General features: G+C 40.2%; 1 protein-coding gene across 2 annotated transcripts; it reads left to right on the forward strand.

Moving 5' to 3' along the window:
* The first annotated feature begins 29,345 nt into the window (after positions 1 to 29,345).
* On the forward strand, positions 29,346 to 91,025 carry Tbl1xr1 (TBL1X receptor 1). 2 transcript variants are annotated; one of them, XM_036191279.1, is made up of 15 exons: positions 29,346 to 29,412; positions 63,716 to 63,818; positions 72,009 to 72,154; positions 73,447 to 73,669; positions 74,196 to 74,328; positions 74,810 to 74,951; positions 75,376 to 75,439; positions 75,524 to 75,621; positions 76,656 to 76,716; positions 80,829 to 80,950; positions 81,087 to 81,161; positions 83,586 to 83,713; positions 84,294 to 84,459; positions 89,929 to 90,030; positions 90,218 to 91,025. In XM_036191279.1, the coding sequence occupies exons 2-15, from the start codon at positions 63,761 to 63,763 to the stop codon at positions 90,242 to 90,244; spliced, it is 1,545 nt and encodes a 514-aa protein (XP_036047172.1). In that variant the 5' UTR covers positions 29,346 to 29,412; positions 63,716 to 63,760; the 3' UTR covers positions 90,245 to 91,025. The 2 variants fall into 2 exon arrangements, with proteins under 2 accessions (XP_036047172.1, XP_036047174.1); XM_036191281.1 differs by lacking the exon at positions 29,346 to 29,412 and adding an exon at positions 55,379 to 55,581.
* The last annotated feature ends 53,154 nt before the right edge of the window (positions 91,026 to 144,179 follow it).

Below are 144,179 nucleotides of genomic sequence, written 5' to 3' on the forward strand. Positions count from 1 at the left end.
TGTGTGTGTGTGTGTGTGTGTGTGTGTGTGTGTCTCCCTGGCTGGTGAAGAACACACTTTGTGTTAATTTTACAGAGCTCTATCTATCTTGAGCTCCTGAGTGATCAAATTAAAGTTACTAAGCCCCACCCAGAGACCCAGAGATATTTATTCCATCATGTCTTGTCAGTGACACATTAATCTTGAAAACAAATGACCTTTTATTTTACACAAATTCATTTTTTAAGATAACTGTAGGTTAATTGACCCACTGAAAAAATTTGTTGTGCTTGTTAAATGGAGGCCTCGAGCCACCCATTCTGGTGTTCTTCCAATTCAGTGTTAAGTGCAGTCATATGGAAAGGGTTTATTTAGTTTATTTCTAAGTCTCATCATGATTTTTTTTTTTGTTGTTGTTGTCCTTCTGGGATGCAGTCAAGGACACATTACTGTAATTGTATACTGAGCACACTTTTCAGTGTTGGGAGGTTGTTCTCGGAGTCTTCAGGCACCGGGCTACATAGGATTATGTTCAGTAGGTGAGATGGACTGCCTCAGCATATGGACAGATTGTTATCAACATCTGAAAGTGTTCAGAGGTGCGAAGGTGAGTGAAGCTCACAGGAGTGGGAGTGCATTCTAGCTGTGGGAGTCATGGAGGACAGACCCAAGGCATCTCTTGGCTATGTCAGTAGTTAACATGCATGCCAGTTGAAGCAGACAGCATTAAGAAAACCCTGGCAGTGTAAGCTTCTGGGTTTAAAAACAAATTGTCTCCCTTTTTTAAAAATCAAATTTCTAGATGTACAACAAAAGACATTTAGAAAAAGAAAGAGCCTGCTGCTAACACTATGATACTGGAAAGGGCTGAGTCTCTCTGCTGTACCTTCCTGGGGTTCAGGACATACTGTGAATAAAGCAGCAGTGTCCCATATGTTAGGTTTCATCTTTCATTTGGTTCTTTTTGTGTATTGAAGCAGTTACTTGTTTGTCCAATAAATACAATGAAAATCTTACTATAGATGAAGCAGGTAGTAGCCACTCACAGATTTTCTCCATTCCTTCTTCAATTGTTCTGTGTTTGGTCTTGGACTCAAGAATGAGATAAGTAGATAATTCTAAAATGTAGCTGAGCTTGATGTGAATGTTTGGTTTCACAGTTGAGAGACCCGTGATTTGTGCTTAAGGAACAAATCCAGCAACAACTTTGTTGTCCTGGTAAGTCTAGATCTCTTGTGCTCAGATCTGTCAGAAGAAGGCTGAGTGGTTCCTGGTTGCTGTCACCAGAGGTTCTGACACTTGGCTGGTTGGGCAGCCTTTTTCAGCCTCCATACACGTCTGAGATAGGTGGAGACAAAGATATGGGTTAATAGGATGAGTTGTGTGTGAATATAGTCACCATATGGTGAGTTGGAGATCCATACAGTGGTCCCTGGAGGCACACACTGAATTCTGACTTCTGTAGCCCCTTGTGAGAACTTCAGCAGGTCTTCAGTGATTCGTGACATCCTCAGTTGCCTGGCGTGGTGGGTGCTGTCATTGGCTGTGTTTGCAGTTCTATAGTATTTAGCTATGGTTTCCTAAAGTTCCGTTAACTAACCATTCAGTGTGGTCTCTTGGTAAATGTTGCCTGGAAGGGCTCTAGGCTTGTTCTTGGGGCATACACACTTTGATCAAGTTATGAATAATTTCAGTTATACCTTGAACACACTACACAGGGCAGTTAGTCCAGGGTCAGGATATGACCTTACACTTACACTTACACTTACACTAGGGATCTTTATGGCTGCTTAATATTTCTTGCTGGGCAGGGGGTTACTGAACCTCGACTCCCTATTCCAGCCATCAGAAGTCCTTCTGCTTCAGGGTTGGTTGGTTTTTCTCCCTTCTGGCTGGTTGAGCTGCAGCCAGTACCTGGACTTGAGTGAGACAGCTGTGTCGCCAGTGGTAATATGCTTAAGCCCAGTGTCAAAGCAGTATTACCAGCAGTCACTGAAGGGGTTTCTTGTGGATGACCAGCTTCACTATGCCTGGAAGAAATGGACGTAGAAGCAGTGCTCCCCACTGCTGGTCGAGGAGTACTTTTAAGAATCTCACCACAGCAGAAGTTACTTCTCAGGTTGAGTCCTCATTAGTAGCATTTAATTTTCAGGGACTTCTACAAAATGTAGATATCACTGGCCAAGCCATTCTCCCCCTCACACACACTTTATTTCTTTATTTTGATACTCTTGGCATACCTACTTAGGTTATAGGTATGATCACTGCCTATATCCATATTAACCTAACAAAAGCTTTCACCCCCTCCCCCAAATATAATATCCTTATTGATTCTTTCACATCGTGTACCCTGATCACGTCTCAGTTCTTCCATGTCCACCTCCCCTTGTGACCTCCCATCCCCCCCAAATAAACAAACAAACAAAAAACCCCAACCCCCCCCCCAAAAAAAACAAACAAACAAACAAAAAAAACAAAGTCTAGTTTGTGTTCTCTGTATACTCATTGGAGCATGGTCAACCTCTCAGTGGCCTGCCCCTTACATAGAACTGAGTCCTTTCCCTCCCAGAACCCTGCTAGATCAATCAGTTCTGGAGAGCTACACTTCAGTGTCCTTAACACTTTTTAAGGGTTCTCTTCCATGGCTTCCTGTTTAGGCTGCTACGTTTTTATGTGGGAGTGGTTGGGGTGGGAATAGGGGTTGTCAGAGAAGTCTTCCATGTCCCTCTTTCTCAACTGTGTCTGCAGTCATCGATACCACAGGGAGCTTCCTTGCACTTTACAGTCATGGGCTTCCACATGGTTCTGGCAACAACACAGACCATGAATATGGCTCCTGGCTACAGTGAGACCACAGACCCAGACAAGGCCCTCGGAGGTAGCCTGGACCATGGACATCAACATGGCCTTAGGTGGCAGTGCAGGCCACTTATATCAGTGTGGCCCCAGGTGGCAGCATGGCTGGCAAACGTCAATATGGCTTCAGGCTGTGGCCAAGGCATTCATAAATTCTGTATTGCAGCACGTGGCTTTTGGAGATAGGGTCTTAGCTATGTACCCCTGGCTAGTGGTACCTCATTAGAGTTTTTACTAAATTCTCCTAAAGCCGGGTCAGACATTGACAAATCTGCAGCATGTTGAGTTAAGGTGTTCTTGCCACAGTTGTTGCACTCATTACCAAGAGGATTTTCTTTTCTCTTTTCCTTTTTGTGGTTTTTCGAGACAGGGTTTCTCTGTGTACTTTTGCACCTTTCCTGGAACTCACTGTGTAGCCCGGGCTGGCCTCAAACTCAAAACTCTGCCTCCTGAGTGCTGGGATTAAAGGCTTGCGCCACCACTGCCCGGACCCAAGAGGGTTTTCTTGTGAGCTTTTTCCTTCTGAATTAGAACTTAAGAGTTTTGATTTATCGTTGCTCCACCTTATTTATTGCTGCTCCACCTTGCTTCCTCTACTGTGCAGAGATTGAACAAGGCCATTGGCTTCTCTGTGCTCTCAGCTGCATTGTTCAAGCTTGCTTCGGTTTTGCATCTTGTTTAAACAACATATTTGGCGTGTCTTGCTCATCAGTGTGCCTGCACACTGGGTAAGTATGGACTCCAGCTGAGCTTTGGGGTATTACTCACCATCCTGCACTTCAGAGCTGGTGGGTTAGCTAGATTGGCTATAATGTTTCCAAGGTAATGTGGCAATAGTAATGCCTGGTCCTTGCTTTCCTAAACCCATTACACTGTGTGCTCACTTCACCTCTCACAGTGAGCTCTTATATCCAGAAATATGTTTCTGAGGTGATAGTTTTACGTGCATCAAGAGTAATAATCCAGCATCATAGGTTCTAGTAGGAATGGTAATTTCTTTCAACAGCTTTGCTATTTTAGGTCTGCTCATGTTGTACCACAACATACACTCGTGTGCTCGCCCAGTGTTTACCTATGATTCATGAATATCCTCAGGTTGATCAACATCCATGCTCAGAATGGGTACTTTTTAGCCCTGGGTCATGCACAAGTGCTGGCTTCCTTCTTTGTGCCTAGGTGCAAAGGATATCTTGGTTTTGAAGTTGCAGTGGTCTCCGCCTTTCAGCTCTGCATGCTGTTTTTGGGTTGTTACCTACATTGCCCCTGGGCTGCTTCCCTTGTGTGTTAATTCTGTTACTCATTTATTAAGTGAAATCTGACAAGTGATTGATGGGTCCTTAATATTACATGTTTCATTCTCTAAAGGATAGTCTGAGATGATCTTGAAGTGTAATAGCTCTGAGGGTTTGGACAGAATTTAGAGCTCCTGGTAACTTGTTGAGAAAGAAACCAGCTGTGCTTTACCTCTGTAGACGAGCAGGCGTTTCAAAATGTGCTTTTTGTTTTATCAGGACAGTATAACTGTTAACTGCTCCATACTCTTGTTAAAGTCATTCTTTTCAAGCTGATTATGTAAGCATAAAATCTTGTCACTTTGAAGAGTAATTTTGAAAAAAAATCATTTAAAATTTAAAGCTACCTGTGTGTGTATACTGTGTGTGTATATACTGTGTATGTATACTGTATGTGTACTGTGTGTGTATACTCTATGTGTGTGTGTACTGCATACATACAGTGTACATACTGTATGTGTATGTTACAGCATCACACCAGTAAGGGTCAACTCAAGGAAGTGAGTTCTCCCTTTCCACCATATTGGTCAGAGGCAGGTCATGAGGCTTGATGGTGAACCCCTGCTGAGCTGTCTCACTGGCCTGAAGTATAAGTTCTTTATTTTTAAACTTAGAAGTCTAAGAATTGGATTACTTCAAGGAGCTAGCTATTAGAGTTACCATGAAGACAGAATTACCAGTACTTCTCCTTCCCACATTATGTATACGTTTTTATTCATACCTAGAATTTATTTTTTATTTTATTTTATTTATTTTGAGATAGAGTCTTATTATGTAGCCTAGGTCTTACAGGCTGGCCTGGGATTCTAGGTGTAGACCAGACTGGCCTAAAACTCAGAGATACCCTCCTGAATGCTTGGAGTAAAGATGTGTGCTATCATGCATGGCCCCACGTAGAATTTAAAATGAGCTATTGTAGTAATTGGTAATGTGTACGAACAGGACACATACCTTGGTGTGTGTTTTCATTTTTGTGAAAGCATGACGCCTGTCAGTTACATAGTCAATATTGTAAGGATTGAACTGCCAACATAGGGTCTGCCCAAGGTATATTGTTATCCATATCCACCAGCTGGAGCTGGGTTTTAGTCTCCCATACTCCTTCCTGTTCTTCACAGCTTCTCCTGGTGGGCACTTTGGGTCATAGAGTCTCTGGTTTGTGACACTGAGTGTTCCTTCCTGTGCTTGCTGATTGATCCTCTGCGTGCTCCATGGAGTACCTGTTGCATTATACAATTGCTTCTTTCTTACAAAGTTGTAGGACTTCTTCATATATTATAGATACAAAGTCTGTAGCTTAAAGTTTTCCTGTGTCTGTAGCTTAAAGTTTTCCTGTGTCCTGCCTGGTCCTGCAGCTGCTCAGACCCAAATAAACACACAGAGGCTTGTATTAATTTTAATCTATATGGCCCAAATGGCTCAGGCTTCTCGCTAGCTAGCTCTTACATCTTAAATTAACCCATTTCTATAAATCTATACTTTGCCACGTCGCTTGTGGCTTACTGGTACTTTACATCTTGCTTCTCCTGGTGGTGGCTAGCAGTGTCTTCTCTGCTCTATCTTTCTCCTTTCCAGAATTCTCCTTGTCTGCTTATCCCGCCTATACTTCCTGGCTACTGGCCAATCAGCGTTTTATTAAAACCAGTGTACAAAAACATTATTCCACAGCAAAGTCCATATGGAGCAATTCACTGGTGTCTTATTTCTAGGTTGCCTTCTAATGCCCTTTGAACAAGAAAGTTGAAAACTTGGGATGCCAGTTTTTTCCTTTTGCTGTTGTTGGATTTAATCCTATTTAAGAAAACGATGTCCTTTTTTTTCCTTCCAGCTCTGGCTGCCATGATTCTTTGTACACATGAAATTGTCTTGTGCCACAGTGTTGTCTTTCAGGCACCTTTACCACAGGCTCCCATGAACAATGTTGTCCTTTGAGACCACATCCTGCTTTTTAGCTCAGACTGGCCTGAAGTGCATATTCATACCTCAAATTCCTCAGGACCAGGAGTCCAGGCACCAGCCAGCACTTCCTCACTTGCCTCTAGCTCATTTTCACAAGTTTTCTAGTAACTTAAATAACTTAACACTTAAATGGATCTTGAGTTATCCTACCATCTCATTGTCCAAATTAAGAGGGTAAACAGTAAATTTTGAAGAAAGCTTGCTGTAAATAAGGACCTGTTGTGTGGTAGCAGTCAGCTGAGAAGGAAACAGACTGGAATACATTGGGTTTCTGAATTTTTTTTTCCTTCCAGAAAGTAGGTTTTTGTAGTTGTTACATTCAAACTTCAAAACTGAAACTCAAGTATTTACATTCAGAGACGAGAGACTGAGAGAAAGACGGGCTTTCCAGGAGTTTGAGGGGGAGGTGAGCTTATTGGAGTAGCTCCCGAGTCTCCAGTTAGAAGTTACAGGTGAACCCCAGCAGAGAGATCGCTGATTGTAACTGTCTAGTAAGGCAGGCTCAAGTAACTTGCAGTCAGCACAGAGAGGATTGTGCACTAGCCCGGACCATGCCCCGGGTCACTGGATTACTCTCTAGGCTGTTTGTTAGGGTTTTCATTTCCTTTCTAGGTGACACTCACATTTCATGAGCTTTTCCCCTCAAGGCTTGTCCTCTCCTAAACTGTGACACATAGTAAAATGAGAGCAAGAAAAGTGAGAGGTTTTGTCTCAAGTGACTGAAGTGTGGGAGGACAGGGTGTTTGAATAGCTTTGTTATGTGTCATCCTGGAGGTCGGTGTCAGAGCCTGTTTCTTTTCCCTGATCAAAGTAATCTTGTTTCCCAGGTACTGCAAAGGACCATGGGGACCCTGCTGGGACCGTATCCCACTTTTTACAGGCTTTCCAAATGAGCACAGGTCCTGCTGATGCTTGCTGGCAAGCATTCTCCAGCTTGAACCATCTCCGCAGCCCTATTGTTCTCTTGATGATACTGGTTGAGTTGACTGAGTGTGTTAAATTCCAGGCTTTCAGGAATAATAGTTTGAGAATCTGAATTTCAGTTGTAAGGCTTGAACTTCAGAGTACTATATTTCTCAAAATAAGTTTGGGATCATGAATGTATGTATCATGCATTTGTGTATGTTTGCACATATGCATATATTAATTCGAAGTGATAGTATTTGAAAATAGTCTCTGACCTCTTCCTTTTTTCTTGTTTGTTGTTGTTTCTTTTGGCTTTGCTGGAGATAGAACCCAAGGCTTTCCACAGTTTAATTAACAGTGTACTGTTGAGCCACATCCCCAGCCTTTTGAAGTAAGAAAAGCTTTGTGGATTAGTCCTTATGTGTTGGTTAAAATCTATCTTTTCTTGTTGAGTTTTAGGTGTTTTCTTGTTATAGATTTTCTAGATTCTCATTTTGAGCAAAGCCTGGAATTTCTTGGATAGGAACAATTTGCATAAAAACTTTTTTTTTTTTTTTTTTTTTTTTTTTTGCAGTGTTGTAAGGCATATACAGTGGAGAACCTGTGGACTTTTAAAAGACTTCAGTTAAAACAATTGTGTAGTGTATATTTATGATTAAGAAGGTAAAAATTTGTGATGCAGCCTGTAATCCATGCCACTTTGGATGATGATGTAGGAGAATCACATGTTCAGGTACAGCCTGGGCTATACAAAGATCCCCAAGGCCATTCTGGGTAACTTTGTGAGATCCCATCTCAAAAGTGAAAGTGAAAGGTGGACAGAATTGTATCTTGGTGGTAATGCTCTGGCCCAGAATGTTGGAGGTCCTAGCTTCTGTCCAGGGAGATAAAAAAATAAAATAAAATACTGTTTTTAGTGATAAGTGGTTACATTTATTTTAAGTTGTTAAAATGTACTAATTAAGATTTTCCTTTTTTTTTTTTTCTTGAAAGACTGTTTTAGGATTAATACTGCTATGAAGAGATACCATGACCATGACAACTTTTCTATAAAGGAAAAGATTTAATTATAGCTCGTTTACATTTGAGAGGTTAGTCCATTGTCATTATGGTGAGAAGCATGGTGGCATGCAGGCAGGCATGGTGGCATGCAGGCAGACATGGTGCTGGAGAAGGAGCCTAGAGTTCTTCATTTGGATTGGAAGGCAGCAGGAAGAGAGAATGAGACACTGTGCCTGGCTTGAGCATCTAAAACCTCAAAGCCTGTTCCCAGTGACATACTTCCTTCAACAAGACCACACCTATTCTAACAAGGCCACTACTCTAATAGTGCCACTCCCTATGAGCCTTTGGGGGCTGTTTTTAATTCAAAGCACCACAAAGACCCATTTCTAGATTGTGTTCTTTAGATTTTTTTCCTCTGGATCCTAGCTGGAGTTAGTCAGAACTTCACCCCTCCTGCCAGAATAAGCCACACAGTGTAGGGTATCACATTGTGGCTTCACTCTTGCTTATAATGCTTAGCAATCTTGTTAATTGAATGTGTTAAAGAGTACCCCACTTTCAAGGATAATAAGCTGTTTTTACTTTTAAATGCCATTGGCTTTGGAAGGTTTAGTTGTTGGTGTTTATTGCTTGACCTCAGTGGATGAGATTGGGAAGACTAACAGTTGGCCAAGCCTTTCTGCACACTTGTGGTGGGGGATCTGTTCTTGGGTTCCAGCTGTGACCACTGTTTGGAAAGGATGGCTTGCCTCTTGCAGCTTCCTCATTAAGCCCTGCTGCCAGAAGTCATTAATCAAATAGCAGTTTTTCCACACCGGAAAAGGTACTCCAGAGAACTTTTCCTGTTTCCACCTGTGGCTTCAGTGTGGGCACACTGGTAGTATAATCAGTATTTTAGATCAGAGATCTTGTTCAAGTACATCAGAGTTAAGATGAGTACATGACCGAAGTTGACACTAGGGTTGAAGACCACTCTGGTATGTTGGGGGTTTGAATGCTACTTTGCTGACTTTGAATTTTCTTATCTCAGTAGTATCACTGTCTCTGTTACTTGAGTCAGTGGTGAAAATTTTATCTGAATTCCTAGATGTCTTGACAAAGGCCTAGTGCTTATGTCAGTATTACCCCGTCAAAAGGGAGTATTTTAATTTTTGTACACCTGTTGGCTGAAACTGGTAGAATGTATTCCCTTAGGGAGCATGGTCATATCAGTGAGCAACTCTGGTTGTGGTGTTGAGGCTGTGTTTTGTATGCTGATCTCATTGCAGACACGCCTTTAAGTATGCCTTCCATCAACAGAATGTGTGTTTTCTTATTTCTAATTTCTAAACACTTCATGATTTTAACGCCCTTCAGTTGAAACACTGGGATTATCCTCCATTTCCATATCTTGTAGGATTGTGTGTGTGTGTGTGTGTGTGTGTGTGTGTGTGTGTGTGTGTGTGTTTTCCTTCATTCTCTTTCCTTCAAATTCCATATATCTGGGGCTTGTAATTTTAGGTTCCTGGTGATTGATGCCTCTTTGTTAGTTGTAGTTTCCATGGATTTTCCAATTTCAATACAAACACTGTAAAACACTCTTAAAATCAAAAGGCATGTCAGATATAAAGGTTGTTTGATGTGGTAGTCTGAATGAAAATGGCTCCCTTATGTTCATAGGGAGTGGCACTATTAGAAGATGTAGCCTTGTTGGAGGAAGCTCACTGGCCTGGGCTTTAAGGTTTCAGATGCTCAAGCCAGACATAGTGTCTCTCTTTTTGCTGCCTATGGATCCAGATTTGAAATTCTTAGCTACCTCTCCAGCACTATGCCTGCCTGCATGCCACCATGCTTCCCATCATGATGATAATGGACTAAACTTCTGAACTGTAAGCCAGCTCCAATTAAATGTTTTCCTTATAAGAGTTGCTGTGATCACAGTGGGGGTCTCTTCACAGCACTAGAAACTAAGACATTTGACTACAACAGACTTGCTTTCTCTATGGTTCTCACATAGCAGTTGTGAGAGTTTGTTTCTTCAGGTGCCAAAGAGAGCCAGATTCAGAGCCAGGAGTGGAAGGTGCTACTTGATCTTTTGGACCATGCAGTTTATGTTAATCACCAGATAAGACAGACCCTTCCCCTCATTAATATGTGTATCTGGCTAAAAAAGTAGTAAGTACGCTTTCAAATGTAGCCAATGCTTGAAGGATGCATGAATTCAAATTGGGCTGATTTCTGGAGGATGGCTGTAGAAGGGAAGAAAGAGATTGACTTCTAGCAATTTTTCTTCTTCAAGGAATGTTTTTATTATAAAATGTTTATTATACAGAATTTGAAAGTATATGAGATAATATGAATTTTCATGTTTCTATTGCTTAGCACCAGCAATTACCAAAATATATTAAATCCCCTTCTCTTATTCCTTTACTCCTTCTCACTCTCTGTTCCTCCTTCTTTGTCTCTGTCTGATGCTGGGGAGTCACTGTGACACACCAGTATCCCTGCATTCAGTCTGTGATTGGTCAGCTTCTCAGCTGTTCTTGATTATTATAGCTTTGGTGATTGTGAATATTTGACTGATTGTTACTTAGAGTTGGGTTCAACTTAGTGGATTTAATTAACATAAATATGGGAACCCATGGCTAAATCCACAAGTTAGAATGCCAAGAATTCTGGACCAGAAGTCTTGAAATCTTGTTCTCAGAAAACAGTTTAGTGTTTGTTAAATATATGACTGAGTATCTTAGCTCTTAGGGGTAGGTCACTGTTATGAATAATTGTATAGATGTAGACTAGATGATGTAACCTCTTAGAGCTGTTTGTAAAATATGGCTAAATTTCTGCCTCTTGAGATAACACAATTGTGACATGAAATCTAATTGATCTTAATAATAAAAACCCAGAGCCAGTTATCAGGGAAAATGCTGAAAGATCAGAAAGAAAAAGGAGCAAGCCACAGCTACCTCTTACCTTAATAACTTCTCAGTCAAAAAGGGGCAGAGCTCCTTTCTCCACCTGCCTTATATTCTTCTCTCTGCCCAGCCATATTTCTGTTTCCTCCTACCAAGTACTGGGATTAAAGGCATGAGATCCCAGGTGTTGGGATTAAAGGTGTGTGTCACCACTGACTGGCCTCTGTGGTTAACTAGTGACTAGTGCCACACTCTGATCTCCAGGCAAGTTTTATTTCTTAGAGCACAAACAAAATATCATTTGCAATATACAAGGTGCTGTGCTATACAATGTTGGTTAAAATAAATAGAAAACCTAGCATCACTTAGACATATAGAAAAGAGTATGAGTAGGGAAGCCTGTGATTTGAAGTGTGTGTTCAATTTGGATAAACTTAATAACGGAGAGTTAGGATCAGAGTAATATGGGAGATAATCCTAGAGGAGGTTAGAATAACAATTAGAATGTGAAACATGAAGATATTTTGTGAGCTTCTGGATCTTGCTGCCCAGCACTGGCCAGAATGTGGTGGACTGCAGCATTTGTTTAAGGGGAGGAGTACCACCAACAGGACATAGTCTGTAGCAGTTAGCTGAGTCACTTGAGTTTGAAAAGTGATGTTGAAGGTAGAGAGAAAGGGAAATGTCATCAGAAAAGGAACATTGGAACAAAGAAGGCAACATTGGACACAGGAGCTGGGTTAATGGTGGTGCACATTGGAACCTGAACAAATCATGACATATAGACTTGTTTCCAGCTAGCGCGCTCTCCCCCCCCCCCCCCCGCCCGTTTTAACTTAAATTAACCCATTTCTTTTCATCTATGTGCTACCTGGAGGCTCATTTACCTCATCTACATGCTATCCATCCTTCTTTCCTGCTTCCTTTATGGCTGGCTGGCTCCCCTTTTCTCTTTTCCTACAGACCTGCCTGTCCCTTCTCTGCCTAGTTACTGGCTGTTCAGCTTTTTATTAGACCAATCATGTGCCTTAGACAGGCAAGGTAAAACAGCAACACATCTTTACATAGTTAAACAAATATAGCATAAACAAAAGCAACACATCTTTACATTGTTAAAGAAATACAGTGTGGTTAAATAAATAATTGTTTCACAGCATTTCTCCCTTTTTGTGTAAAAAGGAAAATCTTTAATTTTAACATAGTAAAACTATATACAATAAGAATACTTATTAAAGTAAGAATTACATTTTCAATGTCCAGTCCATTTGTATTTGGCAAATTCAGAGAAAATCATTATTTATCCTACCTTGGTTATTCCAAAGTTTTGTACCTAATTTACCTTCTATCATAACTAAGGAAAATTGTAACTATCTAGTCTTCAACTCCATCAAAACCCTAGAAGGATATCTGAGTAAACAGGAAGTGCTGTGTAAGCCACTTCCAAAACTATAGAAACGACAGAGACATCTGGCTGCCTGAACAGTCACCCAAGATTCCTCTGCAATGTTGGGGCATCCATCTTCGGCCTACAGACCTAGAATACCAGGCAACCTTCTTTTATGAAGCAGGAATTTTGAAGGACTGTCCTGCCTTGTCTTGGCAAAGTTTGGCAGTCTTTTTCTTTATGTCCTGCATGTCCAGTTTGGATGGTATACTGTTAGCAGTTGAGACAAGGATAATTTCTTGCCCAAATGGCTAGCTTTGTGACAGTGAAAGCAAACTCCATATGGAGGTTCTTCCATACCCATCATCCTTTTATGAAGTAGATTGGTGCTGTCAGGAGCAGATATGTCTCTCTGTCACAAGAAGCCTTAGGTTATTAAGCATCTTAAATGCCATGTTCTATAGGTCTCTGAAATGTTCAAAGAGAATCTATCTACCTAAAATATATCTATTTAACCTTGAAGACATACTTGACTACAGGCTTTATTATTATAGATGACTAATTACTAACCTTCATTTCTTAATTAGACATATTTTAAAATGAGCTGCATAAGCACAATACCCCAAACAAGAGTAGAAACACACATACAGTATAACAAAATTAATGTTAAATTTGTATCAATATACCAAAATCCAAACCAATGCAAGATATTTGAGGTTAATAGTTGTCTTTTTGTCCTATGTTCCTGTACCCCTAAATGATGACAAACATTTGTAACCCACTGAATGATCAAAAATCATCTGCCCACCTCTTGGGACTGTGGACATTGTGTTCTCTAGACTGCTTCCTGTTGTCTGAAGATGATGGTATCCCCAGAGGATCTTGAGAAAATTGAGACAATGGACAAGTCCTGGGAAAACTAGTTGTAACATTTGGTTGTTTAGTCTCCCATGCAGCAGAGGGATCAGTATATGTGTTACCTGTCTTGTAGTTTTCCTTTTTTTTTTTTTTTTTTTTTTTTCCCCTTTATGTCTGTAGTTAAGATATTCATTGGTTCTCCCCTGATGAAACCTAGTCTCTATTAACCTGGAAGGAATCCACAGCCTTTTGTTTTCTGTGGAAGCAAAAGCATAACCTCGGGCTGGAGAGATGGCTCAGAGGTTAAGAGCACTGACTGCTCTTCCAGAGGTCCTGAGTTCAATTCCCAGCAACCACATGGTGGCCCCCAACCACCTAATGAGATCTGGTGCCCTCTTCTGGCATGCAGGCATACATGCAGATAGAATACTGCATAATAAACAAACAGATAAATAAATCTTTTAAAAAAAGCATAACCTCTCCTCCAACACGAGAGTTTTCTGAATTCTGTTTTAAAGTTAAGGCATTCCTAAAGTATCTAGGCTGGTTTAATGCAGCAGTCCCTTTACAGTCCAGTGGTTCTTAGCAGCTGTTGTTTGCTCATCAGCATTCGAAAAATTCAGAGTCAACATAGCACCTTACAGGATCCCGACTCTATGTATTTCCCATCTTTATGTAGCTTTTTCCCTTTTATATTACTTTACTCTCTCTTTAAAGACTTTATTTTTTTTTTTCTGTATATGTACCCATTTTCTTTTCTTTCTTAAGCACCTACACACATTTTAAAACACTGTACTATGTTTAGAGATTGGTTCCTGATGTGGAATAATGCTCTTGTACACTGTAAAGATTTGTTACTCCCATTGCTTTAATAAAACACTGACTGGCAGTAGTCAGGCAGGAAATATAGGCAAGATGACCAGACTAGGAGAATTCTCGGAAGAGAAGAGCAGAGTCAGGAGTCACCAGCTAGATGCAGAGCAAACCAGATGAGAATGCCAGACTGAGAAAAGGTGCTGAGCCACGTGGCTCACCTGGGTAAGAACTAAGGGTTGATTTAAGTGTAAGAGCTCGTTAGTGATAAGCCTCAGCTACCAGCTGAGCATTTATAAGTAAATATTAAGCTTCAGAGTCAATTATTTAAGAAGCAGCTGCTGGGTATTTGGGAACAGGTTGTTTGGGACAGGCAGGTGGGAGGGAACTTCTGCCTACAGGCTCTACCCTCTCCTGGGGTGTACCCACTTTGCTGTGTGCCTGTAGTGTTCTCTGACTGTAGGAGCCAAACTTTAAACTCACTGCATGGCTTTGCACTGGATGTTGGCTCTGCCCGCTTGGGTCTGTGAGAGCTGAGCTTTATGCCCTGTGGGCCTGGCCAAGAGCTGTGTTTATTGAGGGGCTGTATTTAACTGCCCAAGCTCTAGGAAGCTGGTGCCTGCACTATGGCAGGTGTTTTTACTTAGCTTGTTTCTATTTAACATGCCGGCTGCTTAAGTGTTCACTGTGTCACAGAGCTGTGCAACTGTATGCTATGAGCACCAAGCTATTAGGAAGCTGTGTTGTTGTTTTTCTTGCCTTCTCTCCCCCAACCCCCAAACTTTCTCAGGCCCTATGAAGAAAGAAATGCTCAGTGTTGGACACCACATGTAGCAGGCTTTCTTGGACATGGAGACTTAATATTAATTATGAATGCTCAGCCTTAGCTTAGGCTTCTTCTTTCTTTTCTTTCTTTCTTTCTTTCTTTCTTTCTTTCTTTCTTTCTCTTCTCTCTTTCTCTTTCTGTTTTGTTTCTTCCTTTCTTTTCTTTCTCTCTCTCCTTCCTTCCCCCCCCCTCTCTCTCTCAAATTAACCCATTTCTATTAATCTGTGTGCTACTTCGAGGCTTGTTTACCTCCCTTACATCCTGTCCATCCTGCTTTCCTGCTTGCTTTGTGGCTGGCTGGCTCCCATTTTCTTTCTGCCCACCAGCCCTACCCATGCCTCTTCTACCTAGCTATTGGCTGTTCAGCTTTTTATTAGACCAATTAGGTACCTTAGGCAGGCAAGGTAACACAGCAACACATCTTTACATAATGAAACAGATAACAACACATTAAGGGTATCTGTTCTGTGCTTTGCACCAGGATCTTATTGTTAGGCATGGCACTTAGGGTTGGTGAAATAGGAACCTGCCCCTCAGGTATTTTATAAATGTTGATGAAATGTTTCTTGCTCTATATTGGTCATGTATATAGTGTTGTGAGGAGATGGCTTGTAGACTGTTGGCTTAAGAAGCCCCAAGGGGCTTTCTGTTTGAGAAGCTGCGTCCCTGTTCTCTTATTTGTGATATTTAATATAACGAATCCTAAGGCTTGTGGAAATAAAGGTAATGTGTTTGGCAGCACTAGTAAATGACCTTGAAGAAAGTGGTTCAGGCTGAAATACAGATGCAGTCCAGAGGCCAAGAGTCCTTTGGACATGTTTCTGTGCTCTGTGCTTGGTCTGGAGTGTTAGGACACTCAGGCCACCTAAGTATGATACCGGTTCTGGAGCAGCGGGAAGCACAGCACAGCAGGTACCCTTGCCAGTTCATAATAGTCTAAACACTATCCTATGGTGATTAAGAAACAAAGACAGAGTCCCAGTATCTCTTCCTCTGTAGGACTTCCTGCTGCAAGGCCTCTGTGCTCCCTTGTGCTAACCATTTATCCTACACATCTGTCTACAAATGTGTTAGTCAAGGTTCTCTAGAGCAGTGGTTCTCCACCTTCCTAATGCTGTGACCCTTTAATACAGTTCCTTATGTTGTGGTGATCCCCAACTAAAGAATTATTTCATTGACACTTCATAACTGTAGTTTTGCAACTGTTATGAATTGTAATGTAAATATCTGATATGTAGGATATTTGATATGGTACCCCCGTGAAAGGGTTGTTTGACCTTCAAAGGGATGGTAATTTGCAGATTGAGAACCACTGCTCTGGAGAAACAGACCTTACAGAATGGATATGTATGTATTTATGTATCTATCATCCATCTGTCCATCCATCCATCCAGGGAATTTATCAGAATGCCTTACAGACTATGGTCCAATTAGTCTGACAATGGCTGTCTACCAATTAAAGGTTCAAGAATCCAGTAGAGTTGTTCAGTCCACAAGGCTAGATATCTCAGCTGTCTTCAGTGTATGCTGAAATCCCAAAGAAGTAAGCTTTAATGCTAGTGAAGGAAGGAATGGATTTGTCAGTGAGAGCAAGCAGGCAAAGAGAGAGCAAGCTTCCTTCTTCTAAGTCTTTTATATAGGCTATCAGCAGAAGGCTTGACATCCCAACTCAAAGATCTGGATTAGAAGTGTTTTTTCCCCCACTTCAAATGATGTAATTAAGAAAAAAAAATCCTCACAGGTATGCCCAGCCATTTGGGTTTTAGTTAATTCCAGCTATCACTACAAATAAGGCCATAGTTAAACAGGAATCAAGCCACTGATTGGAGAGAGAAGAGATCAGCTACCACAGCTGACCATGGGAGGTTGAGTTTTTGGGGGTAGAATTATTTGGTATATTACTTATTTTTCTATTGCTATGATAAAACATCACAATCAAAGGCGACCTAAGGAAAAGAGTGTTGATTTAGGCTTGCACTTGTAAAAGCGGCACTCAAGGTGGCAGGGGCAGGAAGCTCAACCACATACCAGAAACCCAGAGTGAACTGGAAATGGTGAGTCGTTTTGTTTTGTTTTGTTTTGTTTTTTGAGACAAGGTTTCTCTGTGTAGCTTTGCGCCTTTCCTGGAACTCACTCTGTAGACCAGGCTGACCTCGAACTCACAGAGATCCGCCTGTCTCTGCCTCCCGAGTGCTGGGATTAAAGGCGTCCACCACTGCCTGGCTGTTGTTGAGTATTGACATGTGGGACTACTGCAGTATGTCTGTCTGTCTTGTCAATTTGATTATCAGCAGCCTGGTGTTGGCTCATAACCCTAATCCCAACACTTGGGTGGCTGAGGCAGGAACATTGCCATGAATTCAGGGTCTCACTGGGCTACATAGTGAGTTCAAGGCCAGTCTGGTTTACTAAGTTAAAGAAAAAATATGTCTGGAGAAACCAGCCAGCCCACCAATTAAACAAGCAAAAATCCAGCTTCATTATTGGGATTCTGCTGAGTTGTTCCTGTTTCTTAAGCTGGTGTTTAGAGCTGTTCTTGCCTCTGGCAGTGCACCCAGAGGAACATGTATGATGTGTACATTAAGTTCATCTTCACGGAAATAGAGACCTTCAGTTGTTCTCACTTCTGCTGTTAGCAGCTAAAATCTTGTGTGGCTTCTTGTCCTCATTCAGTAAACAGCTAGCTATTTGGTGAGTGAACAAGCAAGTGTGGTATTTCAAAGCATAATGTGATAACCTGACAAGATACTCTGCAGACAGCTCCTTTTGAAACCCCAGAGTCTGTCTTCTAACTTGGTCTCTCACTGTGTCTTTAAGGGCTTGTTTTAAAACAATGAAATTATTTTAAGTGTTTCAATTTTGTCTAGGAATATAGTTTTAATAAAAGTAGAGAAAGTACCTCATTAGGTCATTTTGAGTTATTAGTTTCTGTGCTCAGGAAAGGCATTTGTTGGCGCATGATGAACTGGACAGGTTCAGTGCCTAGGCTGTGGAAGTAATGAGCCCTGGAATGAGGCAGTGAGAAGCCTCCCTTTTTGTGTTCAAGGCTGTTCCTGAATTCCTGATCCTCCTGTCTCAGCCTTCTAAGTGCTGGGATTATAGGCATGTACCACTGCTCCAGCAGTGAATGTTGAGTGACTGTTGAATGCTCTACAGACTCTGAAGAAATGAAGTAATTTTGAAGTCTCAGAAGCTTGTCTTGGCTGGAATGCAGACACTTTCTTACTGCCTTAGTAAGGGCAGTCATTACTTTACACTTGTACAAATAAACCCTGAGTTTCTGGCAGGTAATAATGTATAAACTAGTAAGGGCGTGGGGGCAAGCCACAATTTATACTCTATTAAAAAATATAGGCCAGGCGGTGGTGGCACACACCTTTAATCCCAGCACTCAGGAGGCAGAGCCAGGCAGATCTCTGTGAGTTCCAGGAAAGGCGCAAAGCTACACAGAGAAACCCTGCCTCGAAAACCAAAAAAAAAAAAAAAAGAAAAAGAAATATATAGATGACCATTGGCCCTAGACTCCTGGTTTCAAATTTACTATCTTGCATAGCAAAAACTTGCAAGTTAATGGATCAGAATGCCTATTGGCTTTGGTTGGCATGCCCCTGGGCATTGAACCCATTCTCCCTTTTCACTCTGCTCCTTTGTCCTGTGAAAGAAAGAGCCAGTTTTGCCTTACACTTCTTCTCCAGTGATGTGTAAAGTGGAATTTATTAGCTTTCCAGGTGGGACTTTCAGGTTTCTTTCAAATTTAAGTAGTCTCTGTACTGGAGGAATTTGAAGTTGGACTGGGATCAGTTTGTTAACATCTTGGTTACTGGTGAAGATGCACACTCACAGAGCTATATGTAGGAGTGTTTTCCTGAATGTTTGTATGTATACCACATGCATACTTGGTGCCTCAGGCCAGAAGGCGGCACTGGATTTCCTGGAACTGGAGTGTTGAGTGGTTGTAAATGGTGCTGGGAATCTGCAAGTGCAACAAATGCTCTGAACCTCTGAGGTATCTCTCCAGCTCCTCTGCAGAAGTTTCACTTGCTTATTAGTGTTTAGAAGTCAGGAAATAGGAATACTGTTGAATAAAGTTAGACTGAAGGTTTTGTTTTGTGTTGTTTTAGAGGTTGTTTGGTTAATTTAGTACCAATGAGTATTTTTTAAAAATGCCCCCCCCCCTTTTTTTTTTAAAGAAGTCTCAGTGCCTGGCTAGCTTTGAACTCGGGTCAGTTGAGTCTCCTTAATTTTGGGGCCTTGGTAGTAACCCATCTTGCTTTTTATATTGAGATTTTCAAAATGCTTATAACTGTGTTTAAGAACAAAGCCCCGCTTTTGTTTTTAGTAATGTATACTCACATTAGTGTGTGTAGTTGTTTTTTTTTTTTTTTTAACCACATCACATTAGTGGTTCTAGAAAGGGTGGATCAGCCAGTGTTTCACCACATATAAAATCTAGGATAAAGATCTAGGACATGGCTGCCATGTATTAAGCACATCTCAGTTCCTAGGTCTGACTGTATACTTGCTCAGACACTTGGTTATCATTGGAAATCTCAGAAAGTAGGTAATGTTGTATTTTAAAAACGACAGGAAGGAGTCATGCCATAAAACAGGGACCCACATGGGAGGTTTACTGAGGGGAGGGAGAGAAAGAGACAGGAAGTGGGCCTTTCCAGCTATTCCCTTTAACTATGGGTAACAGAGGGCTGGAGAGATGGCTCAGGTGTTAAGAATAGTTGATGCTCTTGAGTTTGGTTCTTAGCACCCAAATTGAATAGCTTGTAATGACTTTCAGTGCCAAGGAATTCAGCACTCTGACCTACTTGGGTCAGATTGTGGTGCACATGCCCTCAAGGTGCACTGGCATCGACTGATCCCACATAGATTGTGGTGCACGTGCCCTCAAGGTGCACTGGCATAGACTGATCCCACACAGTAGAAGGGCAAAACTGCTGAAAGTTGTCCTGACCTCCATACATAATGCCCTCCTCCAACCTAAAAAACAAACCAACAAATAAAAAACCAAAACAAACAGCAGTGACACTGTTGATTAGAGCCTAGCTCCTCTACAGAGCTCCAGGGGAGCAGCAGGACCATGCCTTCACAGTGCCCTGAGGCTGCTGCTGTTACTTGTTTGAGCTCTCCACTGACCTCTGCTCTGACCTGAAATAATAATTGCCTGAGATTTATTTTAAATGATACAAACTACAGGATAGAGCATTTTGTTACCCTTGGAAGAACAGTTCTCTATCTCTTTACCTTAGGCCTTAAATGTGTAAAACAAAGAGTAATTGAGCTAAACTATGCTTAATTTTCTTCAATCTTATTCAAATAATTTTTCGGTGCTATGTATAGAGTTTTGTTTCTGTTGGCTTAGATTTATTTTAGGGGTGTGGGGGGGGAGGGGCAACTTGCAGGAGTCAGTTCTCCTTTCATCTACTATGTGTGGGTCTAGGGGTCAAATAGAGATTGTCAGACTTGGCAGCAGGTTCCTTCACGAGATGAAGGAACATTTTGTTAATTAAAAAAAACCATTCTAGGCTGTGTAGCAGAAGGCAGGGGATCTATTTTGTTTTCTTCTGTGAGCCCACCTTTTGTGTCTTTTTTTTTTTCTTTTTGTGGGGGTAAGCGTTCAGAGGATCTCAGGTTATACAGCCAAACCCAGATGGTGTTTGTAGGTAAGTCAGTATATAGAACCTAGCTGTAGCATCAGATGCTGGCATCTTAGAGCCAGAATGGAAAAAGGACCAAGGTGCCTGTCTTAGTTAGGGTTGCTGTGAAGAGATTCCATGACCATGACAACTCTTATAAAGGAAAACATTTAATTGGGGTGGCTTGTTTACAGTTCAGAGATTGAGTCCATTATCATCGTTTATCATCGTGGTGGGGGGCATGATGACATGCAGGAAGACATGCTGCTGATGTAGTAGCTGAGAGTCCTACATCTTGCTGGCAACAGGAAGTTGACTGAGTGTCACACTGACAGAAGCTGGAGCAAAAGAGACCTCAAAGCCTGTCCCCACAATGACACACTTCCTTCAACAAGACCACACCTCCTAATAGTGCCACTCCCTATGAGATTATGGGGCCGGTTACATTCAAACTACAACAGTGCTTCCTTTCTCCTCCTAGAGACAGATGACTGTGGCTTCCATTTCAGCACTCTACATCAGTGCTGCCCACTAGCTGGGACATGGGTCAGAGCTGGAATGAAGGAGCAGAGGCATTAGAGTTGAACTTTTCCCCAGGGTTCCTTGGAAGCTGTGCCTGCAAGCTGGTTGTAAGCTTGGTGTGTGTGTGTGTGTGTACGCGCGTGCCATGCGCAGGCATGCACCAGATCATCCTGGAGCTAGATTTACAAGCATTGTCAGCTGCCCAGTGTGGGCAGTGGGAATTGAACTCTGGCACTCTACCAAAGCCAATGTACTTAACACAGAACAGTCTCTCCAGCCGAAAGTTTGTGGTTCCTAAACCATGCATCTCCTGTAAGTTCTTGCTCCCTTATTAAACCAGTAAGGCAACATGTTTACAGTGGCTGTGGCATGGATGTAAGGACGGTAACCCTGGAGCACACATTCTGGGGCTGCTCTGCCAGCCTTTCCTGCCTATACCCTTCTCTGCAGTGGGTGCTAGCTGTGGCTTATGCAGAGTGTGCGTTCTGATAGTTGATTCCAAGTCAGTGGAGGAGTTCTTTAAAGCTAATGGTCTACAGGCCTTCATCATCCCAATGGAAAGGTGTGTAAGTGTATGTATGTTTTAACACTACTTGGGAGAAAATTTCTTAGTTCCTTGCTGAGACCCTTTCTCTCAAGGATGATTTTGTTAGATTGGCCCATGTGCAGAATTTCTTTTCTTTTCCTGTTAAGGTCATCTGTCTCCTGTGTCCTGTCTCCATCTCCCAGTTGTGTTCTAGGACTGACTGAGGTACTCACTGTCCAGCTGGTCTCTCTGGTTCCAGAGTTGCACATTTCTCAAGCAGGTCTTCCTCCTTCTTTTCATCTTTTTTAGTGCATAGTGGGATACAGTTGGGGGAACCCCACAGAACAAGGCCAGGACTATGAAGGGGCTTTCCCACACTTGAAAGAGCTTTGGCTGTCTTAATTTTACCAGTGAAATATTTTTAAAATAGTGGTGACAGGTATAAATATCTGTCTATGAATGCTGCAAGATCTGTAGCTATTCAAAAGTTTACTGTCTAAACTGTATTAGAGATTTTGTGACTACATGTTTATTCTCTTTCAGTGACATTTTCCATTTCACATGACTTGGGAAAAAATTGGACATCTTTTTGAACACAGGTAGTAAATGGGATTCCTGACAACCTGAGTTGAGTCCTGGAAGGGAGAAAACCAACTCCTAAAAGCTCCCTTTTTTTGGGTTTTCAAGACAGGGTTTCTCTGTGTAGCTTTGTGCCTTTTTCCCGGAACTTACTTGGAAGCCCAGGCTGGCCTCGAACTCACAGAGATCCACCTGGCTCTGCCTCCTGAGTGCTGGGATTAAAGGCGTGCACCACCACCGCCCAGCCTAAAAGCTGTTTTTTTAACCTCTACACGTATACCATAGCATGAGTGGGCATGTGCCCTTGAACACACACATGTCATATACACACTGGTAATAAAATTTAAAATTGAACATTATGAACAATTTACAGAAACAGATCTGATTTGTGTTTCTCATTACCATTTAATAACATCTGTGATACTTTCCATAATTTAGTATTTACATTATAATGACTACCATCTCTCTTAGGAATTGCAGCTTTATAATGTATAGGAAATGGAAGGTTTCAACAGATATTTCAGAGAAAAAAAATTAGAGTGCTTGAAACAGAAATAAACCATTTTGTGAACATTAACATTCTTGGTATGATTTTCAGTGTGGTGTTGGAGTTAACACCATCCCAAGGTGTTGATATGGACTCCAGGCCAGATTGCCTACCTGCATGCGGCAGGGCAGAGTGAAGCAGCTTTCCAGGGCCCCATGCTCTTGAGAGGACCAGCCCCACAAATCTGGCCATGCTTTAATGTTAAGGCAGAGGTGCTTCTTCTGTCTCCTCTTTGGAGTCCTTAAAAGGCCCTGGTAAATTTTCCCAGTGCTCATATTCTGATCTTGTACCTGCTGCATGTCCTGCTGAGGTGAGCAACCTTGTGATGCGAAGTACATCTCCCAGAGCTGCCCAGACAGATGGGGGAGCGCTGTGCTTGCCACTCCATTTACTGTGGAACACTTTCTGCTCTACTGAGTAGAGGAAGAGGAACCTTTCCTTAACTTCCACTAAAGATTGTGCTCACTCCAGAAGCTCAAGTTTTCTGTGTGTTTCAAAAGGCAGATTAGAACATTCATGTTGTGTCTTCTTTTATGCCTCTTGTTAAAAAATCTCCATGGTAGCTTGTTTTGTGGCCTCTCTGTAAGGGCCTTACTTACTATATTCCTTTGTAATTGATTTTTGGAAAGACTCCGAGTTTTTCTGGTTCATCATTATTCTTGAAATGAGATGACTATAGCTGTTAGTTTACTCTTGATGTATTTCTCTTTAGGTCTCAGCACCACTTACTGTGCAGTCTAGTACTGAAAGAAGCTAGCCCTCTGCTCCACTTCCAGCAGGATATAACTAGAATAACAAGGATCCCTGCCCCTCCCCGCACAGCCAGTGCTCCACCACTGGCTCCAGTGTCACCTAGAGAGGTTTTGATGCTCAAGTGATGTGAAGTACCCTAGAGCAGAGGCTCTCAACCTTCCTCATGCTGCAGCCCTTTGATGCAGTTCCTCATGTCATGCTGACCCCCAACCATAACATTATTTCATTGCTACTTCATAACTAATTTTGCTACTGTGAGATTCAACTTCCCAAAGGTGTGGCAACTCACAGGTTGAGAACTGCTGCCCTACAGGCATTACCCAGTGAGGACCCAGGATGGTGTAGGGATAAGTCTGGAGAGGTGTTTCCAAAGCAGTCATCAGTCACAGAGCATCCTTGGGTGTGTTCTTGTCTTTTCTCCTCACAGTAAGTTGCTCACCTGTGTTATGCTGTCGTAGTCTATAGCTGTTTAGAGTCTTGACACTATGACTCAGCTATCCAACCATTGGGAAGAGTGTGATCTAGTAGGACCGAGGGAAGTTGTCACCTCCTCTACTTCTGAAGCCAGTGTACCCACATTTTTTTTAAAAAAGATTTATTTATTTATCATGTGTACAGTGTTCTACCTGCAGGCCAGAAGAGGGCGTCAGATCTCATTATCGATGGTTGTGAGCCACCATCTCGTTGCTGGGAATTGAACTCTGGACCTCTGGAAGTGGTCAGTGCTTTTAACCTCTGAGCCATCTCTCCAGCCCCCTGTACCCACATTTTTTAGGCAGCAGAGTTATCATTGCTCCTGTCAGCTTTTAGATATATGTGCAGTGTCTGTAGCGTCCCCTGTCCTGCTGGCTGTTCATCCTCTGCACTACTGTTTTGTTTGTAAGGCACAGTCCGTATTGATTTTGTGTCACCAAGAAAACTGTATCAGATCTGTATTATTTGTTAGGCATTGGGAGCTGTATCACTAATTTAATTTGAGAGGAGAGAAGCCATTTGTTGTACTGAACAATAATGATGTAGTCAAGCATTTAAGAAAGTAATCTATGTTTTTGCATGAATCTTTAGAAGTAATGGGCATTTTTACATGAGTCTTCAGATATTTTCATGTCAGTTTTTTAGTAACAGCTAACATTTGTTGAAATTCTCTATTATTATTATTATTATTATTATTATTATTATTATTATTATTAAGATGTGATCTGAGTAGTTCAGGCTGGCCTCATCTCATTAAGCTGAGGATGGCCTTGAACTAAACATTGTGGTTGTGAGTATGTGCTAGCATTCTTGGCTGAAACCTAAAACTTATAAAACCTAAACTTAAAATAAGTTTGACCTTGTTAATTTTGTTTCACAGGATCTCATGTAGCTCAGGCCTGCCTTGAACTGGTGATCCTCCTGATTCTCCACCTCTCAAAAGCTGGGAGGTGGCTAATAAGGAATTTGACTCACAGTAGACTACACTTTAATTTAGGGACGTTTCTGGAGTTGAATTTGAGCAGGCAAATTTTGAAATATTCAATTACTTTTAGCATTATCCCTCTGCACAGTGCTTTATTTTGATGTTTAATGACAGGTCCAGCTGTACCATGCACCCGTGAGACCACCTCAGCTGAAAGTAGTAATTGGGTGGTTAGATGTCTATATATGGATGTGTGGTCTTGAAAATTGCTTACTTTTAAAAAATTTCAGATCATAATACACAACTCTTGGGCTCCAGTTTCCCCATGAAAACAGAGCAAAGTGAAAGCCAGCACACAGTGCTCATGGAGCCCTCTTACAGCCGCTGAGCCCAGGCTGCTTTGTCAAACTCTTCCTGCAGGGGGAGCTCTTCCACTTCATTTTGTGGTGTCAGGCAAGCACAGGTGTCTGCATGTGTTTCAAAGGCTTTCTTCTTCTGTAAGATTGTCAGGGGTTGCCATGCCGAGGTTATTTTTTATTTTTATTTTTTTATAAAATGTAAAAATGAGGAAAGACCAATTAGAACTGTGATTTACATACATAGCTGCCTTTGAAAGTCACCCCTTGGAATTAGTCCATTTATTTTGCTGCAAATCGTACACAAGGGGATTCACTTGGAATTCTCTGACATTTTCCCCCAGGAATTCATTTAATAAAATCTTTTACTTCTTATTTATGGTTTGGGTTTGAACCACAGCTGGGTTTGCTAGCTACAACCGTGTAATAAATATCTTAATTAACGCAATCAGCTCTGGTAAGATTTTAATTTTTCCACAATTCCAAATTCTCCACACAAAGTGGACATTCATTGTTCTCTTGTTTCTTTAAGTGCACAGATGGATTTCCTTGCACTTGTCACAGGAGATTGGACTTCAGAATACATTACTCCCTTTAAAGTGTTTGTTGTGTTTGCATTTCTCCTGGGGGAAAAGCCAGAGTTTCCACTGCTTTTTCAAAGGTATCAGTGAGGCCAGTGAGTTTACTGTTAGAAACCAGTCAAGATACATTTTGTCATTTTGCAGGTTTTTTTTTTTAACATGTAAAAACTTAGTTATGTGTTGGTGGACGTAGGTTCGCTTAATCCAATGTCTATAAAGGCCTTTTCTGAGATTAATGCTTTATTCACTTTAGATAAGACATTGATAATAACTTTTTAAAAAAGCAAAATATTTTGTTTGCAGACTGAATGAACTTAAATTTAGCACTCCACAAATTAGTGCTAAAATTGTAATAACATTCATGAGGTGCACTTTAGCTTTCTGTAAGTGGCAGTGGTGTGAAAAGACTCTCTTCGTCAGAGCAGCAGCAGCCACTTCCTCCTCACCCCTGTGGTCAGTCTGGCTTCAGTTCTCCTCAGGAGCACCCATCCGGTCTGTGCTATTGTGACATTTGATCCCAAGAGGGACATGTTTTCCAGGTGCTATTCTTAGTTTTCTAGAGGAACAGCAAAATGAGCAAATGGGCCCTGGTTTTCAGAAACTGCTGGGGACACATGCTAGACAGTATGCAAAGAGAGGCTTGCAGAGAGAGCTCCGCCTCTCCCAGTCTGATGTGGGTTGAACCCTGCAGAAAAGATTGGGGCTAGGTATGAGGGCAGAGCCTTTGCAGAGGGCATTCCAGTACTAGAATGTCAGGGCCATAGCAGTTACAGACTGCACAGGACTGAAGGCCAGGGGAGAGGAGAAATTGACATCAGAACCACAGTGGTACAGCAGGTCATAGTGCACAGACGTGGAGGATTGCACATTAGAAGCCACCTGGGCTGCAGAGTAAGACCATTTCTCTGGAAAACAAAAGGAAATTAAAAGACAAGTATACAGGATGAATCTTCTTTAAAACTTGGATTACTTGTCTTAGTTAATTTCATTGTCCTTTGATTAAAGCACACCGGTAATGTTTGTAATTTTCCTGCCAGTTTGTATGTATCTGTGTCTTACAAGGTTAAAATTTCTTTTCCTGTGATTTGCTTTTGAAGTGTGCTGCATAGCAGCTGGCTGGCCACAGGTAAATGTGTTGACTTGACTCAGAAAACACTTGAACTGGAAAGGCCCTAAATTCCGGTGCTTAGGTTGAATTGTCTGCACACAGCTGTGTCTCTCACCCTGCTTGTCCTTGATGTTGTAGAACCATATACTTACTTATCCATTTAAGTGGTGTTTACCTTAAAGAGCTGTAGTATAAGGAAAAGTTAAAGGCTATTGAAGAGAGATAATTAGTAGAACTTCTACTAAATACATCTATTGGGGGTGGTGAGGAAAATTCACACTGACTCCAAGAAAGGAAAAGAGCCCTGGAGAGAAGGAAACTAACTGGAATGAGCTGGTTCAGTGTTTTCCCAAGTAATGCGTGCTAGTTTATATGTATGGTGGTTCATATGTATGGCTGGGTACACAAAGTGGGAGATGTCTGTGGGTGGAAATCATTGTTAGTTTACTGATGCTCATTTTAGACAAGACAGCATTTGTTTCTGAGACTTGATAAGGGCTATGGTCTGCACCGCAGCTGTCCCTGATGATAGAGACCTCAGTGCTGTCTGTGGGTGGGGTTGGGTGGTGGAGCATACACTGCTCTCCTGTTTTGTCATTCTGTTTTCCAGAATCTCCATGGATTTCAGTGATCACTGTGACTTCATTTGTTCACTGAAGTGGAATTTTAGTATAGTATCTACTTTTTAGCTGACTTTTACAGGAACATTCTTACAAAAAAACTGCAGATTGAAACAAGAACAGGACAGATAGGGTGCTGGAACTGACACTTAGAAACTAAAATGAACACCCACCTGCTGGATCTAATCACTTTAGATGTCTGGAACTAAAGATTCTCAAGGAAGGTCTGACACAGACATATTCCTTTTGATACTGACTCTTAGTCTAAGAGAAGGCTATGCCCTAAGGTATTTTTTATTTATTTGTTTTTCTTTTCTTTTTCTTTTTAATTGAGGCAGGGTCTCTTTACATAATACTGGCTGTCCTGGAACTCAGTCTGTAGCCCAGGCTGGCCTCAAACTCAACAGAGATCCCCTTGCTTCTGCCTGCCGACTGCTGGGATTCAGGCATGCACCACCAATGCCTGACTTAAAGTATTTCTTAATGATGACAAAAAAAGCCATTGATTAAGAACACACACACACACACAAAAGGTCACAATGTTAAAGCAACAGTTAGAAAGTTTATAAGCAATTTATCTTACCTCTTTTACTTCTGTATATTTTGAAATCACATAATTTAGCAATATGTTAATTTTATATAAATAAGTAGAAATCATGTATGCCAAAGCAAAATCTTTTTTTTTTCTCCTGATAAGATGAATACTCTGCTAATAGATAGCTCAGAATTAATAAAAACTGGGCAAGGGAGACAGAGCCTTTCTGTTCCCACCACTGGCATGGGCAGCTCATGGACAGCTGCCTGTAACTTCAACTCCAGAGAATCCAGTGCCTTCTTCTGGTCCCTGCATACATATCTGGCACACATGTACACTCACATATATACATAAATAAATTTTAAAAAATATTTTAAAAAGTTCATACTTTACCATATAGCAAAGTAAACTATGTTCATTGTGAGTCACCCTAAGGTGAGCAGTTTGGTGGCATCTAGGTTTTGTTGGGATTCAGTAGTTCTGTGTATAGAGTGTTTCCCAGTGTGTCCTAGCTCCTCATACTTAAACCTATGTTTCACACTAAAACACCCTGTAGGCATGTTTTCATAACAGCTTAAAGAACTGGATGCCAGTGAAGTGATGTATGTTGACATGATCTTCTGTAACTCAATATTTGATGTCTAATGTTAACTTGAATTCCTGGATCTCTAGTATGCATGGTCATGCACCAGGATACCTGGGTGAGAAGTGAAATCAGAAGATCAAACCTAAAGGGATTTGATGGTTTTATGGATATTGCTTAGTGGTCTTTATTATTGATTGATACACTGAGTCTTAATTTCTGCTCTAGGACATAATTTCTGCTCTAGGACACATTCCAGGCATACCACTGTGGCTCTATTCCTCTTGCTGGCATTGGCCTATACTTTGCACTGATGACCTTTCTGAGTGTCCTTTCTTAGATGTGGCTTTTATGTTGCAGAAGTTTTGTAGGTATGATGTGCTGTGCTTCACTCATTGAAAAAAGTAGAGGTAGAGCCTTTTTTTGTAAAGTCCAAGATTGAGTCCTGCTGTGTTATGATTGAAATAATTCCAAAACCAGTTAAATATGTTTCTCATGAATCAGTATATAAAATGCAAGTTCACATGACTTTCATGGCTCATGGTCATGTCTGATGAACAGCCTATTGCACCCTAATTCAGTTGTACTCTCTGGGATTGAGCTGAATTGGGGGTCATGTCTGACCTTCCTTGGATGCCTTAGCCTCTCAGGAATGTAGGTACTTAGCATTGGCTGCTATTTGTGACACAGCTACCCTGTGGAGAGTCATTGGTGGGATGCCAAAGTCTGTAAATGAGTATTTTGAACATGCCAAGTTTGGTATGGGAGGTCTTAAATTGAATTTGGAAACACTGAAACTCTTTTCTTTTTTCTTAGTCTCAGCAACTTGTGTTTGGTGGTCAGATATCCAGTTGTACATGCTCACATCAATGCACTGCCAATGGTAAGATGCCTTCCCTTCTCCTTCAGTCCCATGTCAGTGATTTATAGCTGTGCTTACTTACTCTTAAAGAGACTTTTGAGAAATAAGAATTTCTCAACAGTCTGAGAAGAGTTTAGAATTTTTAGCAAAATGAACCCCTACTTTGAAGATTCTCATTTTTTTTGTAATTTTCATGGTTATCAGTATTGTACTTTTTTATTGCTGTGATGAGATAACATGACCAAGACAAATTACCAAGAAGAAAGCATTAATGGGGGGTTAGAGTGCATGACCATCATGGCAGGGAGCATGGCATCAGGCAGGCATGCAGGCATGGATGGAGCTGGAGCAGTGGCCAAGAGCTTACATGTTGAAACAACAACCATAAGGCAGAGAGAGCTACTGGGAATGGTGTGGGCTTTTAAATCTCAAAAGTCCACCCCCAGGGATACATCTCCTCCAACAAGGCCACACTTCTATTCCTTCCCAAACTGTTTCAGCAGCTAGGACCAAAGCATTCAAATGTTGAGCCCATGGGGCCTGTTCTCATTCATACCACCACATCAAGATGGAAAAAAATGTGATGTGAATATGATTTTTTGCGAAATGAAATATATTTTGTGAATAGATATTTATTGTTATTGTTAAGATTTTAATATTGTTAGTAATAGTTCCTTTATTTTTGTCCATCATTTTGATGAGTTTTAGGGAATTTTGCTTATCATGATATTCCTAGTAAATAGGCAGTTAAATATATAAGATAGTGCATTTTTATTTAGTTGATAACTTTAGGGAGAGACATCTTTACCTCTTTGTCATGTAATAATGACTACACTTCAGAATGTACCAGGGCTCTCTGACTTTTGGCAGTGTTTGGTGACTTTGATAGTAGAGTTATATTAAATTCCTAAGACTTATTCTAATTATAGGCTAAATGATTTCACAATTGAGAATTCAGAATGACTTTTCTCCTATTTTAATATTGTTTTGTGTTTGGAGATAAGTAACTATTCGAATGAATCCTTTTCTTGGTCTTTGAGCAAGCTATTGACTCAATTTATACCGGACTCTCACTGGATGCAGCTGAACACCTGCCTGTTCTGTGTGTTTCTTCCACATGGAAACATTTGCATAGTAGATTACCAAACATTGTTATTAAAATGCTTTTTTAAACTTTAGTTTCAAACGTTAAGTCATGGCACTGTAGAAACTGAGGTTTATAGAGTTGGATGAGAATTGGCAGATGTGTCTGCCTGAAATAAAAGGGATTTGGAGTTATCAAGAACCAGGCTAACTGAGTAGGTGGATGAAAATGGTGCTAGCAGGGGTTCCTTAAGATGCTTGCATGCTGGCTATTAGCAAGGGTTCCCTTGGCTTAGGTGTCTTAGCTTACAATTTTTTTTCATTAAAAAAATAGTTTGTATTTTAACATATTTTCCATTTCTGTCTTTTAACCCCCTCCTACTGAAATTTTCCTTCTCTGTTACCCTCCCACCCCCCTTTTTAAAGCCTTTTCTTCTCTTTCTTTTTTTGAGACTAGGTCTTCCTGTTTAGCTTTGTCTGTCCTAGAACTCAGAGAGATTGGCTTGCCTCTGCCTCCCGAGTCCTGGGATTGAAGGCATGTGCTACCATATTAGCCATGGGCTTAATCATGGTTAATCTCGGTTAGTGAGTGTGGGGCTATTTGCTGGAGCAGGCATAGCTTACCAGTGGCTATATTTCTGAAGAGAAAGGACCCCACACACACCCCTCCAGCAGCCATTTACCATCCTTCTACCATTTACCAGCCATTCATTGGCACCTTCTAAATATTTTCCTCCAAATGGTGACCAGAGAACCAGTTTTCTTTCTATGTGGTTTCTTGTAGCAAGTGCTCTTACGTTCTGGGCCACATCGTCCTCCTTCTAGATTCGAAGAATCAAATTCTCTCCCTTCCTGTCCTCCCTTCTGCTCCCTGGGTTGTGAGCTTCTGCTTTGAGGAAACCTGCTTGTTTTCTCTGAAGCTTTCATTCAAGACTAGTTAGTTTTCTGGGTGCTGGAGTCCTAACTTGTGGCAGTAGGCTGCTGTCTTCGAAGGCCTCCTCTCCCTGGAGTTTGCCATTATGTAGACTGTATTACTGCTTTTGTGTTTGAAGTAACTCATAGACTGTTTTAAATTGGGTCATTTCAAACATTTGCTAATTTTGCTGAAAATCTCAAATGGTTTTTATGTCATCACAAACTATAAACTTATGATTAGTTGTATATGTAGTGTTAGAGAGCTAGAGGCCAAAGGCTACAGAGGGCATCCAGTCTTTCAGAACACTGAAGCCATTGTACATACAAGAGTGTGTCATGTGTTTAGAGAAGGTTCAGAATGGGGTTTTCTTAGGAACCTCAAATGCTATAGCTATTATGCTGACCATGTGCATAGAGTATAGTAGTCCCTCCTACTCACATTCTGACTTGCTTATTTTATTACCTACATCAACCATGATCTGAAAATAGTAAATAGAAAATTTGAGAAATAAACTGTCTTAGATTTTTCTCCCTGTTCCCAAAAACTTATAGCCATATAAAAATGTTAAAAAATGCATTAAATCCAAAAAAGTCCCCACAGTCTATTGCTGAAGCCTGATCCTAATTAGTCTTAACAATAAAAACCCGAAGTCAGATATCGAGGGTGAAAGCGGAAAGATCAGAGAAGCAGAGCAGCAACCGCTTAGAGACATGTTACCTCTACAAAATCTCAGACTGAATGAGGGCTGTCCTGTCTCTCTGAATCCTTAGACTGACTAGGGGAGATCCTGTCTCCACCTGCCTTATATTCATGTTTCCATCTCCCCTGTGCTGGGATCAAAGGCGTACACAGCCACAGCCTGGCTATTTCTCTTTTATACTGGGTCAATCTCACATAGCCCAGGGTGGCCTTGAACTCCTGATCTTCCTGCTTCCTCCTCCCAAGTGCTGGTATTAAAAGTGTATACCACCATGGCCTGGCCTCTAATGGTTAACTAGTGGCTAGCTCCACCCTCTGGTCTCTAGGCAAGCTTTATTAGTCAGAACACAAAGAAAATATCACACAGTATATTACAGTTTCAAACTTCCAAAGTCTCCTCTAAGACTCATGGCAATCTCTTAACTGTAATCTTCCTGTAAAAAATCACAATGTAAAAGCAGATCACATACTTTCAACATGTAATGGCACAGGATATACATTTCAAAGCATATGCAAGGTACATTGTGAGGAAATACTGGACCAAAGCAAGACGAAAAACCAGTTGGGCAGATTCCAAACTCTGCATCTCCATGTCTGATGTTGAAACGGACTTCAGATCTCCAACTCTGTTCAGCTTTGTTGTCTGCACCATACCTCTTTCTCTTGGGCTGGTTCTACTCCCTGCTAGCAACTTTCCTCAGCAGGTATCCCATAACTCTGGCATCTCTAACATCTTGAGGTCTCCAAGGCAATCCAGGCTTCAACTTCACAGCTTCACACAATGGCCTCTCTACTAGGCCTCCATTCAGGGGTACCCCACATATGCCTGGCCTCAGGGGCTTTATTCCATAACTTGTTTCTTCTGTTCTTAACTCTAAAGCCAGAACCATGTGTCCAAAGCTGCCAGGTTCTGCTACATGCTGGGGCTGGAACATGGCCCCCTGGGTTAGTTATATCTTCACCAGCTTTCTGTTTTTACCACCTAAGCTTGGCTGTCCTGAAGACCAGGCTGACCTTGGACTCAGATCCTCCCTCCTCTTCCTTCCCAGTGCCAGAAATTAAAGGCATGCACCATCACACCCAGTTCTAAGCTTCTTCTCTTTAGTCTCTTTTTTTTTACAGATTGGGAATGTAGCTGGTGGGATCTTGCCCCAGGTTACCACTCCCTTTACTCCATCTCTTAATCTGCTTATCTCGTTGAACACAGGATTTAGCTCTGTTCCACTTCCTGGTGCTCTTTTTTTTCCCTTAAAGTTTACATTTTGTCATTTAACCCTGCTCAGCTTGTTCCTTTTCATTATAAATCTTCATTAGAGTCACCACTAAAAAGCACACAACAGAGTCTATACTAGGCTGTTTTGAGATTTCTTCTGCCAACAGAATTAGTCCAAAATTTTTCACTTTAGTCTTAGGCAGACTCTTCAGACAAGGACAAAAGGCAGTCACTTTCTTCATCACAAGAATGATCTCTAGGCAACAGAAACCTCTTGAGTGAGTCCCCCCAGTTCATCAAATCACAGTCAGCACCATTGCTTTCCTCACCCATAGTACCAAAGTCCATATTACTCCAAATGAAAACATGGTCAGGCCAATCACTGCAATACCTGGTTCCTGGTAACAACTTTTGTCTTAGGTTTTTGTTACTGTGAAGAAACACTATGACCACAGCAACTCTTCTAAGGAAAACATTTAATTGAGGGAGGTTTCACTTACAGTTTCAGAGGTTCAGTCCGTTATCATGTTGGAACATGGTGACATGCCGTCAGATGTCAGCAAGGACAAATAGCTGAGAGTCCTATATCTTGCAGGCAGCAGGAAGTGGACTGTCACATTAAGGGAAACTTGAGCAAAAGACTTCAAAGCTCATAGCCATAGTGACATACTTCCTCCATCCAGACCTCACCTTCTAATAGTGCCATTCTCTTTGGAGGCCATTTTCTTTCAAAACACCACTTAAACTTTTACTGAATTTTCAGCTGTGCACTGCTTTGAATATTGGTTAAGCTTGATTGTCCTGCCCTAGACTTGGAGCCTGCCTCCCTGCCTCCAATGCTCCACAGTCTTTCCTGCCCACTTGTCACTTAGACATCAGGATGCATGTGTGCAAGTAATAGTTTGGATTTTTACTTAATAATACCCACAAAGAAAGGCTAAGGCCTTCCACTGGCTAAAGGGGCTCACTTAAACTTTGTGGCCACATAGCAGGAGCTGTGTGTATAAAGGACGTGTGCAAACAGTGTAAGGAAGACATTGCTCCTTTCCATCTTCTACCACATGCACACTGTTGACTGCTAGAAGCATTGTGGGGATTGTATTAGAATTCTGCTCTTACTCCAGCTGCATGACTGCACAGGCGTAGTTCAAGAGTTAAGCAACTGGTCTTGCTTCTTACCTGTGTGTTCTGCATGGTGATGCAATCAGCACATGCATCTGTAGTTCCATAAGCCTTCCTGCCCATGTTCATGGGAACCCTTAAAGAGCTGTGACTCAGACCCCACCCTCTCTCTCTCTGTTCTGTTTACTCTTCCCCCACCATCTTTCCCTCGTACCCCCACCTATTCCCTTCTTCCTAATAAAGCTCTGATACCGATACTAGGCTCTGTCGTGACCGTGACCTTTCCGCGTGGTAACCAGCGCTGCCTATCATTCTTACAGATGGGTGATCCCTTTGCTGCCCTCCCTGTGCCTCAACTCTTAAAATGCACTTCACATGACCAGGACTGACAGTATTTTTCTATGCAAGTTTGTTTTATATTCTTTCTGGAATTCTCATCAAGTTATTAGGACTCATTGGCCAATAGGTTATATGCTTATTTTTACTTTTTAAAAGAAGTTTCCAACATGACTTAGAGAGAAAGGTCTTAATTCCCTTTCCTACCCATGGCCTTTGGTACAGATCTTCCCTCTAGCTGCTTGTTCTCTGCTGTGCCCTGCCCCCTGATTATTGTGGTCATTAACACATCAGGCTTAGTCCAGAATATTTCAGTATTAGAAGTTAAAGACTATGTTAGAATCAGTACCATTCTTCTGCTTTAAGCTAGCATTGATTTCTTTTGGTGTGAGAAGGCATATAAGCATACTGTGTATTTATTCTTGAAACCACATCAACAGTGCTGTCTTCATCATTGTTAATGCAAGTGTAGGCAGTGACTGTTCCTACCAGTCTGCGTAAGCCTGTCGCCCCCTCACTCCTTTTCTCTGGATTTGGGTACTTCAGGCCTCTGGAGGCAGTGTCCTAACAGCACTTGTCTCCTTCTGGTTGCCCTCTTCAGTTTCCGTGTATGGTGTCTTGAAGTTCGTCTGTGCTCTAGCCGAGGGCACTGTTCCTCTTCTTTTTCTTTTCTTCTCCCCCCCTTTTTTTTAATGATCTCATTTAGCTCTGGCAGGCCGGGTACATGCTGTGCAGACTAGGCAAGCCTCGAACTCACAGAGATCCACCTGCCTGCCTCTGCCTCCTAAGTTCTGGTATTAGAGGCACGCATCACCATGCCTAGGCTATTTCCTCCTTTTCAAAGGTCGAATAACACACCGTTTTATGCACAGGATGTATTTCCTTGTTCTGCTTTATTGCTGTGCTTTGTGGACATTTGAATTGCTTCTGTTTTGTTTTTATCCTTGGTAGAGTTATCTGAGACCTTGATTTCAGATTTTAAGTTCTTTTTGGATTGTGTAGGTATTTTTGTTTGACTTTTTTGAGAATTTCTTATTGTCCTCCAGGTGCTAGTTGTCTAATAGGTGTGGGATGTTGACAGTTTCTAATAGCCAGTTAAGTTTCTTGAACTTCTCTGAAGTATGTTTTCGTAGAACAGCAACAAGATGCCTAGTTGCTGTGTATAGTTTACTTAATCCCTTTCTGTGTGGTGATATTGTGTTCCCCAAAATATTGTGCACCCTAATAAACTTATCTGGGGTCAGCGACAGAACAGCCACAATATTAAACATAGAGGATAAGCAGTGGCAGCACACACCTTTAATCCTGGCATTCTAAAGGCAGAAATCCTTCTGGATGTCTGTGAGTTCAAGGCCACATTGGAAACAGCCAGGCATGGTGACTCACACCTTTAATCCCAGGGAGTGATGGTAGAAAACAGAAAGGTATATAAGGCATGAAGGCCAGAAACTAGAAGCATTTGGCTGGTTAAATTTTTAGGCCCTTAGCAACAGTTTACCTGAGAGCCACTGGGATGAGTACACAGAGGCTTTCAGTCTGAGGAAACAGGATCAGCTGAGGGACTGGTGAGGTGAGGTAGCTGTGGCTTGTTCTGCTTTTCTGATCTTCCAGCATTCACCACAATAAGTGGCCTCAGGTTTGATTTTATTAATAAGAACCTTTTAAGATTCATGCTACATTTCTGTCTATCTGTAAAGTCTCCCTAACTCTGTTTTGTTAATTGTATTTCTTTAGGGGAAATGTTAATTTTTTCCTTTGTATTTTCTACAAATCAACAGCTAGTTCTAAGGGTTTAATCTAATTTTGCTGTCACCTCTCATTATCTGGAAGGCTAGGGAAGCAGAATTATCTGTAAACTTTACTAGTACATCCCAGAAGAAACATCTAATAGTTGAGGATAATCATTGGTGATTATGGTCTAGACTCCAAATTCATTATTTTGTGAGTATGCACAAACATTAATGTCCTAGTCCACAGTGTTTCTGTAAAGAAAACCTTCCCCAGACACTCAGTATCCTAGGCTTGTGCAGGAAAGACATACACCGGGTTGGGTTCTTTTCTCTCTTTAGTGGTTTTCAAATACTGGCTTGTTTTCCATATTCCTAGAAGGTAGGATTTATTGAAGTTCTATTGTGAGCTTGTGGATTTGAACATTTGACATGTTTTTTGCTTTGTGGTTTTATTCTTGTTGATGTGAGATTTTCTTGACAAAGGAGCCTTTACAAGTTGACTTTCCAGTCTTTGAAGTGACTAGTAGGCATTGATAAAGTCCATGCTATCTCTTAACAAGATGTTCCTAACATCGTTTTTTCATCCCATTCCCCAAGCCAACACTGTCTCTCAGAAGTCTTGATTGTTTTAAGGACAAAACTGTACTTAGACCACAGTATCTGGCTCTTCGGCTTATGATGTGGGTTGATTCTGGATAAGGAGAAACAGTCTGTATGTGTGGATGGTATTTCTGATACAAATTTATCATTTTTTTAAAAAAATACAAATCCTTTGCCAGTGGTTTCAGGATAAAAACTGTTAATGGTATTTACATAAGCTTGATTATTTTTTGTACGTATGCATGTAATACATGTAATAAATTATAAAGTATTTAAAAATAAACACACCATTAGGGAAAAATTCACCAATATGTTACATATTAGTAGTCATATTAATCATAGCTAATGGTAACTATATAGTTGCTATGTTGGTTACTTATGAATAATATAACTATATAACATAATTATTGCTAACAGCCATATTAATTTTTATCCAATATTTTAATTATATTTAATAGTGGATAATAAAATAACTAATAAAATGATATGTAATTAAATATATTAAACATAGATTTGGTTCTTTGAGATAGTATGTATGTGTGTGTGTGTGTGTGTGTGTGTGTGTGTGTGTGTGTGTATGTATGTATGTAGTCCAGGCTGCCCTTCATTTCAGTTTTCTTTCTGAGCCTCCTAAATGCTGAGGTTACAGTGTGCCACCGTGGCCCTCCTGGCCCTTCTTATCTTATGCTAGTGCTCCTCTGTGTTTATTTTTCTCTTCCCCCATACCCTACTGGTTTGCCATTATGTTTAGTGTGTGCTTTGAAATTGTTTGTGTGGGGGCATAGGTGCCTCACTCTGAGGCTTATGTTGGTAGCTTTGATCTAACTGTGTCACCAACCTGACCTGACAGTCACTGATAAGGAGTTTCCTGGGTTTCTGAGTGCTAGGATGACAGACGTGACACCCATATTTTGCTAGAGTATTTAGGCAAACCTTGTGTGAGTCCCCTGCCCTGACTTGGCATTTGGTTGACTATGTTTGCTTTACTTCTAGTATATAGAAATTAATTTTTCTATTTTTTTAAATTAAGCATGGATACCAGTTCATGGTGTGTTATATTCTTGTCTTTTCCTTTCCCTGTAAGTGCTTAAAAAAAGAAAACAAAACACAAAGTATACACTTGGTCTAGTTCTAAAAATGTAGGTATATGGGCTGAAGAGGTAGATATTTAAGCAAGTAAGAGCCCTTGCTGTTCTTCTAGAGGACTTGGGTTTAGTTCCCAGTGCCCACAAGGTGACTCACAACAGTCCCAGGGGATCTCACAACTTCTTCTGGCCTTGTTGGATACTGGGCATATACACTTGGTACACAGACCACCCATACACATAAGTAAATAAACTTTTAAGTAGGTATATATATGTTGACAATGGGCATTTTGGAGTGCTTTTTTTTTTTTTTTTTTTTTTTTTTGGTTTTTCAAGACAGGGTTTCTCTGTGTAGCTTTGCACCTTTCCTGGAACTCACTTGGTATCCCAGGCTGGCCTCGAACTCTACCTGGCTCTGCCTCCCAAGTGCTGGGATTAAAGGTGTGCACCACCACCGCCCAGCTTCTAGAGTGCATCTTTTAATCAAATGAGACTGTCACTGTGCTTCTGATTGCCATCTCTGCCAGATGTCAAGATATTAAGACTGCACACCTTTTTCTCTAAGTGTTCCAAGAGCAATCCTTTCTTCACAGATAAGTTTGTGAACCATTCTGCAGTCATCCTACAACATACAAAATCTAATTTCATTTAACAAAACTCCTACAAGCAGAACCATGAGGGTGGCTGGCTCTATTAGGTTTGATTCCTATAGAACTGGACCCTTAATCAAAGCCATTGATTTTCAGATACATTCAGAAAGTTGTGGTGGGCAGGTATAGATGAGCTAGAAAGGAGAGTGTGTGAATACTAGGTGTCTTTTGAAGAGTAGTGTTTGGAGGTATGTCAGCCCATCCTTTGTTGATGTGTAGGCAGGCTGTGTGGAAGGCAGGCCAGTTCTGCTCAGCATTTTCTGACTGGCCTGTGGCAGAGAAAGCCCAGCTGCTGCCACCACTCCCCTGCTCTGTGCTGTATCGCCCGGCTGCTCAGCAGAGTTGGGTGCTGTGTCCAGGTTCTGCACACCAGCAATTGATCATCCCAAACAGCAACCTAGGTAAGACCTCAAGGAGTTTGTGTCTGTGTCTTTCTCTTTGTTTCTTCATCCTGCCTTGTTCTCTCGTAAGACTCCCGCACCATGGTGAATAAGAATAGAGAGAATAGGGTCCCTGTCTCAGTCCAAATTTTAGAGGAAACAGTTTTTTCTCTCATAGTACAATTGGCCATTGGTTTGTGTGTAGTTAGAGTTTTCCTGCCTGTCCCACAGTCAGGACAAATCTCTCTCACCCGCCAGGCCCATAGACACTCAGACCCAACCAAGTAAACACAGAGAAACTTACATTGTTTACAAACTGTATGGCTGTGGCAGGCTTCTTGTTATCTACTTCTTCTATCTTAAATTAACCCATTTCTGTTAGTCTGTACTTTGCCACATGGCTTGTGGCTTACCGTTACCTTACATCTTGTCATGGCGGTGGCTGGCAGCGTCTCTCCTCTCTGCCTTCCACCTCCCAGAATTCTCTTCTCTCTTGTCCCGCCTATACTTCCTGCCTGGCTACTGGCCAATCAGCATTTTATTTAAACAGAGCGATATCCACAGCATTTGTGCATATAACCTTTGTTATGTTGAGGTGTGTTCCTTCTGCTTCTACATTTTTATAATGAAGGACGCTGCCCTTAAATCCTCTTAAGTGCTGAGTTCTGTGTATGCTGAACCAACCTTGCATCTCTAGGATAAAATCAACTTGGTCATGGCGTGTGATCTTAATGTATCTTGAACTTGATTTGTAAGAATTTTATGAGAGTTTGTGCATATGCGTGCACTGGGGAGATTGTCTCTAGTTTGCCCTCTTTGTGTTCTAGTCCAGTGTGGGTATTGATAGAATGCTGATGTAGAATGAGTGTGAGGAGCCCACGTGGTAGGAAGGACAGAACTGCTCCAAGTGTCTGAACTTCATATTTGAGATGTGACAACGTCTTCTTTCCTCAAGAAAATAAGTGTAAAAAAATTAAAATCTTGGTAGAATTTGCCAGTGAATCCATTGAAATGTGGATTTTTCTTTTTTGAGAAGCTTTTAAAATATTGCTTAAGTGGCAATGATATCAAGCTGCTTTTATCTTCTTAATTCTGGTAGGTCATGCATGGCGTAGGAATATATCATTCAGTGTAGATTTTTTTTTAAAGTAAATTTTGTACAGAGTTCCTAAATGACTGACTGACTAAATTGAAGTCTGTAGTAACCTCTTTTTCACTGATAACTTTTACTTTGAGTCTTCTCTTTTTTCTTCAGGCCAGTTAGGGTAGGGTTTGTTATTCTGACTTGTTTTTTCAAAGAACTAACTGATGTGACTGTGTGGGCTGTTGTTTTCAGTCTCGTGTTCACTAATTTCTGCCTTGATCTTGTATCATCTTTATCACCTGTTGCTTTTGCATTTGGATTCTCTTGTTTTCCCAGGACATTGGGGTGCATTATTCGATTATTTGTGATCTTTCTTTGGTTTGTTTGATTGTTTTGTTTTTAATGTAAGCACTCAGAGCTATTGCCTTAGCTGTACCCAGATGTCCCGGCTTGTGAGTTCCTGGGACTTTTTTCTTTGCTAAGGTTTTCATTGGTCATCTAAAGATGTCTTGTTCAATCTGTCACTGCTTCAGCTTTCAAGCAGTTGATTTCTAACTTTATTGTATGTTGATCTGGTGGATAAGAGAGGTTATTTTGATTCTTTTGCATTTGGTAATACTTGGTTTGTGGCCTGGAATGTTGTCAATTTTAGGAGTTTTCCTTGGCTGTTGAGGAGAATGTGTTTTGTTTCTGTTGGATGCACTATGCAGTAGGGGGTAGTTGAGCCCACTGGTTTAGCTACTGGTTTTCTTTGCTGGTTTTCAGTTGGTTTTCCCCATTTATGATAAATTTAGGGTATGTAATCCCCTACTCTTATATAAGGACCTATCTGACCTTTTCTGTTCACTGCTGTTTTTATTAAGAGATTGGGAGCTATAATGTTTGGTGGATGTGCATTTACAGTTGTTGAATCTTGATGAACTGTTCCCTTTATAAAGCACGAATGACTTTCATTCTCTGGCTACTTTTGGATGAACCAGTTTTATCAGTTGTCAGAGTAGCTGTGTAGCCTGTTTTCAGTTTGTTCTCTTGATAGATTGTTCCCATCCATTGGCTCGTAGTCTGTGAGTGTCTTTTCTTGGAGAAAAGAAGGTTAACGCTAATTGATTCAGCCAGTCTGTCTCATTTTTGGTTAGTTGAAGTCATGCTTTTGTTTTAAGTTTATGGAGACAGGGTTTCATGTGACCTAGGCTTAGCCTCAAGCTCACTATGCAGCAGAGACTGGCCTTGAATTCCTGATCCTCCTGACTCTGCCTTCCCAAGTGTTAATATGCCACCATATCTGGAGTCTAAAAAGAAGGACTTGGGTTTATCTATCTTCATGTCATGTGACAGCATATATACCACTGTTAACTGCCACCTTCCAAAGTTAGGCAGATGGCTACCTCATTGAAGCTTGTTGATACCCTCTTACTCTATAGACTTGCTCTGTTGCTGGCCATGGACTCAGCAGCAGTTGCACACTTGATAATGAGTAGTCACTATATATGATGGAGAGACAAAATGCACACTGTGTTGACAACCTTATTTATTTTAGTTTTAATTGCTTCTTTTAGTTTTTGAGATTATAATTATATTATTCCTTTCCTTCCTTTTCCTCCCTCCAAACTCTAAAATATACTCCTCTTTGCTGTCTTTCACATTCATGGCTCCTTTTTCATTAATTGTTGTTGCAAGTGTGTGAGTGTGAGTGTGAGTGTGAGTGTGTGTGTGTGTGTGTGTGTGTGTGTTCTTAAATACATAAAAACAACCTGCTTATTAGTCTGTCACTTGTATGGATGTTTTCAGGGCTGGCTATTGGTATTGGATAACCAGTTGGTGTGCTTTCCCATTGGAAAGACTCTTTTCTCCCACTGAGTATTCCTTAGTTGCTTGTAGATTTTTGTGTATAATTGAGGACTTTGTCCTGTCCACTTTAGCATGTCCTTGTTCAGCTCATGTTTAGGCAGTCATGTTGGTGAGACTTTATGGGTGTAGCTTCTGACATTCTGAGCAGCCAATAGCTAAGCAGGAGAGGATAGGCAGGACTCTGGGAGTAATCTGGGGTGTGGGAGATTCGCCAGCCAGGCTCTGAGGAAGTCGTCGGACATATTGTACTGAGGAGAGGAAACAAGCCATGTGGCAGAAAGTAGAGTTAATATAAATGAGTTATTTAAGTATTAAGAGCTTGTTGGGAACAAACAAGCCTAAGTTAAGGCCAAGCTATCAAAATTAATAAGAAGTCTTTGTATCATTATTCAGGAGCTGGTGATCCAAAGAAAGGCTTGTAACATTTGGTGCTCCACGTTGGGCACCAGATGTTTTTCATCAGCTTAGTGGCTGCATCTGAATCTACTGATGTTTTGTCTGTGGCCCCAAGGCCTCAGTCAGTGCCCATTGCTAAGGTGGTGGCCTGGTGGGATTTCCGGTCCTGCCAGCACTGGCTCTGTGGCTGCTGCCAAATGTAGCTTTTAACTAAGTCACTACCATTCTACTTACCAATAAAGACTCAGGAATTAGATGTTGGGGTGAAAACCTGCTATCTCAGAGAAGCTGAGAGGCAACAAGCTGACCTTCCTTTTTGGCCAGAGACTCAGTAAGAGAGTGTTTCTTCCAGCCGTCCCAAACCAAAAAGGTTGCCAAAACTCCAAGTCCCTCCCTATTCTTTCCCTGCAACTCTTTATCCATCTCTCTGGCTCCTCTATACTCTTATGGCTAATTCCTGTCAACTAGTTGCTGGCTCCACTTCCTGACCCAAGGTTGATTTTATTAACACAGTCTCAGCTTTCACAGTGCGATCAAATATACTGCAACAAAATGAAATTATCTGTTCTAAGAACCTTAAAAAAAGCAAAGGTGGGCCTTGGGGGATTTAGCTCAGTGGTAGAGTGCTTGCCTAGCAAGTGCAAGGTCCTGGGTTCGATCCTCAGCTTAAAAAAAAAAAGCAAAGGTGTTCCCATGTGGCCCAGAGTATCCTCAAAAATGCCGTTTAACCAAGGCTGGACCTGAACATTTGCTCTGACACTCATCTCCAAAGCGTGAGCCAACTAACTACTTTTTGTCCTTTTGTCTTTCTCCCCAAATACATGGCAATAAATTAGAGCACATCCCTTCCATCTGTTGTAGCTGTTAGAGCAGAGGCTGCATTATGCTCAGCTCCAGCTGTTTGTTTTGTTCTGACAAACTGTATCTGTGCCAAGTTTTTGGTCTTTAGACATTAGACATAGACTAAAAATGTGTGTTTTACTCCTGCAGTGGGAGGTAAGGGGTTGGGATTGTAGTTCAGTGGCAGAGCACCTGCCTGGCATGGATGGGAACTTGGGTTTATTCCCTGTCATCTCCCTAAAGTAGGAAATTTATCCAGGAGCAATCAAATGGGAGTGCTGCTTCACACATCAACTAGTTATTTCTGTACCAAAAATGTACTTGTGTGGTGACTTCTTCCAGGGTGGTTTTGACCCGAGGGAGCCATTGGTCATCTTTAGTGTGTACAGGAGCTGCCTTACACTTTATAGGGTCATCATTGTTCATAATATCCAGTCTGTTCATTTTCATTATTAAATGTCTTGGGCTGGGAAGATGACTCAGTGGAGAGCCTGAGTTGGGATCCCTAGAACCAGCATGAACATCCCATCGCTCCTTACCGGATAGAGGTGGAGGCAGATGGCTCCCTGGGCGCTCATGAGACACTTAGTCTGGCATGTGCAGCAGCGAGCAACAAAGAGCTTGTGTACTGCTCCCTGAGGTCGCCTGCACTCTCTACACGCATGGGTGCACGCATGCATACATGCGTGCACCAGGATAAAAATAGATAATACTTTAATGTGTAAGTCCGTGCCATGGTGGTTGGAGAGGGAAGACAGGTGGAGAAGAGGCTGAAGTAGCTCCTGATGGATGGGAACCCCGATATCTACCATTAAATGTGATGGCATTCAATTACCTTGCTAAGACTGTAAGTCATAATCCCAAAAGTATAGTTGAAAATGTATTTGTATAAGTGAAAGTTTTGTTTGAGAGATTTCTGTCCTAGGGTCACAGTTTCATTTCCACCAAGATAGGTTTATTTTGCTTTTTTTTTTTTTAAGCTGGAAAAAATTCTAAATATTGCTTTGTTTATCATGCATTGCCAAGGTGAAATATTCTGATGAAACAAATTGTTTGTATGCCAAGTTATTTTAGAATCATTTAAAGTAATTTGCATTAAAATGAGCAAAAAATCCTCATTTTTTTTAAACAAATTTGGTTAGCATCTATTAACTTTTGGTTTTTTGTTTTGTTTTGTTTTCATTTGAGACAGGGTTTATCTGTGTAGCTTTGCACCTTTCCTGAATCTTACTCTGTAGCCCAGGTTGGCCTCGAACTCACAGAGATCTGCCTGCCTCTGCCTCCCGAATGCTGGGATTAAAGGCGTGCACCACCATTGCCTGGCTATTAATTGTTTTAAAATAACTGGTTTGGTCACAGTGCTCCATAGCCCCAGCCTGGCCTCTTTGTAAGCAATCCCTTCCTAACAAGTTTTCTTTGCTCTAAATGCTTGATTCTGTCTATATCCCTAAATGATGTCCTAAGTGAATTGTGATAGATTCCTTCTACAAAGTTAAGTCTGTTAGTTCTCACACCTCTGGAGTTTCGAGTTCATCAGATAAGAACCTGGCATCAGTGTGAGCAACAAGAAAGGGAGTTGGCTCATCTTCACTTTAGACCATAGTTGAGTTTGTCAGATCCTGGACTCTGAGCTGGATGTAACCAGTCAGTTACATTTAGGAAACAGGAGATGGAAAACCACTAGTGCTGGAGCAGCCTCAGATCCTTCAGGTCCTTTGCCCTCAGAAGTATAATTTCTTTAATTAAAAAAAAAAAAATTGAACACAGAGGTTGTGTACATCACATGCTATAGCTTGATGTATGACTTGATTGGATAGCATTACACACAGGGTGAGCTGTGAGTTTTCAAACAGATTAAATTTTAAAAATTAAATGAGCACACAGAATGTGATTTTTTTTTTCTTTACTCCTCAGCTGCCTTTCACCATTTTCAACTTGATTTACACTATTAACCAACTATATAGGCTAACCTCTTTGCAAGCTTGGTTATTAGCTAAGGATGTAATAATGTTCAGTGGTACAATACCTACCTAGAATAGATGGGGTCCAAAGCTGGCTCCCTGCACTGCCCCACTGCACACTACTCGCAGATATTTAGTTTGGTTACTTTGAAAGTTGAATTTTGTCACTATGGTTTCTTAGATTTGATCATTGTTTTTAAGGGAAAGCTTTCAGTAAGGCAGTTGCTTATCTTTAGCTCCTGTGGTCTGACCAGGCACTGTAGCTATTATGACAGGAAATATTGACACAGTCATGAACTTAACTTCGTAAATTGAATTTAAAACAGATACAAGAGTTTGGCCAAGATCTGAGAAGAGATAAAAGAGCAGTTTGTGTGACAAAACATAGGCAACAGAATAGCCTGTGGTCACAGGGAAGATGGTGTGTTTATGTTAAAGATGCTTTCCCCCTCCAATAGTGATGCTCACTTGTCCTTAGGCTGGCTCATATGCCCCCTTGATAAAACCTCACTAGTTTAGGGTAACTTGATTGCTTTCTGAGTTGACAGATACTGCAGTGTGTCACGTGGTGTTAGGTCAAGTTGAGTGAAAACTACACTGCTTGTGCACAAAGGGAGTGGTCCCAGGGACTTTGTCAGGGAGTGTACTTAGCAGCATCCCCGTGTGTGGTGTGGTCTGCGGGGACTGGGTTATTGGAGATCAAAAGGTCTGACTTGCCATCTACAAGTGGCAGAACATGAATGAACACTCCAGAGCCTCAGAGTCCGGCAGATAATGTGTGTGTAGGTGAGGCCTAAGTAAGGCAAGCAAGAGAGCCTAGACAGCTGGTGCAAGCCTGCAGTTGGGCCAGAGGGCAGGAGGTCAGTGTCAGAGCTCTAAAGGCCTAGGTCTGAGGGGAAGAGCTGTGTTGAAGACGGAGTGTCAAGAAGGAGAAAGCCAGAGCCTTCTATGTGTTTGCTCGGGATTGAGTGGCAGGTGAAGGTGGATCATACTTAGTCCGTAATTCCTAGGGTAACTGTGCCTCAGTTGATGCTTAGATCCTCTGAGAATGGCCTGTGCTGTAAACTACCATATTTGAATTTCCATCCATGTTTCTTTTAAAGCTTCCTAAGTATTTTGTATATTGAGTGAGGCATTGGTGCTTAACAATGAATACATTAATTATTTTGAATAGGATCCCACATCACAGGGGCCCACAGAGCTTTACATTTACATATTTATAAATACATTAAAGTTTTGGCATTTATTACCTATCTACATACACTAGCGTTTTGTAAAACTTAATCTGTCTGTGTACAGTTGAGATAGAGTTAAAGTGAGTAAAACCAAACATCTAGAATTATGTCACTGTAGTTTTCCTGGAAAGAATAGGTGCAGACGTTGTTTTAATTTGATGAAGGCAAATTAAATCCTGCAAATACTTTTGTGTATTATCCTACTCTAGAGTACCGGTTTGCAACCTCTAGATTGCAACTCCTTTGACAAACTTCTTTCCATAAACATTTATATTATGATCGTAACAGTGGTAAAATTACAGTTATGAAATAGTAATGGAGGTAATTTTATGGTTGGGGTCACCACATCATGAAGAACTGTATTAAAGGTTTGTAGTGTATGCATGAGGTTTTTAAAAGCAGTGGCTGCTGGATGGATATTGGGCCATTTACTGAAGGTAGGTTTCTTTATGAAGGACCAGGTATATCCCCCTTTCCAACTGAACTCAGAGCCAGATAAGCTACGTGTGCCATGTTAGATAAGCACAGACTGCCTTTCACAATGCTTCTAATTCAGCATGTCTCTCTGAAAAGGATATGTGTTGGAAGGTGAGTTAAAAACAATGTTGATTCATAAAGTGTGAGTGTAAGGTGCGTAGGCTGCACTCTATCAACTTTACAAGTGAGACAGGCAGCAAGGTTAAAGTGGCTGTGCTTAATATTAAAAAGCTCTGGAAAAGAAACATCCATTTCCTATGTAGTTTTCAGAATTACTTCTTTGAAGACTAATACAGTGATGCATTGGGACACAGAAGAAAGTACTGTGTGTCATTAGGTATGATATTTGAACAAGTATCAAAGAGGGGAAGCATTTGGAGAATAGATAGCATTTTTAATAGTTGTGGTTGGATCAGGAAGGTTTCTGACTAGGATGTCTCTTTTTAACCAGAATTCAAATAAGGACTACTACTTGCTTTTCATGCCTGAATTTTTATTGGTTTTACTTTTAAATTTTCATTAGATACTGAAGATCAAAGCCAGACCTTGCACATGCTAGGGTGGCCATCTGCAAGGTTGCTAAAACTTTTCAAATCCCTTCCACTTACCAATAAAAAAATTGATTCATTTCTACCGTGATATTCCCAAATATCTTTACCTGATCTTATCCAAAAGGCTAAGATGCAGTTAAGTGATTGTGTCTGCAGTGTTGTTTAACATATTGCACTACTTTTGACATTTCTGGAAAGTGGTGATTAGAGAATTGATTTCTGCCACTTCGTATTCTTTGAGCGTAGGTGGTGTCTTTACAGTAGACTAACATGGTATAGTCCTGGTTACATTCCTTTCAGTGGTACTGATACTGACCAGCCAGTATGATATTGTCACTGGGTGTCCTGAACACTGCCTTCTCATAATTCATGTAGAAATCTAGTCTCAATGTCTTATACTGAGGTGTGAGTTCTTGAGGAAGTGGTCCACGTGGCTTGCATATGGCCTTCTCTGATATCCTTAGTGTTACCTTTCCCTCTATTCCTTCTCTACACTACCCTCCCGTTGCTTTGGCCACTTAAGCCTCCCTCTCCATTGTTTTCCTTTCCCCTCATATCACCAGTACTTGCAGAATCCAGGAAACTAGAAAGGGGCCATTGCTGGGGAGGGAGCAGAAAGATCCCAAGGGAGGAGGCTCGTAGAACGTGGGTAATGTGCAGGATAATCTGGCAGGCTCTACTTTACTGCTGTGTACTCTGCAAACAGAAGTAGCTTACAGAGTACAGTGTTGTACCATGAAGAGATGAAATCTTCAGTATTTTTTTTCTTATTGAGACATTTCCATTATTACAAATTTAACCTGATTTTTTTTGTTTATCTGTTTTTTTATTTAATTCAAATTAGTAGTAGGCTTGAGGGTAATTTATGTTGTTGAATGGCAGTGGAGGGTTTTAGTTGCTGAACAAGAACCACTAGGATGAAGGCTCAGTCTGCTCAGGTGGGGAATCATACCTTATAACCATTGGGCGTAGTTCTTTTGAACTTGGAAATCTGATCTAAATCCTGTCATACTAAGCTTATTGATTAGTTGGGAAATTGAAAGTTTAAAAAAAGTCCTTTTAATACCTCCCCCCCACACACACACCCATTCCTTCAGGACTATGAGTGACATCTTATTGGGAACAGAATCTTTGGAGTTGTACTCAGCTCAAACTGAGTCATCAGAGCAAGCTTGCTTTAGTGTGTCAGATAGAGTTTTGATAAAACCAGCAAACTTTGGGCAGACACATAGAGAAGAGTGGATGCTGGCCACATGAAGATCAGAGAAGGAAGCTCTGCTGCTCTGAGCTGAGAGAAACATCTGGATGACTACAATGACTCCTGAGAGGCCTACCATTGTGCTGAGTTTTGAGCTGTAGTCACTAAGCTGTGAGGTGAGTTCTGTCTACTTGGTTCTGGCCACTCAGAAGCTACAGCTAAAGGATGTGAACTTGAGTACTTCGGGCTTGAAGGTCTGCTTCTCTTAAGTCATCCTGTTTACAGTGATAAGGATGTTTTTATGGGGTAAATTATAGGTACCCACACATACTGTTTGTGTGCTCTGTTCTTAGAATACTGCTAGGGTTCTGGAGAGTTGGGGAGGAGGTAGAGGGTTTATTTACTGGACCAATCTCAATACTGGAAGTTGGTGGGTTAGTAGGTTGGATGGAGGTGGGAGGGCTCGGCTTACAGTTCTTTTTTTTTTGAGGCTTCTCCGTGGTCTATGGTAAATAGCGTATGCATAGGGATCTGGGGGGAAAAAAGAACGCCCTGTCAGCTTATGTTTGAGCATTTTCTAATTCATCCACAGTTTTCATGTAGTTACCACCAACAGTGTATATGTTTAGACTCTGTTTTTGACCTTGTTAGACACTTATGGTAAGCGGGGGAAGGAAGTTTGGGATCAATTCAGTTTATTAACAGGTAAAATCAGTGAAGTATTCTCATGATACAGAACGAAGCTGCCACAATGCTGCTGATCCAGCTGCTGCAGCCTCTTCATTCTCAAGGGAGATGGGGACCAGACTGCCAGCCATGCTTCTCAGTGGTTCTCTGCCAGCTCCATACCATCTAAGAGAGAGCAAGTGTCTCCTTCCCTGGCTTCTTACTGGGACTCATCTCTCCAGAGAAAACGACACCCATTGGGCCAAGCCACTAATTATAATTGGCTAGCGGGCCAGCATCAATAATTCCTATAACATTTCTCCATTTTTTTTAATTAAGAAGGAAGGTTCTAATCCTAATATAATAAAATTATATACAATAAATTATCAAGTATTTGTCCAGGAGGAAGGAAAGGTAATAACCTTAAAAAAAAAAAAACAAAAAAAAAAACTACATATAACAAGAATAATTATCAAGTCAGTGAAGACTCTTAAGTTTTGTTTCTAATATGTTTTTAGCTAAGATTTGGGATGACTGTAACTGTAACTATCTAGTCTTTAATCTCATAAAAGACCTGAGAAGGAAAACAATATTACCAGAGTAGACAGGAAGTACAAGCAAGCAACTTCCAAAAAATGTAAGGAATGACAGAAACAGAAACTGGCCCCGGAACAGTTACCCACGGTTCTTCTGCAGCGTCCGTCCGTCTTTGGCCTACAGGCCTCTGGCATCAATCTTTGGCCTATAGGCCCGGGATAGCTGACAGAATTTTCAGAAACAGGAAAATTTGAAGGACTATCCTACCCTGTCTTGGCAAAGTTTGGCAGTCACGTGTGTGTGTGCGTGTGTGCGTGTGTGTGTGTGTGTGTGTGCGCGTGTGTGTGTATGAGTGTGTGCGTGCACGCATGTGTGTGCGTGTGTGTGTATTGTGTGTGTGTGCGCGCGCGTGTGTGCGTGTGCATTGCGTGTGTGTGCGCGCGTGTGCGTGCGTGCGTGTGTGTGCGCGTGTGTTCATTTTCTGCTCATATAAAAAGGGAATTTCAGCATTAGTAAAAGGTACTACAATTTCTGCTGGGTCCATTCCTGTCAGTTGACAAAGTCTTAATTTTCCTTTTAGAATCAACTCAGAAGCCTTGTCCACATATGTCTTTAATTTTGCCCTCTGTTTATGTGGTTAAAATATCCTCTAAGATAAATTCTTCCTTCTGAATTAAAAATCCCTATAAGGGATCTGTAGAGGGTAAAATAACCAGAATGCAGTCAAGCTCTGGATCTAAGTGATCCACACGTGCATCCTGTAATTTCTTTTCCATCAAAGCCAATTTTCTCTCAGCATCAGGTGATAATTCATTTGGGCTATTTAAGTCCTTGTCAGCTTTTAAGATTTGAAACAAATTACTCCAGTAGTGGACAGTAGATAGGTAGTGTCTCCCAGCAATTTTTGAAAGTCATTAAGAGTCTGCAGGGATCTCTCCTGACTTGTACCTTTTGGGGTTTAAGTTTTGTGTAAACCTATTTTATATTTTAAGTAATTAATAAAATCTCCTCTTTGTATTTTTTCAGGAGCAATTTGTAATCCCAAGCAAGGCAAATCTTTCTTTACTTCTTCCAACATTTTTTTCTAAAGTATCTACATTTGAATCAGCTAATAAGATATTGTCCATATAATGATGAATTATAGATTGAGGAAACTGTATACAGATTATTCACAATAGCTGTTGTACAAAATATTTGCATAGGGCAGGGCTATTTAACATCCCTTTTGGGATACTCTTCTATTGATGTCTTTTAACAGGCTGAGAATTATAAGTAGGCACCTTGAAGGCAAATTTTTCTCTATCCTTTTCTTATATTGAAGGTATATTGAAGAAACAGTCTTTTAAATCAATCACTATAACAGAGAAGGCAGGGATTCCAGGCTGTAGGGAGCCCATTGGCTGAATTACTTTACTTGTGGCTCTGAAATCCATCAGCATTCTCCGTTTTCCAGATTTCTTTTTAATAACAAATATAGGATAAGTCCAAGGACTGATTGATTCTTCAATTTTTTTGCTGTTCCTGTAGCAGCTGTTCTCAGACCTGTAATTTTTCTGATGTCAAAGACCATTGGTCCACCCAGACAGGTTTGTCAGTTAACCATTTTAAAGATAGATTGTTGGTACCTATGAAAGATCAACAGCTGTTGTGTCCTTTTCTTGTACAGCCTGAATGGTTGGTGACTGTTCTTTATAATACCTTTTGATATTTTTCCCAGAAAAGTGTGTTGGTTTATGGTCTGTTTCTGAGATTGGAGGAATGTTAATCTGGGTATTCCTTTGTTGTAACAAACCACAGCCTCATAAATTCATTACTATGTTAGCCATATATTGCTTCAATTTTCCTCTCTGTCCTTCTGGCCCTATACATTGAACCCATTTTGTGTTTTGTTTTATTTGAGATAAGGTTCCAATCCCTAAAAGCTGAACATCAGTCTCCTGAAGAAGCTAGTTTGGATGCCATGGTTCTGGTGCAATCATAGGTACATCTGCTCCTGTGTCTAAAAGACCTTCAATTATAATGTCATTTATTTATACTCTTACCTTTGGTCTTTGATCATTTATTGAAATTTGCCAAAATATTTGTTTTATGGTTTCTCCTGAATGTTTTGTTTTTATCTTGTAAAACCATTTTCTCATCCTGATAAGTATGGCGTTTTACCATAGGCACTAGGTCCTTTAATTGCTCTGGGGAGGAGTTTCCCCCATGGTGACAGGGATGACTGAACCAAGTTCAACATGGGGGCTGTGAGAGAACCCTCAAGGCTCTTTCTGATGGTAAGGGTTGTGCTGCCAGTCCCTTGTTGATCTGCGTTCTTTGGTCCCGTGTTGGCCTTTGCTGCATCTTCTGAATAATCTAGAAGGTTAGGGCCTTCATTTCAGGTTATCTCAAGAAGAAATGTTTCTAGGAACACCCTGCCTACAATTTCTTTTTAAGATGACATTGTTTACCACAATTAAAACATTTTAACATTTTGATTTTTCCTTAAGCCTTTGGAAATCACCTCTCCTACCCAAAGCATCGTCATAGTAAAGAGACTCAATATTGACTCTGTGTTGGATCCATTCTTTTTTGGGTGCTAATCTGATAGTTAAAGACCCAGTTATCCTTCCGCATTGTAAATTAGCGCTTTCAAAAGCCGAAGTTTGAATTAGTACTCATCTAACTTCTGGATCTGATATATCATTCTTTTTACAGCTGATGTCAATCTTTGTAAAAATTCAGTGAAGGATTCTTTGGGCTTTGTATAACTTTAGTATACGGTTCAGACCGCTTTCCTGATTCTTAAATCTTGTCCCAAGCATTTAAGGCTGCTGTAAGGTGTAGGGACAAGGTATGTTCATCATCTATGTCAGCATAAAAGCCCTCACCAAGGATTTGATCTTGGGAAATCTCAAAACCTGTAACCTTACCTTGCTGCTCAAGGACCTTAAGTCCTTCTCTCAACCAGCTGTTCCATTCTGACTGACAACCATATTCCAATACTTCTGCATCTAATTGTGTCCGGTCCTTTGGAGTGATTTTTGTTCTGAGAGCACCTTGTATTCAACATCTGCCTCACATATGCTGAATGCATACCATAGGAAACTGTTGCTTCCTTAATATTCTTTAAGTCTAACATTTACACAGGATCCCATTTATATCCTTTGGGATACTTGTCATCTGGTGGTCTTTCATAAATAGTAATGGGATAACTCATTGTTGGTGTTTTAACAACCTTAGGCTGCTCTTTAATTCCGTAAGGTAATGATGGTTTTGCTTCTCCTGAATTCTTGTGTGTCTGAACACTTTTCTTTCCAATTTTAATAAATTTTTCTAAGGCTTCTAATTTGCCAGTAGTAGTTTCTTTTAAGGCTTGTGTATCTTGATTAGTAAGCTGTTCTACAGCTCACATATTATCAGTCACTTATTTGTTCTCTTCATTTATAAATAATTCTAATGACTTCATCTTATCAATAAGAGCTGTCTTATCCTTCTTAGTAACTGTTTGTAAGGCTTACATTTTATCAGCCATTTTCTTGTTTTGTTCATTGGTAAATACCTCTCAGGCCTTTATCTTACTAGTCAAAGCTGTCCTCTTTACCTTAGTAATTATGTAAGGCTTGCATATCATGTTCCATGGCCTGTATCCTTTCAGTCAATTTCGTGTGTGTGTGTGTGTGTGTGTGTGTGTGTATGTGTATGTGTATGTTTTAAGAATAAATATGAATTGCCAGACTAAAAACCATTATGACCGAAATCGTACTGATCCTAGCTAGGTTGCTTATCTCATCAGGACTTTTCTAGCAGTCCATCCATAGTAGCAGTGAGCAGGGTCCTAATTTTCTGCATTGTGGTATTTGCAGTCCTTGGCCTGGGAAAGGTTTTGTGATTGACCTTTCCCCCTATTATTTTTAGCTTCCCTCCCTTCCTTTCACCTTCCCAGATAATTGTTGTAGATGTAGTATTCATATTTGACCAGCATGGAGCAGTTCCCCGACCAAAGCAGGTCAGGCTCTACATGCTGAGTGGATGCTCAGGATTTTATTTTTACTGAAATGTGATTTTATTTGTATATTAATAAAGTTGCCTTGGGGTCAGAGCAAGCCAGAGCAGAAGCTGGGCGGTGGTGTTGTAGTTAGAGTTTTCCTGCCTGGCCCAGTCAATCTCTCTCACCCTCCAGTCCCACAGTCACTCAGACCCAACCAAGAAAGCACACAGAAACTTACATTGTTTAGAAACTGTATGGCCGTGGCAGGCTTCTTGTTATCTGCTTCTTCTATCTTAAATTAACCCATTTCTGTTAGTCTATACTTTGTCACATGGCTCGTGGCTTACCAGTGTCTTTACATGTTGCTTTTCATGGCGGCGGCTGGCGGTGTCTCTCTCCAGCCTTCTACTTCCCAGAATCCTCTTCTCTCTTGTCCCGCCTATACTTCCTGCCTGGCCACTGGCCAATCAGAACTTTATTTACACAGAGCGATATCCACAGCAGTGGTGCATGCCTTTAATCCCAGCACTTGGGAGGCAGAGCTAGGTGGATCTCTGTGTGTTCAAGGATACAGCCAACATGGAGACACATGCCTTTAATCTCAATACCAACCATAGAAGATGAGGAGGTCATGTGGCTGGGTTTACAACCAATGAGAAGGCAGAACAAAAAGTCTATAAAAAAGACAGGACACAGAAGTAGGCCTCTTGCAGAGAGGAAAGACAGAGCAGCAGTGAAGGGTAAAGTTTTCAGCTCTCAGCTATTGCTCTGACCTCTTGGCTTTTAACTCTGCAATTGGCTCTGTGTTTCTTATTTAACAAGACTGTTACATTTACACCTCTCAGTAGAGCCAGTTCAGGAAAACACTGTGTGTAGGCGCCCAGTCTGGGGAGCAGACAGGCCTCCAGGCAGTGGGGAGGAGAAATGCAAGGTGGGAGATTTGGTTGCCTCCAGAGCAGACTAGGAACGTTCCTGGGTGTATTGGCTAAAATTGCCCAGGTGGATTCTGCTACATGTGGCCAGGCAGCTCTGCATCCCGGAACAGGGATTTTAAAAGCCAGGGGTTGGAGCCAGTAGGTAGTGGCACACGCCTTTAATCCCTGCACTCAGGAGGCAGAGGCAGGTGGATCTCTGTGAGTTCAAGGCCAGTCTGGTCTGCAGAGTGAGTTCTAAGTTCTAGGGCAGGCTCCAAAGCTACACAGAGAAACCCTGTCTCGAAGAAAACAACAACAGCCAGGGGGTGGGCATGCTGCATGCATGCGTGCCCTGAGGTGGCATGGTCAGACTGCCACGTCAGTGCCAGGTCAAAAGGGAAGGCAGTCTGTGATCAAGTCAGAGTTTATTAACAGGTAAAATCAATACAATACACTTAAAATACAGAACGAAGCTGCCATGACTCTGCTGATCCAGCTGCCGCCGCCTCTTTGTTCCCGAAGGAGAAGGTGACCAAACTGCCAGCCACGCTTCTCAGTTGTTCACTGACACCACACCGTCTGAGAGAGAGCAAGTCCCCAACCCCCTTCTCTTCCGGTCACGTCTCTCCAGAGAAGACCGTGCACAGTGGGCCAAGCCACTCCTTACAATTGGCTAGCAAGCTGCTGTCAATAATTCCGGTAACACTTACACCTCTGTTTTCTTGACCCCTTTGCTGACATTTTTAGAGTATAAAATGGCACATATGATTGTACCACCTGTAACTTGTTAAACTGCCTGAAAAGAATTTTAAAATTGTTGCTCAGCTGGTACCTTTCTCTTTATTTCTGTGCCTCTGTCCGGTGTGGTATATGGTAAATGTGATTCTGCAGTGCCTGTGTCTTGTTCTCTCTCTCTCTCTCTCTCTCTCTCTCTCTCTCTCTCTCTCTCTCTCTGTGTGTGTGTGTGTGTGTGTGTGTGTGTGTGTGTGTGTGTGTGTGTGTGTCTAGGTACACACACACTCACACACATCCTAAAGAAGAAAGCTACAGTCCTTTGTAGCCTTGAACATGATCTTTTGGGGAACAAAAGCCCATGGGAGAGAGCGCCATGCTGCTGTTTCTTTTTTCTAATTTGTGCCCTTCCTTTGACTTTAATTCTTGTCAGTTAGCACATAGAATACTAGTTTTCAGTGACATCATTGTGAACTTGTCATTGTGATTTGTTCCTATTTTCTCCTCAGTTGTTTTCCCTGCTACTAAGAAAAAATATTTCAAAATTAATTAATTTATTTATTTATTTGGAGGCAGGGTCTCTATATACCCCTGGCTGTCCTGGAACTCACTATGTAGACCAAGCTGGCTTTGAACTCATAGAAATCAGCCTGCCTCTGCCACCTTATTGCTGGGATTAAAGGCTGTGTCACCATGACTGACCTCAATTCATTTTTATTTTACATTTATGAATGTCTTGCTTGAATGTTTGTTTGTGCACCGTGAACATGCCTGCTACCTGAGGAGTCCAGAGGAGGGACTGGCTTCATGGGTGTTTGTAAGCTGCCCCCCCCCCCCCCCCAGTAACAGCAAAAAGTGTTTTAAACTACTGAGCCATCTCTCTCACCTCCCTCTTTGTTTTTTTAAATGTGAATGAGTCTCTGTATTAGCACAGAACAATGGCAAGTATATAATGTACAACTTAGTAAAATATTGTGGAGTACATGATTTAAAACACTCATTTTCAGTATTCTCAATTTTATGAATGTCTGTCGAGAACTCCATATACAGAAGTGTAGTCTCAGAAATATTATTATTACTTCTAATGATTCAGTTAAATGCCATATAATTAATAAAAACTAGATACTGTTACTTATGATTTTTAAGTTAGTATCCATTCTATTATTAAGTACATTGGAGGCACCTAATGCATATTCTCACATGAGCATAAATGAAAGATTTAGGTCAGGTTAAAATCTAAACAATTCTTGTGCCCTAATGAGGTAGTTTTCCTTCTCCCCAGAAAACTGACTGTGGCAGAGATGATAACTGGAATGGAGGAAGGAATGGAAGTTTATACCAGCAATCCTTAAGTGTCCACATTTTTAAAATAGAGCCTTTTGCTCTATTTTAAAAATGTGGGTTATATGTAGTATTGGTATTTCCTGTATCAGATTCTAAAAGTGTAAAAGTATGTAATTCACATTTTAACAAAACTCCATGCAAACATAGTAACACAAATCATGTGTTTTATGAAATAAAAGTGTTTTCCAAGAAAAGTATTTAGATCGACATTGTTTTATGTTTTTGCAAATCCTCTAATCTCTGGATTGATGCACAGCTGGGTATTCACATCTGTTCTAGATTCGGGTATGAAGATGTGTTGCAGCAGTTGAAACATATGGGGAGCCTGGCTGTGCAAAGAGAGCTGGAAAGTCTCCAAATTAAAATCAGAATTTATTTTTAGAATAAATTTGATAGTCTTCTTTATTACTAGCCTGAACCTCAGCAAATGAACAGTTCTTTTTAAGGGTTCACTGTGACACCAGCTCTGAAATTATATCAGTGAAATTTGTATATATGTTTTGATTTTGTTGTTATTATTTTTAATTATTTGTGTGGGGGAGATATGTTCCTGAAGAGGCCAGAGCACTTGATCATCTGGAGTTTCTCCCCTATCCAGGGCTGGGTGCTTTGGAAGAGTGCTCTGGACTGCTGAGCTCTCTGCCCCCTTTTGTAGTGATTTCATGTTTAAATATACCAGCCTTTCTCAACCCCCCCCCCCTTTTTTTTTTTTTACTTCTTCCAAGACAGGGTCTCACTATGTAGCCCTGGCTTGCCTAGAACTTGCTGTGTAGATCAGGATGGCCTCAAATTCACAGCGATCCACCTGCCTCTGCTTTTTAAGTGCTGAATTAATAATGCATACCACCATACCTGGCTCTTTCTCAAACTTTTTAATATACACTCTATTCATGCATAATTTTGTAAATTTTGTACTGCCCATTTGAAAAAGATTAAGTTAAGAAAACCTTTCATAAGCCTGTGATACAATATCGAAATATCAGAGCCATTAATTCACCACTTTACTCACTAAGATTAGGAACTGGGCCACTAGCAAACTTATGACAGTGTTTCCAAAATCGTAAACTTTTCATTTAAAAGCTTCAGTTTAATCTTTGACAACAAATCATTAATATTTTCTTAGGAATAAGAGTTTACCTCATTCATTTTGTGAGAAATGTCTGTGGGATGCCACTTGAAGCCATTCTGTTTTTTGAAGTGTAAACTAATGAGGGTACAGCCAAATCAGCCCCAGAAGCAAAGGTCTAAGTGAGCTTGGTGTTTTGTTAACTAGGATATTAAAAGTCATACTGGTGTTAAGATATTAATAAAATTAATTCTTCAGAGAGACCTTTGCATTTGGTTTTGTGGTCATGCATAGTGATGGAAAATTCATAATACATGTTCCTACCTGTGAGGTGGAAAGCTCATCTTTGCTAGGTAATGTCCATGCAAATGTCACCTCCTCGGTGAAAAAAAGTAACATTGTATGAAAGAAAGTTTGTCCCCAGGATGCTGTAAAATTCTGTAGCTCTCATCTTGACACCCAGTACTACACTGATCGCATTTTGCCATGCACACACTGTTTTTTTATCCTTGACTTAAAGTTGTGAGTGCCTCCACAGCCATAACAGTGAGGCATTTGCTGTGCAATGGTGAGGATATGTCTCCAACAGCTAGAGATAGTGTAACTTCCTTGGCAGGATACTACAAGGGCTGAACCCTGTCTGGCCTCGGAGTAGATTTTTGTTTTTTGTGTTTGCTTTGGTTCTTCTGTGAGCTTGTGTGTCTGTCTGTCTGCTGGTGTTTAGAGCAGACAACCCTGGAGGAAGTGCTGTCACCTTCGTTGCTCTTCCCCACTGTCCGGGGTCTCTTTATTGTCCCGTAACACTAAATGCAGCTTCGTCCTCTTCATTGGACTTTAACCGGCTCCCATTGTCTGTTAGAGTCAGTGCTGATTCCTTCTTTACATTTTCTTCTTCTTGAAGCACCACACTAGACACTTGGCCTCTGTCTGTCACCTATTTGCTACCAGGACCATCTGGTACAAATTTTCACTCTTGGTTTTCACAATAATTTTAAGTACAACAATGTGTGAGCACTTTTCTCACCTTAAGGTTCAGTAGTCTTGGTTTTGCTTACTTGCCTCCTTATTCTGGAAATGCTTTCAAAACATGGTTATAATTTTGGTTTGGCCAGCATGATTTTCTCTACCCTTCCTGTAGTACCTGAGTTAAGAGCATAGTGCTTACCTGTTCTGTTGGTTGACCAGTCTTTGGAGAATGTGGGCTGTTTCATAAGCCTGAAGCTGCCACAGTAGACTGGATTGGTTTAATTTGAAGTGGTTGTGCTAGCTTCCTATGCCCATGAGCTTTTCATGCCACTCCTGGTTTGACTTCCCACACTGGACTTTCTCACATTCTTTCTCAGCAAGAAAATGGTTTGTTTAGCTTGAATCCTGTAGGTGGTTTCCACCAGATCATTGAGAAATGTATCATGTGACCTGCTTTGTCTACCGGATTTCATCTCACCCTTCAGTGTCCCCATCTATGTGTTTGAACTAGAGTTTACTAAGTAATTCAACACTCAATAAGTTCCAGTATACTCTCCATTTTAAAGGGATTTTAGATTCTTCTGTAAATACTTTTTTTTTTTTTTTTGTATGGTTTGGAAGTTAGAGACAACATCTGAACTAAAAAGTAGTTCACTACAGGTCTTCTCAATAGGAGAATAGTTATTGTTAATTGATGAAGTTGACTCTTATAAATTCTGATTGTTAAATTCTGCTAGATAGATTGCTAAGACCTTTTGAAATGGCTTATTTGGGATCCAATCTAGTATTTGCTAGTATAAAACAATGCTGACTATCTTAACACTAAATTAACTATAAATACAAAAAGAAAGTACCCCTTTGTGTAAGTGAACATCTTGGCAAGTGTACTCTTTGAAGACTAACCTTAAGATGATTGTATGTGAGATGAAGATGGTGACTTCCATCTATATGACTGTTTTCTCTTCTGTTTTTTCTGCTTTTACTCTTTGATCTGCATTGTTTCTGTTACATGTGAAGGTATTGTAGGCTATCTACACTAGAGTATTATATTTAAAGTATTAATTATGCCTTGTAAAAAGTATGAGATGTAGATCCAATGACTTTATTTTAAAGGATTTCTTTTTTCCATTTTAGTGTGCATTTCATGGAATGAATCTTACAATGGAAAATACAGTTTAAATAGCATTTAGTTTTAATAGCATTTAGTTTAGGAGTCAAGTTTCTTTTTTTTTAACACCCCACCCCCCCAAATGGTACATATGTACTTGTGGGCATTAGTCACAGTGTGCCGTAGTATGCATGTATAAGATGACTCCTTACCTCCAGGCTTGTTTTTCCAAGGTGCTCCTGTCTCTGCTCTCCATCTCACACTGGAAATGCTGGGGTTAGGAAGTTATGTCATAATGTCCAGCTTTCCTATGGGCATGGGGGAGCTGGGCTCCACCCTTCCTGCTTCTGAGTCAAGTGCTTTTGACTATTAAGCTGTCTCGCCACCTTGGGAGTTGTTTTGATTAGAGAGACTGCCAGCAGCCCTCCTTAAACCATGTGTACACAAGCCATAGTGTTGATACACACAAAAAGTAAGTGTAAGCCGGGTGGTGGTGGCCCATGCCTTTAATTCCAGCACTTGGGAGGCAGAGGCATGTGGATCTCTGAGAGTTAGAGGCAAGCCTGGTCTACAGAGTGAGCTTTCAGGCCATCCAGGGCTACATAGACTCAAAAAACAAACAAAAAAACAAACCAAACTGAAGGAAAAAAATTGATTTGATTTATTTTTGATTAGTTATCAAAGAACTTGGAACACACATTTCATTCAGGGTTCACAAAGTCAGCTTGGCATAGTACTTCCTGTGGCCCTAGTGAGCAACATGGCCACAGATGAAATGATGACAAGAGGTGGGATAGGAGGTTTTCGGTCGTTTAATGAGTTATGGATATTGTCATTGTTTACGATGGTTGATTACAAGTTGTTAATTCTTAATGGTCAGGAATAAAGCTGAACAAGGAGATTAGATTCAGAGTTTTTGTTTGAAAAAAGAAGAAAGAAAAAGAAAAAGAGAATGTAGATATGAGGTAGATCATAGAATCTACTCAGAAAAAAAGATGAAGAAATAATAGGATAAATGGGTAGATGATTGAATCTACTGTAAAAAGAAAAAGGAAAAGATATAAAAATGATAAAAGGTAGATTGCTGAATCTATTATGAAAAGAAAAATACTTTTAAAAAGGAACTACTTGTTTTAAATAGGATAAGTAATGAAATTTTTGGTCTGAGTTTATCAAATGTTACTGGACTGGACATTGTTAATATATATATAATGGAGTTTTTTGCCTGAATCCGCCAAATGTTAATGGACTAGACATCATTAATGTAATCTTGACTGTGTATATTGTATATACTTACTGGATATGATTTTTCTTGTATTAGTTATAACCTTTTTTAAATTTTAGACAAAAAAGGAGAAATGTGGTGGTATTGTGTTCCCCAAAATATTTTTCACCCTAATAAATTTATCTGGGGTCAGAGGAAAAAAAAAGTATATGGTTCCTTTTTGTTTTGTTTTGTTTTTCGAGACAGGGGTTTCTCTGTGTAGCTTTGGCGCCTGTCCTGGAACTTGCTCTGTAGACCAGGCTGGCCTCAAACTTAGAGAGAGATCCGCCTGGCTCTGCCTCCCAAGTGCTGGGATTCAAGGCGTGCACCACCACTGCCCAGCCTCTGCTATGGCTTGCTCTGACCCCAAGGCATCTTTATTAACATACAAATAAAATCACATTTCAGTACAATGAAAATATCACCATATTGACTGCTGGTGAGTTTGAGAGCTCACCCCCCTCCCCCAGCCAGGATTGTGCTAGTAGAAGATGCTGTTTATTTCTGAGATTTCAGTAGAGATTTTATAGTCTGTGTATGGCATGTGCTGGTTGACTTTGAGGATCGGACGCCATTTGTTAAGATAGCATTGTGTGTCAGCTTCTACTGTTGATATAGATGGTGACATGGGAGAGACATCCTACTGCTGAGTCCCTCTCAGTGGTCTCGCCTGTTCATTGTGTCCTGCACATCATCAGAAATTATAGTCTTTGATGCCGGGCAGAGGCGGAGCACGCCTGTAATCCCAGCACTCAGGAGGCAGAGGCAGGCGGATCTCTGTGAGTTTGAGGCCAGCCTGGGCTACAGAGCAAGTTTCATGACCGGCTCCAAAGTTACACAGAGAAAACCAAAAGAAAAAAAAGGAAAAGAAATTAGTATTTGAGTATTTTGGAGTATATAGCCTTTTCTTAAATGTGAGTCTTGCCATATTGAAGTGAGGAAGATAATACTTAAAAGGAAAATCAACGTATCTTTAATCAGGTCCTTTACCTATTGTTTAGCAAGGGCTCTGTATCCCCCCCCCCTTCATTTCCTTACTATTCCAAACTAATGGGAAGAAGTATATATGCCGTAGTAACAGATGTAATCAGCTATACTCAAAAGATTGAAATTAAAGGACTAGATCCTCTTTACTGTGCTATGGATGGTACCTGTGAATCACCTATATTTTATATCTTTTGCCTGCTTAAGCACCCCTGACTTGTATGCACTCAGCGTTGTCCAAGTTGCAATGAACTAAGTGCCTTTCCCCCACAAACCAGGAAGGTACCGGGTGAATGGCCATAACCTTGTTGTGTTTGTCAGGTGTCTGAGGCTTGCTACCATTCAGCAGGTTCACCTCTAAGTGAAGGCTGCAGCAGCCTTTTCAGAACTGTTTCTGTTATTAGCACATTTAATCCACACACAGTACCACAGTAGGTGGAAATCTAATTCTCCTCAAACAAGGACCAGACCATTGGCACTTCTCTCTTTGTTTGTTTCCTTTCATTTAAAAAAAAAAAAAAAAAAAAAAAAAAAGTGCTGCCGGGGGAGGGGGAGAGAAGACTAATATTTAATACAATAATTACTGTGAAATATAAGCTTCATTATCCACAAATAAAGTTTTATGGAACACAGTCATGTCCGTTTGTTTGCATTTACTATTTTTGCACCACATGGTAACACTGAGTAGTTGTGACAGACTGTATGGCTGGCAGAACCTCAAATATTTATTGTTTGGCTCTTAGGAGAAGTTTTCTGACCACTTTTTAAATTGTGAGAATAGATTTATGATTATATATACTTAAATCATGTTGTAGAGCGCTTCTTGCCCTACCCTGCTCTATCCAGTAAGAGTGTGGCATTCTAAGAACTGTGTTCCAGCCTCCTAGTTTTACACATACCCAGATCTTAAGACTCAAACACAGTGTTAAGCGATTCTGAGACATAGGAAGCAAGTCTGCCAGGTGTGTGGATATCACAGCACCAGAGGAGATGGCTGAGGCCTCCCTGCTTGGTGCTTTAAATCCATGCCCTTTTTCAGTGACTGATGTTCTTGAGTCTTAACTCTTGCTTTTTGTTTTTTATTTAAGGATACTAAAGGCAGTAAGTTTTATATTACATGCAGTGTTGAAAGCCTTTGTGAATCTTTTCCTTTTTGACAGGATGTTATCCTATAGAAAAATAGCACTAGCTATGTTTTGAATGTGTAAATCATTTTACCAGCAATGGAAGTAACTATGTTAATACTGCAAGGCAATGAGAATCTTTGTTTAACATCATTTAATAAAATCAAATGTTTTTTACAACATTGTTTACATTTTGTTTTAATATCATTTTACTGAGAAAATAATTAACTTTGTTTTATTTTTAGGGTTATATCCTGTGTTGTGACCTCATGGTTTAAGTGGGAATAAAGATGAGTATAAGCAGTGATGAGGTCAACTTCTTGGTATATAGGTACTTGCAAGAGTCAGGTGAGTACTTCTGTGAAGTAACAGGCCTCAAATTCTTTTGCTATTCTCAACATAATTCTTTGTGCATTTGGAATTTGTACCAGTCCAAACTGTTGAGCTTGTCTACTTCTCGATGTCTGGACTGCCGCCTTAAAGCTGTACTTGCTGCATGGTTTAACTCTCTGACTCTTTCAAATATGACGGGGTCGCCTCAGGCAAATGTTACATAGATAACTAGCAGTTTGTCTTTGGATGTTCAGACATTTTAATAAGTAAGGTGTTACGAAGTGACATTATATATGTTTAGTAAGAACTGCGTGGGGGGGGGGAGACTAATGTATGGTCTGTAATGTATATCGTATGTGCACAGTTAATTTTCCTACTTATCGTTAGAATCTTAAAAGCTAAGTTAATATTTTTCAGAATATTTTCTTAAGTATTAATCCCAATTTATTAAATACATTCTGATCAGAATTCTGATGTATTTTGGCGTAGTTATTAATATAGATCGTTGAATGTGGTTTGCAATTAATATTGCGATATTATTGATCATCTGAGTTTTCTAGATAAAGAGATCAGATATAAGTAACACTGCAAGTGAAAATGTTGCTGGAATTGGCAAAAAAATTACTGCTGTTCCTCTCTGAGTACCTGAGAAGATGATGTATGATAGAGCTCAGAGGCAAGAGTAACCACCCACCCAACAGAGAATGACTGTTGGGAAGCTTTGGGATTTGTTTAAACTGAGCAGAAAGGCAGATTCGGCCTTCATGACTGTTCCAAGTGTGCCCTGTGAAAGTGTTTACAAGTTGTTATATAACACTTTGCTCATCATGGCAAGGGTTTGTTGAGGGGACACCATAGCTTTCTCTTCTTGAATCTGACTGCCTATCAAGCCACAATTTTGAAGCTTTGAGATAAGCAGGTAGAAAGCAGTGTGAAGGTGGACAGGAATTTGTTAATCAAAGTCTCGTTTGGTGTATTGGAAAGGCGACTGTTTGGGTCAAACCACCGGAACACAGTGTGCCAGCCACAGCAAACACCATTGGCTGTTGAATGGGTACTTACCATGCGTTCAGAGAGCTCAGCCATGGTTCTGCTATCTAATGTTACATGATTGATATCATCTCTGGAACCGTGGGATTCAGTTCTGTCTATATGCACCGTTGATTTCAGGGTTGCTCATGCCAGTCAGTTAAATATTTAAGAAATATGATATGTTGCTTGAGTTTTAACTTTTTCTCTTGAAATATCTAACACACGCGCATGCGCACGCACATGCGCACGCGCGTGCATACGCACACACGCACACACACACCTCTAGCCTTCCTACTCCTTACCACGTGGCCTGTGTAATAAGTGAGTCCAGGAGACAGAGAGAAGCAGCCGTGACAGATGTGCTCAGAGAACTAGTCTGTGAAATGACTTGATTAAAGTGCCTGGTTTTTGGCTGTCAGGTGAGAAATGCTTTAGGAAGCTTTGGTTCTGTTTTGATAAATAATTGGCTTAGAAATAACATTTTTCAGTAAGAACTTGTAACATCTGTTCCCTGAATACCGTGTTTAATGTTGACTAGACTGTGGTATTCATATCTAGAGGGAATGGAGCTATTTTTAGTCTTAAAATATTTTATACTGTTAATAACACTAGAAAACATGATTTGCCCCGGAATACTAACTTCAGAGATGGGTTGCTTGTTGAAAGGGATGGCATCGTGATAGCTTTAAATATTCAGTTGGGCTTGCCTTTCCAAATTGGCTGTCCTTAAAATGTCAAGATGAAGACAAAAGTATTATTTACCATTGGGCATTAATTAAGTTGTTGTAACTTTGTACTTATTAATTTTGTCTCAATTAAGTTCATGGTAAGAAAGTTGCTAGGGTCCTCATCATTGAGCATTTTTAGGAAGCCAGCCAACCCAGTACAGCAAATACCTCTTAAAAAGTAATTTCTTCTTCCTTTTGAGATAACTTAAAAGTCTGAAGCATTTGTTACATAGAAGTAAGGATTTGTTGTTATTGTTTGCCCCAGGGTGTGAATTTGATTGCCCTATTGACTTAGCTGGCAAGCCTGTGCAGTAGCCACTCAGTGTTCCATGATGAGTCATGTAATTAAGCCAGGCACAGAGTTCAATAGCTAACCTGGTTTGGACCTTTCCTACCACCCTACCCAGATTTCATTTTGTTTGTTGTGGGTGGGGGTGTTAACTAAATCTTCCTGGTAATTTCTTGTGAAGTTTCTGGTATTTTTTGTTCTAGCTGCTTTATTTAAGAAGATAAATTTCAGCCAGGTGGTGGCGGCACAAGCCTTTAAACTTAGCACTCAGGAGGCAGAGGCAGGTGTATCTCAGCAGTTCGAGGCCATCCTGGAGTGAGTTCCAGTGCAGCCAGGGCTACACAGAGAAACCCTGTCTTGAGGGTGTGGGTGTGGGTTTTGGGGAAGGCCAGATAAAGTTTCATTTGGCTCCCTTTGTGTGTTTGATTCTAGAAGTCTTCACAGATCTGTCATTGCACATGTTCAAGAGCTCTGTAACATCTCTGTTGATAATGAAATTAGCGCTTCAAAGCAATGAAACAGATACATTTTAGGATTGACTAGAAATTGCAAAAATCAAAATGCGCTTACTACTATTAAGACATGAAGTCCCTAGATTGTGAAGTTGGAAAGTCTCAGGAAGAAAGCCTCATGGTTTTAGAACTGAGGATCATGGTGCTGCCTGTCTTCATGCCATCACTCCTGTACCCACCTCTTAACTTTTGTGAACTCTTCGAAAGGTGTCAGGTCCCTAGATACAGGCCACACCACTTTGTGATGCAGTGCTTATCCAAATGATAAGTGGGCACTTCTAACCCAAAATCTGAAATCCACTATCATGTGATAACTAATTTAATGCAAGTAGAAAAGTCCTCATCTGACCTTATGTTGACAGGACTCAGTTAGTATACATGCCACACTAACTATATGATGTTAGAAAGAAGACCTCTAGGTTTTCTGTAACAGGTACTATATTCCATAAATGAATTTGTTTAAATATGGGTCTCATCTTCAAGAAACAGTCTCATTATAGGCATGCAGATGTTCCAGAATTTTAAGTCAGTAGCACATATGGCTATTTCAGACACACAATACTGGGCCTGTGTTTTAGTTACAAGATCACTTTGTTACAAAAGCCCCGTGTTACTGTTTTTGATTTAGAAAAAGTGATCATAATAGGTACAGAACAACTGGAAGGTGTTTCACACTAAGCTTCTGTACCTCCAGTCACAGTTCATTCATTTCTCTCATTTGACAGTTTTCTGTTGACCTCGACAGTGTTAATACAATGTCAGAAACAAAACAAACAGTGCAGTTTCAAGGACTTTTATACTTTGGAATCAGTTTTTCCTATTTTGTAAGTGGAATGACCATATGACCATTTTGTATGGAATGGGAAGCTTCTGTTTCTCATTTCTAGTTTTTTGTTTGTTTTGTTTTTGTTTTTCGAGACAGAGTTTCTCTGTGTAGCTTTGGAGCCTGTCCTGGAACTGGCTGTGTAGACCAGGCTGCCTTGAACTCACAGACATCTGCCACCCGGCTTTTTTCTTTTTTTGGGTCTAGTAATATTTTTAAAGACAAAAGTCCATTAGAATAGTTGCCAGAGTATTTGCTCATTCTTAATCTTGCCCCTTTTCTTTGTTGTTACTTTTTTTTTAGAGACAGGGTTCCTCTGTAGCTTTGGAGCCTGCCCTGGACTAGCTCTGTAGACCAGGCTAGCCTCGAATTCACAGAGATCCACCTGCCTCTGCCTCCCAATTGCTGGGATTACAGGCGTGTGCCACCACTGCCTGGCCTTGTTGTTACTTTTGACACTGTGTGGCAGAAGTATAAAGAAGCATATATTGTTAGTGGCTTTTTATATTTGCATAGTTCTTTGGAAAGCAGTATGGTGGTCATAAGGACATCCTTTTAAAACTCTCTTTCTCTCTCTCTCTCTCTCTCTCTCTCTCTCTCTCTCACACACACACACACACACACACACACACACACACACACACACACACACACTTTGAGGGAAATTTTCCTAAGGAGGAGGAAAAAACCAAAACTAAACTACATATGGCAAAAGTCATATACACAGACATCCAAGGTAAGAGTCTTTACAGAAGCTCGGATGTTGGGCTGTGGCATGAATGACTCCCTGGCTTAATGTTGTGATCCTGGTTAAATAGTTCAGAGGGTCTAATAATAGTATATAAACTCTAAACTAGTTTGAGTGAGCTTGTTTTCTGTCTGTTTGAGGGTGTGGAGTATGCTAGGGATCAAACAAGCCAGGCCCTTGTGTAGAAGTGTTCTAGCACCAAGTTTACTCCTCAGTCCTGAACTCAATTTTTAAAATTTAGAGCATAGAACTGCATATTTAGTGTGTGAGTGCTTTCTGTAGCTGTGCAGAATTGAACATTGTTAACACCTCAACACTTTGTCTTTCCTAAAAGGTGGGTTTAGAAGACGACACATCTAAAAGGAGTGTGAGTAGTGTGAACTGAATGCAATTTCTGAACATTACTGGCGTGAAGCTTAAACAGGACCTTGAATAACTCAACTTCATCTCCTTGCTAGCACACTTACATGTTCATTTAAGCTTTGCCATAAGGGAAACAAGGGGTAATTTGCTTGTCCAAGCACCCTACACCATAAGCATGATATTTCAAGAACCGGTTTTCTTTTTCTAAAGCTCCTGTCTTCTGTGCTTGCAGAGTCGAGTTGCCAGGCTTTGGAGAGCTCCTTCTCCTCTTAGCCCTTAACTCGTCCGTGGAATGCACTTGCTTAACCAAGCAGTGTAGAAAAACAGGAGCTGTCTGACTGAAACACACACACACACACACACACACACACACACACACACACACACACGCATACGCACACGCACACACACGAACACACGCTCACTCATGCACACTCTGCTAGACTGACTTTTGACTTGTTGGTTTCTACCTCAGCCCTCTTGAGGAGCTTCTCTGCCTCCCATCCATAGTTATCCTTGCATGCATTTATGAGGTACTGCTTATGTCAGATGCACTTTTACCTGTGAAAAGAAAGGCTGCTGCTTTTAATATGCCAGATTTCAACAGTTTGCAAATTTAAGCAATTCCCTTTGCTCCAATGTAAATCTGAGGCTGTCCCTGAAAGAGCATATTCATTTGATGAATGGGAATTTAAGGGGAGCATAAACCTAGTTCAAGTTTTAGTTATCTTTTAACAAAGACTGTGATGTTTCTGGAGTGACAATTTTTTTTTACATCTGCCAAAGTATGTTGTGTAGTAGCATTCTGACTTAATAGATGACTAAACAGGTAACTTACTAGTTTCCCAGAATTAAACGATTAATGTATTTAAACCCTTTCTTTGGCTTCCACATGGAATAGTCAGTGTACCTGGTTTGGTTTGATTATCATGTACATGTGTGAATTATAAGAGCACAGGAGCAACTGATAGGGGAGGGGAAAGAAGACTCTCAGGCTCAGAGACATCTGGTAATGGAGCTTGGTGGAGATTCTGGATGCCATTGGATGGGATTTCATAGAGAGCAACCACTCAGCCTGTAGACTTCAGTGTGTGCACTGGGAGTGGGGGAGGCTGAGCTGGGGAGAAAAGTAGGACTAAGTTCCGGAAGTGGCTGTGTCTGGGAAGGGGTTACCAGTAGGGTGTGCAGTGATGCTGACAGTATTAAGTTGATTAGTCAGCTAGATGAAGGAAGGAGGGAGGGATTTAGGGCAGGAACAGTCCAAGCAGAGGGTGAGGTTCTAGAAGACAAGGACAGGTGCAGAGAGAGTCTCAAGAGTGCATAGGTAGGATGGTCTGACTTGATAGTTGAACATAGAAGCCCAAGGGTGGCAGTTAGTATACTGACCCCATGGTGCTAGGCAATGAGGCCTGACACTTGAGTGACCATGCATGAGTAGAGCTAGGGAATCCATTGCAGGTAAATGTCCAGTCAGATGTGTTCACATGGGCCTTCCCTAGGGTAGGTAGCAGGATGGAAAGGAGAGCCAGCCAGCAGCTGCTCTAGGTTGTCCCCTTACTACCTAAGATCACTTGGAACACATTTCCAGTGGCTTGAGATGCCCATGTGCCTCTCTCTAGGACTAGGGAAACAGAAGCTAGCCATGCTCAGCTTTCCTGCTTATAGCGCAGTTCTGCCCGCCACTGCACAGCATTGCATTTGTGGGCAGATCACTAAGCTTGAACCAGAAGAAAGTTGGATAGGACCTGCAGTCTGGTAGTTCCACTGTATTCAAGGAGAATGTAGAGAAAACAGGCTTTACTCGGTTTGTGCTCACACATGAATATAACCACCTTTCCAATCCTGATGGATGGTAAGACTAGTAAGGTGTCCTAGTATTTCATAATATGCCTATTCCTCTTTCTCAGCCCCTAGGGAACAACTGAGCAGTGGTGACTGCTGCTCTCAAGTGTAATCTTGCTGCCATATTTTGACTTTTCAAGAGAAGCAAGATGCAGAATGGATTTGAGTCCTTACTGTGTCTTGTGACTATTCCCCAACCTTAATTCATAATACAGTGTAATAAAGATCCAATGTGCTTTCCAAAATGACATCTTCTATTTCAAAGTCTTCCCAAGTAATTACCCTACCCCATTTTTGGTTTGTTGAAGAACTTACTTGGGGATTGCCATGTTATTCAGACAGAAATCTCCAGATCTCTGACTTCATTGTTTCTCGTCCAGTCACCTCTCCTAATGCCTCCTGGGCTTAGTCTTGTCCTTCTGTGATGGTGATCTGGAGCCTACCAACCCACATTCAGGAACTCAGAATGGTATCTTCCTCTCCTGTCTCACAGCCACATTTGCGTCAGCCATCTTTGTGATTTCTGATTAAACACAGAATTCTTAAATGTGCTTAATCGCAAGATAGTCTGTGGGTGAAATCATGAGTTTACACCCAGAGTCTTAGAAATGCCTGTCTCCCCTCTCCCACTGTGGACCATTGAGATAGGAGTGGTTAGCAGAAGTAAAGCCTTGAGGAGAACCCAACCAGGTATACATTGGCCACCCATGGGCCTTTCCCAGCCACATGCTGTTTGGAAGTGTACAGCATTTGAAAACTTAGTAAGCTGTGTTGGCATTTCACAGAGAGCAGCCGCCCTGTGTGATACTGGAACTTCACTTTGCTGTCTGGACTAGACTTTGATCAGAATATGACACTGATATAAAGAGACTGATGATGCAAGTTTCGTGCTTTTAAGTATTTTTTTTTTTTATTATGTAATTTTTTTGAGATGGCCTTTCTGTGGAGCCAGCCCCTGACTGTCCTGAACAGGGTTGTGTGATGTGCCTCTGCCTCTGCTTCTTGAGTGCTGGGACTCCTTGTTAAAGAAGGCCTAGAAACTGGATTTCATTTTGTAGTGCTTTTCTTAAGCACTTGTTTAGATGAGTTATTACTAAATGGTAAAATTATTATTTTTTTAAACAGTCCGTGGATATATAAAAATAATAATTTTATATAAAAATTTTAAGTGTTATAATTTGGCCTTTTATTTCTTTTGGTAAGTCTCATATAGCCCAGGTTTGTCTTTAGCTCACTGTGTAGCCAAACATAACCCTGAACTCTGATCTCCCTGCCTCCACCTTCTGCCTGCTGGTAGTACAGGTGTGCACTGCTGCACACAGTTGATCAGTGCTGAGTTGGAGTCCAGGACTTCATACGTGCCAGGCAAGCATTGCTAACTAAGTCCCATCTCCAGTCCAAGTCTTATCATCTTGCTTTGCTTCTATTTTTTTACAGCTTGCATTTTATTAACTTAAGTCTTTTAAAGCCACAAAACTTTGAAGGCGGTTGATAGTTTGTCTCTAAAATTTTAAAAATTCTACAGAAATACAACCTGCCACATAAATCTTCATTTCAGTTTGTCTCATGAGGCAGTTGAGGGGTGCTGTTCTCAAGGCTTTTCAGAGTTTACATTTGATGCATTTTCTTGATTGTTACTGTTGTTTAGGAAAACTGAAGCCATGTAACTCAGTAGATGCCAGAAAATCACTAGCAGTACATTGAGTTATTTGTTTAAAATCATATTTCACTTTGGCTGTCCATTTATAATTTCAAGTGATGGTATGTGGTTATGAAAGATTACCAAGTTGTTTTTTTTTTTTCTCTTTTGTAATTTAATATGAAGTTACCAGGAAAGTAAATTCTCACATCTTTTCTTTTGCTTTTAGGATTTTCTCATTCCGCATTTACCTTTGGTATAGAGAGCCATATAAGTCAGTCCAATATAAATGGTGCCCTTGTCCCACCTGCTGCATTGATCTCCATCATCCAAAAAGGCCTACAGTATGTAGAAGCAGAAGTTAGCATAAATGAGGTAAGGCAGAGGAGTTTCATTTCAAACGTTGATTCTGATTCTTAATGTGTTTGTTTATTCAGTATCTGACCTTGATTTCACTGAGTTCAAACAGATTAAGGTGATTGTTCCTAAAGTACAGCAGGTTGCACTGGCTGTGCATGTGGGTTGCTATACAGTGGCTGGTGTCCCTAGATTATTCCTTTGTGGGGGGCGGGGGGAGAGTGTGTTTATCCTTTAAGTAAGCAAAGGAAATAATTTTTAACACATAAGAAAGTTTGCTGTATAGTACTGGGAACAAATTGATTGCAAAAGGGGTTGGAAAGCCATTGTTACTTTCATGCACCCTATGGAAGCCAATTATATATAATTGCTGCCAACTCTTGCTGCTCAGAGCTGCATGTCTGAGGTTCATATGTAAGTAGTGTGTTTGTTTCAGGGTTTGGCATGCTACTGGTTCCAGAGGCAGACTTACCTGCTCCCCAATACTATATAAATCAGCTTTGTAACAAAGCCAAACTCATTTACTTTTGGACTGTATGGGTGGATACTGGGAACACAAGGTGCTGAGACAAGGGTCTTACAGTCTTGAAAACACACGCTGCCTACTCTTTCCTAGAAGTCTGCAGAACTTTGCTCTAGCTAGAAAGTTTAATATATATCCAGGATTCAGGACATGTTGAGGAATTCTCTTTATTTTTTACTTGAGAAGTGAACACGCTCCACCCCCAAAGTAAATGGAAGGATTTTAGCTGTTTAAAGCAGTCCAGTCACATGTTGGTATCCTCAAGGATGGGTCCCACATTGCCACAGTTAGCACCATCTGCAAGTGCTCTAGACTTACACCAAATGGCAAGTTTGTATATCACAGACATCCAGATCACATACATGACGTGATTGTTACCCTGTAATGTTTAAAGAAAGCCAACAAGGAAAAGACCTGCCCTGGTTCTGTACAGGTGCACTTACTTAGTCCACTGGATTCAGAGTACTGATGGAGATGCTGCCTCCTTGTTTATAACCTAGTCTTACTGGTTGATGTTTTTACTAGCAGCCTCTTCACCTGAATTCTTTGTATTTGCATTTTATTATCTGTTTAAGCTTTTATGAGTGGCCTCTTCTTTGAGCAGGATCCAGTGAAGTGTAGATGCCGCCTGTACCTGCCTCTTGCAGTGCTCTTCTTCCCTTTCCTCCTAACTGTTCAGGCTCAGAAATTACAGGGATCCCCAGATTGAAGCCCTTCATTCTGTTAGGAGAATGCATGTCACCTTCAAAGCTGCATCTCATTTTTCTTCCTGGTTTTCCAACCTCAGGATGGCACCTTATTTGATGGCCGACCCATTGAGTCTCTGTCCCTGATAGATGCTGTTATGCCTGATGTTGTCCAAACAAGACAACAAGCCTATAGAGACAAGCTTGCACAGCAGCATGCGGCCGCCGCTGCAGCCGCCGCCGCAGCCACTAACCAGCAAGGATCTGCAAAAAATGGAGAGAACACAGCAAATGGGGAGGAGAATGGAGCACATACCATCACAAGTGAGCTAAGAATGTTCAGAGACTCTCAGAAAACACTTTGCCTTACTAGAATGTCCCATCCTTAGGGCTGAAATAACCCAGTGTTTACCTCTATCCCAAACTTATCACACAGTTCAGATTTTATTCCTAAGGTTACAAAAAGCTAAATTCACTGTATATTCCTTTTTAGATGTTTCTGAACCCCTTTTCTACTCTTAAATGAATTTAGAATCTGCATTTGATTTCTAGGTAAAATTTGCAATATTCTCTGACATTGAGGAATGACATGAATCTCATGTTATATGAACGATATCAGCAACCCCTACTGGCAGAAACTCAGAATCGTATTGTTGTAGACTGTTGAATGCAGCCACTTTATCATCTCAGCCATGCTGAGGTTCACTCCTTTTTATCCCTTTTCTCCCTTGCCACTTCCGTATCCACTTCTGTGTACATGAACACACACACACACGGTTAGAACGAGTACAGTCACACTTGCTGGAAAGGTGATTACCTCTGACAAAGACTGTCGCTTCTCATGATGCAGATAATCACACCGACATGATGGAAGTAGATGGGGATGTTGAAATCCCTCCCAATAAAGCAGTTGTGCTTCGGGGCCATGAATCTGAAGTTTTCATCTGTGCCTGGAACCCTGTTAGTGATCTCCTGGCATCAGGGTAAGTTTTTCAAAACAGCTTCTAGATGTTGGGTATTGTTTTGTTTGGTTTTAGACAGGGTTTACGGTTTAGCTGAGGCTAGCCTTGAACCATTGACCCTCCAGAGTACTGGGATTAATAGGCATGCTTCACTATACCCAGCTGTAAAGTGCCATTTAAGGTGACCTTACTGAGTGGACTGCTGTGTGTTTGTGTGTGTGTGTGTGTGTGTGTGTGTGTGTGTGTGTGTGTGTGTGTATTCCACTTTCCAGAAATTTGTTGCTTCTTTATAGTCATGTTGCCTTAGTAAATTAGTTTGTTTTTTTTTTTTTTTTTTTTTTTTTGTGAAGTAACTAGAATTACTTGGTAGGAGCTCTAAAATGTAGAATAGCAAAAATATTAGAAATGCATATGCCTGATAGAATGCTTCTTATTCAGTGTGGGTTGAATTCTGGAATACTTGAGAGTGTCATGAGAACTTAACCTGTTTTGGACTTTGAAGGTCTGGAGACTCCACAGCAAGAATATGGAATCTCAGTGAGAACAGCACAAGTGGTCCCACGCAGCTGGTGCTCAGACACTGCATACGGGAAGGAGGGCAGGATGTTCCCAGCAACAAGGATGTCACTTCTCTAGACTGGAATGTGAGTGCTCTCATCTTGTTGAAGCGGTCTGTGAATGAAGGCATTTGAGGATTTGATACTGTACAGTCAACCTGGCTCCATGTTCCTAAAGTCCTAATCAGAATTAAAAATATTTAGGAAGAGTTTACTTTTCACTTCTTATAAAAGTATTTTAGTGTCCTGATAGACTAATACCTGCCCCAGCCCTCACTCATGGGCGTCTGAAAATGTCCTGCAGAGGGATACTCTCAGTCCTACTCCACAGGGTTACCACCAGTGCTCAGATTGGGGTGGGCCTTTCAAAGAACACTGGCTTCATCAGGGAAGGGAGTTGCTCACCTTTGTTGGCACTCACATGTAGATAAGGGTCTCTTGTGCCTAGGACATATTTGTAGTAATTAAATGGCCTTAGTTGTATAATGAACAGAATGTATTTCCCTGGCAGAGTGAAGGTACACTTCTAGCAACTGGGTCATATGATGGATTTGCCAGAATATGGACTAAAGATGGTATGTATTTTTCTAACTTTATTGATGTTCTAAGTTATAAAATTTGAAGTAATTTTAAAAGTTTTTGTTTTTTTTTAACTTTAGGTAATCTTGCCAGCACCTTGGGGCAGCATAAAGGCCCTATATTTGCATTAAAATGGAATAAGAAAGGAAATTTCATCCTAAGTGCTGGCGTAGATAAGGTAAATGAGCATTTAGCTAAGTTCTATAAGGACTGTATTTGAAAGTAATTTTTTTCTTTGCTGATAATCACTTAAACAGACTTTAGTTCATTCAAATATGAATTAGTGATAGTAATAGAAATAATTTCTTGTTGTCTGCTTGTTCTCCGAATTAACTCATCATAGCTTTTGTTGATATGACCACTCTTCATTTTTGCTGGGATTGGAACCTAATGAAATGCCATCATTAAGTACTTTGTGCTTTCCTAGTTTATTTCAGTGGTGACCGTGGCTTTAGAGTGACTCTGGCCATGCATGTTCTCCTGTGCTTATTGAAACAGTTCCTTCCTTGCTCTGGGAAGTGAACAGAGACTGGTTGGAACTGGCTCCCTTCTCCTTCGGTCCCCCTCTACCACCCCTCCCTAAAAGGAGGTTGGTTGAAGACTTCTGATTCAGCAAAGAGCAGGCTATTACTCAGTTGGAGGATGTTGGGGAAAGGGGCATAAACTGGCTTATACTTACAGTTTTAGTGAGTGGTTTTAACAAAGGGATGAAGGGATCTGGGGAGGGAGAAGAGCCAGTACTTGTCTCTGTCATAGGCAGCTTCAGGATCTGCCTGTAGAGGTATCAGAAATGTAAACAGCCTTTTTAAAATTTTTTTGTTGACCATGTAAGCTTCAAAAAAGAAATGTTTCAGTATTTTGAACCAGGTGATTTCACTATAACCTTATAAGTCCAGAGCTGTAAAAACTCATATTAAATGCACATTGCAGTGAAATCTGTTAAGCAGTTTAACATAATGTCAGACACTTTGTTGACAAACAATAATTGTTACTGAAAGTAAGTTGGTGAAAAATTACAGGAAAGTTAAATTGCATTATGATCATTTCCCCTGACCTGAGTATAGATGGCTTTGTGCTGTGAGGAGTAAAGTCAGTGAAGAGGAAGTTCATTCTAAAGTTTCATTCTGCCTCAGGACAGTCAGGCATCCATTCTTGCACTCACACACTCTTTAACATCAGAGAAATTAATTTTTCTTTTCCTTTTAATCTCAGACTACCATTATTTGGGATGCACACACTGGTGAAGCTAAGCAGCAGTTTCCTTTCCATTCAGGTAAATCTTGACACTACACTTGGAAGCTGAAGCGCTCTTCTGTTTCTCTAATTAGAGTGTTGGCCTCATGGAATTCATTCAGAACCCTGAGTGTCAGGCAGCATTCATTCTTAGTACCAGTTCTCTAGGAGGTGTTCCACAGCTCTTAGATGGTTCCTTTTAGAGGATCAGCAGGTTTTCTGTGAAATGTACTGTAAAGAAAGCACCCGAGTGGTGTGGTTAGGGGTGGTATTGTAGAATTGGAAGGTTTGGCCATGAATGTACATTCTCCACTTGAGAAGCTCCCAAGTCACTTAACCTTTGGAGCCTCATTTTCACTATATGTAAGTGAGGGTTCTTGAGAGCTATTTATTTATTGCAAGGATAAGAAAAATGTCTTATGTGGGGATAAATTCAACTGTTAACAGGTTTGCCATCTTATGCATTTTTGATTGATGTGCCTGTGTAATCAAAGATAGGCTTTCTCTGTCTTCTGTGGTTTCTTCCTGTGTGGTGCACACCCATGTTCTGGGCAGGTAGCTGAGTGCCATCAGTTCCTTCAGCCTGGAGCCACTGCACCTGTTCTGACTGACTAATTCTGTTATCTGAGAAGTCAGGGAGGATCAAAAATCTTGCTATATATCCCAGGCTGGCTTCAAATTCATAACACTCTTCCTTCTTCACCCTCTAGAGTACTGGAGTTATAGGTGTGTACCATTATGTCTGGCTTCACAGTGAATGTCTTGATTTCAGTAACTAAGTAACTTTGACTGCAACAAGATGGATGAGGACAGTCAGAGCGGTCATTTTAGCGTTATCTGGTAATAGTTGCTGCTTTGAGACTTGTGCTCTGAGGTTCTACACTGGAAGCTGAGCAGGTGGCAGTGGTTCTCATCCTCATGTCTTTTGAACAGCCACTTACAAAGAGCTAGAAGTGCAGCTGTGATCAAACAACTAGACCAGAATGTTTTTTCAGTATGATCTGGGTAGAGTCGTTTGCAGATGTTGTATTAGACACCGAATATTTTAACTCTATCAGAGCCTACCACACAGATTCACATTTATACCGCACCCTTATTACCTCTTCTTCTTCTGTTCACCCTGGCTTCTAGTTCTTTCCCAGGTAGACTATTCTTTGGTCTCTGGATAGTCTCACATTTTCTCATCCTTCCTGGGAGTGGTGTAAAGGGGGGGGGGGGGGGGGGGGACACGTGTGCATGCTTAGCCACAGTGCAATGATTACCGCCCATTTAAGGTGTTCCTCAGACTTCTGACCCGAGCTTGCTGAGGGATAGAGTTAAACCTCTGACCATTTGTTCCTACCTCGTGTATGCATGTGCACATGTGTGTTATGAGATGCTGGGCTAAGGGATACGTTCTTTTACATAGGAACCAGAACACAAAGAAATAAGAACCTGAGAGGGAGGGGTTGGGATGAAGAGAGAGAATGGGAGGGAACTGAAATTTTTCAAAATAAGTTTGTATTTTAACAAAGTTCTGTTAATTGGCATATAATGGACTGGATGTATTTGCCTTGTAATTGTTACATATGTATATACCATTGAAATCACCATCACACTGAAGGTACAGATACACCTGTTAACAGGCTCCCTCCTGCTTCTCTGTGATGTCATTTTCCATGCATCACATTTGGTCACAAATTTTAAAAGTAATGAAAAACTCTGAGCACCATTGGCAGAGAAATTTAAAATGGCCAATGAGGCCATTAAAAATGCCAGTGAGTTGTCAAAGAACAAAGTTTTTAAAAAGTAAATGTGCCTTTTTCTTTATGGGTTTCTTTGCAAAAAAAAAATCATGGAATATATGTGGATTAATGAAAATAAATCAGAATAGAAGAGAGAATTTTTCCATTTTAGCTCTAAGACTTTTGAAACTGTATGATGAGAGTATCATACTGGGAAAATTACTTAACCTTTCTTAGCTCCCTCTAAATGTGTAAAATGTGACCATAATAATAAATAGACCTTTCACATATTGGGTTTGTTTTAGATTAGATTTATGGCCTGTCTTAGGAACGCCTGTGCCCTATCATTTCCCTGGGCTGCCTGGGAATGTGGGGTTTCAGAGCCAGGCACATTGCAGACACTTTGACTAGCATTCCTAGCTGGATTGCTTAGTTAATGCAGTTCGTTTTTGTCCCTGAACCCGAGGTGTGTCTTTCTAAGTGCAGCTGCTATTTGCCAGCCTCCTCTCATGTTTGCAGGCCACTCAGGCTCTCATAGGTGGTGTCAGATATTTGGCCTTCTTCATACTTCTTTGTGTGTAATTATCTATTTTCTAAAATAATTAAAAATTCCAGCCACCTCTTCCTACCTTATTTCCCACTTCTTAGTATTAGAATTATTTTTTTATTGAAGAAAGAAATTTAAATACCATTTAAAAGAATGGTAGTTCATGTTAATATTGCAGTGTTTACTGAATCAAGATTTTAGCAGGAAGACAGTCTATATATTTGGGGATCCAAGAAAAGGACTTGGGCAGAAGGAAGTCATTGTGGCAGTGTTGGGAAGAGGGAGCATTAGGGGCAGTGAGGTCACTCAGAGAGGAGCAACTGCAAGAAAGAGACTGCAGAGCGATGGAAGGCGCTGCTAATCCAGAGGGAGTCTGAACCGCTGAGAAGAGGCTGCCCATGACTGCAGGGTCCATGGCAACAGCAGTGTGTCTTTTCCTGGCCTTGGGCTCCCGCCCAAGCAGGACTAGGAACCACAGGAACTGGAGGGCAGCTCTTTAGCCTTGTGGTCAAGGTTGAGCCTGAGGGCAGCCTGAAGAGAACTGGTATGCCAGCAGTCACATGCTGCTGACCAGGGTGGCCACAGCCACTGGCTGATGGCAGGTTGCACTCCCTGGGAGTCATAACTAGCCAAATGTGAGAGTGAAGTAAGAGATGGTTTTAGGAAATTTCTGTGAAATGCAAATGTGGAAATACCCTTCACCTTCTTTCTTCTTGTCTATAAGTGGGGTTGACAAACTATCAAGGTTCAGAAAATAGCTTTTTCTAATTTGGCAGACCATAGGAATTGTGTCTTACTTGGACTAAGTCTAAATATGCTATTATTTCCCCTGTGAAAACCCCTTCACCACAGATGCCTGGAGGGTGAAGACAATGTTCTCTACGTGTGCACACTTAACCCAGTTACTTGGTCTGTGACGCCAGTTACAGAGCCATTGCTGCTTGCTGCAGGGGAATAGCATCTGTAGTCCTCTCTGAGCTAAAGTCGGGCTACATACTAAATTCTAGCCAACTTTTGGACTTTAGAGATTTTAATTTTAACCATTTTAAGAGTCATTTGATTTGTCTTAAAAAGGAATTTGACAAGGATTATTTAGAAGAAAATATATTTGTGAATTATATGCAGTGTCCTTGTTTTGGTGGAGTAGTTAGTTAACAATGGCAATGACTGAGCACCATTCATCTGAGTTGCGATCTGTAGCATTCTTCCTACAAGCAGCTCCTTGCTTGGTCCTGGCAGCAAGTGGTGTTGCCCCAGGGTCACCAGTGACTTCCTTGGGTTAAAACAATAGCAAGTGATAAAACCAAAGCTTCTGCCCATGATACATGCACAGGTAAAGAAAATAGAAATAAAAAGAGTTTATCACCAGTCTAGACTTTTATTGTTATACAAAAGAGAAGCCAAGACTTCTGTTGCACTGTGTGAGTGATTAAGCACAGTGACCACACAGCTAAAAGTTATTGGCATTTTTGATACTTAGATAGCTTTATCTTTTTTAATTTTTTCTCTGTACCTTAAAAAGTGTAAAGTAGGGACTGAGAGATGGCTCAGTGGTTATGAGCATTGGCTGATTTCCAGAGGACCTGGGTTCAATTCCCAGCACCCACATGACAGCTCACAATGGTTTATAACTCCAATTCTAGAGGATCTGACATCCTCACACAGACATACATGCAGGCAAAACACCAGTGCACATTAAAAACTAATACATACACACACACACACACACACACACACACACACACACACACAAATCATATATAAAAGTGTAAAAAAATATTTACTGCTTAGAACTCTTAGTGTCTAGCCATGCTTCAGAGCTAAACTCGTGTGTGACCCTTGTGTGTGCACAATGCAAGCCTAACCTGTGTTGCTTTCCAGCCCCAGCACTGGATGTTGACTGGCAGAGCAACAACACCTTTGCGTCTTGTAGTACAGATATGTGCATTCATGTCTGCAAGTTAGGACAAGACAGACCTATCAAAACATTCCAGGGACACACGGTAAGAAGTCATTTCTCTCCTGTAAAACGATTATTTTGAGCAAATAATATTTCAGAATATTTTTTTAGAATGCATATTAATCAAATAACAGCCTGTTCTATACAATGAAAATATAAATATTTACTGCTATTTTTAGAATGAAGTAAACGCTATCAAATGGGACCCAACTGGCAATCTTCTGGCCTCGTGTTCTGATGACATGACCTTGAAGGTAATTCTGGTAGTGGGTGCTTTAGGGTGGGGTGTGTCCCATATGTGGCTGGGCATTTTCAGGTGTTTTTTGTTTTTTTGTTTGTTTGTTTGTTTGTTTGTTTTATTTTGTTTTTTTGAGTTAAGGTCTCACAGTGTAGCTCAGATTGCCCTGGAACTCAACTATGTAGATCAGGCTGGCCTTGAACTCAGAGTCTGCTTCCTGAATGCTGAGATCAAAAGCATGTACTACCTACCACATCTGGCGTAGGCTTTTTTAAATGTCCTTTTGATACTTAAAACCTAAATGGAAGACTTTTTAGCTTTTTAATGGTTAATTTTCCCCCTGGAATACTCAGATATATGACTATAGTAAATTCTATTAATAGAATGGCTGTACAGGTGTATTGTGCTGCTGTACTTGTCACAGTTCTCACTGGTAAGGAGTCAATAAGAGCATACGTTAATCTTTAAGAGACTTAGGAAGAAAATCTATACACACAATCATGGAGGCTGGGACTTCCTGTTCTTTGCTGTCTTCAAACTGGATGCCCAGGAAAGCCATTGTCTTAGTTACTTTTCTATTGCTGTGCTAAGATTCCATGACGAAGGCAAATTTTAGAAGAGCTTAATGGGGTGAGTCCTTGGCCATTATGGCAAGGAGCATGGCAGCAGGCAGGCATGGCACTGGCCTATATCAACAACTGTGACTGCAGAGAGAGAGCTTAAATGGGAATGGAGTTTTTAAATCAGAAAGCCCAACCCCAGTGATACACATAGTCCAACAAGGCCACACCTCCTAATCCTTCCCAAATAGTTCCACCAACTGGGGACTAAGCATTTAAATATATGAGCCTATGGTAGCCGTTTTCATTCAAACCTCCACAGCTAGCCATCCCGTTTCAGACTTGAAGCTCAAGGCCTGAGAAGCTGGAATGACAAGGCTATAGGGTAAGGTCCAGGCAGAAGGTACATATTTCAGCTCAGAGAAGATAGTGGTTGCTATCTACATAATTACTGCTCACCCATATGGAGAATGCAGTCTGCTGTGCTCTTTGTTACTTAGAAACATGGGTAAATAATACTTAGCCAAGTATCTGGATTTTCCATGACTCAATCAAGTTGAGACATGGCACTAACCATGCAGGAACACAAATGTGATGTGACTAAAAACAAAACTTAATACCTTTCTTACCATAAGAAGTGAAAACATAATTGTGAGGTGAAGACTAGCCTAGTGCCAATCTCTAGAACGACTGAATGTTTGTGCCTCCTCATGCCACACATGCTCTCCTGAAAACATTTTATCCTCAGCCTTGCAATATCAGTGACTGTAGTCAAAACCCTTACAAGTAGGATAGTCATGCAGGGAAAATCACTTTTACTGTGTACAAACTAGGTGTTCCTTTACCTCCCTTCACTCCAAGAATCAAATGGAGGACTTGGGTGTGCTAAGAAAGCATGCCAATGCTGAGCTGCATCTTTCTCCTTGGAATCTCACTATGTAGCCTATACTGGTCTTGAATTCGAGGTCCTTCATGTTTTACCAAGCACTGGATATAGGCCTATACCACCACACTAGCTTAATTGTCTTGTCTTTGGGGTTTCCTCTTATGCACATGTATTAAAGCTTGTTATTTTGTCGGAGCTGAGGACCAAGCCCAGGGCTACCACTGAGCTAAATCCCCAACCCTGCATTAAAGCTTGTGCTGTGGAAGGAGGCCAATATCCAGAGAAGCTTGTGTTATGGATTGAGCTTCAAGCTGAACAGCCTGGAATTAGACATCTCAGGCTCTAAACTGGAGCTTTTTCTTAACCTTACAAAGAATTTGGTGTCACAGAAGATTCCAAAGCAGAAGTAGAATAGGTGATAAACCTCAAGAACAGAGTTCTAGATCAAGAAAATGACCAAAGTAGATAGAGAATATAAAGAAGATTGGAAGGGGTATGTCAGGCTTGCCTGTGCTGTTGAAAAGACCAAAGAAAAAAGTTGTAGAAATGTGTGGTCAGATTCATTTCCTATGACAGTGTGTACATCTAAGTTACAAAGCACTGTGGTATTATTCTCATAGCTGTTTCCTGCATTTCCAGAGAGAGAGAGAGAGAGAAGTGCTTGACCACTGAATTACTATATAGCCCTAGTCCAAGGACTTTCTAAATGTTAAGATGTGTGCAATTTACAGCTCTTCAAAACCATCTTAGAACAATTAGAGTTAATTAATTCAGTCTTCAAGTTTTGCAATAAGGAGGGTTTTTTTGTGAAGAATTTAATACATTTTTATGGAGTAATGTTAAATACATTCAACTACTTTTAAATTTTTTTGTGGTCCTTCCTCTGATACTTGGTTATGCGACTGACTCATTTTGTACTGAAAAGATAGCACTTTTAAATGTATCTGTTGTATAGAAAAATCACCAAGTTTTTTTTGTTTTTTGTTTTTGGTAGATTTGGAGTATGAAGCAAGATAACTGTGTCCATGATTTGCAAGCACATAATAAAGAAATTTATACTATTAAATGGAGTCCAACAGGACCAGGGACAAATAATCCAAATGCCAACCTTATGCTAGCAAGGTGATGTGTCTGTTTCACTTTTCTTATTGAGTCCCTCAAGAATAAAACTTTGGGAAAATATGACAGAAAGCAGGGAGCATGTCTTGAGGGGAATATATTTAAGTGGGAACCTTTAACCATGGTATTTTTAACAATAGTACTTCAGGGCTTAATGGCTTTTTTAAGACATTTTTTTTTTTTTTTTAATCTGTTGAATGAAACCCAATAATTATGCTTGGCTTGTGTTTGTAATCTAGGGCTTAAGCCAATGTGCCTAACACAGTAATCAAGTTGGGCTCTATAGTGGCCCTATTTCAGCAGAATATACAGATCATTGGGGCATAAATTTTTGAAGAGAGATGAATCCCAAAATACAGTTTAATACTCAGAACCATAGACCGATAACCAGGACTCTTGGAAGGACAGTGAGTGAGCAGGAGCCAGGGCTTCAGCTTTTTCCTGTTTCCCTTCCAGTTTTTACAGAACTGGGATTTTAACAGTGTAATCTGCTAGCCCTTAAGGATTGGCAGGATGTGGGAGGCTGGGGACGAGGCCGAGAGAATATTTGATTACTTATAAAATTTTTCCCTTCCATTTTCAGTGCATCCTTTGATTCTACAGTTAGGTTATGGGACGTAGACCGAGGGATTTGCATCCACACTTTGACAAAACACCAAGAGCCCGTGTACAGTGTGGCTTTCAGTCCTGATGGCAGATATCTGGCAAGCGGTTCTTTTGACAAGTGTGTGCACATCTGGAACACACAGGTACATCCCAGTAATTTAAACAGTCAACTGCACTTACTGAGTTAAAAGCATTTACACCCTGCTGCCTTTTCAGGGATAGTACTGTAAAGAGATGCCCCCAAAACAGAAGCCAGCAAGTTGCTTTGCTTTCACATTTACAGCTTTTCAGTGTGTGAGCTCTCAAGGTCTTTGTTGGGGTCTGGCATACTAACTACATTATCAGCAACCCTTTCTGTCGTAGATCTACCATAGTTAATTTCATGAGTTACTTGCTATCAACCATCACATTGGAGTATTTTCCATTAAGTGCTCTGTCCTGGGACTGAGGAAGGTCTGCACTGAGGAGCTTTGGCCATCTCTGCTTTCATGCCCCACAATAACTCTTCTTAATAGCTTCTTTTTCACCCCTACTGAGTGGCTTATAGCACAAAACACTGTGACTTTTGGGTCCTATTGAGCAGAGGTCCAGCTTCTAGGTAGAGGGATGACATTTCAGTGGAGAATGAAGCTGAGTGTCTCCTTACACACTTAAGGGTGTGGGCTGACCTCTCTGTACATTTTTAAAAATGAATTTTAGTTTTACTTTAAAACCTAGCATTGAAACTAAAGGGCTTCATTATGGCACTTTCTACATACTTTGTTTTTGTGGAGCCTGTTTCCCACTTCCCTGTCTGGTCCTTCCACTCATTCCTACCTTCATCTCCCTCCAGCATCCATTCCATCTTCACATCACATGGGTTTATTAACCTTCTTTCCCTATTAAGACCTCTTTAATCCCTTCTCATAACCCCTTGTCTATGATGTCACTAGTTCATGACGTATACTCTACCCACAAAAACAAAACACTAAAATCTAGGATCCTCATGAAAGGAAACCTTGCTATATTTGTCTTTCTGAGTCTGGCACATTTTGCTTAACAGTAATTGCCATTTCCACCCATTTTCCTATAAAATGTCATGGTTTTAATTTTTTCCTTATGTTTACATAAAATTCTATTCATAAATGTGCTTTTCTTTTCTCTCTCCATTCATCTGTTGATAAACATCCGGGCTGGCTTCATTTCTTGGTGATCTTGCATAGTATAGGAGTAAATGTGGCTGTGCATGTGTGCTTCCAGTGTGTTGACTAAGCCCTTCAGCTGTGTACTCAAGCCCGCCTGTATGTGGTCCTGCTCTTTGATTCCTGTAGTTGTTGGATGAGTTTGCACTCTTGCCAGCCTGCGGACACTTGTTTGCCTCATGGCAGCCATTCTGACTACAGAAATTGGAAGCTTGAAGTAGGTTCAGGCCACCTTTCTCTGATGGCCAAGGGTGTTGAAAACTTAGGAAAACATTTATTGGCCGTGTATGTCTCTTCTTTCTTCAGTTACTTATTCAGTTAACCATTTATTGACTGGATGAGTTATTTATTTGTTGCTTTTTTAAAAAAATGTGTTCTCTATTTTGGTCTGAAGTCTGGTTGGCACAGACTTCCTCCTGTTTCCATTTCTGTCTACTCTGCTGAGTGTTGGCTTTGCTGCAGCAGCATTGATTTCATGTCATCTCCTTTATCAGTGCTTGGAGTTAATTCCTGTGTGCTTGAGGGCCCTTTTAAAGCATATTCTTTCCTTTTTCAGTTGGATTGGTGGTAGTTTTGGTTATTTGAGAGGTCTCACTTTGTAGTCAGGCTGGCTTTGAACTTGTCCTGTCTCCCCTTCTAAGTACTGATATTAGAAGCATGTTCCTGGTTTAAAATAAAAATATTCTATCTTAATATCTTACTAGATAATGTCTTACCTCTCTTCTTTCATTTTTCTCTTTATGAACATATGCCAAACAGTCTCTGTTGTTATGAAATACATACTTAAAACCATCATTTCCAAATTTTAACTTTGTGCTCCTAAAAGAGCACTGGTGCATTCCGCTCAACTTCTGAAACTGAACAATGATGTGTGCATAGGAGTGAACATAAACATGGATAATATGGGTGACATAAATATCTAGATTTACTTTATAAAGGTATTTTGCCATGTGTGTTGTAGATATCTTTCTTCTGGTTTTCAAAACAATCTCAACTAAATTGTTTTTATTGACACAGCTAAAGTATTTAACTCCTTTCTGCATTAGTCATGAAGAGTTGTCAGCAATTCCCATAGTAAATGTATATACCGCGAGGTAAAGTTGTACATAAATGGTATGATATGCTTACATATCTTTTTTTTTTTTTTTTTTTTTTTTTTTTTTATTGAGACAGGGTTTCTCTTTGTAGCTTTGAGCCTTTCCTTGAACTCATTCTGTAGCCCAGGCTGGCCTCGAACTCACAGAGATCCACCTAACTCTGCCTCCTGAGTGCTGGGATTAAAGGCATGCGCAACCACTGCCCGGCCCACTTACATACCTTTTAAAGCTGGTGATTTGCACTAACAGTTTCTGGTTTATAATCATACAAGTTTATGGAGGTCTAAAACAGTGGTTTGGTTCATTTTGTTATTGATATGCAAATGAATTACTTTTTCTAATGCTTGTGGATATTATGTTCAAGTGTCTGTGCATATCTCTGTGTGCATGTTTGTTTTTGTATACTCACAAAAGAAACTCTGAGTTCATGAGGTATCTCTTCATTCTCAACTGCTACCAAGCGAACCCATATTTAGTACTTCCATATTTCTTGTATCCCAAATTCTCAGTCTGCTAAACATTTTTGTGACTTGGTACATGTAAATCGTATTTTATACATTGCATATTCTGTTTAGAGTAGACACACAGTACAGGTCTCCTGTCCATTTTTCATTATTGGTTAGTTGGTGGTCTTTGAATGTTCTGAGCAATCTTCCATCCTGGGTCTTCCTTTCTGTCTTGTTCACTTATCACTCTTAAGTGAGTATTCAGATTGGTACTTTTTATAGCTTTGTACATAAACAAATATATATGTGCATGTTTATGTCACTGGGGTCTCTGATGTTATTTTCCTACAGTGTTTAAGCTTGATTTTGATTGTGGTCCCTTTGGTATTGATCTGTGTGGTGTAAGGTCCATAAAGAAAGTCCATCTTTTGGTTAGGCAGTTGTCTTGGAGTCATTCATTGTCCCCTTACTGTTATCACCTATACCAAGTCCATAAACCATGCACATGGTTGGCTTGCTGCTTGCTCCTTGCCTAATAGTTCAGAAGATTGCACTAGGACCTTGGTGGTACCAGGTGAGCACCCTTCACTGAACTGCATCTTCAGCCTCCAGTTCTCTTTTGTGTCTTTGGTACATTTGTACATAGCTGAATCCACAGTGCAGGCCTAACCACTCTCCATGGTAATGTGTCTTAGCCCTTGTCATTCTTCAGATTTTCTGTTCTTAGCACTTAAGTCTTCAGCCTTTCTAAAAATAAGTATGTCTATAGGTTACTTTGAGTTCATTACCCAAGAATATGCTGCATCCCTTTATCTGTCTGTTATTTCTTCAGTAAATTTTTGAGTGTTCTGAAGTGCCTTGAGGATTTTACATGTGTGTGAGTGCTGTCTTTTAAAATATGTGTTCTTTTTAGTCATTGCTAAATGTTCGGAAGATTTTTCCAATTGGAATCCATTATGCCAAAATAATTTCAGTGAAATGTAGCTCATTTAAGGTATGTGGTCAGCTGTGTGCTGTTGTGCTGTCCACTGTTTTGAGCCCCTTTACTTTGTTAAACTTGAGTGTGAAATGGCAGATGGCATCTGGTGATAGGTACAGGCTCTGCTGTTGTTCATAGTGTGTTTCCTGAGTGTATGACAGGTGGGGGCTGTGTCTTTTTTCACATAAGATGACGTGGCCCACTAACCCTCACCATCACAATTATGCCCGGGGCCATGTTTGGATTCATTATTTGTCCTGCTTCAACTTAGAGATATATTGGTAGATAGATGTTCTTGATGTGGGTGGGTGGGTAGGTAGGTAGTTTGGGAAGGTGGGCGGCCATTTGTTCTAACCCCACATTCATCCATCTGCTGTAGGTCTGCAGGTCTACAGGGTTTGACTTCTACAACTTAGTCACTGTCCATCTTGCTGGCTGCCCCTTTGTTTTCTCAGTAACCACAGATACTTACGGCTACTGTACTGAGCCTTTTTTCATCAGTCAAAATAGGAAAACTTTTAGGAAAGAGGGAAATTTCTCAAATTACAGTCAGATTATACCACATCTGTGGTTTGTATATAGTATTGGCGTAAATTTGAAGAAGAAGTCAAAGCAAAGGTGTTTGAGCCTGTGTGCTAAGATAGTGGTGTGTGAGGGCGTGGCTTTTTGCATTTTGTTCTAAAGGAAATCATCAGATCACTGCTGAGCTGCAGGGGCCACTTATGTGCTTTGTCAGAGCAAAGCACCTTCGTAGCTTCTAGCTGCCACTGCACAGGCCCTGCCCTCTGCCCTGTGGCTTCACAGGAAAACACATTTCCGGTCTGACTTTGGTTCTTCTGTGGCAGTTGAACTTTTGTTTTTGTTGAAAGAGTAAAATAGCTATACTTAGAATTTATTTCTGGACCACCCTTCAAGAAGAACATGTACATCTTTCTTCCTTGGACTGTCCCTGGTCCACTCATACTACTCAAGGAAACACGCCATAAACAGCATGGATACTGTGTCTTTCTTACTTTTCACACTTCATCTTTGTGATGCTTTCTTTTTTTTTTGTCAGCAAAATGCACACATCTCTCAGTAATGAGTGTACTTAATCTCCTGCCTTGAATGTTCCCCTGTAGCTGTTTCAGAGACACTCAAAATCCTAGTGGGGAATGGTCATGACCACTGGGAAACCAGTTTGTACTGGAACCATCCCCTCAGAAGAGTCTGATCACATCTATGAAGGGGTTACCATAGCACATTTCTGGAGTTTCAGAACCTGCCTATATTTTTATTTGAAACCAAGTCCTACCTCATATTGCTCGAAATAATGCAATAATATGTTTTTATAGTTTTGATTCATCCTTAGACCCAACATAAGTTCTGTTATCTTTGACAATTTGTTTTGAGCCCATATACTGCTTTCTGAATTACTTTATCAAAGTTTATATGAATCACTGTAATAATTCTGCTATGCTAGCCTCCTAAGTGGGCTTCTCTTCCCCCTGCCCTCACTCTTTTTCTCTCTTCCCTTCTTTTCCTTTTTAAAATTACCATATGGTAACTATACTTCATTATAAGTTTGTTATTATGTACTTATGCATGATGTAATGCATTTTGATCAGAGTTCCCCTTTCCCCCACCTTTTTGTCAAACTCCCACTGACTTCTTCCTTTTTCCTGGTTAGTCTTCCTCCTTTAATGGCATTTGGGGTTGGAGAAGACAGTGAATCTCTAAATAGAGGTGCTTGTAGGAACATGGGCAATGGCTACACCACTGAAGAAAATGGCTCTTCCTCCCTTAGCAGCCATTAACTGCTCATAGATCCTTGCGGGGGGTGGGGAGAGCCCACGAGTCCCTCTCTCACATTATAATCTTCTTATCTCACTATTTTGATTTCTTAGGGTTTTGTTTTTCATATTTTCAGACAGGTGCTCTAGTTCACAGTTACAGGGGAACAGGTGGGATTTTTGAAGTTTGCTGGAACGCAGCAGGAGACAAAGTTGGAGCCAGTGCATCAGATGGTTCAGTGAGTATATCCATGAATTTTTAAAGAAAAGGGAACATGTCACCCTTCAGTGAAGTATCTTTCTATGATTTGTTGCTTTCATTTTATGAATATTCAACTTAGAAACAGATTGTGATCTGTATACAAGTTTAGCTGGAAATGTAAGGTAGATTTCTGGACACTGTCTGACCGTTGTAATCTCTTACAGGTTTGTGTCTTAGACCTTCGGAAATAGCGTTACTGGTTGGAAGCCATGGACCGACTATGAATGTGTACATAGCCACAAGACTATCCCTGACCCACGTACTGCTATAGTCCCACTTGAACCATGGCCAGTCCACTACAGCCAAATCTAAGAAAAATATATACATGCAGTGTATGTGAACACAGCTGTACCCTGAAGAGGACAGTCTCATCCCAGCTTGTGAATTCTGCTCACCAAGTGCTGGGATCTAACCTGCTGTGCCCCTAAGTAGCATTTAGAAGTTTGGATATGAAAAGCAGAAGAGATGGAATATGCGTTATAAGAGCAAACCACACATGTCCCAGTTTTGGATATTAATGACAGCCTTGTTTCTCCCCTTTAAATCAGCAGACACCATGGATTATATTCTTTTCCCCCTTCAATAGTGCGCAGTTTGTATGTACAGAGAACATGGACTTAACAAAAACTCGAGGCAGTAGTTTGTTCTTGCTTTCAAGTTTGTTTTGGTTTAGATTATGGATGCATGAAGTAAGGGAGTGAATCATTTTCTTGCTTTTATTTTTCCTCACCTTTTAAAGAAACAAAAAAAAAATATTTTAACTGCATTCTTTGGAAAAGGTAGATGTTTGGTACATTTTATGGCTCCCAGAGCATATATTCAGTTGGTGCATATTGTAGAGGAGTTGGAATTAAAGGAAACCACATGACTCTTGTCATGTTATTCTCTAAGACACATCAGCAAAGGGTATTATGTTATCTTTGTTTTGGGCTTTTTGTTTTTGTTCTTTTCGTGTGTGTGTGTGTGTGTGTGTGTGTGTGTGTGTGTGTGTGTGAGAGAGAGAGAGAGAGAGAGAGAGAGAGAGACAGACAGACAGACAGACAGACAGAGAGACAGAGACATGTGGCTTAAATAAGATAGTTTCTTCTTGGGGGGACGCATTTCTGCCAACTAAAGACTAGAAGGGCACAATTTTTTTTAAAATACCATAAAGAAGAGACATTTAAAAAAAAAAAAATCTTCTGGTGTTTTGTAGCCATAACAAAATTATGGTCAAAATGTGCACTATTGTGTGAAGGAGCAACATAGTTTGGGGCTTTTATTTTTATTTTTTATTTTACCATTTGTCTGTTTTACTTGTTTCTTAAGAGATTAAAATATTTCTGGATAAGGATTAGCTTCTCAAAGTGTCCATCATTCTGTATAGAAGCTTAAATATGTAATGTAACCAGATTCCAGTATTAAAAATCTCACATTATTTTTCTTTTTACAAAGCAAGATTATGGCATATAACACTGCCATCACATGGCAAAATGTTTGCTACCTTAGTTTAAAACACAACTTTTAAAGGCTTGCTTTGAGGTGTTTGAGTAGCAGTGACTGAGACTTTAAGAGGTGTGGCCACTGTGCCGCTCTGCCTGTATCTGTGGTGCCGAGGCTGCACTTTGTCAAGCAACATAGATCTAAGCTGCTGTTTTCCAGTAACCACTACTGTATCATGTCTTCTACTCTGTTTATATTAAGTATTTTTTTAAACATAGAAGTATCCAATCAAATCTCTTCTTGTGCTCAGTTAAAAGTAAAATATACCTGCAAATATTCACCAGAGGCCATGTTTGTGAAGGTGGTTAAGAAGACCGTCAAGATTAACAGAAGAATCCAGGCATGTTAGTTCTGAAGAGAACAGTTGTCAAATTTATATCTTTAAATTTTTTATGGAGAAATTGCTTAGCAAATTTATAACACTATTTGTGCAACTAGTTATTTTGAGGCCTTTGACTCCTGAGTCCCACCCTGTGTTCTGTCCAAGCGGCTCTAACCCAGCCCCACAGCTTTGAAGCTCAGTATCTGCTGCTTTGCTCTTTACAAAACAGCATTGATTGACTGAAAGTCTTAGCTTCACTGAGGTAGGGTGGCATTTGTTTTTGGTGAAGAGGATGAATACACTTCAATTTCACTATACATTGTTATATCTCCCCCATTGTTGTTAGTGGGGGCTATGATACTGTAATATTTTTAAAATTTGCATCCAGAGAGGCAGTCATTTATGGTTTGTGGCAGGTGTTTTTAGGGTTGCATCACACTGAGATGTTTAGAGCTCACTGCTCTGGGGCTCTGTAGGAAATCTACAATGCTGAGTGTCTGGCACTTGAGATTCTGCTTTTACTTCAAGAGGGTCACATCTGTTGGCCTCTGTTGTTGTTTAAAAAAAATAAATAAATAAGTAAAAAAAAAAATCTGTGCAATAATTTTTAAATGTGCTCCCAGGAATAGACACAAACATTTTGAGTATGCCTCAGCTGCATCTCCTTCAGCGATGCATTTGTCAATTGCACTGAATCTAACCCTGAAGGTCAGAGGTGATTATTGATAGTGCTTTTGTATTTTGATATGGACTTTTTGTTCATTTGCATACAGTCATTGACATTCTTCCCAGCTGATTCAAAGACAGTCACAAATTCCTGCAATACAGCTGCCAAAATGACAGCTGAATTTTATGATATTGTCTTGCTTCCTGTTGGGTGTCTTTGTTGGTTTAGTTTTTTTTTCCTAATTCTTTCTTTGGCTGTTTTACTTCAGCGCCTAGCTGTGATAGGATGTGTAACAGAGCGTGAGTGCAGAACTTTGCTGTCCCGAAGCCATTGGTCCTCCCGTGCAGACTTGTCTGAAGGTGTCCATCTTTAGGCTGGTTCTTTGTGAGCATAGGACTGGGTGCTTTGCTGCTCTTCTCTCTGTCACCGTAGCCTGCTGACGTGCCACAATGCTGCTCCACAGACACCACACTGTGTCTTCCCCCGAGCAGCCAGATGGTCACGGCATATGAAGTTCTGTCTTGGGGTTTTTATTTTCCCTCTTGTCTTTTTCTGAGAGCTTACTCTGAAGATCCACTGAGTCCAGGAGTCTTTCTAGTGTTTCATTTAGATCATTGTTTTATACTTTACTGTAAGGAACTTAATCATAAGGAAAGAGAATAAGGAGACTTAAATGAAAAACTCTTTGAATAAAGTAGACTAGAGGAGCCGCTGCTACTCTTAAAAGGCATGAAGGAATCTGCTCTCCATGCAGAGACCCCTGGAGATATAGATTTGCCTTGTTCCTGTTTTCCATGATCAGGTAATATCATTGACTTTCAAATGACTTTAGAAGTGGTAACTGGTCTTAGAGTGTAGCAAATTCTGTTTTCATGAGTTATCCTCTAGGTGAGTATGTTTTAGGATTAAACACCTTTTACAGATACTGAAAGTGCCTCCTTTTGTGGTATAAAAAAAAAAAAAAAAACAAATTATGGTGCAAAAAGTAATCAATAGATTGAATCACATGAAGGTTTTTTGCTTTTTGACATTAAAATGTCAAGAGACAGGCCAAAGATTTGTACTTTTCACTTACAAAGCACTCCTTTTTTCCTTAAGATTCTTTCTGTCAAATCAGATTTAATGAGAGAGTACTATTTTTAAGGAGCTATTTGTTTATGTAGAATGATTTTGTTAAAAAAGAGTAATGTAAAATATGAATGAGGAGCAGAGACCCACACCCCAGAGGACTGGGCAGTTTGCTCTTTAAAGGTATCACAGCAAGCAGACATGACAAGTGTTACCAGATGCCTAGGAAAACCATCTCAGACAGTGCTGTCTTGCTCTTTGAAAGACCATTTATGTTTTTGTAAGCACGTTGCACATTTCCACAACAGCTGGATTCCCACGCGCTAAGAGCGATACTTGCATAGTTGCTGCAGAAATCCTGCCTCCATGGACCAACATAGTGGCACACCAGCAAAAGCCAGCATTTGGGGGCTGGCAGCCAGCCTGCAACCCTGGGGGTGGTTTTCCAGTTGGTTTTTGGTTCCCCCCTTTTCTCTGAAATCAGCAAGGAGGGAAGGTGTGAACTACTTCCAGTAATAGCTCTGAAGTGTTTTTAATAACAGGTTTTTTGTTTTGCTTTGATTTGGTTTGTTTTTGGTTTTTCGAGACAGGGTTTCTCTGTGTAGTTTTAGTGCCTGTCCTGGATCTTGTTCTGTAGCCCAGGCTGGCCTTGAATTCACAGAGATCAGCCTGGCTCTGCCTCCCGTGTGCTGGGACGGGACTAAAGGCGTGCACCACCACCGCCTGGTTTAATATCAGTTTTTTAGTATGTGATTCTAATTGAGTGTAGAAGAGAGGAAAAAGGGAGTGCTTGCATTTTTAATCCGCTCATTTAGAATCTGGTGTCGTCTTCAGCAGTTCTGAGGTGTCCATGGCATTCTTCATTTCTGCTCTTCTGCGACAGTGTTGAAGCAGGGTGAAGAAGTAGCCTTTTTTTCTTTTGTTTTAAACCTAGCAAGCTGTTTCATGTTTTCTTTGGAATTTCTGGATAAGTTGGAGGAAACATTCTGCATGTTGTACCCTGTGTACTTCTTCATCTCATTACAAATAGGCAGACTTCATTGTGTATCTCTGCCATCCTTAAATAACAGAAGTGATTTTCTCTTCTGATTTTGACATTGTCACTATATATAATGTTTTCATTTGGGTTTGGCAAATCCTTTGGGTCTGATTCTGTGAGCATACCCTAGCACTGGGTGATGACGTCTGCATCCTTTCTTTAGTTCCCCAGTTAACGTTAAACTGTTGTAAAAGTGTAAACCAGCCCATGACAGGTTTTTGTTTGTTTGTTTGGTTGGTTGGTTGGTTTTGTTTTGTTTTGTTTTGTACATGTTAAGGAACTTTATTGTTCAGTTTTCATGATGATTGTGTAAGGAAGACTGATAAAGATGTCTATCTCTCCTGGACCATGTCAATGACACTTATGATGTATTTTGGTTCCACATCGCGGTGATTTATTCCCAGTGGCCCTTTGACCCTTTCCAGGCACATTTTTGTGTGTGTTGTTGCAGTTTTCCCCTTTGCATTGTATTGCTTTGACAACTGTAATTTGAATCAGATCTGAAAGAGGTCCAGAATAAAATATATTTTGATATTATGTTGGCTGTGTACATATATAAAACCTTTGATACCCATGTGGTTTGTATAGACTATTTAGTCAAGTAAAGAGAGGGATGGTGTTTGTTTACAATTTCCTGTTTACATTTCAATTGCTTTTATCTCCCACTGTTCAGTGTAGAATAAATGATTTTGCTCCAAGAGTCTTCCCTACTACAACCTATCTGTCCTAGCTCTATCTCCAGTGAATATAACTGCCATGGGAATCACTGTTTTCATAAACATTGTTTCCAAGATGTATACTTTAAAGAAGCCCATAGATGAAATTAAAGTTTTTGCTATTTTATTACTTCTTGCAGGGGATAAGATTTTTTAAAATGAAAGGATTATTTTCTATATTTGTTAAATAATAACATGTAATCAGCTAAAGGATAATGATGACTCCTGGGTGATTTTGAAAAATAGATTGTTTATTTAGAGGATGTCTCACATGAACTAAGACTTCAGATTCACTGTTAGCTTAGCATGCAGTGACACAAGACACACCAAGTGTGTGGCTGAAGGCTTTCAGGGCAGGAACTTCTCCCTCCACATAAACCAAGCATACTGCAATGGTTAGATAATTGCTTATAATATGTAAAACCTATGAGCTATGAGGAAAGTCTCAAAGCACCCCTCCCAACCTCCGTAATTCTCAGCACTTTGTAGTTACAGAGACTGTCAAAATAAACCATTGGAGATGTTCTTCCTTTTCTTGGTCAAGTTGCCTTCTCCATGTCCTCTACCTTTCTTCAGTTTCCTTGATAGGAACAGGCTGATATAGCCTTGTTATGCTGTCACTGCAGTTGCTAAAGCTAACAAAACATTTAGTTTTCAAGGGGTTAACTTGTATAGCATGGCATAGATAATGACATCGCTTTTATACTTTTCCAGAAAGCATTGGGCTGCCAAGGATTAGAGTCCATATGAGCCTGAAGTTAAGCAGAAATTTATTGAGCCACCATTGCAGGGGGATTACTTTTAATTTCCTAGTTCTTATACTTTACCATGAATTAGATTTCTTACCTACTCTAATATGTAGCTGATTAGGTTAAAGTTTACTGGATTTTTTTTCCTATACATTTGAAAACTACAGTAGAGGAAAAGCCATAATGGACAGACACTTGGTTTTGTGGTGCTTTTCTCTGCTGTACTGAGGCTCTGTCAACAGTGAAAATGTTAACCCTATGCTATCTTACCCCGCATGCTTCTTTAAATGTCATCTACCAATGCTTAATTGTCCTAACTTGTAATATTTTTGTATTAAATTTTTTAGGAGTTCCTTGTAATTTCTTTATAATTTAAAATATATTAAACACAAAGTGTTTAGTAAAGTCCAGCTGACAATTACTAATGTTTCTTGGTTGTTGGGTTTGTATGATCAGGTGGGAAGGGAAATTCTCATTTTAAGAACTTGGACCAGTGAGATGGAATTAGCACTAGAAAACAATCACAGTTACTTAGTTTAAAATAACACAATGATACAAGTGTCAGAATGGGCTGCTTACAGCTTGCCACTCTGCTGGCCAGGACAAGCATGGGCTGGGTGGCACTGCCATGGGGAACCCAACTCCTGCAAACTCAAGACCTGGAGACACCAGCTTCAGAGTCTACATAATTCAGGAAAGTGAAACACCTGTGCACCGCCAGCTTCTGTATCACCTGTTTTACAGACAACCTCGGTCACATGAGACTTACAGCAGGGGAGGAACAAATAACAGTCAGTATGATTAGTGGGGATGACACAGAGAGACCACAAAATTACCAGAGCAAATGTAGCTTATAGGAACATGCCTGTGAACCCAGCGGCTGCACACATGTAATCCTGGCACTTGGGAGATGGAGTCAATAAGGTCAGGAGTTCAAGGCCATATATCCAGTCTGAGATCAGCTTGGTCTACATGAGACTCTCTTCCATCCCTCCGTCCCCATGAAAGAAAAGTTACTTGTATAGTGTTAGCCTTAATGTTTCTACCTGGCTGGCTGAAATGGTAATGAACAATGGACATTGCTAAAGTAAGTCTTCAGATATGAATAGAAGTAGAGGTAAGTTAATTTTAACAAATAGTATACTTGGAATGTGCATTAGAATTCTTGTAAAAGTGTAAAAAGTGCCTGTCAGTTAGTGTGCTTGTTTGTGCAGGGGGTAACTGGGCAGTGAGGCTAGCATTGGCATGAGGTTGATTGCAACTCATGCATATTAGGAAGGTCGAATATAAAGTATAACAACAGATGTGCACTTAAGCCGTAACCAGTTTTTCGCTCATATCCATTGTTAGCAGTTTGATATGTTCTTCCAAACAGCTTCCTCAAGGTATGCTCCCTCAACTGGCCTACATGTGAGGTCCTTGGGGACTTTGGTGTCCTTTCTCCAGCTTGTAGATGTAGCATGTCTGACTATCTGCTCAGCTCACCTTGCATGACTGTATGACATACTTCCTCTTCTATAAAATGGTGCTAGAGGTAGTCACTTCATAGATTGGCCATAAAGATTAACATTGTAGTCAGTCTGTTTAAAACCCTTAGAGAACAGCACTTGGTTGTGTAAAGCACACCATGCTGCCATTTTTAAATAAGTTTTTTTCTATTTTGTATATGAGTACAAGTGCCTCATCGTATGTGGAAGTCACCTTGGTTTTTTGTTTCTGTTTTGAGGTGGGTTGTCTCCATTGTTGCTGTCACTGTGCCACATAATCCAGACTTTGAGCTTCAGCCAGTTCTATCTCTGCCTCCTATCTCCTTGTAGGAGAGCTGGAAGTGCAGGCACAGCCACTGTATATGGGTGCTGGCACATGGAGCCCATGGCCCACATCCTGCCCCTTTGACTTTCCCTAGCCACATTATTACTCACTGAAGTTCACCTCCTCCATGGACACTTTATTGACTTTTATTACAAACTGGTACACAGAAAGAGAGAAAACCTGGGGATAGAAGAGATTTGTCGGTTTGTTCTGGTGCACAGCTTGGCTTCAAGTCACTTCAGAGAGTCCAAGAAGGTCAATTATTGTACTTCATTTTTAAAGGGAACCATTTAGGAACTTGTAGAAGAGAAACCCCTGGGAAGGATTTTACCATCTACTCCATGCAGGTACAAGAGAGGGAGAGGCCAGCATGGCAGTCCAAAGACCCAGCCTTTTATTAAAACATTTAATCATTGAATGCTAAAAATAAACTAAGATGTTGTTAAAAAGTTGTGTGTGTGTGTGTGTGTGTGTGTGTGAGAGAGAGAGAGAGAGAGAGAGAGAGAGAGAGAGAGAGAGAGAGAGAGAGAGAGAGAGAGAATGTATAGAGTCAGTTCCTCAGGGCTTCCTTTTGGGGATGGAATCTTAAAACATAGTCCAAGTCCGGCTTAGTCTTATAATTCTACTTCCATATCCTAAATTACTGGCTTATGCCACCACTTTGGAAACCTTTGCCAGATCTTTTGGAAGCCAGTTCATGTGCTGTCCTAGCAGACATTTGAGATTATTTTACATGATCCTTTTAAAGGCATTTTTGAAGTCATTTTTCCCTCCCCAGTAAGTGGTAGTCTTTCTTCAACGTTTCCTCCTGGCACTGGAAATGCAGTAATGATTCAGTCAAAACAGACTGTTCTTGTGAAGTGACACTTCAGAGGATTGTAGTTTGCAGTGTCCTGTAAAATAAAAGAATTAGGACTGTCTACTTAACATTCCTGTTAACTGAAACTGGGCCCACTGGTGATAGATTCAAATGATACAGCCTGATTTGAGGTTCTGTGTAAAGGGAAATGATCCATAAGAGTAAGAGGGTCTGAGTCCTTGGACTGTAGAGTTGTGTGAGTTTGTCCTTGGGACACTGTCTTGGTTACTTTTCTGTTGCTATGAAAAAAATATGATAAAGGCAACTTATAAAAGAAAGCATTTAATGAAGGCTTACATTGTCAGAGGTATACATGATCATGGTGGGCGGCATGGCTTCAGACAGGCATGGCACTGGAACTGTAGCTGAGTTTATGTTTGATCCATGTGCATGGGGCAGGAGAGCCATCTGGAATGGTGTGGACTTTTGACATTGCAAAGCCCACCTCCAGTGACACACTTCCAATGAGGCCATGCCTCCTAATCCTTCCCAAACAGTTGCGCCAAGTGGGCACCAAATGTTCAAACACTTGAGCCTATGAGGGCACCATTCTCACTCAGACCACCACAGACACTGAATATCCCTCTGGCTCACAGTACACTTAACACTGCAGCATCTCTATTAAATAATCCTCCCTGCTTTCTTAACTATAAAAGGCAAAGGTATCAAGTGTTCATCCTATTTCTCACGAGGAAATGTGAGCCGAGTGAGCAACTGAGAGCAAGAACTCGGAGATTTGGGAATCCTGTGCCTGACAACCAAGAACCTAATAAATCTGCTATGATGAAAGATCTCCCAAGTAAACTGTGCACATGAGAAAATTTTAATGACACAGATCAAAATAGAGATGTCCCTATCCATGTCTATCCTAAATTTCCTAAAGAATAGGGCAGATCTTGAGACCACTGTGACATGGTTGCTGATAGGGGTACATGGAAAAAAAGAGGTTTCCCCAAAAGATCTTGTCTCAGCTTACTGATGAGAGCATTCAGTGGATAGATACTAGCTAAACTACTCTAGAGGATTGTCATGGGAGGCAAGCTCAAATTAACTTGATAATCTAGTCAACATGCCGTTTCTGCTCATCGTCTTCTGTTACCTGGGAGTGACAGCTGCATCTGGTTGTAAGGATTATGTATATTGTAAAACCCAGAGCTTAGTGCATAGGAAGGCCTGTGAAGTAACCAATTTCTTCCCTTGACCATGTTGGTGGAAGATACTAGATGGACATGTGGCTAATAGCTGGACAGGAAGTTAAGCAAGGAAAGCCAAATTGAGAAGGATGGGAAGAAGGAGGGTGGAGTTAGCAGAAGCTGGGAGCCACCCAAGAAGCAAAATTTGAGAACCAGTAAGCCACAGGCCATGTGACAATACATAGATGAGTAGAAATGGGTTAATGTAAATGTAGAGCTAGCTAGTAGTAAGCCTGAGACAATGGCCAAGCATTTATAGTTAATATAAGCATCTGAGTGATTGTTTGGAAATGGCTGTGGGAGGGGCAGGACAGAGCAAAGCTTCCAGTTATGAGTTTTACCCCCTTTTGTTGAGAGTCAAGTTGTGCTTTGTATTCACAATGGCAGCTGATATGCAGTTTAGCTGCATATGCTGAGTTCAGTGCCCACTTGGATAGACTTTATTCCTAAACTCTGCTTTTGCAACCATCCTGTGGATTTTGTTTATTGCAGGATGGTGAATTCTGTTCCTTGCCCAGTGGTCTGTCTTAGTCTTGTGTTATATATATATATATATATATATATATATATATATATATATATATATATATATATATATATATATATATATTTAGGTCACTTTTTTTTCTCAGAATTTAGTTAGCTATCAGTGTAAGTCCAGGAGTCCCTTAGGCCCACTTCAGTGGGATGGATACAGAGTGAGCAACAGTCTCATCTCACATCTTCTCTCCAGGTGTACTGAGCTTGTTAAATCTACAGAATCCCTATGGGCACAGCCTTGTGCTCTCTTCCATGTTGATGTGTGAGACCAGTGTAGCCCTTTCTCTCCACAGATTGGTTTTTAGTATCTAGACTCCAGAAGATTCCATGGCATTAAAATTTGGTAATGTTTTTTGTGTGTGGTGAATTTTTTACCTATGAATCTTTACCAAACCATAGTAAATCCTGGCCAGTCCCCATTCACATTCCTTTTAGCTAAAAATAATGATAAAAGTAAAGCCTGTAATTGAGTCCCTTTTCCTGATTCTTCAGGCCTAGCTACAATGAGTCACCCTGAGTCTGTAATAACACCACTTTATACTACTTAAGGTTTTTATTTTTTCTCCAGTAATGCTCTCCATGCTTGGGGAAGTAGTAGACTTAGTACTGATTAAGACCGGTAGAGCCCCTGGATGTGGAGAGTTCAATAGTCACATTTTACAAGACAGCATTCCATACCTGGCACAGGTGTGGCTTACACTTGTGAGTTGTTGCTGGTGTCTGTGAAGACTCTTCTGTCTCTGGAGGGAGCCATCTGTGGCCTGCCTGCTAAGGCAAGGGCACCAGTCACTAGGCATCACTTAAGTATATATCATAGGTTCTTGAGCAAATCAGAAGTCATGCTACCACAAAGGGGACCCTTTTAGAGGGCAATGGGTTAAAGGTGTTCAGGCAAGATTTGTGTGCTGGCTTGGGATGGAGACTGAGGGGTAGCCTATTGGTAACTTTGAGTTTAGCTGTTCTTTGTAAACCACATACTTTCTGGGTAGTATATTCTTAACGTTTCTGCCTTTCCCCCTCATTTGCATTCAAATCCTTGCCTCCCCTGTCCAACCTCCAGTCTGTATCAGAAATAACAAGTATTCTATCAATGAATCCCATCCCCAGGGACTGGGGAGATCTGATGCCCTCTTCTGGACTTCATGGGCACATAGACACATGTGATACACAGAGTAAAGCAGGTAATAAATGCATACACATAATCTAAAACAAAAAACCCTACATCTCCTGCTCTGCCTAGCCCCCCCCACCATTATTTTGACAATTTCATACTTGGGAAGATAGGATATATTATGATCATATTTGCCCCATCATCCTCTCTTCCCCCATCACTCCTGATGATCCCATCATCCTAGCAAAACCCTGTCCTACTTTGATGTCTTTTTGTGCTGTGTGTGTATGCATGTAGCTGAATGTATTCTTGTCAGATAAAGTCAAGCTAAGCTTATGACTAGTCACCTACCTGTTCATTGCTTACTTCTCTGCCTTCATTCTAAATTAGATGCCTCTGTTTTCCTGCCTTGGTTTTTTGTAGAATTGTTCCTCACTCCTAAGAGTGAGAAATACTTGAGACCAAGTCACTAGAGTGCAAAGACCATCTACTGTCTGTATCCATGGAGCCTAACTCTAGGCCAAGAAAACAGATGATTAGGTGAGTAATGAGAGGCATTGACAAAAGGAAAAGGTCACCAAAAGGGTGACTTATGATTAAAACTCTTAGAAACATAGTGTATGGTTATTTCCTGAGACATCATTGGTAAAATTGCATAGTTGGCATAGTATTAACAGCACCACAGTCTCTGAATGTGCGCTGGAGTCTACCATCAGTCTGCATCCTTCCAGACATCAGTATAGAATCACTTCTAAACATGCATGTCATAAATTTCACTCCATAGTTTCTTACCTCTATGGCTTTTCACAAATAGAGTCATTTATGTATCAACAACCAAAACACCATAGAGAAATACAAATCACTATGAAAATTTCTGTCTGCAGACACTGGAGTCAATTTTGCTCTCTACTTTCAGTCCACAATTGATATTGTATTTTCAACATAGGTTTCAGTTCCCAGGTATCACATAGCTGAAATATTTACACACACACACACACACACACACACACACGAGACAGAGCACAAGAGAGAGATAACAGCTTTACATTCACATTTGTTCCTTCACTCAGTTTTAAAAAAGAATCTATCCCTCACCAGCCATGCTGGGTTAGTGGGTGATTTATTTCATCCACAGCTTGACTATCCATTTGTCTGCTCTCAGACATTTTGCCTTTTCCCTGTATTTGGAAATTTTGAATCAATCTAGTATCTGCATTCATGCATGGTGGTGATATATTGTGCACCCCAATAAAGCTTATCTGGGCATCAGAGGACAGAGCTAATCACTAAATTAAACACAGAGATCAGGAAGTGGTGACACACACCTTTAATACTATACTTGGGAGACATAGATCCATGTGGATCTCTGTGAGTTCTAGGCCACACTGGGCTACATGAGAGAAACATAACCAGTGGTGACACAAGCCTTTAACCCCAGGAATTAATATAGCAGGACACAGAAAGGTATTTAAGGCACGAGGAAACAGGAACTCGCTGGGGATTTTATAAAAGTAAGCCAGTGGCAGGATGTCAGCTTTCACCCCAATATCAGGCTCTGGGTTTTCATTATAAGACCTTTTAATATTTGTGTTACATCTGGTGCCCAATGTGGGACATGAACCCATGACCCCCAAGATTAAGAGTCCCATGCTCTACCAACTGAGCTAGTTATTGATTTAAAAGACTGTTTTTTCTCAATACCCTTACAAGAAAAAGACAGAGGAAAATTTACCTTCATAGTACCTACTTATAATAGTTCCCAGACAGTCAAGAGATATTAATGGAAGATTCTTCCACAGGAAATGTTAAATAGCACAACCCTGTGCCAAAATTTTGTATAACAGCCATTGGAAGTAATATGTAAACTATTTTCTAAATCTGTAATTTATCATTACATGGATGACATTTTACTAGCTGACTCAAATGTGGATACTTTAGAAAGAATGTTTGAAGATGTAAAGGAAATTATGCCTTCTTGGGGATTACAAATTGCTCCTGAAAAGACATAAAGAGGAGATTCTATTAACTATTTAGGATATAAAATAGGTACACAAAAAATTAGACCCCAAAAGGTGCAAATTAGGAGAGATTGATTACAGACTCTTAATGACTACCAAAGATTTTTCAGAGACATTTCCAATCTACAGACCACTAGAAGGGTAAAAAATGATAAACTGAGTAATTTGTTCAAAACCTTAGAGGGTGACAAGGACGTAAATAGTACAAGAGAATTATCACCTGAAGCTGAGAAAGAATTGGCTTTGTTAGAAAAGAAAATACAGGATGCATATGTGGATCCAAAGCTGGATTGCATTCTGTTTATTTTACCCTCTAAGCATTCTCCCACAGGAATTTTAGTGCAGAGGGAAGGTATTATATTGGAATGGATATTTCTACCAAATAAACAGAGTAAAAAATTTAAAACTTATGTGGAAAAGATCTCTGAGTTGATTTTAAAAGGAAAATTAAGACTTCATCAATTGGCAGTAATAGACCCAGCAGAAATTGCAGTGCCTTTAACTAATGATGAAATTGGCAAATTATGGGCAGAAAGTGAACCTTGGCAAAGAGCTTGCAGTAATTTTTTGGGAGAGATTAACAACAAATATCTGAAAAGCAATAGAATTAAACTTATAAAGAGAACTAACTGGATCCTGCCTTGCACTGTACAGGAAACATCAAGATCTGGAGCCCCTAATATTTTATACAGATGCAAGCAAACAAGGAAAGGCAGGTTACAAATTAGAAAATTTAAGTAAAGCGGTTCAAAGACCTTATAATTCTGTCCAAAAATCAGAATTATATGCCATTCTGGTGGTATTAATTGATTTTACAGAACTTTTTAATATAGTTACTCTCAGTATGCCAAAAGAGCGGTCTTACATATTGAGTTGTTTTGTGCATTAAAACTGCTGAATTTATTCCTGGTGAGTCAGAATTAACTTTGTTATTTATTCAGTTACAATAAATAATCAGGAATAGGAATCATCCATTATATATAACTCACAACTGATCCCATATGGGTCGGCCAGGCCCTCTAGCACAAGGAAATGGTGAGACCAATCAACTATTGATAGAAAATGTTCTAGAGGCCTCAGAATTTCATAAAATGCATCATGTCAATAGTAAGATTTAAAAAAAAAAAAAAGATTTTTCCATAACAGCAACAAGCCAAAGAAAAGGAAATGTCCTACTTGTTCTTTTTACAACCAAACTCCACTACCAACAGGAGGTAACCCAAAGGGCACTTAGAGGGATGAAATCTGGCAGATGGATGTGTTTTATTTTGTAGAATTTGAAAAATTGAAATATGTACACCACACCATTGATACCTATTTAGGATTTCAATGAGCAACCACTCTGTGTTCTGAGAAGGCTGATTTTGTACTCATGCATTTGCTAGGAGTTATGGCCATTGTGGGTATACCTGTACACATTAAAACTGGCAATGCTCCAGCATATATCTCTAGTAAAATGAAACAATTTTTTGCTTATTACAATATAAAGCATATTACAGGTATACCACATAATCCTACAGGCCAAGTAAAGATCAAACAGACCTCTAAAGGATATGTTAAATAAACAGAAAGATATAATGAAAAAAAACCCAGAAATAGATTACACAATGCTCTATTTACTTTGACTTTTCTCAATGCTAATGAGAAAGGAACAACACCTGGAGAGACAATGGAGAATAGAAAACAACAACAACAACAACAACAAACCAACAACAACTACAGAATTAAATCAGCCTGTATACTTTAAAGATGAACTGGCCTCAGAATGGAAATGAAGATATGTATTACTTTGGGGACAAGGTTTTGCCTTTGTTTCTACAGGAGAGGAAAAGCTATAGATATCATCAAAATTGATAAAGATTCGATCTGAACAAGACAGACCTCTTAATTAGAAGAGGTGATAGTTCATCAACCAGCATGACCATTTAATTTAAACTAACTTATACCACTAACAAATCTTTTACATTTAATCAGATATAACCTGCCAAAAGGGAACCTCCCCAAAATTAGGGTTGGGGAAGGATTTTGTTTTTGTCTTTCAAGAGAATGAAGGCTAAGGAATCTGAAGAACACTGGACAAATGAGACAACTGAAGAAAAAAGACAAATCATCAAGAAAAACTGTCCCAAGAAAAGGAGTAAGTTGGCCTATTGATACATCACATATCTAACAGGATAAAATTTCACAAGTCTTCCTAAATGTTTGTTTCTGCTGTTCTCTACAGACATATAATGCAAATGGTCTTTGTGTAGTCCCAGTTCAATTAAAAATTAAAGCTGGCTTTGTAGTTGGAGTGTGGCTGTCTCCTTCTCTAAACCAAAGCATGCTTCTTGAAGTAAAATGGAAAATCTCTGTATCATGTCAGAAGAGCCACCTGATAATGGTACAGAAGAAAAACCAAAATTAAGGGACTACTCTATTGCTATTAATCTCTTAATTCTTTGGTTTTATTTTGACTCTTTAAAACTTTTCTTAAGGTATGAATTTTATATCAAAATTTACAATACATATATATGTATATATACATATATATACATATATATATACGTATATATACATATATATATATATATATTAAAGTCTTGTCATGATATTAATGGTCATATAGAGTACTAACTAATCCTAGAAAAAAGACTTCATCTAGCTTCCTGTACATGATATTTCCAGGTGTGAGTCTCAGTTTTCTGCAATGAAACATTATCACACCTAACAGTGAATTTGAAGTCTCCAATGAGATGATGGGGCCCCACAAAGATGAATCCATCAGGATGATTATTATACCACCCAAAGATCTGCTTTTTACTACAAACTTCTCAGAACAATTTTGAGATCATTAGCTGAGCTGATCCAGCCTCACAGACTTCTTGTTCAAGGACTTGAGACAAGCCCTGCACTTTCCCATTATGCAGAGGCTGGACAACAAATGACACAGCTACCTCTCTCAGGACTTGACAATTAACCCTAAAATTTTCTTTTCAAGATCCCCTAAAGATGCCTTTACCCCAACACAACAGGAAGTAATTTTAAGAAAATGATGCCCACATTCCCAAGAGGTTTTTGGTGATTCAGTGGGTTGTGGATAATTGTCATTGTTTAGGATGGTTGGCTACAAGTTGTTAAATGATAATTGTCAGGAAAAAGAAGCTAAACAAGATTAGATTCAGAGGTTTTGTTTTTAAAAAAAGAAGAAAAAAGAGGATATAGATAAGAGGGAGATTATTGAATTTACTTTAAAAAAGAGATATAGAAATAATAGGATAAAGGGTAGACTAGTAAACCTACTTTGAAATGAAAAAAGGGTAGGATATAGATATAAGATTAAAAGGTAGGTTATTGAATCTATTTTTTAAAAAGTAACTACTCGTTTTAAATATTTTACATTGGATTGGATTTTTGTATATTGTATACAAATTATGTATATTGATACAAATTTGAAATTGATTTTGTTTGAAAATACTGTACATACATTTTTAATTTTGTTCAAGATATTGTACCCATACAGTTTACTCAACAATGTAATACAAATTGCTAGTCCTTGGAAGTTATTTTTACCAACTAATTAGGATTTAAGTAATACAAGTTAATAGTCATTATAATCAAACTTGTAGTCATATTAGGTATGTTTTCAAGGTTAAACAGAAATATATTTTAGATAAACAGGTCATCTTCAAACACTTCAGAAATGTATAGAATTTAAGATGTTTTAATAACATAGATTTTTTTTTCTTTTTTTATGACAATGAGACATGTCAGCTCTTGGCAGCACCAATCCACTTCAGAGAAGATGATGTGCATTGAAGAAACTCCATATGGAATTTACTTTCTTTGTGGCAAAAGTTAGCCACTGGGCAAGAAAGTTCCCTTACATTGACTGCTGCCAATATGCTGTCCAAAATTGATAAGCAGGACACAAAAGAAAAGATTGTTGCTCCTTGCCAAGACAAAGTAGGACAGCCCTTCAGGAAATCCTGCTTCACAAAAAGTCTGTTGGGTGTGCTAGGCCTGTAGGCCAAAGATGGATGCCCTAACATAGCAGAGAAACCTTGGGTGACTGCAGACGCCAGCTGTTTCTTTCATTTCTCACGTTTTTTTGGAAGTTGCTTGTTTGCACTTCCTAGTTACTCAGTTAATATTATTTTCTTCTCGGGTCTCTGAGGGAGTTGAAGATTAGATAATTATAGTTATAGTTTTTCTTGTTAACAAATTCAGAAAAGAAACTCACTAAAGTGTACAAGTTTCAAAGACATCAAAAGATAGTTTGGGGTTGATAATGCAAATTAGGATAGAAGGTGAATTAGATACAATCTTTTGGATTCACAAAGATAGGATAGATAATGGAGTATTTTCTCTGAATTTGTCAAATGCAAATGGACTAGACATTGTTATTGTATTTATTGCCTATATATATTGTATATACTTATTGTACCTATTGTATTTTCTTATATTAGTTATAACCTTCTTTTACTATTTTAGACAAAAATGGGGAAATGTGGTGGTATATTATGTATCCCAATAAAGCTTGTCTGGAGATCAGAGGACAAAGACAGCCACTATATTAAACATAGAGGTCAGGCAGTAGCACATGCCTTTAATCCTAGCATTCAGGAGGCAGAGATCCATGTGGATGTTGGTGAGTTCAAGCCCACACTGAGCTATGCGACAGAAACAGAACCAGGTAGTGGTGATACATGCCTTTAATTCCAGGAAGTAATATTGCTATACACAGAAAGCTATATAAGGTGTGAGTAAAGAGGAACTTGCTCTCTTGAAGCTGAGGATTTTATAGATGTATGCTAATGGCTGGCTGTAGTGCTTCTCTGATCTTTCAGCTTTCACCCCAATATCTGGCTCTGGGTTTTTTTTTTATTATTATTATAAGACCCTTTTAAGATTCGTGTTATAATGCACAAGTTTGTGTGTGTGTGTGTGTGTGTGTGTGTGTGAGGAATCTAAAGGTCACATCAGTTGGAGCAGAAAAGTCACATGGTATAAACAAGGTTAACTTTATAAGAAACTGTACTGTACAAAGTAGCTGTACCATTTTTTTAAAACCTAATTCCTATCAGAATCAAGAGAACCAATATCACTCCATATCTTCATTAGCATTTATAATTTCTAAATCTGTTTTTTTTTTCATAGAAGCTATTGCTATCAGGTGTATGGTATCCAGTTATGGCTTCAATTTGCTTGCTCTTAACTTAATGTTATAGAGTACCTATTTATGCTAGCTTTGTATCTTACATGGCAGAGGGTCTATTTGCATATTTATATGCAAACAATATATATGCATATATATTCATATTCTTATTGCTCTAACTTAAGACTTATAATATAGTATTGAGTACTTTTTTTATCTGACTGTAGAAGGATCAACATCCATTCCTTTACCAAAATGTTTGATGCCCATAAATCTTTCCCAGGGGTTTTTATGTAGTTGAAAATCACTATTCTCTCTTTAGTTGGTTGAAAATTTCATTATGAATAAATACTGAGTTACAAATGCTTTTCTCTATGTATTCAGATACTATGTTTTCTCCTGTTTAGCCTATTGATGTCTTTAACTACATAGATTGGGTTTTACAAGTTGAACTAACTTCACATTCTTAGGATAGTTTTTGGGTTACTTTGATAAGATTTTGTTCTATGTTCATATGGTCTGTTCTGTAATTTTTTAAAAATCATTTTGTACTTGTGATGCCTTTTAAAAAAAAAATTGGTATCAAGACAAGTCACCCAGGTATGCAATACACTGCTAAAGACTTAGTACACATCCTGTTAGAATATAAATCAAGAGCAGACCTGGATATTATAGTCAACTAAAATGTGTCAAAATCAACTAATTCCAAAAATATAATTTTTCATTGGACTTTTATTACATTCTACAGTAGCAAATTCAAGCCTGTACTAAAAATTTGGCAGGGCTGCCTTTTTTGACTCAACTCAACCTTCCTAATGCTCCAATGGTTTAATACGGTGACTCCACACCATAAAATTATTTTATTGCTGCTTCATAACTATAATTTTGACACTGTTTTGAATTGCAATGTAAATATCTGATATGCAGGACATCTGATATATGACCTCTAAGGGTCTTGACCCACAGGTTGAGAAATACTGGCTTAGATGCTGCCCACCTTTCTTGGCTCAGCTTTCTCCTTCAACATCAGGGTCATCAAAATTGCTGTCCGTGCAGCCATTGCTTTTCTGTGCACACTCCCTATCTCTCCCCTCTCCCTCTCTTCTCTCCTCTCTTCTCTCTCTCCATCATTGCTCTTCTAGCTATCATCCATTTTTTTCATTTGCTTATTTGCTTGTTTTGTGTGGGAAAACTATGTGAGCCAAAATACCACTCCACTTCTTAACCTGCATTTTTAACCTATTTTCTCACAGCAAAGAGACAAGTGACTGATGTATATGACAACTCAATCAGTGAGGGCTGACTTTATCCTTGTAGAGATAGAAGTTTGCTTATGCCAAAACATATACAAGCTTTCACCTGCACAAGTTTGGAGTTTCGGCTGGGTCAATCCTTCTGCCTAAAGAAAAGGAGCCCAAAGGGAGGAGTGTCTGGCTTGGGTCTGAGCGACTGTGTACCTCCCCTGGCCTCTCAGGAGTTGCCCCATTTTGTGGTATGGCAACTAAAGAGCTAAGGGTCTCCTTGAAGACTGGCCAGATTCCTACACTGAGTAGAAGAACATCCTACACAGAGTGAGACACACTTGACAGATGTCAAATATTGTGAGCAAAGACAAAATTCTCAGATTATAAAAGCACTTTCCTTTTCAAAAGAAAATGTATGAAAATTCATGAGTTATTTTTAGAACAAACCTTGAACTTCTTACAAGTAAGTTATGTTTTTTAAGGGCTGCTATTATACAAACAAAGTATAACTATGTATTCCCTTAAATACAAGCTTTGTCATTACTAGAATGTTTTTATGACCTATGGTTCTTTGTTACTCAGAATGATTAAGACAGTTTCTTAGAAATGTGATAATGGGCCAGGCAGTGGTGGTGCACACCTTTAATCCCAGCACTCGGGAGGCAGAGGCAGGCGGACCTCTGTGAGTTCAAGGCCAGCCTGGTCTACAAAGTGAGTTCCAGGACAGCCTCCAAAGCTACAGAGAAACCCTGTCTTGAAAAACCACCAAAAAAAAATGTGATAATGGAAAAAAAAAAGAATCAAAGTTATCATCAAGACAAGTTGACCTAATTGCTTACAGGACCTGAATCCATTTCTTATTAGTAGCTGCTTTGTGCATTTACTAAGACAGTGAGAATGGTAAATTGCAAAAATAATGGCAATACATTAAGGATGAATCTAAAAACATTTCATATAAATATTAAAGATGATGGAACTCAGTGAAACATCAGAATTGTGAGTTTAAAAAAACCTAAAAAAGTGAATGTGAACAAATTTAAAGTGTTTTTTATGAGAAAGTACAGTAACAGGTTCTGCTTTTATGGTCTTAGCACAGGAATGATTGGACTGGAAATGTAGGTGGGGCTGACCTCAGAGCCACTGCACCACTGTTTTAATACATGAGAACACAGATGCCAAGAAAAATGAGGTGACTCATCCAAACCTTGGCAGCTGAAGTAAATAAACATTTAACAACTGATTATTGTCACATCAGTGGTGCCAAGCAATCGCTCAAGAGAGATGGGAAGTGGGGGTTGATCTGTGATGTATGTCTGCAACTTCTTTACATGAATACTTGCTGGAAAAAAAAGATACATATATGAACATTTGGTCCTGGTTCAAGGGCTCTCCAATTATCTGCTGAAAGTATGATGCCATAGCAGAAAAATGTCACTGAAAGGGACAACTGATGTAACCTTAGGCCAGTCTTGTGGACTTTGTGTTTCTATTCTTTATTGTGTATGTATATGGATACACCAGTGAAGGTAGTAAGCAACTTTATGGTCTTGGTTCTCTTCATCCTCATTTATGCTATGGGATAATGCTCTTGTATACTCTGAAGATGTGTCACTAGAATTGTATAGATAGACAAGAAGTACAGGTGGGGCAACCAGGCTAGGAGAATTCTGAGAAGAGGAGGGGTGGAGTCATGGGTTGCCAGCCAGATGCAGAGGAAACAAGATGAGAATGTACTGAGAAAAGGTACCAAGCCATGTGGCTAAATATAGATAAGAATTATGGGGTAATTTAAGTGTAATAGCTAGTTAGTAATAAGCCTGAACTAATGGACAAGCATTTATAATTAATATAAGTTTCTGTGTGGTAATTTGGTAAGCAGCTGTTGAATATTTAGGAACAGGAAGTGGGAAAGAAACTTCTGCGTACACATTTATGTGGGTTCCAGAGGTTTAACTCAGGTTCCCAAGCTTTCAGAACAAGCACCTTTACCTGTTGAGCCCTCGCACTGGTTCTGTTTTTGGTATTTTGAACTCAAGTTGGTCTCTGTGTGGGCTATATCTATAATTTCAACACTCAAGAGGCAGAAGGATTGTGAATTCAAGATAGGCCTCATTTACATTGCAAAATTATCCCAAAGCAAAAAAATCAACAAAAACAAACATACTGATTTAGATTTTTTAAAAATATGTTTAGTGTGTGTGTATGTGTAACATGTGCATGCAAGAAGCCTCAGAAATCAAGAGGTCATTGGACCTCTTGGAGCTGGAGGTATAGATGGCTGTAAGTTGCAAAGTAAGTGCTAGAAAGTGAACCTGGGTCCTCTGCAAAAGCAGTAGGTGCCAACCAACTCTCTAAGCCCAGACTTAGACATTTTTAATAACACTGAATTTACAATCTTTTCTGTTGTATTGGAGTGACTCTCAGGAGAAGCTCTTATGTAATTCTCCTGGAGGCATCAGGGAAAATGTGGTGTGCTGTCACAAAAACCAGTGACATTAGCATCTTAAACATTGAGACAGGGACTGTTCTGCCTAAGACAGTCCAGTTTCAGGCTATGGGCTGCATCATTTCTAAAGAGTTCTGTCATTACCGTACAAAATCAAGAGCTCAGGTTCTGCCCCACAGAGACTGCTTCAAGGCACAGAGTGTTTCTGCAATCATACATACCTGATTTTGAAATACAAATCAATCTTTTCCAAGCTACATAACCTTAACAAGTCACTCAACTTCCTACAGCTATTTTCTCCCATTTATAAATTTGGGGTAATAGCTGGTTATAAGGACTCAGTGGCATAACTGAGTATATGAAGTGTTTATTGCTCATGGGAGCAGCTTGGTAAATGTTTGTCTCCACACAGATGAAAGTTATCCTATATGGATGTTAAGAAAGATGGTGAATCCAGCTGTTTCTATAAAAGCATGGTAACAACATAGCAGTTCCCATGGGCTTCAGAGTTTTTTCACTGCTTGGACTGACTGGAGTCCTGCTGACTGTTTGTATAAAAGCAGGGAGGGTCTAGCTTTCATAATCTGAGGCAGTTCCTTGGGTATGTATGGTAGCAACCTGCCAGGGTTGTCCTTCCCTTCTCCATGGACAGTATCAGCAGCAGTGTCATAAAGATGGAGACTCTAGCAAGTAAAGTGATGTTGGCTTGCCTGATTGGGGAGTCAGTAACCCCAGCCCACTCATCAGCCAAGGGGAGGATGGGACATTGTGGTGGTTAATAGTAATTGTGAACTAGGCAGGGTCTAGAGTCACTTAGGAAACAGACCACTGGGCCTGTCTGTGTGAGGGGGTTTCTAGCCTGGGCTAACCTTTTGGAAAGGAAAAAATTCTTTTCCCAAGGCAATGTGCACACAGTCAACTGACAATTTGAAAGGTGAATGGAGGAATACACAAAAGGGGGAGAATAAAAGCCCCTTAATATTCCAACATACGACCCAGTCACATCTCTGCTCTTCCCTGCTAAATATAAAGGATTTAGTAATGTGATAAATCCACAAGAGTATGTTTAAGGAGTATTTGGGAAGTTCACTAGGGTAAATTGAGGAAATACACTCATGAACACAGAATGGAGCTGAAGTCATCCTCTGATCTGACCGGGAGTTTGATCACACCAGTAACCAGGCAGCAGGGAGAAGGGGCTCTTAACCCTTCTCCCTTTCCTTTTAAGAGGTCACATTCAACAACAAGAAGCATCACCTCCTTCATACCCTACAGCCCAAGGTCATGAGCAGAGCAGATACCACTACAATGTAGGCCTAAGAAAATAAGTAAAGCACATTTTACTCAGCTTTATCACTGACTACATGATAAATCATGCCATTGGTCATAATTTTGCATCTATATTTTTCATCTGTTCATCTATTGTTGCCTAATTAATCTTCCTCCTCTTTTTCTTCCTCCTTTGCCAAGGCCTCATGTAGCTTGGACTGGCCTCAACTCATTGTGTAGCTGAGAATAATCTTGAATTTCTGCCTGTAACCCCCAAGGGATAGAATCACAGGTGTGTGCTACCACCCCCAAAGATGAACCCACACTCAATTTAACTATTGGGACAACTTAGGTATTCAAACTGTATTAAATAATAGAAAAGACATTGAGAAATACATCAAAATTCTATTTCTTTCTACTACTTAAGAGGTTGGTTCCCTGCTCTACAATGGAATACCTTCACTGCAGGTCGTAACACTAATACCATCATCAGTAATAAAGAAAAATGACATGTTTTCATTTCTTCTCTCTCCCTCTCTCTCTCTCTCTCTCTCTCTCTCTCTCTCTCTTTTGGCTATTATTGTTTTACTGTTTTCCTGAAAGGAAAAAATAAACAGCAATAAATACTACTATGCATTTAAAAGTTGATTTCATTTCTTTTTAAAGTTTGCATTTTGTCATTTTTAATTATCAAATTCAAAATTGCAGCATATACAAGCCTTGTTGGTTTTTTTCTTATACATTTTTTTCTGTTGCTGGTGCAGTCTTGCTCTGACAGCTGACAGGGGCAGCACTTCTTGGGAGGCACTTGAATGGTGTTTATGTGCATATTAATGAAACGCTACAACTCTAACACTCTGATGCCACTTCAATTATGGGCCTGGATAATTGCCACAGTGAAGCCCATATTTAGTAGACATAAAAATATCAATGACAAACATGTTTCTTATTAGACACCAGAAGGATGGATCTGAATTCAGATCAGGGAGAAGCAAGGATGTGAACTTATTATGTGAATAGGCTCCAAATTTATGGTGGCTCAGGAAACAAATGATGGGGCAGCTTCAAATCTGAAGGAAAGGCTTCCCTGATGCAGAGGCAGGTCTAGTGAGCAAACAAAATGGTACAGAGTGCATATGGTATCATCTCAGCTCCTGAGAGGCATCAGAGCAAAGTCCATGTGAGGAAGAAACTGATGGGCTGGAGTGGCTGTGGCCAAGGTCATTGCTTCTTACCTTGTTGTGTCCTGAACCTGCCTGATCAGAGAAATAAAGCAGAGATTTGAGGTCCACATTTTCTTTGTACCAAATAGCCTCCTAGTTAAAAATTAAGGTTCTCTATCCAACCCTCAGGAGGCAGAGGCAGTGAATTTCCAAGTTCCCAGACATCTGGTGCTATGCAGAGAAACCCTGTCTCAAACAAACAAACAAACAAACAAACAACAAAAATAGAAAATTCTCTTTCCACACAGTGTATATGTAACTGGAAGTAGAATATCAGACTTTATGCTCCCCATCACCACAGACACCAGTGAGCCAAGACAAGAGTTGAAACTTTCTTTAGGATGAAAATTTATTATTATTGGAGGCTGGATTGGCATGCTATGCTGAAATAGTGAAGGTGAGAAACCAACTTGTGGGAATCAGTTCCCTCCAGCTCTGGGTTCCAGGGGTGAAACTCAGGTTGTGAGGCCTGGACAGCAAGCACCTCTACCTACTGAGCCTTCTAACCGATCTTGGAACTGAGCCTTTAAGTTACGCTTTAGTTGTACAGGAGACAATCTGAGGACACAATGGAATAATAATATCCCAGCAGGTTACACTGGGGGTGAGAACAAAAACAGGGGTCATGCCAGTGTTTAGTCCCACCCCTCCTGCTCAGGTCAACCTGGTTCTGAGATCTCAGGTGTTGGCTTCTCCTCTCTAGCACTTTCCCCTCATTATCATCTCTCTCTGCACCTGGCTTTGTATCTTTCTAAATCCAATAAGCTTTGTACTCCTCCCTTAGAGTCACCTGGACTGACTCAGAGCAAACCAACCATTTGTATTGTACCCATCTTGAACTATTTATAGTGTGTAAATACAGATTTCTTCCCTCTGATATAAATGTATAAATGTGCTCTTTTATTTAAAAAATATTTATTTTTAGTTATATGTATGTGTGTGGGTATGTGTGTATGAATTCAGGAACTCATGGAGATTAGAGGAGGGTGTCAGATCTCCTGGAGCTGGAGTTACAGGTGGTTGGGAAGTGTGCTGCTGGCATAAATGCTGGAAACTGAACTTAGATCTTCTGTAAGAGTAGCATGCACTTCTGACTGATGAGCCAGCTGTTGAATCCCAAAAATGCATTTGTCTTAGTCACTGTTCTATTGCTATGAATAGATACCATGACCACAGCAACTCTTTTTTTTTTTGTTTCCAGAGCTGGGGACCGAACCCAGGGCCTTGTGCTTGCTAGGCAAGCGCTCTACCACTGAGCTAAATCCCCAACCTCCCACAGCAACTCTTATATAAGAAAGAATTTAATTGGGGCTTGCTTACAGTTTCAGAGGTTTAGTCCATCATCATGGTGGGAAGCATGATGACATTCAGGGTGCTAAAGATTTAACTGAGAGCTATGTCCTGATCTGGAGAGAGAGAAAGAGAGAGAGAGAGAGAGAGAGAGAGAGAGAGAGAGAGAGAGAATGGCACTAGGCCTGGCATGGGCTTTTGAAACTTCAAAGCCCAATCCCCAGTGATAGGCTTGCTCCAGGAAGGTCACACATCTTAATTCCTTTAATCCTTCCAAACAGTGCCACTCCCTGGACACTGAACATTTAAATATATCAGCCTATGGGGGCATTCTTATTCAAACCATCATAGTGCTCTTATAATACAGAATATAAAAGTTCCTTATCCACTGTGCAACTTATTTTTGTGCTGAGAATTCTGGGCCGAGAGTTCTGTTCATGATAGACAAGCACTCTACCTGGACTGCATTCCTGTTCCTGCTATATGTATCTTTTCCATATTTTTCAACTTGAAGACAAGGATCTTAGGCCTGAGAGGATAACTCCATCAGTAAAGTGTTGGCCTCACAACCATTAGGACCTGAGTTTGAGCTGTTGAATATCAGTTAAAATACTGGACTTAGTGGCATGGACTAATGCTGTAGAGGAAGAGAGGAAGATTCCTGGGGCTTTTTGGCTAGCTAGTCTAGTCTAACTGGTGAGATCCAAGCCAATGCAAGGTTCCACCTCAAAGGACATAGATAGTATTCCTAAGGAACACACACACAAACAGGAACAAAACAAAATCCAAAATGACAAGCATCTTTCACTAGAATCCTCTCTAGGTTGAAGATAAACATTGAAAGTACATTTATTCCATGCCTGACATCACAGCTTGACTCATTCTGTCTTTAATAAGCTCAGATAACTCAGCTACTCTCAATGAACATTGCAAAAGAGTATTGTGGTGCATATCACTAGCCTGGGAAGAGAAAAAAAATTCAAACTTACAAGTGTGTTTTCTACTAAGTGTTTGTGAGTTTTTCACCATTGAAAAGCTGAGAAAATTTAAAGAGAAGCATCAGAACTTGAGAACCATCTCTACTGACTGCTTACACTCATACTCATTAGACATATGAAAACAATTCTGAATTATTTGTGGATAGCTGTTACTAAAGAGCTTGGTTGTAGATTGCTAAAGGCAGTGTCTCACTGTGTCCCCTAAGTGGCTGTCATTACCTGACCTGTAGAGAAAGCAGATGATATCCTAGGTTAGGAAGGGCTTTGAAGTCCATTTTGTGGGGTATGTAGTTCTTTCATGTTACCTTGAAAAAATACCTGACAAAAGCAGCCTAATATGGGCTTATGGTTTGGAACAGTTTTTTTCATCATGGTGGGAAGCCCTGGTGGTTGGGCAGCTCTGTCCATATTAGTGGGAACATGAGGTGGTTCTTCATATCTTGATAGTCTAGGAAGCAGAGAGCTTGGGTGGGAACCAGAGGTGGATAGCATCTTAAAGCTCCTCTCTCACTCCCACCAGATCCACTTCTGATAGCAAGGCCTAAGATTCTACAACGTGCCACAAGCTAGGGACACAGCATCCATGCAGTTCACATTTAGACCCTAACAGAGATGGGCTGATAGAATGTTGGTCAACTGTGGCCTCCAATGTGCCTTACCACTGTTCTCTTGTCTGGACAGACAGAAGTCAGGCTGCCTCTCTTCCAACCTTGATTTTTTCCTTTCCAGGAGATATTATTCCTCTGGCATAGGTGAATAATTCCTAAACACAGTGGAAAGTATCACTATGAGCTTCTCTGTATGCCCCTACACCTTCCAAAATATGCTAAAATTACCAAGAAGGCATCACTTAAAGTCCTGTTCATCCTCCCTCTTTGTTTGAAATTGTCTTATAAATGCCTTCCACCATAAACTAATTATTGTCTATGATATTTCCTAACAATTAAAATTGCAGACATGTAAGTAGAATTTATACAAACACATACCTGTTTTTCTTTTCCTTTCCTTCTGAGTGCCTCTAGCATTGATTCTTTCCTTTAATCCTAAGTGTGAGCTGTGAATATTGGCTATTCTGTTTGCCAAGTTCAGCTTGACAGGGACTAGGGAGGAATTACAGACCACAAGTCACCTACATCATAGAAGGAAACCACTAACCATTTGTACATAGATTTTTTTATATAGTTACTTTTTTCCATCTTGTGTCACTGACAAAAATGAAAGGAAGATATGATGGTTTGAAAGAAAGTGGCTCCCAATGGGAGTGGCACTATTAGGAAGTATGGCATTGTTAGAGAAAGTGTCACTGTGGAAGCAGGCTTTGAAGTCTTACATATGTTCAAGCCTTGTTCAGTATCTCATGCAGGGTTAAGGCGTGGCTTCTTCTCCACTCTCAGCTTCCTCTCTACCACCATGTCTGCCTGCATGCCACCATGTCCTGCTATGATGATAGCTGAAAATGTAAATCACCCCAATTAAATGTTTTACCTTTATAAGAGTTGCTATGGTCATGGTGTCTCTTCACAACAATAGAAACCCTAACAAAGACAGAAATTGGTACCAGGGACTGTGATATTGTTGTGATAGGCCTGACCATGATTTTGTTTACAGGAATATGTACCAAGGGACTGTGGATTAGAAAAACAGTTGAATACTAAGTGCTGATTAATGGGCCATCCTAGTAGGAACATGGAAGACAGTGGTGCTGAGTGTGATTTGAACTTTGGGTGCATGGACCAAGAGATTTAAGTGGAGAAGAATGTTAGAATGTAGCCTAGAGATGGATCTTGTAAAATTTTGCTGAAGAACATGGCTGCTTTTTGCCCTTGTCTAAAAAGTTTGCCTGAGGCTAAAGTGAAGAGATTTGAATTAATCCTGTTAGTAGAGGAAATCTCAAAACTGCCTAGTATAGACTGTTGTAGGGTTATTAGTGTTAACTCTAATGAATATTTATAATGCAAAGGAGCAAGCTGAGCAAAGAAAATGTACAATTTGAGGGGAAAAAGAGCACCAGGAAGTGAAATGGAGCTAAATCCTGTGTTCAAGGAGATGAACAGATTAAGAAATGAATTATAAGGAGTGGTGACCTCAGGGCAAGATTCCACCCAGCTAAGTTTCCAATTTGTGAAAAGGAATGAAAGACGATTTTAGATCTAGATGTAGTGGTGTGTGGAAGGCCTACCTATTTCCCTGTGGGAGGCCCATTCCCACTTTTCCCCTAGGGTACTATTGAGGAGGAAGGAGTGAGAAATATTTAGATAGAAAAAATAAAGGGGAGAGAAACAGATAGAAACAGGATAGCCCCTGGAGGGGAGTGCCTAGGTCAATATCCACTGGCCCCTTCTGTCTCCTCAAAAGGGCTTTTTATAGGAATGCCAAGGGAAGGGGAAAATACATCACCCTAGCATAGCCAAGTGACCTTCCAAACACCTGGTAACCACACACGTGTTTAAGCCATCCTCTAATGCAGCCCTGCTGGGTAAAGCAAGCTCAGATATCACTAGGAAACTTCTGTGGGCCTCCACATCTCCCTCCTATTGATATAATAAAGCCCTGCCCCATGCCCTTCAGGTAGGCTGTGCCTATCTTAGGTTGTCCTTCTTGATTAATTTTACACACATACATTCAGAATTATCAAGAAGAAAGAAGAAAGTTGCCTATCTTTGGCTACCAGCCTCTGGCAACTGGATGTACAAGTGGGTACAGAGCATAACTCAGCTCTGACTCAGGTCCCAACTAAGAGCTTGCAAATAGTTGGAACAACCACAGCATCCCTAGACTGCCACAACTCCCAGTAAAGGAGTAGAGGATAATAAAGATAGAATATCCTTTTAGGAATGGATCTGAGGTGACTACAGCAGTCTTAGCTGCACCAAGCCCTTTTCTAAATCAAAACAAACTTCTAACAAATGTTCTCCAAAAAGGCAAGATATTCTACATGGTTATATTCATTAAGAAATTGAGTACAGAGAGGTGAGTGCCTGGGGTTAGTCAGAGAGGCAACTGTGCCTGGGTCCCACCGCTGGACACAGGCCACCCTGGGAGGACCTGAATAACTTGGTCCCAGTTTCCTGCCAATTGGCGGGCCCTGTGGGAAGGCTCCCCTTTTCCAAGACTGCAGGCAGACACTGCAGTCTCCACAGCCTGCCCCCACACTCATCTGCTGGAGACCCCAGCCACTTCCTGAGAATCAGAGACCAGCCCCAAGCTTCCATCCTGCCCTGGAACTCACATCTGGACCAGAGACCAGAGGAACTCCCATCTGGACAAAATAAGGAGACCTCAGGGACTTCCCAAGACTCAGAGTCCAGCCCCCCAGCTCCTATCTGGTCAGCACTCTCACCTGGACCAGCGCTCCTATCTGGCTAAATCTGTCAACTTTCTCTGGACCAAGTACACTGATAAGACCAAGAACAAACCCAAGAGGAGATGGGCATATGACAAGGCAGAAGTACATACAACAAAATAAAGAGCAATACAGCATCACCAGAACCTAGCCCTTCTCCAACAGCTAGACCCGAACATCACAGAATGGAAGAAGAAGAAGAAAACAACCTTATAAGTAACATCATGAAGAGGCTAGAGCCTTATATAGAAGAAATCAAAAATAAAGTAGAGGAAGAGACAAACAAAAAATGGGAAGAACGCTATAAAAAACTACAGGAAAGGACAATTAGAGCAGAAGAAAACAATGAATCCTTGAATGAAAATCATGAAAAAGCAAGGGAGACAGTCCAAGACCTGAAGAAGGAAATAGAAAAAATGAAGAAGACACTAGCAGAAGGAGTGTTGGAAATAGAAAATCTGAGTAAACAAACAGGAACTTCAGAGGCAAGTATAACCAACAGAATGCAAGAGATGGAAGAGAGGATCTCTGATGTTGAAGATACGGTAGAAGAAATAGATTCATCACTCAAAGAAAACACTAAAACCAACAAAGTCATGACCCACAATGTCCAAGAAATTTGGGACACCATGAAAAGACCAAACTTACAAATAAAATGGATAGAGGAAGGAGAAGAATACCAACTCAAAGGTACAGAAAATATATTTAACAAGATCATAGAAGAAAACTTTCCCAACTTAAAGAAGGAAATGCCAATGAAGATACAAGAAGCCTATAGAACACCAAACAGACTAGACCTCCCAAAAAAGTCCCCTTGCCACATAATAATTAAACAACTAAACCTACAGAATAAAGAAAAAATATTAAGGGCAGCAAAGGAAAAGGGCCAAGTGACTTATAAAGGCAAACCCATCAGAATAACACCCGATTTCTCAATGGAGACTTTGAAAGCCAAAAGGACCTGGACAGATATAATGCAGACACTAAGAGACCATGGATACCAGCCTAGACTAATATACCCAGCAAAACTTTCAATCATCATAGATGGAGTGAACAAGACCTTCCAAGACAAAACCAGATTTAAAGAATACTTATCCACAAACCCAGCCCTACAGAAAGCACTAGAAGAAAAATTCCAACCTAAGGAAGGCAGATACACCCATGAAAACACAGGCAATAGATAACACCACAGCAGTAACCCCAAAGAAGAGAAGTACACACACACTACCACCAAAAAATAAAAATAACAACAGGAATGAACAATCACTGGTCATTAACATCCCTTAATATCAGTGGACTTAATTAACCTATAAAAAGACACAGACTAAAAGAATGGATGTGAAAACAGGACCCCTCTTTCTGCTGCATACAAGAAACACACCTCAAATTCAAAGATAGACACCTCCTAAGAATAAAAGGGTGGGAAAAGACTTTCCAATCAAATGGTCTTAAGAAGCAAGCTGGTGTAGCCATCCTAATATCCAGCAAAATATACTTCAAACTAAAATCAATCAAAAGAGTTGATGAAGGACATTACATACTCATCGCAGGAAAGATCCACCAAGATGAAGTCTCAATTCTGAACATTTATGCCCTAAACACAAGGTCACCCACATATGTAAAAAAACATTATTAAAGCTCAAATCACATATAAAACCCCACACATTAATAGTGGGAGACTTCAACACCCCACTTTCACCTCTGGATAGATCAGCCAAATTGAAACTTAACAGAGACACAATGGACTTAACAGATGTTATGGCTCAAATGGACTTAATCAGTATCTATAGAACATTCCACCCAAACAAAAAAGAATATACCTTCTTCTCAGCACCCCATGGAACCTTCTCTAAAATCGACCACATACTTGGCCACAAAGCAAATCTCAACAGATACAGAAAAATTGGAATAACCTCCTGTGTTCTATCGGACTACCATGCTTTAAGTTAGATTTCAACAACAGAAAAAACTACAGAAATCCTACAATTTCATGGAAACTGAATAATGCTCAACTGAATTACCAATGGGTTAAGGAAGAAGTAAAGAAAGAAATTAAAGACTTCCTAGAGATCAATGAAAATGAATACACCACATACCCAAACTTATGGGATACTATGAAAGCAGTGCTAAGAGGGAAATGCATAGCACTGAATGCCCACATAAAGAAGCTGGAGAAATCTCACTCTAGTGACTTGACAGCACACCTGAAAGCCCTTGAACAGGAAGAAGCAAAATCTCCCAGGAGGAACAGATGCCAGGAAATTATCAAATTGAGAGCTGAAATAAATAAAATAGAAATAAAGAGAACAATACAAAGGATGAATGAAACAAAGAGTTGGTTCTTTGAGAAGATCAACAAGATAGACAAGCCCTTATCCAAACTAACCAAAAGACAGAGAGAGAGCATCCAAATTAACAAAATCAGAAATGAAAAGGGGGACATAACAACAGACAAAGAGGAAATCCAGAGAATCATCAGGTCATACTTCAAAAACCTCTACTCCACAAAACTGGGAAATCTACAAGAAATGGATAATTTTCTGGATAGGTACTACATACCTAAGTTAAATCAAGACCAGATAAACCATTTAAATGGTCCAATATTCCCTAAGGAAATAGAATCAGTCATTAAAAGTCTCCCAACCAAAAAAACCCCTGGACCTGATGGTTTCACTGCAGAATTCTACCAGATCTTCAAAGAAGACTTGATACCAATACTCTTTAAATTGTTCCACACAATAAAGGCAGAAAGTATACTACCAAACTCCTTCTATGAGGCTACAATTACCCTGATTCCTAAACCAAACAAAGATGCAACAAAGAAAGAGAACTACAGACCGATCTCCCTCATGAACAGTGATGCAAAAATACTCAATAAAATTCTGGCAAACAGACTCCAAGAACACATCAAAACAATTATCCACCATGATCAAGTAGGCTTCATCCCAGGGATGCAAGGGTGATTCAACATATGAAAGTCTGTCAATGTAATACATCATATAAACAAACTCAAAGAAAAAAAACCACATGATCATCTCACTAGATGCAGAAAAGGCATTTGACAAAATCCAACACCCCTTCATGGTAAAGGTCTTGGAGCGATCAGGAATACAGGGAACATACCAAAACATAATAAAGGCAATCTACAGCAAGCCAACAGCCAACATCAAATTAAATGGAGAGAAACTCAAAGCAATACCACTAAACTCAGGAACAAGGCAAGGCTGTCCCCTCTCCCCATACTTATTCAATATAGTACTTGAAGTTCTAGCCAGAGCTATAAGACAACACAAAGAGATTAAGGGGATACAAATTGGAAAGGAAGAAGTCAAGATCTCCCTATTTGCAGATGACATGATAGTATACATGAGTGACCCCAAAAATTCAACCAAGGTACTTATACAGCTTATAAACACCTTCAGCAACATAGCAGGATACAAGATCAACTCAAAAAAATCAGTAGCCCTCCTATATACAGTAGACAAACACGCTGAGAAGGAAATCAGAGATACATCACCCTTTACAATAGCCACAAATGATATAAAATACCTTGGGGTTACTCTAACTAAGCATGTGAAGGACCTATATGACAAGAACTTTAAGTCCCTGAACAAAGAAATTGAAGAAGATGTCAGAAAATGGAAAGATCTCCCATGCTCATGGATAGGAAGGATTAACATAGTAAAAATGGCGATCTTACCAAAAGCAATCTACAGATTCAATGCAATTCCCATCAAATTACCAACACAATTCTTCACAGATCTGGAAAGAATAATACTCAACTTCATATGGAAAAACAAAAAACCTAGGATAGCCAAAAGAATCCTATACAATAAAACAACCTCTGGAGGCATCACGATCCCTGACCTCAAGCTTTACTATAGAGCTACTGTAATAAAAAGAGCTTGGTACTGGCATAAAAACTGACATGTGGACTAATGGAATTGAATTGACGACCCTGACATTAACCCGCACACCTATGAACATATAATTTTTGACAAAGAAACCAAAAATGTACAATGGAAAAAAGAAAGCATCTTCAACAAATGGTGCTGGCATAACTGGATGTCAATGTGTAGAAGGCTGCAAATAGATCCACATCTGTCACCGTGCACAAAATTTAAGTCCAAGTGGATCAAAGACCTCAACATAAATCCAGCTACTCTGAACCTCATAGTAGAGAAAGTAGGAAGTACTCTTGAACACATTGGCACAGGAGATCACTTTCTAAATACAGCATTAGTAGCACAGACACTGAGAGAAACAATCAATCAGTGGGACCTGTTGAAACTGAGAAGCTTTTGTAGAGCAAAGGACATGGTCAACAAGACAAAACGACAGCCTACAGAATGGGAAAAGGTCTTCACCAACCCCACATTTGACAGAGGGCTGATATCCAGAATATATAAAGAACTCAAGAAATTAGACATCAAAATGCCCAACAGTCCAATTAAGAAATGGGCTATAGATCTAAACAGAGAATTCTCCACATAGGAAGTTCAAATGGCTGAAAGACATTTAAGGAATTGCTCAACATCCCTAATTATCCAGGAAATGCAAATCAAAATGACTCTGAGATACCACATTACACCTGTGAGAATGGCTAAGATCAAAAACACAGAAGATAGCTTTTATGCTCGAGAGGCTGTGGAGCAAGGGGATCTCTCCTCCACTGCTGGTGGGAATGTAAGCTTGTACAGCCACTTTGGAAATCAATATGGTGCTTCCTTAGAAAATTGGGAATCCATCTCCCCCAAGACTCAGCTATAGCACTCTTGGGCATATACCCAAGGAATGCTTAATCATACCACAAGGACATTAGCTCAGCTATGTTTGTATCAGCTTTGTTTGTAATAGCCAGAACCTGGAAACAACCTAGATGCCCTTCAACTGAAGAATGGATAAAGAAAATATGGTACATATATACAATGGAGTACTACTCAGCAGAGAAAAATAATGACATCATGAGGTTTGCAGGCAAATGGATGGATCTAGAAAAAATCATCCTGAGTGAGGTAACCCAGACTCAGAAGGACAAACACGGTATGTACTCACTCACAAGAGGATACTAGATGTAAAACAAAATGACTAGACTTCTACACAACTCCAGGGAGGCTACCTAGAAAACGGGACCCTACGAAAGACCCAAGGATCACCCAATGACAGTGAAATGGATGAGATCTCCATGAACTATCTGGACGACAGTGGGAGTAATGAAGGGCAAGGTTTGAGGGAAAGAAAGCTTAGGGGAGCAGGAGATCCCAGCTGGATCAAGAACAGAAAGGTAGAACAAGGAATAACAGACCCTGATCAATGAAGACCACATGAGAACAGGAATAGGCAGAGTGCTGGAGAGGCCCCCAAAAATCCACAATGATACATCTTCTGTAGACTGCTGGCAGTGGTTGAGAGAAAGCCTGATCTGACCTAGGCTGGTGATCAGGTGGCTAAACACCCTAACAGTCATCTTGGAACTCTCATCCAATAACTGATGGAAGTGGATGCAGAGATCCTCAGCCAGGCCCCAGGTGGAGCTCCAGGTGTCCAACTGTCAAGAAAGAGAAGGGTCTGCAAGAGCGTGAATTGTTGAATCCAAGATTGCAAAAAGCACAGGGACAAATAGCCAAAGGAATGGAAGCACATGAAGTATGAAGCAAAGGCTGTGGAGCCCGCAGCTGCATCAGGCCCTCTGGATATGCGAGACAATTGAATTGTTTGGTCTGTTTAGGGGGCACCCAGGCTGTGGGTTTGGGACCTGTCCTTAGTGCATGAGCTGGCTGTTTGAAACCTTGGGCTTACACAGGGACACTTTGCTCAGTCTGGAAGGAGGTGACATGACCTGCCTGTACTGAATCCACCAGGTTTAAATGAATGCCCATTGGTGCCTTGATCCTTGAGGACATGGGAATGGAGGGGAGGGGCTGGGCGGAAGGTGGGGGTGGGGGTGGCAGGGGGGAGGACAGGGGAACCCATGGCTGATGTATAAAATTTAAAACACATAATAATAAAGAAAAAAAAAGAAATTGAGTACAATAAAATCAGATTTGAACTTCATTAATTTAAAAATTAGAGCAATTAACTTTTTCATTGTCAATACACAAACAACCTAGGAGGCTAATTATTAGGGGCAATAAAATTTTCAAGAGACTATTTTCATTCCCAGGAGAAAGCACTCATTTAAAAATACTCCAAAGTATCCACTCAAGTAAACAAAGACCCATGCCAATTATAAAAACATTTTTAGCTGTTTAAGTAGCTCATATGTACATGTGCTCCTACCACAGCAGTAGAATTTCTATACAAAGTAACTTGATTGTGGGAGGCCTATTCCTTTGTGGGAGGTCTACTTCTTTCTAAACAGAAACAGAGGAGGAGTGGAAACTTTTATTAAGAACACAGAAAGGCTCCCCTAATTATGATTTCCAAGGGCCATTGAGACCATAAATTTATATTTTGGGATATCATAAAAAGATTAAAATTCATCTGAGGGTAAAAGAGGATAAAAGCTTCAGGATGCTTCTAATGTGATTGATATGGTATATAAATCATGTTCCTTTAAAATTTAATGTTACCTAATTTGTCTGGACTAGACAGACATTGATGGAGTAATAAAAACAATTCTAGTATGAGCATTACTATACATATATATTTACAACTAGCATGAATATCATCATACATATTTACACTTTTTACAAACATATTCAAAAGGAAACTAGAAGACTACAAACTCTAGCAAACATCTAGAAGTGATCTCTTAACTGAACTGTTTACATTTATGTTCTAACAAGATAGAGAGTTCACAAATCATGAGTAATTACTGAGTTGCTGTAAAGCTCTTAGAAAAAAACTTCCTGTGCAGCTATTAGGCCTCTTGAGAAGCATCATTGGAGCTGACGTTCCTCTGTTCCACAGCCAGCCATTAAGCTTCTGAGGGTACAATTTTCCCCTTCTTACTTCTGTGAAGCTGCATTTTAAGATTTCCATGAGTTCTTCTAATGATGCCAATGTTTCTCTTTTATATTTCAAGTACAACCCAAGTTTGTTATTTGCCTGTAAGTCTTTTTCCACACCCAGAGCAATTATCTGGTGTTTGGACCCTTTCTCCTTGCTTTCTAAAGGGTTTCCAAGTGGCTTGTTGACAAATGGCATTAGCATTTTAATTGCCTCCTGACAGGTAGATTTTGTTCCCCTGCTTCTCATTCCTGGCAGGTTAGTTAAGCTTTCTAACAGCATTTGGGTAAAAGCATTTTTAGCTGAAAAAAAAAAAAAATTAGAGTTTTTGGGCAGTGCAGTACCGGCAGTATTTCCTTTGGGCATTTTGCTGCTCTATCTGAGCTTCCCTTTGGGCCTGCTTATATTGCCATGCTGTTATGAACTACATTTCCCAAGCTGCCTTTCAGTTCTGGGAGAAAACTCAGCTGCAACCAATGGTGACTGCACACTCTCCATTCCATTTACATGGTCTGTGTTCATCATGAAATCAAAAGCAAGCTTTTTTTTGCCATGGGATGTTTCTGTTTTCCCTGAGCTGACATTGACAGATGTACTTGACTTGACATTGTCCTCAGAGTGGGCCATGTCTGTCCTTGTGTGCTTGCAGATCAGCACTTGGCTTCCACCTTACCAGGTCAGTGAAAAAAAAAAAATGAAAGTAATTGAAATAAAAGCTTTTTACAAAAAGAGTTTTTCCCTGATAGATCTCCTTTCCCCCTGCTTGTCCCTTCTCTCAAGATGCAGAGTCCTTGATGCTGCTGCTGTGGCTCAGGACCTACACTAAGAGCAACACACTCTTCTGTAACTGGGACCAACCAAGCACCCCACAACAGCTATGCCCCCTCTGTGCCTCTGTGAATGCTGTCCCTAGCTGCTGTTTTAATATTGTCTTGAAGGGGAGACAGGACTAGCAGAGAGAGTTTGCAATGTTCCAGGAGGTGTTTTTTCTAGGGCAATTACAGGTACTTTCCCATTCTGATAGATTTTCTTTCCAGGTGAATCTAATTTTGCCCTTACAGAAAGAAAAGATCTGAGAAGGAAAGACCTGAAAAGCTTTTTGTTTTTGAAAGACAGAATACTATGTTTTTCCCCAAGACTTCTGTTCTCTAAACTTGGCTTTTGCCATGAGGAAACTGACTGTGATGATACAATGTTATCAGCAAGCATTTTATCCAGTGGTACTAGAGCGGAGGGTTTTATCCTTCCCTTGTTCTCCTCAGGGAAAATTCTTCCCTGCTGCTCAGGGCTTAAATCTAAGCTGTCCACAGGCCAAAAGCTTCCACAGGAATCCTTTTCTGTCTGTTTTCTTTCATAGTATTTTCTCACGACTCTAATTATTCTCCAGGAGTCTGTATTCATAGTCCCAAGAATACAGCTCCTCTGTCTTGTTGCTTTTCTATCTTATCCTAAGTTTTTTTTTTACACTATATCCCTATATTCTACCTTACCCTACGTTTTTCCTACACTATATTTGTATCTTATCTTTCCTCCTAGTTTTCTATATAAAAATTAAGAGAGAGAAAAAAGAAAGAAACCTAGGTAGAGATATTCACTGCAGCCTCACTTTGGCATTTCTTTCAGCCACTTTGCTTTCACTTCTGAGAATAGAATACTTCCACCTTAATTTTACTACAAAACCAGACATGCCCTATTGCTTCCTACAGGGCTCTCAACCCCCCTTTCACCAAGTTCTTGTCCCTTTTTTGGTGCCATCTGTGTGAGGCCTATCCTTTTCCCTGTGGGAGGTCCACTCCCTCTTTTTCCCCAGGGTACTCATGAAGAGTGAGGAGTGAGAAATATTTAGATATGAAGATATAGGTGAGAGAAACAAATAGAAACACAGGATATACTTACTAGGGACTGGATTAATATCCACCACCCACTTCTGTCTCCTCAAAAAGGTTTTTTATAGGAATTCCAAGGGAAGAAGCAACAGACCTCTCTCTAGCACAGCCAAGTGCAGACCCTTCCAATCACCTGATAAGCATGCATGTGGTCAAGTCACCCTCTAAGGCAGCTCTGCTGGGTAAAGCAATCTCAGGTCTTACTAGGAAACCTTTGTGGATCTCCACAGTGGTGCAGGCCTTAAACTCAGTACTCAGAAGGCACAGCCTGGTGGATCTATGAGTTTGAGGCCAGTCTGGTCTGCAGAGAAAGTTCTAGGACAGACATCTTTAGACAGTGAAGGAAACCATAGAAACAGAAAACTGCTGAAGATGTAATTTTATGATGGGGACATGTTCCAACCCTAGCAAGCCACAGAGCTTAGAAGCTTTAGCCACATGGTTCTGGCTTTATAGTCAAGGATAGAAGAAAGGGATTATAGAATCTAACTGTGTGACTAAGGAAAGCTCCTGAGGCCAGACAAGTGTCGGTGCTGTCTCTGAATGGAGGCTTAAAAGAGGCTATTGTGTGAAGCTGTGAAAGTGAACCTTGCATTGCCTTGGAGACCCCAAGATGTTGGAGATGTCAGAGCTGTAGGTACCTGCTGAGAAAAGCTGCTAACAGGGAGTGGAACAGCCCAAGAGAGAGAAGTGTGTTGCAGTCAACAAAGATGAATGGAGCTGGAGATCTGAAGAGCATTTTGACATCAGACATGGAGATACAGAGGTTGGAGTTTGCCCAGTTGGTTTTTGGTCCAGCTTTGGTCCAGTATTTCCTCACTATGCTTCCTTCCTTACATCTTAGAATGTGCCATTTTATATCAGAAGTATGTAATCTCCTTTTTTATTTTGGTTTTACAAGGGATTACATTTAAGAGGTTGCATGAATCTCAGAAGAGACTTTGAACTTTATTCTTTTAGTTATGCTCAAAGATGTCATAGACTGGGGACTTTTGAAGTTGGTCTGAATGCATTTCTGCACTATGATATGGTTACAAGCTTTTGGGGGCCAGAGAGTGGAATGTGGTGGTTTGAAAGAAAGTGGCACTATTAGGAAGTGTGGCCTTGTTGGAGTAATGTGTGGCCTGTTAGAGAAAGTGTATCATTGTGGATGTGGGCTCTGAAGTCTCAAATATGCTCAAACTATACCCAGTGTTGATGTTTTTCTGTTGGCTTAGTGGTTGCAAAGAAATCTACTGATATGTTAATTATCATCAGTACCACCATAGCCCCTACAATCAATGCCCTGCCAGCCACTCAGGCTACAGCATAGAATGCCTTCCATTTTCTCTGCCCCAGCTCTTCTGCCATTGCAATATGAAGGTTTAAACTCAGTCTCTATTGTTCTATTTACCAACAAAGACTTGGAAGTCAGAAGTGAGGATAAAAACCTGCTAGATCAGAGAAGCCAAGAAGCACCCAGCTGACCTTGCATTTTGGCCAGAGACCCAGCCAAAGATTTGTCTCTTAACTCTCCCCCAAACCCAAAAGGAGGCACCAAACTCAAGTCCCTGCCCCTTTTCCCCTTTGCATCTTCTCTTTCCAAATTGCTGACTTCTCTATAGCCAATTCAGGCAATCTAGTCACTAGCTCCACCCCCTGACTCAAGGTAAACTTTATTGAACTGTCTCAGAGTGTCACAGTGTGATCAAAATTCCTACAACACAGTGACTCAGTTCACTTTGCCTGTGGGATCAAGATGTAGCTCCTTCTCCAGCACCATGTTTGCCTGTATGCTACCATATCCTGCCATGATGATATTGGACTAAACCACTAAACTATAAGTCAGCCCCAAGTAAATGTTTTCCTTTATAAGTGTTGTCATGGTCATGGTGTCTTTTCACAGTGATAGAAACCCTAGCTAAGACAGAAGTGCTTCTTTTGGTTCACAGTGGAGTGTGATGAAAGCATGGTAGCAGGAGAATGAGACAGCTGCTCACATTGCATTTCAGCTAGGAAGCAAAGAGACATGATTGCTGGTGCTCAGCTCACTTTCTTCATTTTTACCCAGTTCAGGACCCTAGCCAATGGACTATGCAACACACATTTAGGGTGTATTTGCCCTTCTCAGTTAAACCTTTCCACAAACACTCTCATAGTATCTTCATATATTTGTCACAGAGGCAATTCTGGCTCCTGTAAAGTTGACAGTGTTAACATCTCAGTGTCTGTGTTTGCTGTTCTGGTCATAAGGTCTTTGAAAGAAGACACCAAGGAGCAGGTATCAAAAGAGTGACAGACCCTGAAGAATTTCTGTCAATTTGAACTTTCCTTAAATTTTCAGGATGTGGCTATTTCTGAATGTCACCAGGCTCCCCTTCCATCCTCTCTCTTTTTAGTTTACCATTTTAAGGATGTACTCCTTACTTTTGACTTCTTGCTCACATCTGCTTTTGTTTTCATTATTCCTTATGGTAACAAGTGTTTGAAGAGATTTAGCTCCTTATGTATTAAAATAATTTCCCTCCCCATCTCCCATTTTTCCTTTCCAGATCTTTAACCCATATAGTTTTGAATTATGCCAAATCTCTTTGGATGACATGATTTTTATGCTCACAACCAAACATGCATTCTCCAATAGTAAAAATGGTGGGTGTCCTTGAATCAAAAGCTCTGATAATTGCACAATCTTTAAATTAATTAATGAGCCAAAGGCTGCTAAATACTAGTATTTGGAAAGAACTGTGCAGCTTTAGCCTCTAATGAGTTCATCAAAAACCATCACAACCCTCCTTGGAAAACAGAGGCTGCATTTATTTAATCATATTCAATCAGATTAAACATTGAAATTATGAACACAAGGCACTGCTGAGTGTGAAATTGCCATGGCATGTTAGTTGTTAAACAGATTTTTGTGGCTTCTTCTAGTTGAATGATAATTTGATGAGGAAGTAAATAATTTATATATTATGCCTGTTTGTTCAGTACTAAGAAATTGTATGGTTTCCTGACTCTACCCACTCACATATGAGTTCTATATTCCATTGTCTCAGTTATTTCAGAGTTCAACTGCCTACAGGCAAGGAAGCTTCTTATCATTTCTCTGACCTTTGAATCTGTGAGTTTTTGGTTTCTCAAAATTATATAGAAACATATCCAAAGACTGTGGTTGGAAATATGTTATTTTGACATTGATTTATATCATAAACACCTGTAGCTAGAGTTTTCCTGCCTGGCCCACAGTCAGAACAAATCTCTCTCACCCTCCAGGCCCATAGATGCTCAGACCTAACCAAGTAAACACACAGAGACTTATATTGCTTACAAACTGTATGGCTGTGGCAGGCTTCTTGCTATCTAGTTCTTATATCTTAAATTAACCCATTTCTGTTAGTCTGTAAATTGCCACATGGCTTGTGGCTTACCAGTACCTTACGTCTCGCTTGTCATGGCAGCGGCTGGCAGGTCTCTCTCCCCTAGCCTTCCACTTCCCACCATTCTCCTCCTCCTTGTCCTACCTACCCTATCCTTCCTGCCTGGCTATTTATTTTAACCAATCAGAGCAACACATTTGACATACAGAACATCCCACAGCAAACACCTTTATTTTTTGAGATGAGGCTTCAATATGTAGAACAGGCTGGCCTTGAACTTGTAGTAATCCTCCTGCTTCAGCCTCCCAAAAATTTTTTAATTGAAATAAACTGATAATGTAGAAAACTTTTCCTCAAGTCTGTCTTCTTTTTGCTGACCAGCCACACTCTGATGGTAACCACCATCCTACCTTTCATCATATTGTGTTTTACCTGTTGTTGGTTTGTTTGTTTGCTTTAAGTAAACGGAATCATTTAAAATAGACACTGTCAATTTTGTTGTCTAGTTTCTTCTCATAACATTATGTTGATAAGGTTTATTTGGATTATTGTTTAGCATAGACCATTTGTTTCTCATTGTTATGTAATTCTCCATTGGCTTAATATCTCACCCATTTTAAGGTTGAAAGACCACTGATTAGTTTCCAGTTTCAGACTGGTATGAATTATGCTGCTCTGAATATTCTGTACTGGCTTTGTCTTTTTATGTTAAACTGTTATAAAATGTGGGTACTATGCAGTTGCCATTTTATCCATTTTAAGTGTTCAGTTTAGTAAAGTACCAATAAAATAAATAATCAGAAGTCACTGGTCTGTGGCTGTCTATAACCTTTAATTCCTTTATAGGAAACTGCAATTTGACCCAGTTAGTGGTCATACTGAAGCCTAAATCATGTGTTTGTTTGTGTGTGTGTGTGTGTGTGTGTGTGTGTGTAAGCAACAAATAACTGTGTTTTATAAACAGCCAGGCTAGCTGGGTGGTGGTGACACATGCTTAGGCAAATGCTTTCTTTTGGTCAGCATCTTATTTCCTTTCTCATTACTGTGCTGAAATACTTTGACAAACACGACTGAAGGGAGTTATTTTGGCTTCAGTTCCATCTGTCATGGTAAAGACATGGTAGCAGGCAGAGGAGACACAATGCTGAGAGCAGGAAGATGGCTGGTCATGTTGGACCTCCTCATAGAAGCAGAGAGCACAGAGGAAGTGGGGATTAGGTTCAAAACCCTCAGGTCCATACCCAATAATCCACTTCCTCCAGTGAGACTCCACCTCCTAAAGTTTCCATGGCCTTCCTAAACAGTATCATCAACTGTTTAAAACCAAGAGCATATGGGGGCAGTTCACAACACAACAGTCAGCTGGTATTCTTCTTTAATTCTGTATTCAGCCCATAAGAACTAGATGCTCTTCCTATAGTTCTTGGTTTTGACTGATTTTTCACTAACTGTTCATTGCTTATAATCCATTAAACTTAAACGTACCTAACTCAATTTGGAGAAGGAAGGATGGCTCAACAGTTAAGAATATCTGCAGCTCTTTCAGAGGACCTGGGTTGGGTTTTCAGCACCATCAGGTGCCTTATAACCACCTCCAACTCTAAGGGATCTGATGCCCTTTTTGGTCTCTGCAGACATTAGGCATGCACATGGTACACATACATAAATGCAAGTACTTACATATACTCAAAAAGGTTTTTAAAACATGCTCACATTTTTGTGCAACTAATTTTATATTTTTTCATCATATAAAACTGAAACTCTTTGCCCATTTCATGTCATTGCTGGTCAACATTTACTTTATGTCACATGAATCTGACTATTGTTGGTGCTCTGTTTAATTAAAGCAATATAATATTTTTATCTTTAAATATAATTGCCTTATTTTATTTAGCACAATATACTCAAAGTTTTTTCATATTATAGCATGTCAGAATTTTCTTTCTTTTTCTTCAAGACAAGGTTTCACTGTGTAGCCCTGGCTGTACTGGAACTAGTCTCCTGACTGGTCTTGAACACAGAGATCCACCTGCCTCTGCATCCCAAGTGCTGGGATTAAAGGTGTATGCCAACATACCTGGCTAAATTTTCTTTTTTCTTTAGATTGAGTGACACTGCATTGATTGTGTGTATTTCATTTTAGCAGGTGCTTGGGTTGTATCTGAACTCAGTTCTAATGGGAGTACAAATGCTCAGGTCACAGAATGCATAATTTTGAGTTTAATTTCCAACAATAGTTGTACCAATTCACACACATCAAACATGTTTGAACTAGAAAGTTTTGTTTATTTTAGATTCATATACAACAGTGGCCACATGCCAGTGGATGTATTTTCAGTGTTAATATGTATGCCACTTGCTAAGGTAACACTGGCTTCTCTAGCTGATTCTCTAGCTGAGTGCATTTCTCACTAAGCACTTCAGTGCTTGTGTGTACTTCTGATGAGGTAGTTCCCTCACCTCTCCAAAATGGCTCAATGTCCTCAATTCTTTCCTATATTTTATGGCTTTGCCATATTAAACACATGGTTTCTAATAGCACACTGAGATCTCTTACTATAGGAGTGAACATGGAGGGGAATGTGTGCCATCTTTTTCACTGCCACAGCCAAGATGAGACATGTGGTTTTTCTTCTCATGTCCCCTTAGGAACATATCTCATTGTTGTATACTTTCATCTCTATCAGGTTTTGTTTTGTGGTCAAGAAGCATGGTGAATAACAGATACTGAAAAGTGAGCCAAATGAGAATTTGTTGAGTTAAAGGGAAAGTTCTCACCAGCCAAGAAGGACCTGAGAAGTTTGCAGAGAAAATGAAGTGCTAGGTTTTTGCTGGTGTTTTTGTTTGTTTGTGTTTTAAATGGGCTTAGATTGGCTGATTGGCTGCTGTGTGAAAACAGGTGAAAGTTAAGGTCCAATCAGAGAAGTACCCATGAAACTCAGGTTGGGTTGTCAATTAGGTCCACAGCTCTATCTCTTTTCCTCCCTCCCTTGATATGGTAGTAGAAGTGGGGGTTTTGGAGTGAGAAAGGCCTTAATCTTCATGACCCCACCTAGGTATATAAGGGAGGGGCAAAGTGTTCCTTGGCTTTCTATTTCTTTCATTGCTTCCATTAACAAATATACACCATGGAAAGGGAGCATGAATACTTGATTGGCAGCTAATCACCTTTGCCACACAGGCTTTTGTGTTTTTGGGCATGAGTCCCTCAGAAACTATGTTTATTTTAGAATCTCTGGCTGAGAACAGCTGATGACAGACATCAACTGAAGGACTTAGAAAAGTAGTTCTTGTTTGCATAGTAGAGACAAACCAAAACTAAGAAACCAAAACAATCCCCCCTCCAAAATCCTTACTGTTATTGAGACACTTCTCAATATTTTACAAAATACTGTCCTCTTGATAGCAGCTCATGCAATCGCCTATTATAGAGACTTTCTCGGAGCCATAAGAGTAGCTCAAAGTCAAGAGAGAGAAAAAAGAGGGAGAGAGTAGAGAGAGAGAGATGGGAGACTGATGAGGGAAGAAATGGGAGAGGGAAGGAGGAAGAGAAAGAGAATTTCAAGGAAATCGAGAAGCAAGTTCACCCAAGATTTAAGGATGTTTGTTCCTACAATTTCATTCTGTGTCTTGATAAATCCTTGATAAGTAGCTGAATTCAATATATAAAAGTCTTGATCTCAACCCAAAACTTGGAGTTTTTGTTGTTCTTGTCTTTGAGATGAGGTCTCATGTAGCCCATTGTGCATAGAAGTTACCCTGTGGCAAGAAAAGGATGACCTTGAATTCTGCCTCAATTTCTGGAGTACTGAGATAGCTTTTTATCTGAATAGCCTGGAAAAGCTTCAGTCCTTCAGGTCTTAGCTCTCTTTCACATTTACATCTGAAGCACTGGACAGCCATGCACACCATGTACATCCACAGTAACAAATAAGAGGATAGAGGGCCTAGTATTAGTTATCTAATCTGTGATCACCATAGTTTTAGTTTGTAAACCAAAAAGGAATTCAATCAAAGAATCAGTGGATCTCTACCCAGGGTGTGTGTGTATGTGTGTATATGTGTGTATATGTGTGTGTATGTGTGGGAGGAGGTACACGTGTGTGTGTGTGTGTGTGTGTGTGTGTGTGTGTGTGTGTGTGTGAGAGAGAGAGAGAGAGAGAGAGAGAGAGAGAGAGAGAGAGAGAGAGAGAGAGAGAGATCTGTCCATCTGGTCTCCATCCTTCAACACAGTGACCTGTATATGCTACTTGTTAGAGTAGCTTCCTTTTATCTTCTTCCTAAAAAGTCTTTGATTCTCCAGAATGTTTCGAGATCATTTACAGTTGGATGAATGTTGAGGCTTTCAAGACAAAGTGAGGTGGGTTAGCATAGCTGTCTGTGTAGGTAATGTCATTGGGGAGAGGAAGGATGGCGACCTCTGAAAACAGCTAATGGCTGTCGACATTGGTCCTAACAGTGAGCAGTCATTATATTTCACATTGTTTCTGAAGTATACTATTTAATCCTCATGGCAAATGTAACACTGAGGTTCAGATTTCTGGCATGCTCATACTCGGCTGGTGTTTGAAAGAGACATAGTATGAGCTGGTTTTGTCTTAGTATTGACCAGTAACATGGCCTTAATGGAGAAGCTAATAGGTAACAAAACCTGAATTGTTCTGTGTGGTGGCTTTACCCTTAATTAAATCAACAGTGCCTTTCTGAGAGTAGACTCACTGCCATTAATATTCATCATGGCGACCTTGTATACCAATAGTGAGAGCTAATTCTATAGTAGACACAAGCTTTAAAAAACTCTGCACTTTTCTGGGGTTTTGATGTCAAAATATTCTTTTCATCTTCAAATGATTTGTAGATGTGATAGTATGTAAGAAAGGGGCATGCTTTTCTATTAAAATGCTAATTGTCAGTTCAAAGAATATAAACCAAGTTTTCCATCACCCCTAATTTCCAGGAGTAAAAGCTTATTATCTAGACTTTGCCCATTAACCCATCTGTAAAACTAGGCATTGGTTGTTCTGCAAGTGGCAGTGTTGGGTTGGGAGTTGCTTAGTGTTTGCTATGTGCTTTAAGTGTGCAGGGCAACTGGGTTTCACAACTCATTAGAAGTACTGAGTTGTTACAATGTATATCAATAAAAAGATAAACATGTACCAGGGAACTGTGCACTTTGTAAGAAAGTGACTTTTGTTTGTCTACTGAATGTCAGGTTGCCTTGAAATGGTAATTTACTTACCAGCAGAGAGGCAAATTACTTCTTCAGCTAAAGGGATCTTGAAATATGACCTAGTCAGGAGGAACTATGGGAATCTACAGTGCCACATTAAGAATTCCTATTCCTTTGATATGCCTAATTCTGCACCTCAAAGTGCTGACCTCTGTTTGACTTCACCAAATACTTCTACCAACTTAAGGGCATTTACACTTTCCAATTCTTTCTCATTTGTTTGTCATCTCAGCCTCAAGTACTCTATTTGGTTAATTCCACATTTAACTTATTTGCTGTTATGTTATTAATGGTAGGTGAACTGTAAAACTAAATTGGTCCTCTCCATATCCTCCTGAAACACACACACATACACACACACACACACACACACACACACACACACGTGTTATGGAATATTTAATTATGCAATGATATGTTACATTTGTTTATGGTGTGGAATATTACTTTAACCAAGTAAAGGTGTTTTGCATTAGTTTAACGATGTAAGAAGGTGTTACATTTGTTTATGCTGCATTTGTTAAATTATGACGAAATGTGTTGCTGTTTCATCTTGCCTGCCTAAGGCACATGATTGGTCTAATAAAAAGCTGAATAGCCAATAGCTAGGCAAGAGAGGAATGGATGAGGCTGGCAGGCAGAGAGAATAAATAGGAGGAGAAATCTAGGCTTGAGAAGAATGAGAAGAAGAAGAGAGAAGAGAGGGAGAAAGAGAATAGAGATGGGAATGAGGGAGAAAGAGCAAGATATGCCTGGGCCCAGAAGCCAGGCACCTGCCAGCCAGCCAGACACAAGAAGTGGTGCAAATAATATATGTAGAAGGAAAGAAATGTAAAAAACCTTGAGGCTAAACATAGATAAAGAGAAACAGATTAAAATAATAACTAAGCTAAGTCCAAGTATTCAAAATTAGTAATACATCTATGTCATGATTTGGGAGCTGGTTGGTGGCCCAAAAGAAAAAGCCTGGGACCCTTCGAGACTGCAACTGGTCCCTGAGACAGCCTGCCAGTATCCCATTGGACTAAGAGGTGAGTCTTCATCCTCATACCCAAACACCCCAGCCCTTAGGCACAACCCTGTGCCCCCACACCACCACCCATTGTAGTCCCAGTTTCAGGCCAGCTGGCAGGCAGACCTCCTATAGACAGGTCAGAATACCACCATCCCCCATCAGACCCTGTAACTCAAGCCCCACCTCCCCCAAATCCCACCCACCCTCCGAGACTGCGACTGTCTTTATTCTCATACCCAAACACCGCAGCCCCTAGGCTTTGGGCCCAGGGGCACAACCATATGCCCCTACACCACCACCCATTGTAGTTCCAGTTTCAGGCCAGTTGGCAGGTAGACCTCCTGCAGACAGGTCAGACTACCACCTTCTACCACATGCTAAGACTGCAGCTACTCCCTGAGACAGAGTCCACTAGTGCCAATTGGACTAAGAGCTGCTCCCTGAGACAAAGAGTCAAGCAGCATCGACTAGACCAAGAGCTCCCACTGGACCAAGAGTATCGATCAGACCAAGAGAGCCTCCCTCAGACACAGACACCACTTTCACTAGGTGGAGAAAGAGATGGGTAGATGCCAGTGGAAAAATACAGTTAATAACATAAAAACCAATATGGCTCCATCAGAGCCTACATCAGCAAGACCTGAACATCCCAACAGAGAAGAAACAGAAGATATTGACCTTAAAAATGACTTTAAAGAAGATATTAGAGATCTTCAAAGAGGAAATAAAATATTCCCTTAAAGAAATTGAGGAAAAGTCAAACAAAACAATGGGAAGAAATCAGCAAATTCCTTGATAGCCAAGACAAAGCAATTAAACAAGTGAGGGAAACAGTTCAAGATTTGAAAACTGAAATCCAGACAATAAAGAATACACAAACTGAGGGAATGCTGGAAGTGGAAAACCTGAGTAAATGGACAGGAACTACAGATGCAAGCATAACCAACAGAATGCAAGAGATGGAAGAGCAGATCTCTGGTATTGAAGGTATGGTAGAGGAAATAGATTCATCAGTCAAAGAAAACACTAAAGCCAACAAAGTCATGACCCAAAATGTCTAGGAAATTTGGGATACCATGAAAATACCAGACCTAAGAGTAATAGGGATAGAAGAAGGAGAAGACTATCAACTCAAAGGCACAGAGAATATATTCAACAAAATCATAGAAGAAAAATTTCCCAACCTAAAGAAAGAAATGCCTATGAGGATACAAGAAGTTTACAGAACACTAAATAGACTGGATCAAAAAAAAAAAGTCCCCTCACCACATAATAATCAAACCACTAAACATACAGAATAAAGAAAAAATACTAAGAATTACAAAGGAAAAAGGCCAAGTAACATATAAAGGCAGACCCATAAGAATAACACCTGACTTCTCAATGGAGACTCTAAAAGCCAGAAGGTCCTGGACAGATGTTATGCAGACACTAAGAGTCCATGGATGCCAACCCAGACTATTATACCCAGCAAAACTCTCAATCAATATAGATGGAGTAAACAAAATATTCCATGATAAAACCAGATTTATACAATATCTCTCCACAAATCCAGCCCTACAGAAAGCACTTGAAGGAAAAAATCCAACCTAAGGAAAGTAGATACACCCATGAAAACACAGACAATAAATAGATAGTCCCACACCAACAAATACCAAAGAAGGGAAATATACAATACTACCACCAAAAAATAACAGGAATTAACAATCACTGGTTATTAATATCCATTAATATCAATGATCTCAATTCACCTATAAAAAGACACAGACTAACAGAATGGATACAAAAACAAGATCCATCCACTTGCTGAATACAAGAAACACACATCAACTTCAAAGACAGATACTACCTCAGAATAAAAGGCTGGGAAAAGACTTTCCAATCAAATGGATTTAAGAAGCAAGCTGGTGTAGTTATCCTAATATCTAATAAAATAGACTTCAAACTAAAATCAATTGAAAGAGATTGGGAAGGACATTACATATTTATCACAGGGAAAATCTGACAAGATGAAGTCTCAGTTCTGAATATTAATGCCCAAAATACAAGGGCACCTACATTCATAAAAGAAACATTACTAAAGCTTGTGGTGATAATGTGTTCCTCAATATATCGTGCACCCTAGTAAACTTATCTGGGGTCAGAGAACAGAACAGAACTAGACAGACATAGAGGTCAGAAAATGGTGTCACTCACACTTTTAATCCTAGCATTCTGGAGGCAGAGATCCATGCAGATCTCTGTGAGTTCAAAGCCACAATGGAAACAGCCAAGCATGGTGATACATGCCTTTAATCCCAGGAAGTGATGGCAGGAAGCAGAAAGGTATATAAGGTTTGAGGACCAGGAACTAGAGCCTGGTTAAGTTTTAGGCTTTCGAGCAGAAGTTCAGCTGAGATCCATTTGGATGAGGACTCAAAGGATCATGAGGAAACAGGATCACCTGAGGAACTGGCAAGGTGAGGTGGATCTTCTCTGATCTTCCAGCATTTACCCCAGTAACTGGCACCAGGTTTGTTTTAATTAATAAGACCTTCTTATTAATAAACAATTAACAATTGTTTGATATCATAAATAACAATTCATGCTACAAAAGCTTAAATCACACATCAAACCCCACTCTCACCAATGGACACATCTGCCAGACAGAAACTTTTCAGAGAAATGAGGGAATTAATAGACATTATGACTCAAATAGACTTAATAGATATCTATAGAATATTCCACTCTAACACAAAAGAATATACCTTCTTTTGAGCACCCCATGGAATCTTCTCCAAAATCAACCACAGGCTTGGTCACAAAGCAAATATCAACAGACACAAAGAAATTGAAATAAGCTCCTGTATCTTATCAGACCACCATGGCTTAAAGTTAGATTTCAACAACAACAAAAATTACAGAAAGCCTACAATCTCATGGAAACTGAATAATTCCCAATTGAATCACCAGTGGGTCAAGGAAGAAATGAAGAAAGAAATTAAAGATTTCCTAGAATTCATTGAAAACAAATGTACAACATACCCAAACTTATGGGACACCATGAAAGCAGTGCTAAGAGGAAAATTCATAGTTCTAAATGCCCACATAAAGAAGTTGGAGAAATCTCACAATAGTGACTTAACAGCACAACTGAAAGCTCTAGAACAAGAAGAAGCAAACTCACCCAGGAGGAATAGATGCCAGGAAATAATCAAATTGAAAGCTGAAATCAATAAAATAGAAACAAAGAGAACAACACAAAGAATCAATGAAACAAAGTGTTGGTTCTTTGAGAAAATCAACAAGATAGATAAGCCCTTATCCAAATTAACCAAAAAGCAGAGAGCATCCAAATTAACGAAATCAGAAATGAAAAGGGGGAAATAACAATAGACAATGAAGAAATCCAGAGAATCATTAGGTCATACTTCAAAAATCTGTACTCCACAAAATTGGAAAATCTGAAAGAAATGGATGATTTTCTGGATAAATACCCCATACCAAAGTTAAATCAAGAAGTTTTATTATTAGAGGGGGAAAGGAGAAGGGAAGGGAGGGAAGAAGAGGAGAGAGGGAGAGAGGGAGAGAGGGAGGGAGGGAGGGAGGGAGGGCGGGAGGGAGGGAGGGAGGGAGGGCGAGAGAGAGCGAGAGCGCAGAGGTGTGCACCTTATGGGAATAGTGGAGGGAGGAGGAGTTTTCTCTTAAAGGGGACTTTATTTAGAAGGATGTTGTCAGGATGCTGGGTGGGCCAGAATGCTAACATTTCTCCCTTTTTGATTATTATGAGTTATGGAAAGCAAGTGTGTGGGTAAATGAGGGTGCCAAATTCTTGAGACTGCTTCCTGCTGATTAGGGACAAAGTGACGAGGGGGAGTTGGGAGTTGGGGTCACACACAGTGGGAGGTATGAGTGAACAAGCATTCAGTAAGCTATCATTGTGGAGATCTTGGGCATTTGTTCCTTGAGGGAGCTAAAAAGGCAGGTTGCTAGGAGAAAAAATAGCTTATTAACACTGGCCCTATGAATTGGGCTAGCCATGGGAAGAGTGATGTGGCTACCAGAAAGAAGGGAATAGATAAGTGCCCTGATTGTAAAGAAGAAGCAAGGGTGAATGAGCCAGATGAAAGATTAGATATGCCCTTGAGTCTGGAGTGGTGGTAGCAGCATTGATGGGTGATATATTCTAGGAGTAATGGAGCCATTACGTCTTTGTTTCTCTAGAGATGGGAACGCTTCTACACATGCCGTAAAAGTGTCAACAAATTAGGAAATAGAGTTTTTATGAGTGGGCATGTGGGTGAAATTAACCTGCCAGTATTTACCTGGTTGGTATCCTCGGTTGGTACAGTGGCTGGTGGTGCATCTAGAGGGCCTTTTTGAGAATGTTGCCTTGGCATGAGTCTGGCAGGAAGGGTGTATCTGTGCAAGAACCTGCAAATGTTTGTAAAACAACTGGAGGAGATTTACATCTTGGTGTCATAGCAAAAGCTATGGATTTGGGTTAAAAGGTATGAACATTTTTTAGGGCTTGGTGAAACACATCTTTAAATCTATAAACAGAGGAAATTTACTGAATGGAACTGTTTAAGTGGGTGAAGGAGGAGGAGGGAGGCTAACCTGTCTCTAAAAGCTGGGACCAGTAAAATCCACAGAAATTTAAGGATTCCTAAGACTGTAGTCAGTGTTCTGTTTATCAAAGCTGTATTTATCAATGTTAAAACTCTGAATCTCTGAAGTTACATCTGAAACCAGTTTATCCTGTACCATGAAGTCTATGAGTGAGGCACACCTGTCTGCACTTTTAACAGGAAACTTACTAATGATCTATCAAGCTGCTTGTAGCCTTGGGGTTGGGGAGAGAACTGTTCATTAGAAAAAATCTAATAGTACCCTGGTCATCAAACACCATCAGATCTGAGACAGATGATCATGTGGTTTTTTTCTTTGAGTTTGTTATATGATGTATTACATTGACAGACTTTCATATGTTGAACCACCCTTGCATCCCTGGGATGAAGCCTACTTGATCATGGTGGATAATTGTTTTGATGTGTTCTTGGAGTCTGTTTGCCAGAATTTTATTGAGTATTTTTGCATCACTGTTCATGAGGGAGATCGGTCTGTAGTTCTCTTTCTTTGTTGCATCTTTGTTTGGTTTAGGAATCAGGGTAATTGTAGCCTCA

The sequence above is a fragment of the Onychomys torridus genome, chromosome 6 (genome assembly GCF_903995425.1).
Source record: "Onychomys torridus chromosome 6, mOncTor1.1, whole genome shotgun sequence".
NCBI classification, from domain to species: domain Eukaryota; kingdom Metazoa; phylum Chordata; class Mammalia; order Rodentia; family Cricetidae; genus Onychomys; species Onychomys torridus.

What these genes read in the sequence shown, in the direction of transcription:
- Tbl1xr1 (XM_036191279.1), top strand. Translation starts at nt 63,761, where the DNA reads ATGAGTATAAGCAGTGATGAGGTCAACTTCTTGGTATATAGGTACTTG. An exon ending in TGGAGCACATACCATCACAA is followed by an intron (nt 73,670 to 74,195) that starts GTGAGCTAAGAA and finishes CTCATGATGCAG; the next exon opens with ATAATCACACCGACATGATG. An exon ending in TAAGTGCTGGCGTAGATAAG is followed by an intron (nt 75,622 to 76,655) that starts GTAAATGAGCAT and finishes TTTTAATCTCAG; the next exon opens with ACTACCATTATTTGGGATGC.